The following is a 118,965-nucleotide window of genomic DNA, read 5'->3' as shown; positions in this document are numbered from 1 at the left end:
CGATTCCTACGAATATAATATTAATGCGCAATTCGCTCGACTGTCTCATCCAAGAACACGTACTACGGAATCTAATATTTATTTCCAGGCAGCGCGATACGTGGAACTCTCTGTCGCATCGAGTCAAGATGATACGGAATCTTCCCGGTCGCAGAATATTCTTTCGGAGAATAAACCAGCTGGACCGGCCGGAGGGACGACCGGATGGACGCAGCCCTTGGGGCCGAAGAGCACGGCTCGAATACACCCTGGTGTCTCGTTCTTGGAGTTTTTATTAATCCGATAGCTTCTCTCACTTACTCGCAGCGCAAGTGCTTCCTTACTCGCATCCTTGCTCGCGATCCACTTTTGACGTTGAACGTGAATGTCCGCATAAACGAGTACCAAGTTGTAATCCAACTGGTAATAGGACCAATCGGTTCAACGTGTCAAGTTGATAGGAAAAAAAAGGCGGGATTTCATGCTTGAGGTGAATGTAAATTTCATGCGAAATTTAATAGTACACTGCACTGGACGGCTCAAAAAACTATGTGGAAGCGTCGCGGAAGCTGGATGTACAAATGTACATACGTTACGCCAGCCCCCCGTCTTGACGAAATAATCGATTTTTTCAAGAACGTTCAAGTCGATCTTTACAAGCCTGTAACATTCCAACAATGTATAGCTTGCTCTAGACGCATGTATACGTACTGGTATACTAATTTTGTATTTAAAATACTATAATAGTGCATCTTTTATACATTCATGTACATATGGGGCCGTCTGGGTTAAATCAATCCGATCAAAACTCTGACCCTCTGAAAGGTGGCTACGCCATTGTGAAGGATTTTTCTTAGTTCATAACAATGAGCGCAATTCTTCTTACATTCCTCTCCGAAGACATTGGATGTTAGCGGTGGCTAGCAGCCAGTGAATCACATGCAGGAATTCACAGCGTTCAAGTTTTGATTCAGTATAACTTGAAAATAGATGCATCACGGAAAAAAGTTAGGCATAAAAAGAATTTAACTTTCACGTCCGACAAAATTCTTTTCACGAAACTCGGACATCGTCGGTCCCTGCATAAATTTCATCCGCATGCGAACGTCTAAACGTCATTGCATGGAAATCTACAAAAATTCACACACGCTCTTATGAATTAACACATATATTCCGCATATTTTGAACGTACCGAAAGAGGATCCGAATGTTGGTCGAATCGATTTTACGTGGAATTTCCCATACATTTGTATCTTCAACCAAGATGTTGGCGATACATGAGCTTGAATTAGAATCATAAGGACTCAAGCAGGGTAAGCTTTTGAACTTTTGTATTATCATTTTGAGTGGTTCCAACTTCTCACACGTACGTCCTCATGTATGTATACATGACATACGACGCGTGCGTACGCATACACACCCTTACAGCTGCAGCGGCTGGAAGCTAAAGTCAGGAACTTTCGGCGAGTCGCAATGGTAGCAATTTCACGAAATGTTGAATTAAAATTTGTCCTGAAATGCTCTCGGGTATATTCGCACGAGAAACGTAAAGTTGGTCTGTTCTTCACTTTTATTATTACTTTATTTTTTACTCCGCTTGGCTCCTCTTTCTGCTCCTCCTCTCGAGTGCTGGAAAAAGGCTCCCGTCGCGGATTCGCGTATGTTTCACGTAAATGACGTAACCACTTGTAGGTACTGTGTCGAGCATCAGTGTTGTATGAAAATATCGACCAGAGAGGCTGTACGAACGGATGGCAAGGCCACATAATTGATTAACAGAATGTACGGAGGAAGGAACAACGGGACATGAAAATTTTCCCTTACATGCACGTGACGGCCAGTGGGTGGATAGGCGCTGAAAGGCCAAATCGATCATTGACGATCACGTAGGTACCGAAAAGTCTTAGACTAGGGCAAAAAGGCTTCCTTAAAAATTCACGCCCAAAGGCCAACAGCTTGACCCGGACTTGTCGATATTTTCATCAAAACGCCAATAAATTCTTGACCAGAAGCTGTTTGGGTTTCAAAGGAACTGCCAATCCCTGTCTGTGCCATGAACCACCCCTGAAGAGCCTGGATTTAAGATTCTCCATTTTACCGAAAATATATTGGTTCGAGGCACCGCTCCCTCGGGATAGGTTAACTTTTTACTCGGTACGAGCGGCGAGGGGCGGACCGCGGAGGAGATGCAGGATGGGAAAGCCGCCGAGGCGGTGGCACTAGGGGTCCCGGGGAACGCATTGCTCAGATCCTCCGTCATTAAATATTTACGACGGATGGAGTCTATGAAACCGCAAAGAGTTTCGATCGGGTTCGGGGTTCGAGCCGTGGCAGTTCGGAGAATGAAAAAACATATCTCCGAGTGTAGAATTTCTCGCCTTGGTCACTCTGCTAGATGACCAGGGGGTTCAATACGGTGCGGGAGGGGATGGAACGTCTTGAACGTAAAAAATAATGGCACGGCTAAAATCTGACATCGTAAAGAAACAGTAGGCACGATATATCGAACACGTGAACGATATTTGAGAATTGATGCAAAATTGCTGTAAATTCAGTTGAAAGAGATCTTGAAAAATCTGCTTTTTCTTACTTCAATCTGTCTATAAGCCAGAATTTAAAATTTTGTTTTTCACAAATCTTCTATGTTGCGTATGGAATTCAGTCAGGTCCGAAGTACGTCGTATTATTCATAATAACAGTAACGTTCCTGGGTGGGTGAGACTGCCGAGTTTCCGACCTTGGGCAATATCTTAATATATATTATCCATACGCAATAACCGTGTGCATCCCATACAGCTTATATGTGGGTATAGGACGTGCCACACTTTTATATTTTACGATTGTTAATCGGGGCTCCATGAAACCTGAACTTTCTTATGAGTGATAAATTCTTTCTTAATATTTCTCGTAGGAGTACTTAGACTTTCTTCTCTGTTACCGGATACTGCGAGGTCTAGTTTGCTTTTCCTCTGTACAGTCATAGTAGATCCCCCCCACCCCCCCCCCCCCCCCCCCCCCCCCGTTACCCAAACTGAATATTCGTTAACTGGAAAGTCAGAAAGGTTATCCTTGTGAAATTGATTGACAATGTCTTCTAATCTAGTGATGACTTTCTTTACTATTCTCGATTCTCCGTTTGAATTAGAGCCTCAATCATTTTAATCTGTATATTTTTCCGGTCTTTGTTGGTTTTTATTTTGCTGAATTAGGTGCGTTGGCAGAAAGATATGACATGAAATAGCGAAACTTGGTATACTTGCTACACCGATTTCTATCGCTTCGGACTAATCACGAATAAGGTTGGCTTGATGGACACTGGCGTAAAAGTTGAAACACACCTACCTTGGACCGTTAATAATGAGAAACTTGGAAGGCTGTACGGTAAAAACACCATCTTGATTTTCGACGACAGTCCCTCTGTATACCGCCGTAATCGACATTTTTTCGGGATTCTTCGGAATTCGTAGAGGTGAAAATTTGGTCCATGGGAATTTGGCCGGTGCGCGTCACATACCCGGGCCAGTGTCTCTGCTGGGGGTAGTTCTTGCTCTCAAAAGCGACTCGTAAAATTGTAAAGGTAAACGGTTACGTGGTTTTCTGAGCGACAGCTTTTATACAGTTTAGCTAAGATTCTCCTGGCATGGATCCTAACGGATAAGAAACATTGTCTGCTCCCACGCTCCTGTAAGCACTGAATATTCACAACTAGAACAAACGATAAATAGGTAATAAAACACAGAATCGAGTGGAAATAAGTACGTTGGGTATCATGGGTGCGAAGAATTCACTCGTGATGGACACGATTTTTTTCCTTGTATAGTCCCTCTGAAAATTTGCTTTTCGCGCACGTGAAGCAGGCGCAACAATTGCCGTTTTCACGGCACGTCGCGAACTCTGCGCTCGGTAAAAATTCTTCAAAATCCGGTAAAGCAGGCGAAATGTATGTCCAGTTGCGACTGCGCGTGAAATTGTAATTTTGAGCCGGTTTCACATGCACGAAAATACGTTTTTTTCAAGGGGAGTCGGATAAAAAATATTTTCACGTCCGTAAGTAGTAGCACGAAATCATTACACGACACTTTTACGTGAAAAATTTGAAGATTGATGCGCGATGTTGAAAATAAAGTTGTCAACTGGTCGCGTATTTCATACAATTCACGTTACGCGTACCACGGACGAAGGCAAATTAGATCAGCTTCCGATGGATCAGCTAGCTTCTATTCAACCATTTTCGGTTACGCTACACTTCACTTCCGATGCGTTATTATTCAAAGTGAAGGCACGCCTTCGATTCAGATCGACCGTATATATTCACGCATCTGTGCATTATACGTTCGATTCCGCCGTAGCTACCTGCGTGGTGTGAAAGTTTGCTTTCCAGTAATGTCAAAGAACATATTTCACATCTCGTTGAGTACATTTCACAGCAATTTTCTTTACAGTAACCACTACATAAACTTGAAATTCTGTAGCGCTAGAAGGGTCACTGCTGGCAAAACACAGGCAAATTTTTTTTTACGGTGTGGCAACCGATGCATTTTCGATACAAGCAATAAAAGATACAGTGAAATTTTGCGATGTAAAGCAGTATTTTCTTCATTTCTTGGCTTCGCTGCAATTTCATCCGAAAAATTGAATCGATTCGTTAACGTCACTTGATCCTTATCAAGACTTTGCCGGATACAAAAATGATGGCTTGATACTAGACGGAAAAAAAAATTCTGTTCGGCGAGCTGTATTCTACAGCTCCAGTAACTATACGCACTCTACGGTCTATCTTGTAGTTACAGCAACTATATATTAGTCAGCTCTGATAGCTGCAAGTTGTTCAGCTCTCACAGCTGAATGGTTTTGCTCTAAGAGCTGTAAGTTGCGCTGTGCTCTGGTGCGTTGACATATTTCATAACCTTCAAATTTCATGAGTATGATTTAAATACAGTTGATAGATAATTGTTTAAATAGTCCATTCAAATATGTAAATGACACTGAATAAATAATGATAATAATGATGAAAAATAATACTAATAGCAATATAATTGTACTATTTAATAATAAGCGCTGTGAGCGGAGCCGAAAAATTCTGGTCTAGCTCTTCGAACGAAGCTGTTTAGCTGAGAGAGCTGAACAACGTACAGCTATGACAGCTGACTAACAGTCAGTTATACGAACCATGCAGTGCTCTTCCAATAACAGAACGTTTAGTTCGACGAACTGTTTACAAGTAACTATCTAATATTTAGTTCCACGAGCTGAATTTTTTTTTCCGTGTAGGTTCAACGATTCACCGAAATTCTGATGATTAATAATTACACTCAGATGCAGATTTAGTTAGTGGGGTATTTTGTATCAGAAGAGGGAATTAAAAAAAAAAAAATCAATAGAAGAGTCGGGAACAAGAGCATCCATTTGGGCGGCGATGTTGTAAATCTACGGATATCCTTGTATCCGCCACGAGGAAACAGAGATCAGCTTGAACTCCAATAGAACTATCCCTGGCATCAGTCCACCGGGTATGCTTCCCTCAATCTTTGAATCTTTATGGGACCTGGGCGTTCACCACACTTTACGAGCCTCTCCGTTCTCAGTACCTTCCCTACTGACCTTTGCCAAGCCCAGGTCTCAAGTGGAGACTCGCGTCGAAACTCTACCTTATTCGATGCAGAAAATGCAGTCGCAAATCCGGTGCAACGATCCATAAAGTGGTACGGAAGCTAAGATCAAGTTTCCAACCGACTAGTTGAGGCAAGAACATGTTTCCAAATTCGTCGTACAAGTTTTCCCTTTTCGTGCTCAACAGCGATGGTATTCCGTGATTCTGGATAATTTTCATTGTGCTCATCGGCGATAATAATAACAACAATGCTAATAATAGTAACAAGAACAGTAATAGCAACAACGACGAGGAGTACGATCGCTGCTGCGTTGCCACACCCAAAAGGGTGTATCCCCAGGAAGCTATTCAAAGCCTATGTGGCATAAGGAGGGAAGGCACAGTAATCGTCATTATGCGTTTGCAATTTGCACGGGGCGCAAGAAAAAAGGGTGGAACACCTTGCCCGGGTGTAACCAGAGTCAGTTCAAACCACAGCTTGTCGATTCGGCGCATGAACGACGTGACCTGTCTGCAATTTTTTTTTTTTTTTTTTGACTCAAATGGTGTATCACTGTTTCACAGAGAAAAAAAAAAGGAAAGTGTATAATAATGAGGCACAGAAAAATATGCTCAGACTTATCTCGGATTAGTATCTATCGATATCGCTCTGTGAGCTCCGGATGAATTTAAATACCCAGGTGAGAAGCGTGGCGTAAATTGACAAGGCCTTGGGTGAGTGGAAAGGATCGCCCAGATCCCAAAATTGAGCTCTGGGTAACATCTTTCAAGGCTACATTAATCACATTGTTCATTACGTCAGTTATAAGCATAATTAGCTGGACGATATCCGCAATTGGAGCACACATTGTGAAGCAAGCAGACGTTTTCTCTCACTTTCGTTAGTTATCAACGCGCAGATACGCAAACCACATCTACAGCCAATGCTCGAAGTTTTCCGGACTTCGGTCTTTGACGACAAAAATTTCGATCGACCCCTTCTCGAGAGGAGTCCGACTGTGATATTGTTGATCGTAAATTCTTAAAGGTACTTGGCCTGGCGGGGGTGCGAGAGCCCAGGTGGCGCAGGTGAAACCGCCTTAGCACCAGTCGTTTACGTGATGAACTAATGCATAAGTAAAACCCTCTCTTCGTGAAATACGTAAAGCGATACACATGCTACTCGATATGTACGCGTCTATAGATGGGCGCAACTTCTTCGAGCAAAAAAAAAAACCTGCCGAATTCATTACATTGTAGAATTCTTACCCAACGTTTCTCCCGCAATGACTGATTACTTATTTTCGGTGGATGCCTTGACTTGAAATGGTTGACTTTATTTCAAGTTATTCTACAATAAGTATACTACATATTCCTGTACGTTACTGTCTGTGTGTTTCCCGCCTTCGAGCATTAAATATTTGTATCCCACTGCTGTCATATGTATACCATCGTGTCTTATGTTCGTCTGTTTCCAGAAACCCAGTTACCTCACGAACGTCTCCATGGAAAACACAAAAATATTTCCCAAGTATCGCAAATGCGTTTGACGAACATCTAACTAATGCAAATACGAAAATATCTTCGGAAGACATATCGAAAAGACGTCTTTTATAATTATGTTAAATTATATTTCACTGCTGCATCTTCTCGATATCGGATTTTCGTTATCCTTGTTCTGATACGTTTTTTTTTTGCCTCAGCTTCTACGTATTTGGGTATCCTCTCCGTGATATTACGCTCTACTACATTATCACAGTCTAATTTTCAGTGTACCGAAGGCTATTAGGAACACTAATAGGTTACCTCCTGTTAGAAGACCGTAAAAAAATCTTCAGTTTTGTACAGAAATTGAATTATCGGGAGACTTTTCAGCTGGGAGCCGTTTCACCGATCTGTGTATTACAAGATTTGAACGTGACCCGAATAGGAGAGGTTCACTTTGGATACAATCATCGTTGAGTACCACGACGTTTATGATCCAGGAGTCGGTGAAGCCATAGAATTTGCTGGAGCTGAAAGAGTATGGGCACGTTGAATCAAGAAGACCGGGGGATGTTACCCAACAATCACAGAATATTGAATCTACCTCCTGAGAGTTACCAGCTAGTTCAATTTGCAAATGACCATTTCCTAACATGCCTGCCTGTGCCTACCTTCACATTGATCGTACGAAATCCGGGTGAAAATCGTCGCACATGTAATGTATTGATCTCGCATTGTCACGTCCAGACGACAGTTGATTCTCGTTGTCTCCGGTTAGTTTTATTATCGCTTCGGGGATTTCGAATGTGAGAACATCCATAAACGATTTTTGAACATAACTATAAATTATGCAATTAACTGTGGGGCTGTGAGCTATTAAAGTTACGTAAATTGATAGGTGAAATCGTCGTATAGTTATTCATGTGGAATGGCCTTGAACGCGGTTCGTTTGCAGTGTTGTGCGATATGAGTCGGAAACACTGGGAAACACAGGTCATGACCATTTATTAACGGGACGAGACTCGGAATTTCACCGATAGATGATACTGAGTTCTTTAAATATATGTAGAGCATTGAAGAAAGAGACGAAAACGGTAGGGGCATGTAGACATAAGGATTTACGAGAAATCATCTACTTTTATCGAGGTAATAAACTTTTATGGGAATTCTGGTGGGCTTCGCCGTTAGTTGATTTTGGTTGGCCGTGGGTATAACCTTGGCCATATCACACATCGAGGGCTGAATCTTCCGCTTCGCCATCTATCGAATAATACAGATACTCTTGAGGACAATTTTATTTTTTATTTTCGTTTAATACAACGTAAACGATTTGATCTAATGGAACAACGGATCGTCAGTTACTTTTATCCGTGGTAAAATTGTACAAGCGAAGAAAAATTCTTTCTCTGCATGGAAAAAAAATTTGGTCGCTATCCCGATTTCGGGAAGCCAGATCGGGAGTGTTAAGGCTAGCGAATCAACGAGTTGACGGCTGCTTTATTCGTGATATAAGTCAAACTTCTCATTGGCGAATCGTTTATAACTATAATAATTCTTTGTGAAGGGAATCTCAAAGGATTCTAGCAATTGAAGCCTAAGGAGGCCTGACATGACCATGCAACAACGCATACTCATTGTTAGTGAGAGAAAAGGTCAGCGGTTAGCCGACGATATGGAGGCAAGAAAAATCGAGTACACAAATAATATCCAATCACGGGTAGGCCTGCGGTTATGATTTGAATTGGGCCTCAAGCTCCAGGATCCCTGCCAGGGGTAACTGGCAAGTAGATGGTCAAACAGACAGGCAGGTAGACATACGATAATTGAATACGAGCTACATCATCGCATTCAATGGATGCATCAACCCTAATTATACTTACGTATTGCGATTACGAGTGGTGACTTACTAAACTCGGTCGGAAAATAATTCAACGATAAATTCATATTAATAAGGCACGGATTTTGACTCTCTCAATTGATTCGTTGGTCAAAATTTGGTGAGTCGTTTTCATGCGTAAAAGTTCTGAAAACAACTACGGCCAGCATGACTTAAACACTCTTGTGATTCGAAACCTATCCACTCTCTGAACATGAATCAGTTATAAGAACAACATTGGAAGTCATCAGTGTCTATACGCTGGAAATGAGTGAAATATCGGTGAATCGTAAATGTACATGTACTAGTTTTTTTTTTCAACAGTATACTTGTAACTGTGTATCTGTGAAATTTCACCAATTCAAATTTAAAGAGCACGGTAATTCTATTTTCCAGCACTAGAGCCAATTGAAATTAAGTATCATAGCGATATACTTACATGTCATTGCACATATTTTATCGACGAATGGGTAAGGATGAGTATACCATCCAATTGTGAAATCATACGTACTCAGCACGGCGCCTCGTAACGTTTAAAACTCATCTGCGTCATTGATACTGCAAGCACCCTTTCTCTCCGCGAAAACAGGTAGGTACGCTACATCGGCGAGTGCTAAACTTTCATTTGTTGCTCTCTGAATGTTCACTTTCACGCGAACATCTTCCGGCGTTGTTTACGAACGATGTGACCTCAATAATGGCGATGGTTGTCATGAATATCAATTTAGTGGTCAGACTGGACGATTGATCACATCAATTACGTTCAGTATTTTTCCACTGAAAGTCGTTTCTAAAGCGTGAGGAAATATTACTATTAATAATTATCTACTTGGACACGTTGCAGGACATGGTGAAGAATGTAACAAACCGTAGGATCGAGTTAATTTTATTGGCCATCGCTTTAATGGAAACGAGATTGAAAACAGGACAATCACAGAGTGCTAACTCGATAAGAGTACTTCTTATTAACCAACCCAGATGGCAAGTATATTCTGAATATGTATATATATATATATATATATATATATATATATATATATATATATATATATATATATTCATCATAGGTGTATATATGCGTATGTGTCAATGTTCTTTCACTTGTAGCGCGTAATTTAACGTCTACTCGAACTAAAAACACGCCTGAATTTGCTTTGGACTCAAGGTTTCCATCTTCTTGCAAGGATATTACTGCGTAAGCTTCACAAAATTTATTCATATTTACCTGCCACTTCAATTTTGATGTTCATACTATTACCCTTTTTTGAACGAAAGTCTAGAGATATTCAAAAAATTGTTTTGTATGTATTTCCATTGAATAACTGAATTTTGGATACATGATCGAGAGTAGTTGAAGTTATAATACTTTCGTATCACGTCTCTACTGAATACTTGATGTATCACTAAAATTTTGAACCACGCTGTTCCTCATTAATTTAGGCTACACAAAATAATTATTGAAAATTTTAAAAATACACCATTGAGGACCCGAAAGCGGTAGAAACATGGAATTTTTTTCATGCATCATTTCCACCTAATGCTTTATTTTTCAGCAAACCTTCATCCAATTTTATGAAGTCGTTTTCTCGGAATTCGGGATACAACATTTGTAGTTGCTGGTCAACGCTAGAAAACAATTGTGGGAGTGATAAACCGTATTTTCAAAGCGAAGGTAATATTTTTTTCCGGAGTCACGTTTTTCTCGACGACAAATAAAATAGTAACTTCGTTTCACAGTAGCGCATAAGACTGGAGAATGGCGAAGGTTACGGGCAGAATAATATTGCTGGGATCATCCTTTGTGCACATATGAATCGAAATAATATAAACAAGCGGGATGTAGAAGGGGTTAATATCTTGTATTACCACATTGTCACGAGAATTGAACAGTCATATTACGCAAGATTTGCGTTTTAGAGCCGCGGAGGGTTTATTCGGCTCATCTCGCATTTTCTTATCCTATCGAAGGGATTCAACGGTATTTACATAAAGCTCGAAAGCTTGCATCTTGCACACGACTTTGGAATTTACTTCTCCCGACGAAATCGTCAATTGAGCAACTTTTAGCATAGAAGCGATCTTCGTTTATTCTTACGTTGTGATTATTCCCCGAGTTGGTGAAATTTTTTATATCATTTATCCTTATTCTACATCAAGGAAAAATACTCCAATTCTCGCTGTAGATGGATCTCTGTTAAAAAGTTGCGAAACAAATTCGATTACACAGAGCTGAGAAAGTATTTCTTTGAATCATCACGAATAGTACTTAGTCTCTGGTTGAACTTATGTAAAAAGGTTCGAACACCAAATATACAAATTAGCCTAGAAATCACTAAAAAAGTAGGAAGAAAGTAACGCCTTTGGGTTTTTGCCCAAAATTTTGACGATTTTGAATACAGCTGGAATTTTTCCTTTAATGCACTACATCGAGGCAATTTCGCGAGAGGAATCAATTCCGCGTAATCTGAATACGCTGTGAGCAACGGATCGTAAGTTACAGCTAAAAAATTGAAGATCATCTGTATAATTCCTCTGCTATTGGTTCGGCGCTCGTTTTGATGTATGTTTTACATTCCTGAGGGTCCAATTAGTGGAAAAAGAGCCCTGCAAAACGATTCCGAGACGAAAAGTTTCCAAGCTCTGAAAAAGGTCGATCATTTCTCGACCGGATCGTTTGAATGAACATTTTTGCTCTCAGAATTAACTGTTACTTGCATGAATTTTTTTTCCATCCCAGTTGTCCCGACAATGGACGGTTCTGGTAGGTTGTAAGTCTCATCGAAATGAATAGAATATCACAGTTGGAAGTGAATTTAACGTAGTCTGAAAGTGACTTTATTAAGCTGGTTTCAGCTTACCATAAAAGTATTACAGTTTAATACTGATTGACATTGCTCTTCCGATTCTGGCACCGAACTCCTCAAATGCAAGTGAATAATTATCGCCACTTGCAACCGTGCCACTTATATCAGCGTCGCCGGAAAAATGCATTACACCACATACCTATATAATTAGGTATACACTTTCATTTTTACGCAGTGAACTTTCTCGTCGAGTTTCGCATCTCACGGTCGGCTTCATTAGTACGAGTTCGATACCTGGAAATAAGCATATCGTTTGAATCCCAATTACAAAATGATCACGGAATCGTCTGCCTATCGCGATTTGGTTTCAAGGAAGATTATTCGTCGCAACGTCATAGGGACTGCATCGCAATACCTATGAAGAGCAATACTCTCGTGAGAGCAATCGAGTCGTTGGATGAAAATCCAATTGACCCCTCGCGCTATTCCGACACGTCACCATTCATCGTCAGATAAAGCTTAGCGATTCCACCCTTAACCGTAAGCCCGATAACGGGATACTCGTCAATCTCCACTCGCAGGACGGATTGGGAAACATTACGGTAACCCGGAAACCAAATCATCCCGATGTGAAATTCCTGAAATAGCGTCGCATCGTCAATATGGGACACTTCCTATCACCCCAGAATTCGACGTCTTCGAATCACCAGCTTTTAATCTGGAATTAATTAGTCAACGTTAGCAACAGATATAGTACGCCTATTTTCATTTCCACTTCACTTTCAGTATAGCTGCAACACGTTATACATTACGAGTATATACCTTTAAATTTTCAAAAACATCTTTTCTTCGTACTATTAAATTACCCTCATTTAATAAAGAAGCTCAGTACTTGATCCAGTATTTATCAGTTACTGTGTGCACATCTTACCAATTAAACAAATGTATTTTTACAAGTGCCATCTAAATATATAAAAGTTTGCAAATAACTACAGTTTATTGACCCGCAGTGTAACCAGCTGTCTTTCCTTGAATTGGGTGTATTGACATAGGATGTTATAGGGTATCAAGGAATCAGTTCTATCCTTATTCAAAATCGCTAAATTTTCGACCGAAGAAATTCAAAGGGGTTAGTCTTTCTTTTTCAACGACTTTTGAGTCTGAAGCTTTTTGTCTTGGAGTCGATTCTCACAATGCTTTTCAGGCTAATTGGACCCCAAGGCAGGCAATAAAGGCGTTTGAAACCTCGTAGGAGCAACAGCTGCGGAGATACGAAAAAATTTCCCGTTTTTGGGCTGTAAGTTTTGATCAGCTGCTCGAAGCGATTCCAAACTATGCGCAATGGATTCCTTTTCCAAAATCACGTTGATACTGGACGTTATAGGGGTTCGATTGTGTTCAATGATCCCACGAAGCCGGAGAAGTAAGATTCAGTAAAATCCATCCAACCCACCGTATCTTACACTTGCGCAGTTCGCATGTATCAGTGATTTATATTTTCTTTACGAAAAAAGAATTGCGATTGTATCTTCGGAGCATCAGGCCTCAGGTGCAGCTGTATAAAATATTTGAATTAAAATTATCGAACAAAGTACTGTTTAACGAACTTTAGCGTGACCAACTTCTGTATCCGCGAGAAATACATTTTTCACTACAAAACGCAAAGAACTACAGATGCACCACTTTCCATGAATTAAACAATACTTTCCTCACTGTCAGTTACTTAATCAAAGATAAAGCTTCCTCGAAAAACTCCAGTTGATTGCTTATTGTCAAAGAACCAAATCAAATTTCTTTCACTTCTTCCTCGCTCTCAATTTTCCACCCATGCATTTATACGCAGATTCGATGTAACCGGAGTACGCGGCGCTGCACAGGTAGGTAGCTGCTTAACATCTGACAATGAGTAGCAGCCAGGCTTGTGAAATAATTCTTTCGAGCGTTGTGGTGTTGGCCTTATCGCAGCTTCCCCGAGCCCTCGCATCTGCAGTTTATGGTTCACCGTGCATTAAAACTTTCACGTCATTATAAAGCGTAATACATAAAGTTCACGCAAGTACTCAAACCGTGGCACTTCACGCTGGGGGCCTCTACCTTCTCCTCTCATCAGATTTTCCGAAATCACCGGCCAGGGACGCATTGCTAAGAAAATGTTAATATTGCAAATGCACTCAAGCGCCTCAAAACGCGTTCGTGCTACCTCGCTGTAGCGACCTCTGTCGCGTTCCTACATGTGCACGTCTTGTTTCATGCTGTGAGGTTTGCCGAATGTGGTCGTACAGCCCTTGTGGTGCACATGCAAGTGGATGATGTGGCACAAAAATTTTACTTCTGTTGTAATGTTTATCAGAGGCTTATGCTGTAGCGTGTAAATTTTTTCGTCGATGACTCGAGGTGTGGAAACTTGATTTAAAATTAACCTAACAATATTCGCGCCGCGCAGCACACTTCGTATCACCCATTATATTATACCTGGGGCTAAAACTTTCTCACCGAGGATTGCCTTTCTATTCAAAGATTATCAAATTATTTTCCACACAAGGTTCCCACATTTCGCTTGATATGTTCCATATGTTCGATATCAGAAGTTCGGATCTTGCGAGAAGGAAGCATCGTTTGAAACTCTTAACACAATTCCAAATGCGTAGGTTACCGCCCATTGTCGTTGAATTTCACTGAGCAGTTTCTTTTCGTCGTACGGAAAAAGCAAAAAGGAATGCAGGTACCGGATGGATGAGTTTGGTCTTGGTGGGATTCTAATTCGACATCAATTGACCTCTGTGAAAGTACTGTCATGAGTGAAAAAAGCACGAGTTAAGAATTATGTGAGAAAGTGAGACGGCAAACTCTCTACTACGATCCAATGCTCAAGGCAGCCCGCGTTATCGTGTTTCGCATATAAATGTCTAGTCTCTGATCTCATTGGATGTATTGCACCACCAAGAGAGTCGAATGAAAACGAACAGACAACGGAGAAAAAGTTTTAAGGACGTTGAGCGGTGGTGAAGAATATTAGGCAGAATCAATTGTAGAAATATTAGCTGAATTTATCAAGATAGCGTACTGTCCATTGAACAGACAGCTTATGGCTGTAGACGAAAAATTTTCCAACAACTGGATCCCAAGGTATCTGTAATCTCGATTAGCAGACAATAGTTTTATTACGCGTGAGGACAATATGTACGGATAAAACCATTTTGGCAGTTCACCGTTCAAGGAATGAGCTCTGTAACTTATAGACGGGCTGGACCTCATCTGATCAGCTGGTTTCCCAGGTACTTGAATCGTCAACAAGTCACTTTATCACGATATTCTTCGAATATTAGGAATTCTACACTATGATAACGCATTATTCTTAATCACCCCGCAGCAAGACACTCGATCATCTGGACTTGAACGGCGTCACAGAGATATGTTACTACTTCAAGTAAAATTAGTGACTGTGGCACAGTTTTTTGAATGCTCAGTAAGTCGTTTGAACGCTATTGGACTGAAAAAACAATTTACCCCATGAATTCAGGCTCTACACTCGGAGGCGATGAGGTTATAATACATCTTGAAATGTGTTCTATTTTCTAAATCTAAGGTTCAGAATTTTACAGCGACACCGGATAGATTCGGTAAGTCCCGCCACCAGTGCCGCTGGATAGGTAACCGAAGTTTCATTTTAGGTTTGTATTACCGTAAAAAGCTAGCTTCGGTTACCTGCCTGCTCGCTCGCAGAGGCGATATTCACCGAATCCTCCCAGTACGCCGAACCCTAATGTATTACTAATACGTTATTAGTACGTTCATTTCAATATTGAAAGTTAGGTGTTTATCCCCTCGCCAAGATCCCGGTTTCTCGTTTCGTCCGTGAGTCATTGCTAAATGATTTGTACGACGAACATAGACGGAATTGTGCAAAAATACGATTCACAAGCCAGTCCTCGTTACACCAAATGTGAATATTTTTCGAACCATCCTTTCTGATCGCGAACACAAGTGAAGATTTCAATATACCGGTTGTGTGGAATATACTTTCACACGTATACTGCACCGTCATCCCGGATCATCGTTGAACCCTTTCCACTTATAAATTTGTGTTATACCACCCCAGCGATATGGCGGAGGAGAAATCTTTCACCATCCTCCCCTCTGTAGGATAAATATTGTCTGAAGAAAATTGGCCACCTCCCACTTCGTTCGAGCTTTCGCAGCCCTCGTACTCAAGCAGATCGCAGGTTTCGGAACCTCTGTCATGCCTCACAGGCGAGACATTCATTGTGAGAACCATGCTCATCACCATTCCCGTTTACTCAAATACGAACGATCTATGCTAAGAACACAAGACTGGTTTTAATTGAATCACGTACACCCGGGTTAAAACAGAGCGAACAACCGGCATGAACTGTGCTTGCGAAATCTTATATCAAACACATACAAACCTGAACCGCTGAAATGATCAATTAATTTTGCGTCGAGTTCAAGATCAAATTTAATATCGCCCAGAGGTTGTCGTAAATTCCATCGCGTTCCCCAAGTCTGCGCCATTGATTCAAAATCGCGCTATGCCGTTCTTGCGACATCACAATTTCAAGCACCTTTCAAAGGAGGTAATCACATTGAATAATAGTAACCAAGGTGCAGCGGTGCCTCGTACGAAATCATATAGCGGTAAGAAGAATTCAAGTAACAACGCTCAAGTAACAAACAAGCCTAAAGCTTCGATGCAAACCGTGTTTTGCAGGCAGTCGAAAGCTGCACCATGTAACGTAGAATCTTCAAAGTTACGTTGCGTGTACTCGCTGTAACGTTGGCTACGTCGCTCGCCAGCCGCATCTCTCCGGCTTCGTGAAAGAGCAACAACCTCGAGGAACAGTCTACCTGTGCCCGGCGTGAACCAGTACCGTTATCTTTCTCTAACGAGTGCAGTGGAGGCGCGCAGGTCGCATTATACGGGGACCCCTGATTCAGAAGAGAATTGCGACGATGCGCCAATGCTGTGAAAGCAGCGAGAAATGCACGCGTGCAGTACGCGTGGACGGATGCGTACGCGCGCGTACATCGTGCTGCGAGAAAGTGAATCCCGAAAGAAAACCACGGTACTGAAATAAAGAGAATCCGGTATTAACGGATAGAAAGATTTAATCCATGAGGGTCCACAGCCGTTCTTAGTCCGAAAGCCGGAACACCTTTATGGCTCAGATTAGAAACAGAATAGTGATCCTGGTATTCGAGGATAATGATTGAGGCCAATCCTGTTCCGTGTCATGAATCATCTTCGACCAAGCTCGCGCTCGAATGGCTTGATGTAAAAATTCATTGGCAGCTGCACAGCTCAGGTGTTTTGTCGGAGAATAATTTATTCGAGAGATTCGTGATGTGGAGTGGAGAAAGTCAAGTGCAAACGGTACGCTTACCAGCGAATTAAACTGATAATTACTTACCATCCGCAACCTGGGCACAAAAATTATTAGGCATGCACACGATAGAGGTATATACGCTGGCTTTAAGGGTGTATTCTAATCTAGAGGCCGAAATTTCGAGCTTGACAAGAAAATAGTACCATACTCTTACCATCCATTTTTGACTGTCTTTTTATTGTTCTTTCAATAGCTTGGAGAAAAAAAAAATATTTATGAAAAAAAAAAAATTTTTTTTAAACTTATGCGCCTCTGAATGCGGCAGTGAAAAAAAAGTATTGAAGCGATTGATTCCGATGCTCCCATTCGTCTGAAACAGAAATTAAACTAATTCTCTTCATCAATAAGAATGCCATTACGGCAGTTGTTGAAGAGAGCAAAAAAGTTACTCAAATTTCTAGACCAAAATACTCCCTTGAATGTTGTAAAATTATTACTGGGCTCAGGTCAAGTGTTTCTAGATTTTTTATCATTCTGTCAAACTTTAGGAAAGAAGTTTGTGACCGGGAGGTAGATTGAAAATGAAAGGTTCGTCGAAGTTCCGGTCAGGAAGAAGAAGAATTTAATAGTTGAAAAACGTGAATATACAAAATCGACGTATCGGCCGGGCCCTGCCGACCATCCTCAGGAAATAAAATAAAAAAAAAAAAAAAAAAAAAAAAATGACAACCGGTACATGCTTAGATGTTGTTAGTGGTACAGCATTTCGGACGGAAGTCCGAACTTCCGTCCGAAATGCTGTACCACTAACAACATCTAAGCATGTACCGGTTGTCATTTTTTTTATTTTATTTCCTGAGGATGGTCGGCAGGGCCCGGCCGAAACGTCGATTTTGTATATTCACGTTTTTCAACTATTAAATTCTTCTTCTTCCTGACCGGAACTTCGACGAACCTTTCATTTTCATTCTGTCAAACGGTGTGTTTCTACGAGAAATTCAGTCACCCCGAATAATATTCCATTATCAGAACCTCACAGAGAGAATATGAATATCAATAGTAGGTACAGGCAACACAGTAGGTGTGCTTATTTTAACTATTACCATATATCGAATGCCTGATCAAATGCAGAACCCGAGAAGTCATATTAACCGATATACCTATTGCGCTGCAGATAATCGAGCTTTTGCGGTTGTTGAGAACCGAATATTTCGTCGCTTCGGTAAAAATTTGAGGTCTAAGAAATGCAGATTTTTAGATACATACCTACCTTGAACCTTTGCTCTTCTATCTGGAAGCACATTTGGTGAGATTGTATACACATGTACAGTTCATTATGTTGCAATAAACACGTTTTGATCAAAACCAGTTTCTGCTGGTGTTGTGTTTTATTTTTTCACAACTAGCTCGACATCGAGAATTAACATTTCGTTTCTGTAGGTTATGATTAAGAAGCTTTCATGGTAAAAATATAGAATTTGGAAAGCTCGAAAGAGATCATCCGAAAGTACGAATTGGGAAATTAATAAGACCCGAGAGAAATTTAGGTGAAAGCCAGCTTGAAGTTGTACCTACCGTGATTCCGAGAGCAGACGAAGCTCGGTAGGATAGAATAGCACCGGAGTTTTACGCGGGGTGATGTGCCGTGACAAACGCGAACGATCAAGTGACGAGTTGTTCAGTAGCGCAAGGGTGTACACACATGTTCCCTTGTTTGCACGTGTATGTACGCCTTGGGTTTGGGGCTAGAGAGCCTCGGGCGAGGTAGAAATCGCGGATGTTCGTTGAAACATGGCCGCGTCACCGGTAAATAGCTTTCCTTATGTCACCTTGTTCACGAGCGAGTGGAACGTCAAACTTTCCTACGTATCGTTGTAATTTTAGAAGCGTGTAGAAATGACAAGGTACCGAGGATGGGAGGAAAGAAAGCGGTCCGAATTTTCAGGTAATGTCACGTTCCCAGCGACAAATCGTTGTTCTCAGAAATTCCTTGTGTTCTATATCACCGGAGTGCAGTCAAAATATATGGACGGTGATCCCTTAACATCAACCGTTTCATCATGCTACCCTGTCACTGTCGGGCAATGAGGCTGCAATACAAATATCGTACGTTCTTGAATTGCAAGCATCAACTCTTGTTACTTTTCATAAAATATTGATAAGAGGCTAAATTTTAACAACTTACTCGCACTGCAACGTGATTTGTGATACAAATTGTGCCACACTTCGGATCTAACCGAAGTCATTTACTAGAAAGACATGGGTACCTGCAGCATATTGAACGAATTCGGAGGCAAAATAATCGAGAAATACAACGTCGCTTTTTCAGAACTTTATCGTCACCGTTCTTCGACGAAATTGGTACGAAATTCATACAGCCTGCTATCCCGTTGCTTTAATAACGGTCTCTTCGGCTAATTGGCGGAACTTGAGTCAAGTGACACAGATGATGCATATTGGGCCTGAATCGTTAGAAGCTCTACATATCACGTAGATATTGTCCCTTCGCTACTCTACTTTGCATTATGATTCGGGTTTCGCACGAGTTATCTAAAATTGCAATGGCAGCTTGTAAAAGCCATGCTGGATAGTGCACCAATCTATCGAAAGATACATCACTCGCATATTACATATGCTTGTAAATATACCAAATATAATTTATGTTAGACCCCACTCGAAAAAACGCCTTTCTACACATGTGATGCGGGGACAAAAAAATACCGTGCTCATTTCAAAGAATCTGGAAGTGACTTGGAAAGTCTATGAGAGCTTGATCTCTGCGTGTTAGCTATGCAACTACAGAAAAGGTAAAGTAAAGCAGAATAAGAATTGACGGAAGCTGTGCAGATACCCACTTCATATTCTGAAGAGTATCCTACTCTCTACGATTACATGGGCTGTCACAGCTGCTTTAATTTTATCCGTGCTAATCACTGGAGTATTCAGCGAGTCCAACGTACTACCGTGTCATTCGATGTAGTTGACATACCGAACAAGTAATGAATCATAAGAGCGAAAAATTTCAGCTGTCGATTTCTCGAGCCATCTCGGAAATCTGTACGAATGATTACTGATCACTTCAAGTCGTTCTTTTCATCATTTGTTCATTTAAGGTTTATGCGCCTGTTGATCGACTCGTTTTCGCAATGGTGTTATTTTACGGAGTTTGAATACGCTTATAAGTGTGACTCGTCACTCCGCCTAATCTGCTGGCGAAGCAAGAACCTGAACCCATCACGGCGGCTTTAACCGTGTACCCATAGATTATTGTATCTCTATTTTACTGCAAGCTGAATCGTATACATTGACCTCTGCAATCAGCAATCATCGGTGAAACTCTAAGACGTTGCGGAAGGTGATGACCATTTTGGAGTCTATAAAAAATGCACCCTTTTTGCCATTTGACAATTGACACGCAACTTGAAGTTTCAATCCATTAATGTAGAGCGGATTCGGCGCGATTAGTGCTGACAGAGAGTCGGACAAAAGTTATCGATAATCGGCCCAAATTATAGTCGAATCAATGAACTATCAGACTATTTGATGTTGTATTAGGTTTGCTTGACCTCGCCGTTGAAAATTTCAAAGAAGCGACCGTCAATGAGACTGCTCGGCAATGATAGAACCCTTCCAAAACGACCAAATCAATCAAAAATCCATACCAAGCTGGCGTTCAAGCGCGATGACATCATTGGAATCAAAATCAAGAAAACGAACAGGAGAGGACCAGAGTGAATTTACAGAGCTACGTAGGCGCGTGCACGTAATGCGTAAGGTGCTACGTTGACTGAGAGAGAACCAATGAAACGGCGCAATGTGGCAGCCGGTCGCTCGGTCGACCACGCCACTTCCTCCGCCGCCGGTTCTCCCCCCCCCCAACGCCCTCCTTCCTGCCTCACCCTCCTGCTCCTCCCCCTCGCCCACCAGCCCTCCACCGCCCCCCTGCCCCGCTGCCGACGGCAGACGCCCCCTCCGACGCTCCTCGACGCCGCTTGACGCCGCACGACGTGGCCTAGCGCGACGAAGCGCTTCGCTTGCAGCTCAGTTGCCATCAGCGCCCGACATCGTACAGACATGACCTGTTCGACGTCCCTGATACTCGCCTTGGCGACGTGTTGCGTGCTCGCGTATTTTTCCACCTTCTCGGTGGAAGCCGCGCCTGATGCCTTCAAAGTGGATACGGTATACGTGCCAGAAGTCTGCACCGTCAAGTCGAAAAAAGGAGACCAGCTGACGATGCACTACACCGGAACGCTCAAGGATGGTACCAAGTTTGATTCAAGGTCAGTCATTTCAATTTCTCGCGACGGACCTCAATCTTAGATTCGTCTTTCGTTTACTGAGACTCGATGGAATTCCTCTTTTCCACTCGGCATTTTGCGAGAGAATGGCCCCAGGAACGTAAAGCGTTTCCCAGTCGTTTTATCAAAGTCAACTTCCAGATTGATGCGATTAAATGGTATGCTGAAAAAACTGTGCTAAATACTGTTGCAGGTGGCTGTAATAGTTAATATCCATCACACTTGCAAATTAGAAATATGTCTTGACGCTAGTACCAATGGACAATATTCGCATGAGTTATGCACGCTACGAATCTAATTGCTTGCGATTTTCGTAATAACCAGTCAAATGCTGATTGCCTTGATTTCTCGATTCCAGCTCTGATCTGATGGAGTTTATGAGAATAATAGAAGCCGACTAAGCGGTACATAGTTAAAATCAATCTTCTCTGGCAGTGATAAGCATACCGAAAATAGCCTACCTACTAGTGGGTTGAAAGATCGGAACCTCTGACTTTGTTGCAATATGGATCAACATTCAAAAGCGATGATTTATTCCAAGTAAAAGCATTTAGAAATTTATTCTTCGCCGTGATAGATCATTAGTAAATCATTGCAATGCGTCCAATAAATTTTAGAGTCATAGCTACATGCCACAACTACAGCTGTTCTGATTTTCGGTACAATAGTAGTAAAGGATACAAGCCCTTTCCTTACAATTAGTTAAATTTACTAACTCGACATACTGTACGAGTAACTTTACTCTCTACGGCCTTATCGGTAGCGTCGTTCGCTAACCGATAAAGAATGCTACATCACACAATGATAATACTAGTCTCAAATCTCCTCAGTTGATCGTATGGTGTCGATGAAATATCTGGGTCATATTTATTTTGCGTTCGCAAGAGTATACGGGCAAGTTGTTCACTGATACGTAAAAATTATTTCGAGTCTGAGACGAATTACTAATTATTTACTAAATCTTACGGGCAATCAGGGTTGATTGAATTATATTGGTACCAAGCTATATTCAGTAGACCACTCAGCTTGATAAATTGTAGAAATAGATTCTAGTTCACTTAGAAAGTTGACGGATTAAGGTTAGCTTGGTGTTATAGAAGTTGGATGGAACATCAGAAAATATATTGCAGTGAAGACGTTGCAAAAGTTGACTTGCGGAACTATCATTGAAGTATTTTGGCCAATTTACAGGAACAATGTGTTGAACGATTTTCACCTATACTTATAACATGGTGATATCTGCGGGAAAACGTTGTCGAAAAAGTGCGCTCAAAACTCTCTTGAAGGTATCCAATATTCAAAACAAAAGCTCAAGCACACCCGATAATTGGAGTGGTAACAAAAAGTAACGTATCCGGTTGTATCGGACACAAACGCTAGCGGCCTTGGAAATAAATTATTCTGGTCGAAGTAGAGGAGATAGTCGATTTCATTGCTCGGACAGACAAGTAAGTTGAAAAGTAAGATAAACGTTTGGTGTCCTGGGGTTCGCTAATTTGTACTCTTTGATTGAACAGAGTCAATGATAATTGGACAATAAATTATCTTGTCCAAACGATTAATGCTTGTCGTTAGATCCTATGTTAGAACCAACCTGCGAAAATATGCATAAAATGTAATAAACGGGAGAAGATGTCAATGTCGGTCATCGCCCTACGCGGAAACCTCCAAGTATCCGGCTGCCAGCTTTCCCCTCGTGCAAACTGTTCTCCCGAAACGGTTAGGCACACACGGTACAATTGAAAATATAGTCAGCCGTTGCGCTATTTTCTCTTTTTGCCAGTTGACGCATAAATTACGAGAAATCTGCGTGGCCGCCTTTCAATTTGTGAATTCGCTAGTTCTGAGGATCAAGATTTTCTATTACTTAGAGTATACAAAGAGCCGCAGAGAGTTGTGCCTACACGTGTGTGAATTGATACTGGAACGGAAGTGGTGTCTAGGGTACTGATTTAGGTTGGCTTCACAATAGAAACGAGTAACAACCAGCGCCTAGAAGTGACACCATTTTGTATTGCAATATTAACCTAATTAAGATTACTCCAGACACCACTTTCGTTTCAGAATCAATCTGTACGTATTTGCTAATTATGATCCAATTTCATAGAATGTGACGTTCACCGATACATCTGTCACTGTGAACAAATCATAACAACATCCGTTGAGAAAATCAAGAAAACTGAAGAAGAATAAATAACGTATTGCCATGGTCACCGGCATTGCCTGTATTTCAGATTCATCGTCAGGGTTTTATAATTAAACTCACCACACTTGTTGCCATCTTGATATGAACGAAACTTTCAAATATCTGTCGATTGTCCTGTGAATATCCAACCAAATGAATATTTTGGCGAGTGTTTGGTGTTTTTGCACAAGACAATTGTATCGGGTTGACGAATGTAAACTGTACGTGTACAACTTACCTTGCAGAGTAAGATTCCGAGCATGTGAAAAAAAACAGCCTACCTCTGAAAATAGATTTACGTACAATGTAAGTTCGCGGTGTGATTTCTAAAATATACCAGTTAACATTAGAAAGTAATTGGGCATGATAAAACAGCATGTGAAAGAAGTGTAACAGAGCAATACCTAATCAAAATGAGAAAAGAGAAAAGAGAGATTTTTCATTACGACGGGGCGGGAAGGGGTAGCGATGGGAGGGGAGGCAGCTACATGTATAATTTCGTTGAAAAGACTCGTCGGCTAAACAAATATTGCATCTAAAAACATTTTTTAACTTAAAGTTAGACATTGACGCTACTTTCCAAATGTCGTTTGTGTCATGACCGGGCATCAATGCCTCTCATCGAATCGTGTGACAACCAACAGTGCGAGTGTTAGCTACATACCTATCTGTGCAACAAGCAGAAGCAATGAACCAGAGCACCCAGTTTGCGAAAGAATTCCAAGTATAAGTTTGATTTGGATAAAAAAAAAACCTTCCACCAACTAAGGAGACAAGGTTTCGTTATTCCAGTTTCCGTCCTCGCCACAGGAAAGAGTGTCAAAATTGAAGAAAGTGACTACCGCTTTCCGTTATCTTGTGTTGCTTAAGAAGAAAGTACAATGAAAGTGTCCCACGTCGACGTACTACACAAAACGGATTCTAAACGATCGTGGGGCTTGCAGAAATTTCTTGTCAGAAATTCATGCTTCAAGTCAGTAAATCGCAAATGAGATTTCTTCAAATTCCTGTTCTCAAAGACGGCGTGGATTTCTATTTAATACACAGTTATAAATTTCTTATTAAGTAATGCTTCGCAATCTTTACCTATTCTTGAACTCTCATGGGCATTCGAACTTTCATTAAGTGGAATTCAATGACAGTGAAAATACACCAGGCACTTATAAATACACTTGGATTCGGCAGGCTGATATCGATCGACATCTACATTGGGGCTGCCCACGTATCGTCGACAGTTAAAAAAATAAAAAAGAGACTGTCGATTGTTGAAAAAAAATTATAAATAAATACGTTCGTTCGTTTTTAAGCCAGGGGGGTTATGGGTTGTGAGACTAGATTCGAGACGAGCAGATAGACCTCGGAATAGAAAAGAGAAAGGATAGAAAGTAACGGCGATAGGGTGCGATTTCAAATAATCAACGCTTAACTGAACAAGGACTATGTCTATACGCATGGAAGGGAGTCGATAGCGTTATCGTAGTTGTCACGGAAGAGGGTGTTAGGGGAGGATAGAAATAGCGTAGCCAGCAGCGAAGGTACCGTGACTAGAGGTAGGGGAAGTAACCACGCTTATCGGTCGGACGACACCACCACTGACCATTCCTTGGTGCAAAGTCTGTTAATTGAAATTTGAATTACATCGCCTAACTCCGGGTTGTGAGGCTCCGGCTGGATTATACGCAATACCATCGATCTCTCTGTATGGGTACGTTTGTACAACCACGATACATGCAAGTGTGTATAGAGGGGATTTCATGTCCTTTCATCTCACCGTGGAAGGTCATCATCCTGCACCTTTTGAATCAGTTTTCTCTTACAGCACTGTCTTTATAAGCATTGGCTTGCATCGGCATTGATCAATTCATTCAAACCTATCACAGATACAATTTATTTCAATCGAATCTCGATATAGAAATTTCGATCGGTTACTATCGAATTAGCACACTGGCCATAATTCCAGTGTCCCAGTCGAACGTGTGTCATTGATACCAACTCATTATATCTATCTATAAACAGCAAAGAAAGTTTCACCTTTGAAAAGTGAAAGAGCAGTAGAACGGTTTCAGCTATTGAGCGTTTGCCGACTAATGTGACTGGATTTCATTAGCGCTGGTGAAGCGGAATGCCATTCGAGGTGTTCGTGGCTGCACGCCGGAGGCAACCGCTAGGGGGGATCCATGTTTACAGAGATGGATGGTAGATGTTGTTTTTCCCGCGGGACAAAAATGGGTTACTCAACCGACTGTGTTTCCTGCCTGCCTACATGGAGACTCTTAATTAGAAGCACTCGAAACCGTTCCTACTCACGTGTTATAGTACAAGTAATTATCCGATAACTGAAAACGGATCGATGAAACCTATTTATATAAATCTATAACCGTGCATGTTCTATTTCGATCGCGCCAACTATTTCTTACAAAGATATAAATTGTAGAGTAATAAGTTGCCAAAGCAGCGGGCCAGAACGATGTTTTTCCAGTGAGAAGCGAAAATAAGTAAAACACTATCGAGACCACGTAGCAAAATTCAATTGTAAGGCTGACCATTACCTAATTTATGGACACTCACCTTGAATTCAATACATTAACTTGTTGTGTACTTCATTTTGGTGGTGTTTTCTGATGTTCATGTAACTTATACAGAACACGTTTAAAATATCTAATACCAGAATCCGCATCAAAACAGCTCAGTGTTTACGAATCAAAGTCACAATAGAATAATGATCCACATTATATTAGCATCCACCATTTATAACTTCCTGGTATAAATCCGATCAAATGCATTTGAGAAAATCCTTTCTTTAATCCGATGTACAGAAGTCGATGTTTCTTATATAGAATGAGCTCCTAAGTAGGCGAGACTCCGTTTATTCACCACATCTCAAACACGGCTTCGGCAAGAGTATCCCGCGAGAGCGAACTCAGCAGGACTCCAGGATTATTTTCCCTTAGAGTATGCTCTCGATATATGTCAGTCCTCGACTTGATGATTCGAAGTGAACCGTTGATGCCTTGGGAGAAGCTTTGTATACGTAGTAGCTGCGTTGACCTGCCGCATCTTTTTCTTTTCTGTACGGTATTCAGCATATTCTTTTGCGCGGATGATATGAAGACAGAATCAAGTTCACCAGCGTGACAAGATTAGCTAGGTTCACTCCTGTGTGGTATAAAATGTACTTTATCTAACAGTACGCCATATGGAGCCACGATTTAAGGCGCGGGTGTTGGGCCTTTACTTTCAAATCTTCTTCTACATCATCGCTGTACGATATTGATTAAATCTTAAGAGTAAATCAACCAGTGAAATGAGCCGGATTTCTTACTCAGGAGATAATTTTTTGTATTCACCGATCATCTAGAGAATACATAGGCACGTATGCGCAAATGCTGTGGTTAGCTGAGCTCTGAGACCGCGGAATTGGGGCCTTCCGTAGTCACGAGGCATCTAGGTCGTATACCGCTTCCAACGGCAAAACTAGGCTGTTCCCCCCTGCATCCGCATTCCTACAGCTTTCACCTTACACGTTTCCATGGTTTGAGTGGGTTGGTCCACTTCATCTGTATTCCAAAAGGCAACGATAGTTGAGTAACACACGGAAGTATTGCCCACGGCCACGTGCAAGTATACCTGCGATGCCGAGTTATGCACCGGAACTACCAAATTATCTTCAACGACCATGACTCTGTCTTTGCGATATACAATCCTGAACCTTCGGAGAGATTGACGTTGACACGCTTCAGTATCCCTTGAGGTTAGGATAATCGTGGTTGGATATTTATACTTGGACCGTCATCGTTTTTGAGCGGTAGCTTCGATTAAGAGAAAACAACTGCCGTATCCTGAAATTTCGTTCGGGCCCGATTCTTGTCCTGGGCTGAAAGCAAGCCTGTAGAGCAGCATAGTCCAGGATATGCTATTCTTTGAGGAGCCACCGAACTTTTCATTAGCATTTCATTATATTGTAACCCACACCACAACAGTACAATTAGAATTTCACCTAAAACTTAATAAGTATCGTCGTCGTTAGATGGGTAACACTCAGTTAGAGTATAAATATGCGTAGAAGCTCAATGCGCATCGATCTACTTTGCCAGGGTGGACACTTGCTACAATGGTACCAAAAGAAAGTAACAGTCAGGACCTTTTGATAAATTGATTTGTGAACGATCTGATGGCTTTCGATTGATATCCCGAGGCAGATACGAAATGCTGAAAGGGAAAAATTGAAATGAAACATGATTTTCGAGAAGAGAGAAGGCCTTCACACGAAGTAGATATCCACATAGGTATTGATGTACCTATTTTGCTAGATTGATCCAATGGTTGAACGGCGATGACGCAATATGTACACCACAAGAAATATAATTCGAGGGCTGCCAATTTGAATTTCATTTATAGCACTGAGCCAATTGAAATGATCTTTTCAGTTTTGTCTAAAACTCCCAGTACTTAGTTAACTTCAGCTGAGGTGGAAACTGTCACCAAGTAGTCGTGGCAACATTTTGTCTAACCTTTATGAAAAGAAGAGGCACCTGACGGCTGGATTGAAAAGGACTCTGCCCACTCTACTTTTCCATGCAAACATATCGGCATAAATACAGTACCTAAAAGATGGTCGTCTCCAAAAATTTAGAAGATGGCTCGTACTTCCAGTTAGGGTGCGTGTCGCACGGAGAAGGGGGCGGGAAGTGGACAGAGAAAAGGAGTCATTGAAAATACCGTGGTACCCAGCCCATCAATCACGGGAACCATCATAATTCATCGTCGGATGCCTATTCAACGTGATACCAAATAACAACAGCTCGAAGCTATTCGGTGAAAGCTAATAGAAAAAGGTTCTCGTTTCCGAAGGATGCAATAACGAGTCGCGTGATACGTCAATGAGTGTACCCTCAGGGAAAAAATCCAACTTGGGTGTAAATTCGTACCCCCAACTCATACGTAATGCTAAACTCCTACATGAAAAAAATTGAGGGTACGAATTTACGCCAAAGTTGAGGGTTTTTTTCGTGAGGGTAGATGTCAATGCGATTCAATTCCACCCTCGAATGTTAAAGCTCCAAGAAGCTAACAGATTACGTTACCGCTGTTGAATTTTACTGTTTATCTCCAGCTGGCTTTGACCAACAAAGTCATTCAACTTTGGCTAGCATTCGTTAACCCGTGCACCATTTCTCTAATTTGAAATGAAGTAAAGCCAGTAAGACAGCCTACAAGGATTCAATCACAGCTTTCTGCGGTTGCAACAAATTGTTAGTCAGCGTTGTACACAATATCAAAACTTGCGAAGGTTTTCCTCTGGATTTTGCCGAAGGTTGCCGAAGGTCGCGACATTAATCCGAGGATTATGAAAATCATGAGTCTTTAGTATGTCTTGACACGATCCCGTTAAGTAATCCGATTGCCAACATGAAACCTTATTTTTTCTCATTAAATTTACAACGATATGGCGAAGTGCATGTCGTCCTCGTCGATCGAACGTCATTTGTATCAGGCTCGCGTACAGAAATTGAATTTAATCAAGCGTAACTTTCTGGCTCGGACAGCACGTCACTAACAAACCTTTTGCTTCCCGTCAACACTCCTTAGCCCGGATAATTATATCACTATTGTCTCATCTTTCTGAACCTCGCGGCGAGCAATCAGAATTCCTGAAAAACGAACGATCTTCGTGCTTAACGGCATTTCTAATTATTCCCATCCGATTTCGATCTAGTTCGTATATCTGTAGAGCATCGAAAACTAAGATACACTGTTTCGGCATGGTAGCGAAGTCGTGTTCAACAAAGTATTGTCTCCTAATCATCGCCCTCTTACTTCTTTTGCTATTTAGAATCGTCCTCACATACGTACTCATACTCGCGTGTAATATTTACCTGTCCGTCTTTACCTCAAACCTCAAATCTTGCCGCTTGCCCGTGTCGCTACTCAAAACATATTAGCTGTATGTTTCACGTATTGGCGACTTTCTCAAAATCTTCTATGTATATCAACTCTGTATTCTCTCGATTTTTTGTAAATCCCCAGTTGTCCTTCCGATCTCTCGCGATATAGTTCGCACATCTTTCAAATAAAGTACATCGTATCATTGTTTTATAAAATATAATTTAGCCGTCACTGTTGAATGCAAGTACTCGGAAGCCAATTACGAACGAACTTTGTACCTCTGTTACGAACAGATATTAATTAAAATTAGTAATCTACTCGACACGGCGTGCGTGCGGGTTGTGGCGACAGCGGGGGTAATGGTTATAGCAAAGTAGGAGATGGCGTCGTTGAGACGAGAATTAGAAAACATATTGCAGACGTTCTGAATTATTATTCTCAACTTCATCAATGAATCATCAACGAATTCGAAGAACAATAATCACCACGTGGCAAGACGTTATTTACTACTTGATTTTCAAATCCACCCGACCAGCACTTTGAATTAATTACAGGCGTTATTTAGTCCGTTAATACCTCTCTGGCTGCTTTGCGATCCTTTGATCGCACGAGTTAAAACTCTGTCCAAGGCTACCGAATTGAATGAGCCAGTGTAGGTACGCCTGGCCACTATCCCCCAACTATTCCAACGTTATTGAGTGTTGGGCCGTATTCAGACTCCAGTTCGTTGAAAAGCGTGCTTGGATTCTAATGAATCTTCGAATTATGTTTCTCATACTTGCAACTGGCGCAAGCCTCACGATTTTAAAGATAGCTGCTGACTGACCAGATAGTGAAGCTTTCGTAGCTGTTGACGTCGACACTTGTTGCTCTTCAGTGTAATATAAACAGTAGTCAACTAAGTTCTCGTCACAGCTTTTTGCAAATTTCGCTTATGCCTCACGCATCTCGATACTATACTGATTGAAATCTCGGTACTAGGCTGAGTCAATGTTCGTATTCGGTAGAAAATTACATTTTGTATATTTACCTCAGGCAACATACAAAACGTATATCGAATTTTCTCACTATCTCGTCAACGTTCAGCTTTCACGAAAGTTATTAATTCGGTGGGCAGCTAACTGAATTAGATCGTGAATGGAAGACAGCGCATAATAGTTAGTAAAAATAAGGGTTTGGGTCGACGTTAATTCTCCCAACAACCGCACCTCAATATGTAATCATACTAATGGCGGTCTCTCTGCTCTTTCATTATACATGTATCCATATTAGGCTGAAAAAGGAAATAGGGAAACCGGAAGTAAAATAGAACTCATCCCGTTGTTCATAATTATTCAAAGGTTTCACCGTCCCAACTTCATCTTTTACTCGTATACCGTCTATCGCAATTGCCAATTCCATCTTTCCGGTTTGCAGAAATAGCTACGGTACTGAAACGAGTAGCTGAAGAATCTGGATGTGAGATTCTATTCAGATTCCATAATCTTGTACGGGGGAAAATGAATTTCTTTCATAACAAATCGACACTCCTATCTGCGTCCTTTCAAATCAGCATACGTCAGTTCTCCTTTAAAACCGAAACAACGACATTTACGGATGGTGGAAATTTGAAAGTCGATCTCGTGATCCGGAAGAAGTGGCTTCCATGCGGTCGCTCGCAGTGCAAATATACCTTATATTATGAAATAATGTGCACAGGCTACAGAGGCGGTGCAGGTCGTATGGGCAGAGGAGGGAAAGGGGTTCTGAGCACCAGCGCTCCGACCAGATAGCGCTGAATATTTCATGCTGGCTTGTAGCGTAACATACGCCTCACTTGGGAAATCCGGGCGAGGCGGCATGGTGCCCCACGTTCTGGTCGAGGCGTCATCTTCTCTCACCTGCAGAACCTCCTTTAAGCAGTTTCATTACAGTCTTTTGACTTTTCATTAACAATAGTTAGCAATATCAAAGAAAGACGAGAATCAACCCGGTAATTTTTCGCGTACACTCACCCATTCCAGTTTTCAGCTGGTCCGTACACTTGGCGTAAGGTAAGCATCTATTCTAACCCTGGAAGGTCTCTATTTCTTGGCTCATGAATAGTACAAAACTTTACAGTTTGCGAAATAGGCTGCTGACTCGGTGTGATCCCAACCGTGGAACAGTTTTGCGGTCAAAGTACTGACTGTACATGTAATCCGGGCATCTTCTTAACAATATAATTTCCCCATGCAAGGTTACAGGAAAAACGATCGAATTAATTTAACAGACTCGTGGATTCAGAACTTCGAAGTTGCCGTTATAAAATGATCCTCATGTCCTCGGACGACACGATTTAGGAAAACTTCACCATAAATGAGCAGATCGGGACGATTCCGTGGACTAGCATAGTGTACTCGCAAAAATACGACATTACGCAATTTGACAAAAGTAAATTGTGATTTCGCATTCAGTCTTCACAGTCTTCACCCTGACGAATCACTAATTACTTAATGCAAATTAGTGCCGCAAATCTGACAACTACTGTTAGCTTTGTTTACGTATTATTAATCAAATCCTAGCGCAGATATTAGGATGAGCGTATGGTACGCTGTGCAAAAAATTGGGAAGTTCGAAATTGTAAAAAACAAGATCGACGTAGCAATACGGCTGGCGAGCGATGGCTAAAGGTTCGTTCAAAATTCACGGATATCTATGCCTCTGCATAGGTGTGTATACGTTTGTGCAGGATTGCACGTATACCGTAAAGGGAAGCAGCATCCATCCAGAGGTTCGTAGTGTCGGTTCACGTGAGAAAGCACAGGCAGGAATGTATGCGCATGCATGTCGGGAGAAACTCCTGCTGCAGGAGATAAGGATAGAGTCCATAAATTAATTAGTCTAAGTCTGTAAGACTAAGAGCCGTGTACGCTATACCACGCGCTATCCAGTGTTCCGCGGTCGGGTTCTTAGCCAAGTTCGCAATAAGATTGAGGCACGTTGAACGGCCCTCTCGCGTGAAACTTGGACGTTGGACTCCTCGTCGAAAACTGCAGGAGAGAAAGCTAGACCACGTACACGACTCTTTACCGTCCTGATCCTCGGTATTGTACGGGCGCTAATACTTGCGTAGGGTGGAGAAGGCCGTGCACAAAGCTGAAAGATACTGCTGGGCCCCGGTATCGCAATGAAAAGGGCGGCTATCCGCGGAATGGGTTGGAAAGGGGAGCATGTTTTTTATATGAATTACCCGAAAGATATTACTCCATCGGGACAGGGAAAACAGCTCTCCGAGGCACGGAAATGTATACTTGGCCCTTGATACGGGGACTCGATGTTTTATTTATAGAATATTTGACAACGCGCTGGTATTCCAATTGCGGGAACGGTCATGTTGAGGCCGGTCAAGTACTTTCCTGTGATACTCTCCTCCTGGCCACTTCGCTCCCTCGCCCCCCTGCGGACTGTCGGTACCCTCTTTAACCCGCCATATTACCTAATCCGCACATAAATTAACGGTCGGAACGTAAACCGCCAAGCCTTACCATCAAATGACCTACGGTGGCCATTACCTGTTCCTCTATGGCCTGGTACCGCTACCGGCACGGTGAATTTTCCCTTTGGCGTCGTTCAATTTGTTGTCAGCTGGCCACAGGCGAAATAATATAGATGCGCAAAATGTGAACTTCGGGTAGGATCACTAATGCAGTTTATATAGTCATTTTATATCGATGTCTGCGGTACTTTCAGTTATGCCATATCACACAGATCAACCGATATCAACCACCTCTGGTTGTATTAACCAGCAATTAAATATAAAACGGTGTCAATATGTTACCGCCTGAAGAATTTTTGAAATCGACAAAGTTTTGGTAGAAATGTTCAAACCCATTTTCAACGGGCAAAATCGTGCTAAAGAGCATTGAGAAAATATTCTGTGCCGCAGAAATACCAAATTCTATTCACTGGAAAATGAGCAGTCACTTACTCGGTGCACGTTCGGCGTGCTTGTACAAAAATTTTGTATTATGCGGATATTGATACATTTACATACACATATACATGTCAGTATCTTTATGTGGATTCGGATACAGTTATGTAAAGAGGTTAGGCAGCCGAAAAGTGCGCACAGGGTACGAAGTATTCCCGCGAATAAATTTAAATAACGGGGAGTTCTTTGATATGTTAATTTTTTCTGTGTTCGGTAGGGAACGGGTTGAGCCATTCCTAGGCAAAACTTTTTCTATCCTAATCCCTTCTATCTCCTATCAATTTATAAAAATTAGTATGCATATCACCTTTGATACTGAAAATAACTGAACTAAAATGAAATGGAACACCACCGGTATGTACGTGGAAATCGCGTTCTCAGATAGGAAAATTTTATAAATACAAATATAAATTTCATAGATATTTCGCATACCTTGGTGGCTATCGAGAACGAATCCAAATCTTAGTTGAGGCTCAAATGGTTCTTGTGACTCAAAAGTCTGTGTGAACGAAATTGCAGAACATACCGGTGACCCTTGACTATAGATACACTAAGGTTGTACCACTGACTGTGTCACTATCACTGCACACCTCTTTGGAATTAACTCGAACAAAACTCCAAGGCCCGGCACGGAAGTACGTGGAAGACCCCTTCTCAAACGTTTCGAAGAATAAAAGGCACTGGCATCGAGAACGTTGTTCAGCGTGTAATTGCCAATTGATAAGACCGAAGTGAGAAAACTTTTTATCGTCGGGCACGACGATAACACTACAAAAAACCTCACTCTCCCGCACCAGGTTTACCGAAACATTATTGACTCGTTCGCAAGAGATAAGGTAATTCGTCTCGTCAAGCCCGTGGCGAAGGCGGATTGGTTCAAAGTTGTTCCTGCGAACGAGGAATTGCGACATAACACGTTGTCCCTACATCGTATAGGAGGAGGTGTGATGAAACGTACAAGGTCGATGTTGCTTCTTGCTGTACGATTACTAACGAAATTCCACGAAGATTTGTTTCAATTTCGGTAGCCGTGTACTCAGGCCAAACGAGACTGGAAATTTGGGTCGACTATATTTGGCTTGGAGAGAAAAAAAATTAGATCGAATATAACGAGGCCTGCCTCAGGCTACGATCGAGCGCAAGTCTCACGCAAACACCACCTTTTGCGAAATCGTCTAGAAGGCGAGGCGAGGCGAGCGAGCAAAAAGTTCGTTCTTGCGACGGAGATTGAAGATCGAAGCGAGGGTTTGATCCTCTTGTATGCCAGAATTGCGATCTTAGCTGGCTAAAGTATGAAAGTTCTTCTAACCATTGCAAGGACAGCCTACCACCGTTTTCCCGCGGGACAAATACAAGTCCAGGACCCACATCAGCGCCCGGCTATATTCAACCTTCTCCCACCGGTATCTCTTGAATATTTAAAACCTCCCTATGACACAAAAGTTTCACCCGCCCACCCCTGCCGTCTTTGTAGGAACCAGCATCTCTTCCACCATCGCCGTATCCCCCGCCTGCCCTAAATCCCATTCCAGGGAGTCCGGCGCAGCCTTTCCCCGTGTATATTTATGTATATTGTATGTATATACATATAAAGACACGTACATAAGTACGGAGTCGGGCCGACACCCGCGTACATGAATATACATGCAAAATATACGGATACCTATACAGCGTCGTACCCCTGTAGATTCTACTCCGGTGAAGTCAGTTTTTAATTTTTTACACCCCCGCGAGACTTGTCCCGCAGCAATTGTCTTTGCCTCCTGGGAAAGAAGGAAAAGATAAAACCTGAAAACGCGTTCTGCCACTCGATCGAGCCGTGAAATAATTTCCGGTCGTCGTTGGTAAAATGCTACACGGTGGGTGGTAAATATTACTGAGAAACGAGACAAGACCATAGCCGCACGAGCTCTGGCACTCTTTTCGAAACGCGGACGACGGAGTGTTTTAAGTAAACATGAACTCTAGACCAATAGCTGGAAAGACCCAACTTAAGAATCTCCGGGTAGCCATAAAACACCCCGTTGATTGAATAATTGAATAGCGTTACCGTACCACGGTATCGCATCTTAATTGATACTGCCATAGCAGGCGAACGAATAGTGCCCGAGAGGCTACTTCGTACGCAATAACCCGATAATTAGTTTACTATCGAAGGCTCCAGAAAGGTTTCCTGCTTGCACTTTGTCTTGTCACTTGCATCGCAACAAATCGCATTGATACGCAATAATCGATATCGAATATCCTCGGCCAAGGAGGCCAGTTAGATGGTGGATCTAACGATAAGTCGATTTAAGAATCATCTCGAGGATCATATTCTTCGCGCGATTTTCACCTAATTCAAACAACTAAAGCTTTTCACCGGATAACTGAAATTACCTATTATTGTTCCAGCGACTTTCCTATCAAATGATATAACATTTACAGTAAAATGTTAGGCCAGTCGTGTAAATACATCAGCCGCCGCGCCGTAGCGAATCCTTTATACTTCGCTCTGTGTCAGCTTACACACGCGGTTCATCCGTTCCATTTTCGAAACCTGCGAGACACGTGTCCTGTGACTCGTCGCCAAGAAACAAAGTATAAGAGACTTGGGTGTCCACATCGTGACCCTGCTCCTCGTTCCCGATATTGACTTTCCTCCTCGTAAAAGGGGATGACGCCTGTATGCTTTGCTTTCAAGGCTTGGTAGTGGGCGATAGGGAATTGTATGCAGACAGGACAAGAATACGTGACACGATCAAAGGCTGCGCGGACCCTGCAGCCATAGCCGCCGATTCGCTCACTCGAAACTCGAGGAGTTCACGATTCACAATCTTGCGGCTGTTTTCAATCTTAACCAGATATCTAAACGAATGTTTATTCGTGCTCCCCGCCTATTCGGCATGGAAAATGCATTTTTAATTTTTATCGTAATTTCTTGAGCCACACGTAGAAAAAAAATTAAACATTTTCACAAATTGGGAAAGTAACAACGATAGAGCTGGTAAATACTTTTACCCCATCTTAAATTCGGTTGAAATTGATTCGCTCGTAGACAATTTTCTTCTCGTGATATTCGGTGCGTGTGATTTTCTGTCAGCACGCACCTGTCAACACAATGCATTTATTTAGCCAGGCATCGTGAGGCGCGGTGCTGCAATAACAATAAATTAAACCCTCCCGAAGTGAAATACTTCCGAGTGCATACATCCGTTTCGGTCTCTGGCAAGTACACGGTACCATGTCGTCGGCACATGTACGCGCGCATGCATACTGTATGTACGTTAAGTATAGGCGTTCGTCTCGACCCTGCGCCGCCTGAGACTCCGGCCGTCAAACGATACTGGATGAGGTTACATCCGACGCGCCAAGGATCGCTCTCGACGCCCTACTCTGAACCGACGACGAATCGACGAGGCTTGCAAACGGCTAATTCGAGTACCTACCGCTTCAACGTTGTCAGAGCTCCAGGACTGAATTAACGTAACGCTGATCTTTAGAGAGGGTCGTGGTCTGCAGGCAAGGTTTTAATTTGCCAGTCGGAATTTCACTCGGCGTGAAATGTGCTCCGAGGTCCACATGCGGTAACCCGCGGCGTAACGGCAAAATCATCTCGCTGCAATATTTTACGTACATTTTTTAAAGACGCACCTACAATACATTTGACAGCTTGTCGGAATCCGGCGCCTCAAGCATACATGCGAAATATTTAAGATTGATCAATTTTTATACCAGTCACACCTGCTGTTATGGTAAACGGATAGATATTTCAATGAAAAATTGTTTGACGAACTTGACGTATTTTTCTAACGCGAGGCGCTCTCTTTTTTTTTTTTTGTTTCAGCTTGGACAGGGACCAACCCTTCACCTTCCAGCTAGGCGTTGGCCAGGTGATCAAAGGCTGGGATCAAGGACTCGAGAATATGTGCGTCGGCGAAAAGAGGAAACTGACGATCCCTCCAGACATGGGATACGGTGACCAAGGAGCTGGAAACGTTATCCCTGGAGGTGAGCATTCTCCAATTTTTTTTTTTTTCGTATTGCCCAGATTTTTAAGCACGTGTCATCTAACTCGGCCTAAAACGCACTATACGAACGTGCTTAAGTGTCCGTAATTCAGCTAAATAATTCAAATTTCGAATAAACATTGAAAATATAAGTGCATTCACTTTTGGTATGCAGGCGATTATCTGCCTAGAACAGTGAATTTCGTACGATGCTGATTCTTATCGACTACATCGGTGATGATCGCGAAAGACGCGGTGATCGAATTTGAATTATAGACCACATTGTCAGAACGTATCTTCGAGTAGCTTCCCAAAGTACCAATAACGTTTATTTCTACGGGCAATTACTAACCATTATAATTTACCGGCGTTTGCCTACGCGAATAGACCTCATGTACATTGTCAACGATATCTTCGTGCGATTTGTTCATCGTCATGTATAGCTTGGGGAATTAATCGCTTGGCATCTATTTGATACACGCGAGACTACAATTTTCGGCAATTATCCAAAACGATCGTATATTATAACTTTGGAGCCGAAAGTTACTCTGCGCGGACCGAATTCCTATCGAGCACTTGGTTGAAATTGCGCAAATCACTATAGATAACTGACTGGCACCAAGGATCAAAGATGATGGATAATCAATGTAAAACCTTATTGAAACAGCGTAGCGAATCAAACGGGGTATCTGATATCGTTATTTTCTTTCATTTTCACTCCAGGTGCGGTGCTATTATTTGACGTTGAGTTGATCGACATCAGCGATTCACCGCCAACGACTAATGTCTTCAAAGAAATCGATGCCAACAAAGACAACCAACTGTCCCGCGAGGAGGTGAGAACAATGGCAAGATCATTTCCCATTATTTTGGGGACTACGGTGTTGGCTATTATATTTATATGCAATTATTTAACCTGATGGTGGAGAAACTTCACATATTCTTTTTAGTTTTTTATTTATTTCTTTTATTCGAACGACAGTTTCACTCGACTTGAGTAATGTAGCTTTGGACCAACTAAAGTGAGTCTGCACAACCGCCAAAAATGACAGTACGAAATTCTACCGTTATTACATTCACATTTGAAACAAAAAATTTAATCCGGGTTCACTCCTATTTCTCATTCGCGAACCTATATCCTTCTTTAAGTATTTTTTGAACAAAAAAATTCGTTACAGATGTGCCTCGTAATGAGTAGAGATTGAAGAAAAATTCCGGTTCTTTAACGGCACCAACTTTTATACGGCACGTATTTCCATGTCAATTCTTACTACTCGGGTGGATTTGTATATCTTTTATCAGATATTTCGTGGCTGAGTGTCAAAAATAATACTTTTTATACGCATAATGTTTGACTTACAAAAACCTAGGTTTGACGAGTAGCTTATTGTTCATCGAAACTTGCTCACACGTGATCGTACACCTCAATGGGGTTGCATTACGTGACATTTTTCACCCCAGTTGTTTAGAGTTCGCTGGTCACCAAGTCGCTTATATTCTCAATGTTAGCTTAAACGATTGTCCAAAGCCTAGATATCTGACTATGCCTTTTTGGACACTATTGTTTCAGGTTAGCGAGTATTTGAGGAAGCAAATGATTGAGGCGGAGCAGGGCAGTGCCAGTGAGAGCGACGAAGTAAAGAAAATGCTCGCCGACCACGACAAACTCGTCGAGGAGATATTCCAGCACGAGGATAGCGACAAGAACGGCTTCATCTCCCACGACGAATTCAGCGGTCCGAAGCACGATGAGCTTTGAAACCCGTAATTAACAAAATTAATCACGTCACACTGACCACCGGAGAACTGCGAAGCTTCTGCAGCTCGTCTTTCCACTTGGCGTCATCCCGAAACCTACTCTCGACAACGGAACGGACACGAGCATGGCTCGCAACACCAAACGCGGTCACAAGACGCTATAATAGTACCTATTATGTACATATTCTCGCTCAAAGTACGACGAAATTCTTACAGCGCCGGGACGTAACAAACCAGCTCTCGTTACCATGCGTAGCGACGATTCACTAGTCGTCACGAATATTTGCCAAGGTAGATCCGAATTCGATTAAAAAAAAAAAAAAAAAATCACTGTAATGTCATTTGCAATATCTCGCACCTTCGAAATAAAACTCGCCGAAGCAAATGTTCAACAATTTCACAATTAGGTAAACCTAAGATGGCACAATGATGAAAACATGCAGGCCCGTGGTACGTCCTGACATTTCAATGAGAATTATAGAAAGTGCGATAGAGCGAGAGGAAGGGAAAATTGTAAAATAAATGAAACGGCATTTTTTACTACGCAAGGCAATTGATACCCGTGCCGATGTTTAATATTTAGTATGCCTAGAACATATCCTACTTGCGTTTCGAAAACGCGGTTTCGGCGATCGGTAGATATGCAAGTATTTACCGTGTACAGAGGAGGACTATGATAATTCGGAAGGGAGTTTTTTTACATAATAATAGATCTTATTTCTACGATCGTGTGTGACATTATGTACTTACCTCCACCTTATTGATGTTGCGAAGAAAAAAAAAAACATTTATCTGAAGTCTTGCTGTCCCCAATTCTCAAGCTTTCCAAAATATATCGCACAAATGTTTATCATTGTTACTATCATTTCTTATTAATGTTATGACTATTAATTTTTATCGTCATTACTATTAATATCATTATTATTATTATTATTATTACTATTATTATTATCAAACAATGTTTTCATTATTGAATATTGTACGTTGTTAAAGATGGAGGAAGGTTAATATGAATAAACTGTGTCGCAAACACACTTTGTTATATGGACGTTTAGACTTTTATTCTTTCCTCCGAATTTAATTAGGAAACACGAGCGGGGAGAAGGATGCTTTGGCAGATCTACATTCTCAATTTTGTATCGTTGAAGAAATTGATGCATGCAATAGGGTTTCCGCGCTTGATAAAATGACACTTGAACATTAAATTATATTCATTTTATTAGATGTATAATAGTGTATGGTATTGTAAATATGGTATAGAAAAAAAATTTGACTACCTACGTTGCTCTCCAATCCCAATTTAGCGAACTTCTAGCAGTTATTATATTTTAATAGAAACCTCCATTCGTTGTGATTTCATACGATGTTCAGATTATGGAAAGATTTCGGCATTATATATAATATATATCTGGCACGGTTAGATCCAGATTAAAAATAACGGAGGCACAATTCGCGAATCAAAAGCTAATCTTATCACCACTTTTTCTTTACAACTCTAAACCAAAACCCCCGCCTTTGTAACATAATTATTGACCGATTTTTGTATTTTACATAATTCGTGATATAATGCCAGAGGTAGTTTGCAGCGTGGTGGAGAATTCTAAGTGGATCTATAACAGCATGTAAAGAAATTAATTGAAATCGTTGTGTTTGCAGGATCGCTGAATAATAGTACGAAAGCATGTTCGAACACGTCCAAGTTGGCCATTCAGAAAAAAATTGAAATAGTGACCGGCACGTTTCGTGTTATACCAGAGCACAGTACAATTATATGCACAACCATCTAACCAGACAGTTATGCAACGTTGCTCGTCTCTACTTCAAATTAGCTGAAATATATTCTACACTGAAAATATAAGGGTACGTACATGACTGAACTGTTTCCTAACTTGAACCGTTAGGAATCCGTGTAGTTGCATTCTCGGGCGGGGAAAACCTAGTCTGCAATACCTCGGTTCTGATTCTTGAAAGATGGAAACACGGGGATAACCCACGGACTTCAAGAATGGCATATCATTCGTTGACTCGTAATATCGAATGAGAGGAATTCATCGTCTGCTTCAGTTCACAATGAACCAGCGCATGATAATGATAACGAATAAAGTGTGACGGATATACCTATACGGAAAAATATTACTGTCGGATTTACGACAACTCTGGGAAAATGAAAGGTAACGTAGTGTCCTGTTGAAATTACTTCGATAACACGAGTTACTAGATCGACAGTCCAGTTTACCAGGAAGAAAAATTGCAGTTACAAAAATTGTAGTAATATCAACGACAAATATCCGTCAATCCCCAAAGTAGTCGATGCAATAGTAATTTTTTTACTCGAGTTTGATCGTGAACATTGAAAATGAAGGAACGCTGACAGGGTTTCGGCGTGACTAGCAGCCGCAACTTGCAGTGTACTGCAAGTATTTTAAATGTGAGGATTTATTACCTGCCCAAATTGCATACGAATAGAGGCAAGTATACAAAGGAATCGAGTACGATCTATTGATAGATACGTCGATACATAGTTGGATAAATAGATTATAGATACGTAGGTAGGTAGGTAGATAGATGAATAGAGGAATAGAAGGATAGACGGGTAGACCAATAGATGGATGGACAGGTAGGCGGGCAGGTGAGTAGGTAGGTAGATAGGTAGGTAGGTAGAAAGATAGATAGATAGATAGATAGATAGATAGATAGATAGATAGATGGATAGATACCTACCTACACGGATTACTTTTTTGTCCAACCCCCCTTGAGAAACCGCCTTTTCGCGTAGGTGAAACCGGCGCAAAATTGCCGTTTTCATGCACACTCGTAACGGGTGCAAAGTTTCATGTCGGCTCGCTTGTAAAGTGCACACGAGAACAGTTATTTCTTGCAACCGTTTCACATGCGCGACAAGGCGAATTTTCAAAAGGACTACGACAAAAAAAAAAAAAAAAAAAAAAAAACAAATCATGCGCATGATGGGCGGAAGGCGATTCCACTCGTGTGATCACCAACCTCGTTTCGTTCAGGCAGTAAATCGTATACTCGTAATCGCTTTTTTTCCGCCTTAGATACACAATGTACTAATTTCTTAAGGCGAGTAAAGTACCCAGAATTTCTCTCATATTACGACTTTACTCGTAATGTATAATGCATATATACTTTGGACCGAAATCATCGAGTTTCGTCTTTATACGTAATAAGTTTACTTAATAATGCTTCAGCCAATATTTGACTGTCGCAAGTTTGGCAAGATATTCATAATAGGAAGGCTTAGGATCCGGTGTAATCCTAAAAAAAAGTAGAAGGAGTTTACGAGATAAGACTAACATAACTCTCTGAAACGCGCGTCGCTTAAAAACGCAGGAGTTGCTTCAGCCCTCGCCAGTATGGACGGCGCAGTCTTCGTCCAGCTTCCGTCAAAAACTCCGAGATTTCTTCCGCTCGCGCGATTTCCATGTATCACAGTCAATAGCCCTTGATGTATGCGGCGATGTGCTTCTTCTCTTCTTCCGAGAGACCATTCTTCAATGTTCTACGCACTGTAACAGATCCACAGCTTTCATGTAAGCGTTGTCGCGAAACTTCTACATATTAGAGGCAGGTACCTATTACTTGCGCGAGAATTCAGTCAATGGATCTTTCGTGCGAAATGTACGATCCACGACACACCGGCATACCATCTGCTCGATTCTACACACGAACTCATGCTGCAAGCTTTCTGTAGCAAGCGTTTAACAGTGCCTTATCATAAATAGCCACTCACTCGTTGAGACACCCACTAGCATGAAGCCGAAGAATAAAGACCGATTAAAACTCAGGGATGAATCGGTACCCAAAAGGTAGACGATTCTCTCTCGCTGATATGGCAACCCTGCCGGCTCTTTCCGCAACTGACGTAATTTCTAATACAGAGCCAGTGCACCCAGAGGAGGGAAATTAAGTCGGACACGTTGTTTTTAAATTCGTCCTCAAGGAATTGCCGTTAAAAAGAATTTCGCGGCACAGGGGCAAAGTGCAAAAAATACAATCAAGGGGCCATTGGATTATCCCTAGGTGTAACAGAGCAGGTTCAACGCCGCGATTACGCTAATTGTGAGTAGTACTTGAGCCGTGAAATTCATATGACGTAATCCCGGCTCATTTCACCAAATTGTTATGAGAAACTCTCTCCAAACGTCCTGATCGTTCTCTTTCCTCTAAGAATGTTAACCAAAATGTATAGATAAAATAATTTTATCAAGTACGTTAGCGTTTGCATGATAAACGTTGATTTGTTGAAACTCTGGGGATTGTAGGATCATTGTTAATCCGTGGGTTGGAATCACGTCAAAACAAATTACAAAAGAAATCTAAAAATTCAGAAGGTGAGTATTTCTACATTATCAAAATGCATCCGAAACAAAAGTCACTTTTATATTTGAAGGACGATGTTAAAAACATCCGATTTTAGGGGCTGTTTTAAGCGTATGGAAAACTAGACGAAAAACTGTCAAATACCTAAATATATAAGTGTAATGCACATATACAGACATGCGCATGCCAGGCCATGTTGCTACTGATAGGTAAATCAATCGATTTAACTGCATCAGTGCAATCACACATAATAGCCATTGCTGATATTTCAAAATGATAAATTTGCGAATACCTACCGGAATGTCAACAATGTAGCAAATATTTTTTATTTTCAATACGAAGTCCAGTGGATTGATTAATCCCGGTGGTAACGGACTGTACCAATTGAAAGGCATGAAAGTAAGAAATAGAAGGTTCCCTCGTGCGTAGGTACGTTAATTTTTCACCGGAATGAGACGTCTTCGTTTCCTCAACAACACGAATGTCGTCGCACTTGTTAATTTCCTCGGAAGGTATTGCCATTCGGCTAACCAGGCCCACGAGATAATTTCCTTGTAGTTTTAATTAATTTGATTTATCCAGCTAATCAAAATCTGTTGCCGCAATTATCACCCCTAACTAGCATTCCAGTTTCCTCCGTTTTGTACGTTTACACGTAGATACAGTTTTCCCGATGCCAAGTAGGTATAAATGAAAACAGTTTAAAAAGTCTTTACCCCTGACGACTCTTAACGAGCGTGTGTATTCCTCTGTCAAAACTAATACCTACTCAATCAGCGCATAATTAATCCGCGAATATTGCAGAATGCAGACATTTTCTAAACTCATTGTCAGTACCAGTGATTAATTATTTAAGGTTTGCTGTTTTCAGTCCTTTTGTAACACCGAGGCAGCTTGCTGAATCAATCAGTTTCAAATGATCGGACAAAGTTTGCGACAACACGGAAATATGTGGGGTTGTCCCCGATTCGGCTCGCAAGCGTCATCGACAATACAAGAAGAAATTATTTTACTGTCAGCGGTTATGGTTTAGCTCTTGAACTTGCGTGTCTCCGATACAGCTCTACGATTAGTTATTTATTAATGCGGCATGATACTTCGGATCGGAAAGAATTTGCTCGAGTGTAGTCGCAGTAAGCAATTAAAAGCTTGCAGGCGAATTCTAGACCACTGAACAATAATATTACTGGGACGTGCGCTACGGTAAGAAAATTCGTGCTGAAAGAGACCGTCACTGGTGGCAATATCCTCATCTCTCTTGCTACAGTCCGATACAAAAGTTGCGTGGCTGGCATGAAGGGAAAATATATTTAGTGATATTGAATGGACACAGATATGCCGGAAAGTGACATTTTCTAGTAACTGTACAATGCTTTTACCGCTCACGGGTGACCCCGGTAGAAAAGATGCCAATTGTGAGGGTGTCTCTCGACACGGCTCTTCCTACTGCAGGGCACGTTCCAGTATTTTTATATTTCAGTGACTTAGACGACGGATTATAATATATCCATGTGATATTAAGCGAGTGACAATGGCATGCGACAAAGACACACTATGTGTTGGAACAGGGACAAAACATCATGCTAAAGATCGTAAACCTATGGACCTTGTGGCAGACGACGTGAATAGTTCTTCACGGCTGATAACCTTCCGGCGTTGTGTTGTTCTCCCGGGTTCGAGATCGCTTCACTGTTAGGACAAAAGAGAAATGAAGCCCTTGAGAACCTTAAACCACCACCTGCAGCATTACTATATCGATCGGTGCCTATTATACACATACGCCTTTCACACACAACGGCACAGTATACGGATAGTATAGTCTGTTGGGTCTCCTGGGCATCATCGGGACATCCCAGCGCCCCTTCTGTGTAGTCTACCCTCAATAGCGAGAGCGTTGCTGCAGGAATAGATTTATCGGAGTCCTTTATTCCTCCAGATCGAAGACGAGATTCATTCTAACCATGCACTTTACCCACCAATTACAGACAAGTTCTACGCACTATAGAATGTTAGAAGTAGGCATCCGATCAGTTACTTCACAAACCGTAGACTCGAGTAACTGCAGATCAGGATAAAGCTCAATACTGAATTTGAAAAAAAAAACGTCAACCCAATGTTCTCAACTCTTGCGACCAGGTGCAATGAATTCTCCGTTATTAGCCCTAAAAAATATCAGTAACTTCGAAATGAGAATCGTACTCTTTGCACGTAATCGCTCTGATACAATTGCAATAAATTCTTGGTAAAACGACATAGTAGGATCAGCAAGGGTTCACGTTCGCGCTACTGGAATATTAAAATACATTAGTAGATATTTTTGGATGATGTTAGCTCGGTTAATTGAAGCAGCCGCAGAGACATGCGCCACTCCGGTCCACCCGGAGCAGCAGGAATCAGCTCTTCGAAATATCATAGCTGCCTGCACAACGCTTGTTTCTAATACCTCTCGTTCGCTTTATAGACGATGTCAGCGTTACCCAACTTCAAACGATAACCTCCACCTACCTCCGAGTTGGTCAATACCCCAGTAGCTCAGACAGCATATTACAAAGTATAACCGTGGTGTACAGACACCTACAAGGAAGGTGTTCCAGATACATCTCTCCGATTTGATTTCTTTTGTAATACGTTATAGTAGACTGAAAATTAAGCGACATGTATTTTTTTTTTTTTTAATCCGCAGTTAAACATTTTCAGGGGGTGAAACCACCCTCCAAAGTAAAGCATATCGACAGACGATTTGGCCATTTCACCCACAAGAATATAATATCTTTCAACCAATCCAACTGGAAATGTTTTCTCATCACAAGAAATGGAAAATGTAATTTTCTCAATTAAAAAAAAAAAAAAGAAACCAATAACTCAAATCGCTCCTCGACAAGCTTTATTTTGGAGGTTCGTTTCACCCCCTTAAAGTGTTTAACGGCAGATAAAAAAGAAATATAGGTCGTTTAATTTTTAGTCTACTATAACGCATCAAAAAAGAAATCAAATCGGAGAGATCGACTTGATATTCCTTGTTCCATGTTAGTTTGACTCTGTCCTCTTCGATATCTCTAGTAAGTTTGCGACCCACGGTTTTGGATGAGCACCGTTGCCACTGCCGGCCGCGCACCTCGGGTTTTTTTCCGCTCGCTGATTGGCCCGAGGCGCGCAGCCGACGGTGCAAGCGGTGCTCGTCCAAAACCGTGGTTCGCAAAATTACTAGGACATCGAAGGGATCAAAATCAATCCAAGTGTCTGTAAAGGCATTCTATGTTCGACAGCGTGAGGGCTTCACATTCGAGGATTCCTAATTTTTTCGTTGCGGCTATGATTCATTACACAAAACTCTATCAAGACTCCCTGTAGGATTGATGGTTTAAGTCTCATCAGTCAGAGGTTGATAACCTGGTACCTGTTGATAATACCGGAGAATTTCCCAGTCCCTACTTACTTTGGTATGTACTGTTCTAACCGGTGTTTATACAACATTAACGTTTGAAAAGTAAACAGGCGAGAAGACCACACTCGCTCATCGAATATCGTGTATGAAAGCTAACGGATAAAAAGTTGCTGTCACGGGGATAAATTTTGTGCCACCGATTCTGTTGCAACAAAAAAGATTTGTCTCCGATGATATCGACTAGAGGTTCCTCGATAACGTATAAGCCTTTACATATTGCGAAAAATAGACGTCATAGAATCTCTCAACCTACTGCTGAAACGCAATCAATCAAAATGATATCTGGAGAGGTGGACATGTCGAAATTCCTCGAGGATGGCAGTAAAACAACGCGAATTGAATTGGCAGTAAAGAAAAGTCGGGTATCGTCGAGGACCAACGGCAGCGAATACCTGTATCCGCAGTCTGAACTATCGGTGAATTTGTTAGTTTCCTTGTTGATATTTCGTATGTGTGCACACAATGCGCTTCTGCGAGCAGCCAACCCCGAGAAGCGTACGAATGGCATTTATACGATTTGTCTGATCAGCTCAGAGGCACCACTGCGGAATACGATATGATGTCGGGTCAGGAAAGAAGTCGGGACTGACAATAAAGACACATCGGTTCCCGATAAGCCGTTGACTCAGCGCCCATTCATTCTAACGTCACGTAGTTTATGCAATTATGGCAAAATAATCGACGTCACGACTCGTGCTACTGGAATGTGTTGTGATGGAAAACTCGGAGCATAAGGCAAACGTGCGCTTAGATAGATAGTAGAAAAATACGCAATCACCGTGTGTCAAATTCTTTTGCATATCACGATCTCCTTCAAGCATGAAGTTTTGTCGCCTTGTTGTTGAGACAATTCGTGAGATGGAAAAAAAATTGATATTTCTGTCGATGCGCCCTTAATGGCAAATCTGACTTGAGATGTGTGAATGGAAGAACTCGTGCGCGGGATGCAGCGTGTTGCGGGTTGTATTGTGCAGATGCGGGGTGCGAGGATCACACTTACGGGACTTACGATCGGCGTGGCGTGTCCGCTTTCGTTCACGCGGTGTCGTCCTCGTGGCCGGAGTCTTCGTTGCAGTCTTGACGAGGGACTCGAGAAGTTCGTCATCTCCGTCGGTCAGATTGCCATTCGTGGATTCGTCCCTCAAGAGGGGACCCAGGACTGTGCGACCTGAAAAACGAAAATCCAGCACACAGCGTGGTTTAAATCATTAATCAGTCGGTCAGGGTGTTGCATTCCGTGATGAAATTTTTCACGCCGACGATACATTTCGATACATTTCTACGGGACCCGTGAAATAAGGGAGTTTTCTCAAGCCTGGGCCGCGGCAGCTTTACGACTAAGCTCACCCCCCTGTTATTCCTCATTCTCTGTGTGCTTCTGTAAAGGTCTAGCATAGAAACCCCGTACCTCCGGAAACGGCCCTGCCGTTACAACCTGATGCGTCGCACGTTGTAAACCAGCGGAAGTCCCTCTGTATTTCATATTTTGCGTTCGTTTACGATATCGTCGCGGGCATCAAAAAAGAAAAGATACTCCCGTATCCCAGAGGGGTAGGTACCTTAAATCTTGCGTTACGGTCGGGCTCGTCGTTTTGAAAAACAGGCCGCGAAAATTTATTTCAGCTCGTGGGGTTTATCTAGTGCCACACGTGTAGGCACACAGTCAGCATTCGTTTCAAGTGCAGAAATATTCAAAGTTATTAGAACACTTTTCGAATAATCAACAGCTCATCCTCAAAAGTGTTAGGCAATCACTCGTTCCTACCGACTGAAAAGCTTCGCTTATTAATATGGCTATATCTCGGAAAATTAGTGGATACCGATTTGATTCGTTGAATTAAATAGGATGTATAACGAACCGACGGATATTTTTTCATCTAGTAATAACTGCCGGGGTATACATATACATACGTATATCTTTGCTTTGACGAAAACCCCTTTAACCCTCGATTAAAAATTATTGTGATTGAGTCGTCGAGCGGATAGATGGGAAATATTTATTTACTGTCGGGGGGGGGGCATTTTCCTTTCCGTCGCGTGCACGGCTACATGATCGTGTTTACAGCCGCCATTAGCTTTATTTAATTCGTTAGAGATTTAAAAACGGACGTTGTATTATTTATCTATTTTTTTTTTTCTCTTAACAATGTAAGTCTTTTTCATCAAGCACGAAATTCGCTACGTTCCTTCTTTATAAAATACAATTGACACAAAATCCAACACTCAGAAGAATTATGCAAGTCAGGTAACGCATTCCCGCCTAAAAGAGAATTTTCGAAATGACACTATTCGCATCGTCAAATCTACTAGACACTCCGCTTGGCAATCATGCCTGAAAAAGATTGTTTCCTGCTTTGGGCTCGAGAATCACGAAGCGAAGTCAGCAACGTAACTTTTTTTTATACCGAGTAGGTACTTCCCAAACCCCGGTCCGGATCAATCGTTAAATGGGCGCGGCGGGGTGTTCCGTCTGTATAAGTGGATGTGTATTCACCTCGGCGACTCTTCTAATTTATCATTTGATCCTTCGTAAACGTACCTTCCTTTCGTTGTCTCCTCCACGGCAGAGTTCCGTGAATTGTTTCGACATTTGAGATATCGCATCCCAGGACTTGTCTCAGCTCCGCGTCTTCCCTGTCTTCTTTTGTTCGAAACTTGCCAACCTGAAACAAAGCGGACAACCCCCGGAGGCGGAGCTTTGCTTACCAGTTTGGACCACGCGGTTGACTCCGAGAGGAGAAGAAATGAGTTTTGAGTGACCCACCACTTTGATCTGTGGCCGATAGGCACGTTTACTATATATATCGCCCCTTGCCTTACCTCTGTTATCATCTTTCCTCTCGTTTTATTTCTCTCGCGGTGATTGGCTTTCTTCTCCAGCTGCTGTATTACCCTCTCCCTTGTAGTTCGGAATTCGAGAGCGAATTCGGATATTATTCTACAAAACTCGTTTGGCTTCGTGTCTTGAAGACGATGGAGGGGTATACCCAGCCAAAGTATGAACTTGTGAAATCGATTTATTATTCGTCTGTGTACGATACCGAGGACGATTATACGCTCGGCACAATCAGACAGAAAGTCAGACATCCTGGAATAAATGAAAATAACACTACAGCGGTTGAAATGCAGTGGTGAACGAAATAAAGCTTGATATGTCTCTTGTACTGTGACATCTACTGGATCATCTTGTGGAGTTTCGTGAACTGAGGCCGAGTTTTGTGAACGTTAATACATACATGTATTACATATGTAAGTATGCATGATACATACTTGTAATAATAAGACTTGACTTCCGGGATGAAGCCGCGATTGGAAACGGTATGTTGCCGACCTTTCGTAAAATGCAATGTTTACCGTTTGCAAACGTGGCTCCATCCTAGTAGCCAAGTCTGATTCAGAATTAAACCTCGGAGGCTTCAAAGACCTTATATAAATAATAAATATTACAGTAAAGGATATCGAAAATAGAGGCTTGGGAAAATGCGGTCCAAGTAATTAATGGCAAATTGGTTGGGCAAGAGCCAACTTTCATAGTAAAAAGGTTTCAGATTTACTGTTAAATTTTCCCATAGGAGCATCGTTTTTTTGTAATTTCTTATTTGTGGATAAAAAATCCTGTAAAATCATTGTCAGAAACAGACGTGCCGCAAAATATTCAATGAGGCACTACCGCGTATCCTTTTGCAGCACGCCGAAATAATCGAAGTCGATAGAATACTTTGAGCTAACGGAAAGTAAAAAGTGAAAAATGACACGCTAGTTCATGTTACTCACTTCACTTTCATCATGGTCGAACCATCGTGTTTGGCAATCAATTTCAGATGATCCCAGGATGCTTTGCACTCGTTTTCCAACTTTCCTATGTTGCTGGAGATTTCGTCAAAGTCTATCTTTGATGCTCTAGTCACGGCACCGATCTATTGTGATGTAGTGGTATCGATAAAGGAGAATAAGAGACGCGTTAGATTGGCTACCAAACTTGAGATAGAAAAATAAGTGACAATGTGCAAGTATTTTACCTCGGAGTACAAGTCGGTCGAGTCAGGAAACTTTTCCATTACCATGTGACAGAGATGATGTAGCAAAGAGTGTTTGTGTACAGTGTCTTTGACTTCAGGTACTTTGGCCAGGTACTCGAGTTGAAATCCTTTCACCTGAAATGGGATTACCCGAAAATCAGCTCAAAGTCTTTCCGTGATCCATGAAAGACTATTAATCAAGCTAAGAAAACGAGGTGAATATTCATGGTAAAAAATTTTCAGACACAAAAGATTAGCTGCAGAGTGCTGAGAAATGCTTCATGTGGTTACCGTCACAGCTGAGGAATTAAGGAATTAACCAGACAGTATTTTGCAATCTTTCGGTACAGGTACCTCGTTTCCATTTAGGAATATCCCGATCGAGAGAAGCGTGCTCAGAATTCCGCGAAATGTCTTGTTCACTTTTAAAGTCTCCATTCCTTGCTTCAGGTCCATCAAGGGATCCGCTATTTCCTGTAACCACGAATCTACGACTAACATCCATGTAAACATTGATGGGCCTACGATGTATAAAAAGGCGCATGCGATGCATCGGGTATATAATTTGGTTATCTTGCGATCATTCAATTAAAGACCGATCGATGCAGGAATTTCAACAGTCATGACCACGTCTATTCATAATAGAGTACCGTACAGTGCCATCGTTGAAGAATCCGTGCACACACGACCGAGAAAACTGTGTTTCACCATTTTACCCACCTTTTCGGAGTTTTCGAAATCGAGTTTGAAAGCCCACAATTTCAATCGCGCGGGAAGTTCTGAGATGGACGCCAGTGTCAAGAGGAATTGTTCGGCAGAGCCCAGAGGAAGGTCTGGATTCGCAGCTTGGGCTTCTTGTATCCTCGATCTTTCTTCCTCGGTTGGCAACATTGTCAACAGTTTCTACGAAAGCAAATATAAAGGAAATAAAAATAATCGGATCTCTCGAAACTTTGTGCCATCTCGATGCGAGAGTATAATGCCCTTGCGATACGATGTCTAATTTTATGCCTCTCACCTCAATTCCTTCCCTATTCATGATTGTAGCGTCCATTTTCAAAATTGCGGTCTTGATGGATCTTGGCGGTGGCAGTTTCGTCATTCCGATATTTATTGCGTTCGATCTTTTGTGGTCCAGAACGATGATTTCCTTGTTTTTGTTCATTTCTTGCTGTTTCTGTTCGTTGGATTACACTAACGTTAGTACGAATAAGATTGCTGAGAAAGTATTTCGGCCAAAAGAAACCAAGCACCCATGTGTCTGTTTTTTAATTGAAAGCTGAGACGCCTCTTCTTTTCATTCTCTCACTCTCTTCTGTGACATTTCTCATTCGTTTGTTACTCGACAAAAACAGCGGCTAGAAATCTACCTCGGCTGGCGTTGAAGCAACGGGTTGGGGGGGGAGGGGGGTGATAAAAATGAACGATTAAAAGGTTCGGATATGCGTACAAAAAAATACTATACGTCCGATGGAACGTAATTCTGCAATTCAAACAGGAAATACATCCAAGTAATAGCCCCAGGGATAACTTCAAAGCTAAACTAAATAATCACCTGTTAAAACCGACTGTAACTTGACAAGGATTTTTGTTTTTGTTGAAACAGTTTGAACCCTGATTTACACACATCATGGTGTAAATAGTTCACTTGATCGTAGGCCATAAAAATCTCACGCTTGCACTTGAAAATGGACTAGGATATGAGTGAGGCGGTTCAAAACTGAGAAAGTTGGAAGCAGACCAATCATTCAGTTGGATGGACTCCTTTTCGATGAAAAACTCTTACTCCACGAGGATTTATTGTTACGAATTCGAATACTCATGATCTTCTAGTCAAGAAGTCTTTCTGTGCGACTAAAATGTCCTAGCAGTAGAATGAAAAAAATATGAGTAAGCTGGGCCGCACAAGTGGGACCACAATAGGAAATCGGACGTGCGGGTGTCAGAGCTATCTCCGCCCATAGCTTTGCCAAACATTAGATAAATCTTGGAAAATTCCCGTACAAGCACAGCATGGTGCACTGTTTATAGGCCCGTGCGACGCTTAATATTGCAAAAACCTATGTCATATTCCATGTAAAACAAGTACCTACTGTAATATATACAGTGAAGGTTTTTCGATGTCGCGTTGAGTTCGGAAGTAATGACAATGAATGTATAGTGTTTAATAGTAAACGTAAATTGAGCATTTCAATTCATTTACGCGTTGACAGCCATTGTTTTCTCCTGCTTACGAGTGTCAAAACATCACACATGACAGTGTGAGACGGTAATTCACTGTACTATCTTTACAGCGATACGTACTGATAGCCCCAAAGGCGGTATATACCTCGTCGACATGCTTAATCCAACAATACAAACGCACAAAGAAAGCATAGCTCACATTGAAAAAAAAAGTTCTGTGGCTGCATACGTATAAACAATTATAGAAGTAACAGAAAACCTTACATTACTGTGAAAAGCTATTATAAGCCGGCAAATGTTTTGACGTCGATTCAACATTCACCTAAATTATTATTTTAGAAAAACTCCTTACACCTTTTGGTTATACGGGTTGCTTATCATTGAGACACCACAGTCAAAGTCAGTTATTTTCACATACTATGCCGTTAATTTACCTATGTAACACTTGAATTGTACCCTTTGATTACTATATTTTCTTAGTAATGAAACCGCATGGCTGCGTTTTAGCTAACTGCTAACCACATTAGGCAAAGCGAAAAAGTATGAGTTTGCAGAACTGCTCAGAATAGTCAACCATGTAAGTGAACAGCTTGAGACAAATGAGTTAGCAGGCATAACTATACACCACGAAGCCCCAAATAACCATAAAACATTTCAGCCGAATCCTCGTGTCCAGTCGTTCGTATGAGCGATTTTATCAGAAGCTAGTCATTTTTCATTACAGCTGATAGAATAAGAACGGAGCGTAGGATAATCGCAATGGATTTGCAACGCGTAAAAGATCGGAAAACACAAAATACTGGCCACGGACAAGGATGTGCAAGATATTTTCATTATATACAACTGAATGATATAAACAAAAATTGTTCTTCGTTAGATATTTGCATATATTAAAGATCACTGTTGTGACCACGAAATTTACTTCCGGAAATTGAAAAAAACATATATATATATGTATGTATGTATGTATGTATGTATATATATATATATATATATTTAGCCATGTTTCCCATTTCGTTAAATTTAAAAATTTTATCTAAATCAACAAAACACGAATGTAAATTATGAAACTAATTCTACATTTGGATTAATCGCTGATAGCTTCTAACGAAATCGATGTACGACGAGAACGGCATTGCGTGTTAAAAAGCTTCATAGTTAAAAGAAGTTTAAAAGTCAAGTTAAGGAATTAGGACTCACCTCCTGTCAAATTCCAGCATGCCAATTTGTATCGTGCGCGCACCAACAAGATTGCAAAGAATACAAGAACAAGATTAGGTGGTTCATTTCCATTTGTTTTGTTTAATTTCTTAAAATTATTTTTGTGTGTGTTTTGGTTCGTAGTAAACCACCACTACCACCACTACGACCACCACGATCACCACCACCTCCACCATTATCATCCTCATCATCATTGTAATTACATTCATCCGTACCCAGTTGTCGTCATCGTCAATGTTACCATTCGAGACTACCATTAGCATCATTCCTGTCATTGAATTGCTGTACTGGTGATAACTTTCTTATCCGATCAGTTTTCAATTTTTAATCGCAATAATCCTGAATACTTGTTATGAAGCGTTGTTGTTGAATATGGACGCAGTAATCCACACAGTAAATTCTCCATCGAGATTAGCGCTGGTTTTTGACTATCCGTAACCCTCATAAACAAAAACCAATCCCGAATTTCCGCACAGGTCGAGATTGAGTAGAAATTATATGAAATTCAGCGACGAGATAAATGAAAACCTAGTAATAATTAGTAATACTAACATGCACCCGGACAAAGACGATACCTATATTATAAACAGACGATGTCGTTGTTTGCTTCTCTCGCAATATCAAGGTCCGACGTGAGCACCGCGGCTCGGGGATTTGTACATTCAAATTGCGCCTAATTCCTGTAAAAGCCTGCAACAGCGAATACCGCGAGAGCACCAGGGTACGCGGTGGGGACGCGTGGTCAAAATGTTTCGGAAATAGCAAGGTTAGAGCGATTTGCAAAGCAAATGGAACTACATTATACAGTCGCCTAGTCGTGAGCGCGCTGCAGTGGGATTCAGGTCGTAGCTGAGGGTGAAACTGAAGCGTTTCAGTTCACCTATTGCATACCTGCGTCGCGTTTCCAAAGTTGAAATTTACTAAACGAAACGTCGTGACTCGACGAGTACAGGTACGTACATAAAACGTAGTGAAGCCAGGTCCATTGATGCACAGGACAAACTCGACTACTTGTTTACTGTGCCCTGCGGGTCGCCGGATTTAAGCTAAAGTTACATTTTTTCCTTTAACGGAGGAATGCAGCAAACTTAACAAATTCGAAATTCCACTTTCTAGTATCGTTGACGTTGTATTATGGGAATTCGATGTGAATTATGACCTTCAATTGAGTGAAACGGCAGCGTGCAAAATTTTAACAAAAAAACTTCAACCCGTGACAATTTTTCGCTGTGACGCGTTCTTAGTTCTGAACGAACCTTACAACCGATTTGACTATTGCACAAATATCAAGTTTTCGAGCATATAAATCGCTGACATTTTTTTTAGTTGAGGTTTCGATGAAACTCATTTCAGCGGACGTTGGGGAGCTTGAACCATGCAGGTAGGACTCAGCTTTTTACGCCTACCGTGAACTTAATAACCGAAGTTAAAGACGCCTTATTGCAAATGAAAAGGAGTAATACGCAACCACTCACTTCCGTGCAATCGATGCCTTCGACTGAATAGTTTATATGGTACCTGCTTTGCTTGCTACGAGGCCACTAAAATTCTTGATGATGTAATACTACAGCAATAGTCAGTCTTGGCTACCGTACATGCTTATTACATAATGAATTAACATTAAAAAATTGTATGATGACTATCCCCACCTTCGTGATCAAGTCCTTTGCACGGCTTTCGAAGAGATGCTCCAGCTTCTGAGTGTCGACGAGTACGGGAGAAAGCTCATCCCATATCATTTTATTTTTGTCCAATCTCGAAAGTATGATTGGATCGTCCCTAACTTCCTTCCAAAACAGTTTAACCGTCTTCTTGCTTTTCTTGTTAGCAAGGATCGGACTTCTCGGCGAGCCAGCCGAGTCCCCGTTCGGAGATGACCTCTGGGACTTCAAATTCACCCCAAATAGAGGGAGCGAAGTGTTGGGGAGGGGTGGCGGCGGCAGCCGGACCCCGGGGGGTGGCGGAGGCGGAGCTCGTCCTGGCACAGAAGAAGGAGCCATGGGAGGCGGCGGAGGCGGAACGCCGTTCACCACGCTAACGGGGCTCAGAACGTCAACCTCGTCCTCAGAGTTGAGATCGGTAAAATCGAGATCGCACAAGGCTAAAGGTCGAGACAGCTTGCTTGCCAGTTCTTCCCAATGCAACTCGTTCTCTGACTTCTTGACCTCGGTGATCTTTGGAATATTATCTCCAGTGGGTGACTTCAGGACGTCCGCTTTGGACTTTGATTTCGCCAAGCCCTCCTTGGCCTTCGATATTAAGCCGCTCATGTCGCCTATCCTAAAAACGCAGTAACAGGTGACGGTGAAGTACAGCCGAATTCGTATTCGGTCAAAAGGTGCGCGAAGGAACCTCAGTAAAACGATTCATTTACCTCGAGACTTTGTCCTCGACCGGGCTGGTTGGAATGAGGTTTTGAGCAGCCAACTTCTGGGTAAGGTCTTTGACCGTTCCTTCTCTTTTGACCTGCAGAACTACTCGCCGATCCCGCTCCTCGTCGTCGTCGGTGTGATTTCCCTCGTCGCATTCGACGCCTTCGTCCGGGCTCTTGCCGTACCACGGTTTCTTTTCCTCGGAATCAAGCTTATTAGCTGCGTTCATCAGGGGGGTCAAATCTTTTCTACTACTGCCGCGAGATAGTTTATTGGAGGGTGAATCTGCGTTTCCGTCGTATGGTGATCCGTTCGCGTAGCGATGACCGTTAGTTGGAAGAGAACCTTTGAGGTGAAACCGAAGAATAATCAGCTCGGAAATTTCTAGCCGCTCGCGTAAGTTAATTTTCAGATTTTTTCGCATGATAATCGTTCGGACTGCAGTGTGTAGTTTGCAAAACTGTACATCAGTGGAGTTTAATTGAAAGAAATGCAATGACTATCCTTGCTGATAAATTTGTAGCAATACACCCAAACGAAGGATTTTTTGAATGCACCGAACATGTTTAGTCTCAAGAAACGCATTTAGCGGCAGCAAAAAAACATTGAATCCCTTAACGTCGTTTATTTCTCAATAAGGTGAAACTTTTTTCATTTGAAGAAATATTCATGCCCTCCTGAATTATCGCCACGTTTCGCTCAGCCAAATATCAGTAGCCTCAACAAATCTCTTCTTTTCGCATAGTTTCGCAAAGAGCCTATTAATATTTTTCCAATTTTTCTGCAATATCGGTTCAATCATACCTGGGAACCAGCGTAGCTAGTGTCCCCTTAGTTATCGGGTACAAAGCTTTTTTGCGTCCGTCAGTGAATACAATTGTAGTGATTAAAAGGTACTGGTACGTTACTGCACACCCTTATCGTATAATCTGATCTAATAGTCGTTGAGACTTACTCTCCTGGTCATCCGAGTGGCCAATGGACGCCCTCATGTTTGCAGTCGCCTCCTGCTGCTCTCTGATGAAGCTGCGTTGCCTCTCTGCACGCTCTCGACGCCGTCGCAGTGCCGGAGTAACACCAACGTCGACTGCAAAGTCAAATATGCTCAAAGAAAAGCTTTTTGAAAATTATTATCAGCGCGGCTGACGGTTGTTACTTTTCATATTTAATACAGGAAATTATAAAGTTTTGTTTTTATCTGAAGCTTCATACCGTGAGAATTCGGCGAAGAGGGTTCTGCACATTAATGAAGGTACAGGGATACCTTGAGTGGCTTTAAGAGGATGCTATAGTCAATTTTTACCGGCCGCGTTAAATGTTAGTTATATTTACTATTATCAAAGCCTATACGAATCACTGCCGTGAGGATGCCGTAATGAATATGATTCTACATGCAATGCCAATAACAAACATCCAAAAAAAATTTAATTTCAGGCAATAATAATATCAGGAAATATACACCTGCAATTGAATTGTTTGAATAATTAAATAATCATATTGTTGGTACATGTTTCCTGGTCTTATTCTTGCATGGAACAAATAAATTTTTGGATGTTTTCATTCGACATTACATGTAGAATTGAGCTAATTCCGGTATTTTCACATCAGTGCTGCGTAGGCTTCGATAACGGTTCAAATAACTGCTTTTAACTGTAGCATCTTGTTAAAGGCCTACGTCGCCGAATCCTCATGAAATTTCTCATATGTAAGTTAATTATTTTATAAATTATTCGAAGGAAGTAACGAAACAAGCATGGCCACGTTAAAGGTGTACGATATGTGTCAGGTTAAGTTCAGATAAGCACGATACTTGCGTTTGGTCTGCATAGCGAGATGAGACTAGCGTATAATTCTGATTTCGCAGCTACGTAGCGGAAATTTTAATGGCAGTGGGCGGTGAAGTTCAAATTCATTGACGCAACGATTCCCACAATGGTGAATTTATGACACTGTTATCACATACCAGAAATTGGTAAGAGAAATGCTTCAACCATTAGCAATAAATTGGATTATATAAAAATAAAAAGATAGAATTTTTTCACACCACATGAAGAGAAAAACACTGAAAATGAGTTGACAATGTAGGTGTTCAAATTACAAATCACATTTAGACGGGGAGGGATCGACGGGTGTTGTTGATAATGAATTTCCTCACGCGTACACCGACGTTACTCCAACGATCGGCTGAAAATGTACTATTAATATTCGCTATCCTCGCATTCTGCCAAGCAAATAAAATAATCAAAGCCAAGTAATCATACCTGTGTATATGTATAGATGTAGGTATAGTATAGTTATATAGTATACACACACACCTTAGGTATAAGTGGATAGGGGGAAGGTGAAATTGAATTAGCGTCAGAGGAATATTGTTAGGGGCCGTAGGGCACGAGATGACGTGCTCTCTTACCCTTGTTCTCCTTGTAGCTGCCGTTCAGCTGAACATCTCCTAGGCCTTGAGAGCTCTGGGAGCTACTCGACTCGTCGCCGTCATCTGGCAAAGCTGAATTCAGGGTGCTGTTCAGGGAGCTGAGACCTAAAGTGTGATTAAGCCGCGGACTTAGGCGAGCATTCAAGGACATCGAAAGAGGGGAAGTGCCGGTCGAGTGCCTCCGAGACTTTCGTCGTTCGTGCGAATCCACTAGCGACTTCCGATTTCGAAGAGTTTTCCTGAAATTTTCGGACGACAAGCAATTAATAACTGGCAATCCGACGACGAGCATCAATTCATAGTTCCACGGGTCACGCAACGAATACGTCGTCGTGCCGACATCACATGCGTCATAAGCGCGTATATTCCGCAGAATAAACGATATCTCACCTGATATTGTCGTCGAGCTGACGTATGGGCGTGCCCCTGTCATCGCCGTCCTCGTGATGCAGTACAGCCTCGTATATCTGAAACTGTCTGAGGAGATCTAGGTCGGTGCCCTGTTTGGACATGTACCTCTGAATGATACCCTCGATCCCCTGCTCCTCGAAACAATCGACCTGATCGTAGTAGGTATCCTGGTCGGGTATTCCGTTAAGACACTTATTGACGAGGGATGTCGCGTATATCAAGAGCTCGGTGTCGGCAGCGTCGTGATCCTTGAGGAGCTTCATGATGTTCGTCCACGGTATCATGCCCCTAGACGTATCGACGGACCTCACCGCCCTCACCAGGAGCAGACTGTTCGTCTCGACGTATTCGACGAATACCAGGAGAAGTTTCAGAGCGGTTTTCACCACCAGACGGAAGCGACTCGCGATAAGCGTGTAGAGCCACTGCACCGTCTGTCCGTGTTCCATAACTCCGTTCATTCCGTCGACGTACAGCATCACCTGACCGAGGGCTGCTCGCGTGCCCGTTACACGATAACAGAAGAAAGGAAAATGTATTCCTAGACGTAATGCCGAGATCCAAGACGATAAAAATATTCGGACGTTTCGTTTATGCTGGCATACATTGGCAAAGGGCCGTGCTTCGGACGTTATGGAATCAATATTTAAGCACCGATGTCGTGTCATTTGGTGCTCGTCGCTCCCCGAAGCCAATTAGCGGTATGCCTATTATAATGCGAGTAGTGACGCACGGTTTTCGTAGTAATGACAAAAGCTAACGCCGCTATTGAATTAGATACGGAAAATCGTATTTCAATTGATTATACCAGTTCAAGCCTTTGCCCGATTTCTGTAATCACGAAGGTAATACTTTCAAACTAGTAGGACGTTCTTCCAGAGCGAGGGAGGATATTTGCTTTTCGAGAGATAAAGGGAGAACGGGTGTAAGAATGTTTCTCTGATCTGATTTTTCACATTAAGGTTCAATTTTTGTTAAAGCCGTTGGAGCGCGGGTGTGGTCTAATTAAATGACGTAGCTCTAGCGGAGAGCCAGGCCTCGGAACTGTCGCTTCCGCAACGAATAATTTCGTATACGATTACAGGTGCAACCTACCGAGCTTAATCGAATTTCGTGGAAAGTTGAGTTCGTAATCGTGCCCAGTTTCTAGTAAAACGGACTGAAAACTCTTCGGGCACTCGTTTATCAAATTTCTGTGCAGTAAAGGACGGTGAGCAGCAAACCACTCGAGCTAATTCAACCTGCCCAATTCCAGTTTTCCGCGGTCTTACCCACAACCACTCGAACGAGTATAAACGATTTCTTCGCGAACCTCTACCTTAAACTCATCTAACCAACTGTCTTTCAATCTGTCCCCCAAGAGATGAGCTTCTTTCATTGACAGTCAACTGGACGCGTTTCGCGTTTCCACGTTGAGCCCACACGAGCGATAGTATTTCTACCGTTCGGAGAGACACAAAATAATACCGTGCTCAGAATTTCAAAAGGTATCACATTAGGAGATTTTTCCGCGGCATGCTGTTGCGCAAAGATTTGTGTACATGATTACTATTATTATTGTTGTTGTAACTATTATCGTTAATGATGTTTTCGAAACTGTGACAGATCAAGTGTTTTCAAAAATTTCACATAAACCTACAGTCTTAACATTAAACTAATCCCTACATTGGCTGCCTTGATCTACTTCGCATCATCCTCGGATGCAACAACCCATCCCATACCATAATTTGTTGCCAGCGAAGAAACGAGACGCAAAGTGAATAAGTATGTTGAGAATCATAAATGAGATAATTACTGTGACACGAAAGAAAGGAAAGAACGGAAGACCAGAGAGGGAAAGAATGAACGGAGAGGGGATGAAAAAAACGACTTCAAAGAATCGATGGCGTAACGAGCACGTCAACGCTGTTAGATTATGCTTTCATGAATTCATACACGAAATGCTTCAGGTTTGACACAGAGGCTCGAGCTACTTGTACACGGCCACGCTCGGGGCAGCATTCATGTCCAACTTTTGCACGTCTTACTCATTAGATTTGACGGAGTACTCCACGGTATAACGATGTTAGTATTGGCGTAATGTCGATTAAATGAAATTATCGCACGTGCATAGATACTAGTAAATGCAGCATGAGGATATACTCACCGCGAAGTATGTAATTCTGGTAGTTTTGGTCAGCTTCGTTTCCAACCTTGATGAGGCAGGCCAGTCCGTCATTTTGTACAAACTCGTGTACAAGATCTTTGTCTTCCTACAACGGAATATCGAACAGAAATGTACTGATTGTTACGGAAGGCAGAGACATTATCACCACTTGACGTATAGCTCAGCTCTGTAGCTAGGCAAAACTGGATATGTGATAATTCACTAGAATTCAGGTGGAGAGGTTAAGCTTACCTGGAAGATCTGCTTTAGAGAGAACAAGGCCCGCCTTAGCTCTCTACCTTCGCTGTTGAGCAATTTTTCTGAAACAACCAGAGAACATCGGATCGTCAATCGGTTTTCTTTCGCAGAATGTCGAATTTCTATGGAAGTATTGCATTTGCATAGGGACAAAAGAAGCTCATAGAAATTTAACAAATTATATAAATTAAGCGTTAAAAAGATTATAAGAAACTGTAACCTGTCTGAAGTTTTTATTAATTGGACACTCTTGGTTAACATTGGCAATGAAAAATTGGTCACAGTCCAGGAATCTTGTTTTTGATCAAATTTACTAATATCTCCTTCGGTTCCGCCTTTGCACGATTGTTTCAAAACTTTACGTCGACACTTTTTCAGCCAAAAGTTGCCGGTAATACATGCGTATACGACTTGTTGTATCGGTACCTGCACTCGATGTATAAATTCTTCAGAGGTCTTATCTGTGTAACAGTTTGCATTGCAACCCTCAATTAAAATAACCAAGTTAACGGTCCGGGCGAAGAGTTAACGGGGCGCGCGAGAGCACGTTTAAATTCCGGGATAATTGGGGTGGACCTTTTGTAGTTGAGTTACATGGAAATAGTCTCCGGGCAGCCCTCCTCCTTGGTACTTTCATCCGATTACTGTTATTCTCAGAAAAACCTTGGCCGGACTGTCGCTGATCGCGCAAACTGGTTAGAGATCTTGGTAGGATTATTTTCTTCCGGGCCTAATGTGGACAATTGTTCACGATAATGTGTATATGCATACACTATACATGATAAAATATGTGAACAGCATAAGTATACATAATTCTATTCGGTTTCCATTCCATTGTCAATGTTTCATTTTTGGTAAAATTTTCCTGTTGTAAATCTGTGCATCAGCGCACGGGCAGAGACTCCGATTAATGCACACCCGAATTAAACTCCTCAACTTCTGATACTGATGTTACTAGCCCCTCCCCCCCAATTTATCAGGGCCGCCTTCATCCTACCGTATTTACACACTTCCAAGCAAGTTTTACGGTATTAGGTTGCAAAAAAAAAGAGTTATATCTAATTAATTCCGAATTATAACATTGATAGTCTAAACAGCAGTCCACGCAGTCCAGCGGTCATCTTGCAATAAAATTTCCAGCTTTGACTATATCTCGATTTTTTTAAAGATAAAGTTTCATAAATGGTAGTTACTTCTAGCGATGCAAACGGTCTGCTCGATAATCGAAAACATAGCTAGGATGACGCGACGGATGCAAAATTAGAAAGTCGTTATACCCAGAGTAATTTGACTATGACCTCCGAGATGGAGGAGGTGCCATCTTACGGTTATATCAAATAATGCCTTCCGTTAATGACGGTCTTCTGTTCCCGGGCTTTTCGTTTCTTTGCCGGCTACAGTAAGTACAGTCACGAAAATAAGTTTTGGCGACGCGTGTGAGTTGAAAAGCCAGTTTTGTTCGAATCAGACGGAGAGTTCAAGCGCCAAAGTCGTTCACCCGAAAACAACCGGTCCCTGCGGTAGTGGATATCTTCAATTCTATTCGGGGGAACCGCGTCCCCGCCTTCAAAGTATTGAATATGCCTTGACTATTCGCAAAGTCCGTATAGATTCAATAAAATTGATTACAGTACTTGGCGTAGAGAATTCGGCCGTACCGAACTTCTTATCGACAGCTGACGAGATTGTTTCAAGATAAGATACCAGTAATTTTTCGTGACACTGGAACTTATTGTACCCATCTGAGCTGATTCCAACCCGTCGCGCGAGCTTAATCCTGTGTAAACGAGTGATTCGGTAGTCAGTTATAGGTATCGTCATTAGTTATTCGACACGAATGCAGCAGTGGCGAAACGAAATCTGAGTTGTTCTTATTCCAGCAAAAGAGAGCCTTGCGAAAAATTTCCCACCACATCATAATCGGGGAATGTCACGCAATCTTCGAATGCATAATACATGTTGGTGCATAGGGTTCCAGGTAGAGGTAATTAGGGTCCGGCTGGAGGGCCCGATTCTAAGAATAGCGGATCCTCCGCATGGGACCGGTTACCTGTCCCCCGCCCCCCACCCGCCATGTCTCCTCCCACGACAGAGCCCGCGAGTTCATCAAGCGACCGGGTCTCTCAGGAGTCAAGGTGCGTGTACACGGTGACTTTGAAATTCAGCTGCAGCCTCTTCTTACCCCCTATCAATCCATCTTTCCGGAACAAACACTGGTTTTCTCACATTTCACACATTTACGAAAAAAGTATAATGACGAGGTTTTAACCGTACGTAGTAAGCAAACGATAAGAGAGTTCGCACCGTGTATTTGTACGAAATCAGACAACTGTGGGATACTATGGATGGCCCTTCTGGAAAAATGAACGAGGCACGTCCAAATGTAATGAGAAAGGCTGGAATTAGGGTGCATCGATCAATCGACGGAGAGGTTTAACGACGGGGTGAACGATGCGGCGCGACCGGCTTCGGAACCGTTGAAGAACGCAATAAAATGCCCCAGACTTCGAGTTGTAGGTACTACACTTTTTTCCGTCATGCCCCTGCGCCACCCTCTCTTTCGCTCACCTTCCATCTCTCTCGGACTCTCCTCTCTCGCCGAACTTTATTACCTACGCACCAGACCTGCAGGCGCAGGGTCAACGAACGAAGCCGTTGAAGCAGGTGGATCGTGTTCCACGTCACCGAAACCTCCTTCGGATCGGCCGAGTCCCGTACGTAAGTATATCGTGCGGTAGCGCGATGCATATCGAGAGCACCATTCGGGTTTGTGCCCCGTACCATTTTTCGTTTATCACATTATGCTGTTATTTCCAACCGCTGTCTTTTCAACCGCAACTCTGTCTTTTTTTTTTCTTTCTCGCTATCTTTCCTTAGATCCGGTAGAATCGGTCAATTAGCGACTTAATCATCCTCATCATGAGCTGCACGATGCTAAAGTATAATAAACATAGGTGAATTGAAACTCATTGATAAAAGAAGCTGCTGAACGGTGAAGGGCAAATCCGTTTCAGGCATGGTACGGATGAATCCCACGTAGATGCTTGCATCTAGGTACACTATCGAGAATTCATTACCCTTATACTATTATAGATATTTTGATTGAAACACCCCAAGGTAAGATTGCGATGCGGTGATCAAACTCATCGCGCGTAATAGGACCATGGATGATGGGATGTTTAATACTGATTGGAAACTAAAATGAACTCTCGTTTCCAACACCCATATCTGTAGGAATAACTTCACTTATTCTTACCATCCAGTGAAAGAGTGCGGATACGCATTCACCGATTGGCCGTTTCAATAAGACGTATTGAACTGAATAATTCTCACAGATGTATAGAATATAAGTCAGTTTGATTCGATGCCTTCAAACGACAAAAGGTGCCTCGATGCGTATAAAAGATATTTATTAGAAACTAGGGATATGAGCGTAGGTATGTATGATCATTTTGAAAGGGTCGGTAAACTGAATTACCGTCAACGTCAACGTCAACATGAACGTCGTTGATCGGGAAATATGAAATAAGAGGGCGCCGACGCGAGATTCGCAGATTGATAAGGTCGACGAGGATACGGGCGTGAGAGCGGTCGGCGAATCGTGGATCGAAGATACGGATCTGTATTCCCTACCCTCGTCCCCGTCGGAGTGACTGCCGGCAAGTTGTCGGCTGATCTAAATGTCGATTCAATTCACCAGCAATATCTCAGTCAAACGACGGCACCGTGGCCCTGTCGTCCCGACACGACGCCCGAGAATCAAGTCGAACGCCATGCCGTGGATACGCAATTGATGAAAAGATATTTTTCATCGCCCAGAAGCAAACGACTCTCAAATCGAACAAGTCATCTCCCCCGTTCGCCGAGATTGCAGAGGGTGTAGTTTCATCGAGATATTTCATAATTATTTGATAAAAGGCCTGGCTGACTGACTGCGTCCGTGCAGCGATCAGGTCGTTGTCATTCTCGCAATGCAAGATACGTCGGTCTCCGATGCGAGTATACAGCTTCCAAGACCATACATGCGTAAGTACAGGTACATTGATTACGGAGTTACTCGCACCATCTGCGATATGAGAAGGTGGAAAACTTACCGATTATCGTGTGCACTCGTACGGACAGTTGAGTCCTCAGAACGATAGAATTCTTGCGACTGAAACACAAAACATAAGGACAAAATCGATTAGAAAATAATATGAACAGCGAACAGACTATGAGCCTTACTGCCCTTACGGAAAGAAGCCCCAACTCATAAACAATGCTAAACTGTCACGAGAAAAAAGTTGAGGCTACGACTTTCCATCCAAATTGAGGGTTTTTTGCCGTCTGTATATATATATATATATATATATATATATATATATATATATTAATGTTGATTGTGATCTAAATTGACTTGTTGAACGAACGCGTCGATACAATTCCACCCCACGACTGGGCAACCACTGTCGCCTAGTTGTGCTATATCCATCAATTTAAACCGCACATCTGCAGTCTAGGATGGACTTGATAATACCTGGTTAGAGAGTTACAGAGTGGTTCAAGTTCAAGTCTGATGTGAACGTTCTCACGAACTCTGTGAGAAACTTACGCCGAAAGACAAAAGGTAAGCGAAAAAAAAGAAAAAAACCGCGACACCAACGTAAAAGTGGGAAAATAGATGAGCCACGTGTGATGAGTGGCTTCCTGTTGTTACCGGGAAGAGATGCATGTAATTCGTCTACCAACGTGCTACTTTCTTACTGCCTGATATTCACGTCTAAGTATGAAATACATAGATAATCGTTTTTCTAGTAATTTGGTGATAAGTTCACGGTCTATCGGGATAACCGGGATTTATTTATTATAACAATGCCTCGCCCATTGTTGATTTTATCCATCAAATTTACAGATCGGTGTTGTCCATTGTATATTCATTATACACATCTATTATCATCGTGCTTTTTCATTGAATTCGTGATTCCTTAAGTATCGGTGTAATGAATACCGAGAGTAAACAACCAGAGAATACTTCTCATAAAAATTTCTTTGATACTTCCGGAGTAATTTACGGCCCAGCAAAATACTGTTCCCGCCTAATGGTTCGTGAATTCTGAGGACGAAAAATTTCCAAGCAACAACTCCTCTACCCCTACTTGTAGCTCGTCCGTTTTCTTTTCACGTTACCTTAATTTGTCTACTGTATCGTGAAATATACGGGGCTTGGTCTTCAGGGGCAGTTTTTAGTTGAACACGATTAGGACTGATTTTTCGACCTCGTCGTTGAAAACTGATAATTTCGGCAGTTGGTTTGTGCCCGCTAATTGGCTCTCGATCCGAAAAGCAAGCGAGCGAAGAATGGCCATGCAATTATATTGTGATCGGGGTAGAGAGAAGTCAAGTCGGGCAAACAGGCGAGTGAGTCGAAAAACCAATGTCGGCAAGGAGTGATACAACAAGTTGCTAGGAAAGAATTTTCTACCAACTTTGATAAGATTTTACGCTACTCGCGTGATTGATTGCGAAAGTGAACTTGAGCCTGTCAGGGGCAGGTTCTAGCAGCTAAGTCATTGCCAGACTGATTTCTTTCGTGTTCACGACAGCGCAAGATGTGCAATTTCACAATCCTTCTCAGCATGACGATTGACAATACGACTACTGTTATCGTTAGCGACCGGAACCCATCGTTATGCCGTGTTTAGAGGGAATGCACTTGATGGTCTGAGCTGCCACCTCGGTTCGTCGATAAAGAATTAATTAAGCCAGATGCGTTGCAACAATCGATTTGTCCCAAGGAATTATAGACAGACAAAAAAAAAGGTAAGACTTGGGTAGACTCGAGACCACAGAGTTACTGGCTACGGTAATTAGCAAGTTTAAATGAACACGGTTGGCATTACGCTAGCGGGCGGGGTCGCAGCATACGCGAGGAGCCACGGATGAACCCGCACCTTCGGTACGTCTGTCTTTCGAGTCTAGACGTGGTGCGCTATTATTTCGCACCCAACGCCAGGGGTAAATTAACGACGAGCAGAGGAGGCCACGCGTGAGTGATCGGCGTTCGCCGAGGGTGAACGCTTCCGTGAACATCGTCAAGGCCTCCGCCGCAATTGCCGAGACTGCCAGAGGTAATCGGATAGGTAGAGGAGGTGCCTCGACGAAATCATTACGCGACTCGATGTGCCAGTCGAGAAATCACATCCTCGCGACTTATTCCCCGCAGTTGAATTAAGGGTTCCTGGACTACATACCGAGACATTCTTTCAAATTTAACTTGCCGCCGTCAAACGTCTACTAATTATGATAACGTTTATTGCAAACGATATCAGGGGATCGGGAACGAATGACTGACCTTCGAAAATCTTCCCTCAGGAACTTGAACTGGTCGATAAAAGTAACACGGTACTAATGATTTCCCTTCTATGCACTAAATCTCGGAATAAATAGCGGATGTCAACGCTCCTTTGTTGACAGAAATGAATTATTGCCATGATGCCAAACTGCAGGTAATCCAATAGCTGGAAGATACTGTAAAACAAGGCTGTTTCGCTACTTTTGCGAATTCATCATTATCTTCCCTCGAACGGTGAACCTTAACCCGGATCAAAGAAAAGCTGCGTTAAGAGAGAACAAGATCTTCGTGCTCACATCAAATATGTAAACTTATCCTTGATCCACCGATAGAGTTTGCGGTGAACTGTTCCCCACTAGAGAATTGGTCATATACACCGACAAATACGCGACGTCGACTCTCCCGTTAACTATTAGAAGAATTATAAAGAACGAACGCATTGTCTTATCACCTTTTACCAAAATATACGCTACCAAATTACAACGCCTGTAAAGTAAAGTTTGATTTCGGGAGCACCGAAGGTGCCGCTAACAGCGCGTAAAATTGGGATTAGATAACTTGACAACGTCGTTTTACCGCTATGTTTGGAAAAGGGGCACTTTGCGCATGCTCCACAGGGTTCGAAAATCGAAGTTCCAATGCAAGTGTTGGAGGAAAAATTTTAATTTGTATAAATAAGAATGATCGCACAACATACGGGAGAAGCAAACAATAGTTATTAAGTACATTTCCCTCGAGTCATAAATCACTTAAGAATTAACCTCTCCAATTGCGCATCGTGTTAACGCCAAGAGCCTCGTGGTATCTCGCTGTGTCGGATACTAGATTCTGGTCTACATTTAGCGTCCGCGTACTCATACCAGAGTAGCCCAGAGCACGGTCCTGCGTCCGAAATGATTCTTGTGAATGGACTTGAAGCGGCATTTTTACTAACTCATTTTTCCATACTCTCGCTATCAAATAGTACGACTCCAATTTTACTATGATAAAAGAAATTTAATCCTCCGTCTATCATGGTAATAACACACCCGTGCATCCATCGAGTTTGGCGTCGAAGGGCAAGGACGGCATTGCGATAACTGTTTAAAATAAGTAAGACCAAGGTATCGGACAATCTTTTAAAACCAGGACACGAGCCAAGTTGTAAGTTGGGATCTTAGCTCAGCTAGCTTGACGCAACTGCGGGGACAAGGCTTACCTTACATCGGTAGCCGGTGTGCAATTCATTTTTACCTCTATTTCTATTTCATACTTGTCAAATTCTGTATTTTTCTCGGGCCACGCCAGAATCTCAGTCTGTGATTCATCGGCGATAAGAGCATGAAGTGTAATAGAGATGAGTATCTTTCTTTGGTCAAAGAATAAAATACAACTATAAGTAAAATTTACTCTCCAACGGGGTAAAAATTACTTAATTCCGAACCTGAGTTGAAAAAGTAGAGCCTGCCGACACCTTATTTTTTGAGGGGCGATGGACAAATCTAACTACAGGAGACCTTCCAACACTCGTAAACGAATAGTTTACGGAATCCGATATTTTTTAGCACGCAAACGGGATTTCGCTCATTCAGCAAAAGTGTTTAAAATTTTAACAAGCTATACGAACAAAGTGTAATTTCAAAAAACATGAATAAAATAAAATTACCAATATGGTGGCATGATACGATCCAGTCTCATAGCACTGTCACTCTATGAAAAATATTCCGTGTATATCCTGGCGAAATAGCCGAGTCGCATAAAATTCACCGAGAACGCCGAATACAATGTCGGGGGAAAAAAAAGAGGTAAAAAAAAGGAAAGATTCCAATACACTAATCGTGTCATTACCACCCACTACGTCCGAGAACTAAACGCCAACTGCAGAGCATATCGCGTTTGGCTCGGCCGAGAGCTTCTTCTTTCGAACCAACTCGCGAGCTGCGGCGACCGCCACAATAGAAATGGTGGGAGATCAAAGCTCTGGCTACACTCGGTGCATTCTAAGAGAGACTATACACACTCTACTCGTGACAGCCTACGACCACGCAGTGTTAGGCGGATCGTTTCTATGGTAAAATCAGTAGTTATGGCTACACGCGAATCCCTTGACACTCCGTTAATTTAAGCGCGCAGTTTCGTCCGGCTTCTTAGCGATACCGGCCGAATTTACTAGCAGAGTAAATTTATTAAGAATTAAAACCTTTTAAGGATCACGTGGGTCTATGCGTGGCCTTGTACTAACCGACGGTGCCCTCGATAACACTGGTCAATCTCATTTTTAATTTAAGCCTTTATACGAAATCATGTGACACAATATAGCTCGAGGTTGTCGAACGAACCTTACGCAATTTTGATTTGCCCAACCCAAGGGTAGGCGCTTTTGAAAATATTCCGTAATTACACTTATTGTGATAGCAAAACTTGCTACGTTATTTTTATAGTGTGCATCGAAGAGTTGTTTGTCGTCCTAATAACCGCAGACAGTATCATCTATGTTCATTCACCACCAGATGACGACTCGGCTTAAGTACGATCGCAGTTATGCGGAACCTGAGGTACTCCGGTGTACCCTGATTACGAACCTCGTGACTTGTTTACTTTCAAGCTCTTGCTTCGAAATATGATCAATGGATGAACGTGGCTTACGGGATTGAATACGTACAACTCCTAATACCACAGTTGTCGCCTGGCTAACTATCTACCTACCGATATGAATCTTTTTCCACGGTCAAGAAGCGTGTCCTCCTGCTCCCCTGAATCAGCATCAAGTATGTCCGGCCAGGTTACCCCGCGTTAATTAGTTCAGGTTAAGATCGGTTGAATGGGGGAAGCGAGGCGGTAGCGAACCTGTTTCAACCTCGTGCGCAACCAAACTGTACAAAATACCCAGAGACTCTCCGTCTCGCTGTCCGCTAATGGCGGATAGATGAAAAAGTAACAGTTGCAGAATGGGAACCTGACCAGCGATCGAAATAATACCTCAAGAGGGCGGTGGAAATAAGTGGGATTCGGGTATACCTAGTGGAAAAGAATGGTCGCTGTGGTCACTCCGTTGCGTGAGAGTGAATTGCCACGCTTATCGTGGAATAAATAAATGAGAAAGATAAAGAATGAAGTGAAAGAAGGGAAAGAAGCGAACGAGAAGTAGGTAGACGATATGCCACTGTATCGAGGTACCTCATAGCTGTAATATGAGGATAGAATCATGTTGCAGTTAGTAACGTTATCGTGACTATTCATGCTGAGAAAAAACGGCTATTTTGCGATTTTGAAATCGTTTGAGATTCAGTAAACCGTAATAAAATAAAACACACTCGTATTTCGAAATCTTAGAATCTTAGAAAAAATATTGTAATATTAAGAAAATAATGATTTTTTCCCCAATGTTTAGTTACGATAACGTTACTAACTTCAAATTCGTAAAATAGACCGGTTCCCGAAGACTCGATGATCTTCGGTTCACAAACCGACCGATATGAAACTGACGAATTTTTCCGTTAATAGTTACCAAGGAACACTGATCTAGAGATAAACTCAACTCGCCCCGTTGAAACAAATTATAGTCAGTGATTCATTCTGGAGTTTATCCAATTCATTTTATTTTAGGAACCAATCAAAATCTCTACACCTTACTATGATGATGCTATTCGGAGAATCACACGTAATCCAAAAAGAAATCAGATAGTATGCGAAATTAACTTCACGGACTTTTTGCCTATTTCGCAGATATATCCGCCTGAATCCTGGACCTCATTGTTAGTTGTAATCGTTTCGCAAAGAAAATTTCACCATGCGGTAGGTTGCAATTGTATGCAGGAAGGGGTTTTTATGGCCTTTCAAGTATAATCTCAAAGAAGTTAGGCCTGCTTCACAGAACCTAAACTCTTGCGATTGTGTTCAGTCAAAGCATGAAGAATGTACACAGGAAGCTAGTCAAAAAGCTGTCTCAAGTTAGGCAGGGCTGTTTAAATTTCTCAAACGCGAGGAAAAATATTTCACACGCTCATTTTCTACTATTAATATCTGTCGAAAGTGAATATATCAAGACGCTCATTTAACAAACGTGCATCTTTCTTTATTAAAAGCTAAAGTGATTGGCGGCTGGAGTTGACCCAGTTTCGGAAGAGCGTGTCTTTTCCAAATAATCATAAACGAAGAGATAGCCTCCAACTCCTTGTGACTACAATTTGTAACATTTTACTTCGTTCGACTTGATTGCTTCAAGTATTCAATTATAATGACCAGGCGGCCATTTAGACAATCAATCTAAAATAAGAGACTTTGCCACGTGTCACAACTTCCAGTTCACGGATATTTTATATCCACTAAGATTCATTCCAGCAAAGAATTCAAGCTGTAGGGAAATGTCACCGCACGATTTGAGATCTATCAAAGCCGTAGAAATTAAGAGGTACACTCGCACCTTTGCTGCAATCTGAATTAACCATCCATACGTTGTTCTATTCACTGGTTCATTAATTTTTTTCGATATGTCACCGCCAGTTCCACCCTAACACGCTACAGGTACACCTATGCGTATAATTTATTTGCACACCAAGCATTTTTAGCCTATGGTAGCTAAAAATCTAATTTCAGCACGAACAACAACCATTGTCATGGCTATTCAGATGGAATTAGTTATCATTATATGCGTACGGAAGCAGGCCATCTTTCATGAGTTAGTTTTACGTGCGTGAACAGCAGTATTCGGCCACTACAGATAGGCATACAGGCGGATCTAACATAATATACGCTGAAAATGTGTGTTAACACCTAAATTTACAAAAACTGAGTTTCATCTTGTCGGAATACTCTGAAATCCTAATAACTTGGCCTATTGCCCGACTTGATTAACTTTTCTCAAACCGAGCCAATAGTTTTTCAACCAGGAATGAAAATACCCGTAAATTTTCGCGTGGTATTCCGAATCTGACACACCGTTTGAAAATTTTTGGAAATCGTCTTACATTTAACCGAAAAGTCCACGGCCCCGGAGACGAGAAAAGAACTATAAAATTCATTTGATTGAATATACGAGTCAATTAAACTGACGCCAGCGATATTGAATTGGATACCTGAGCGATCGTGAGGAAATGGAAGCTGCGGTATTCCCTTGATTCTGTAAGACTTACGGCGAGTCATCTGAAAATTTACCTGCTGCAGGGATCCACATTGCATTTGTACAGATCACTCATCCGAAATAGATGTGTGTCAAACAGGTAAACCTCGTCACTTTGCTTGCCTTTTAGGTTAATATTTTGAAATCATCAAACAACTCGCTCACTTTTCTCCTGATCTTGCTTATTACAAATGCACCAAAAATTCCTCTCCGCTCTAGCCTCCATCGCAAAAGAGACGTGCTACCACAAACAGGGCATCCAAATGCCCATTCGCAGGTTCATCGTACACATGGATACTATTGTATACGTACACCATCGATACAGTGTCTTGCGCTCCGGTTATAAGGTGAGCGGTAACAAGGACTAAAATTTCACACTTTTGTGACACGAAACGCCTAGCAAGAGTCCCACGAGAAACTGGGGATGCCCAAGGCCGAGAGACTCTCGGGTACGAGTTTGCGAAGGAAAGAATAACTATACTCTATACGCCGCGCCGAATTTGCAGTTCAAGCGCGTAGCCGGGCTTATTTCATCTCGATCTCTATATCTCCGTCTCGCATTCCGTGTTCTCCTCTATATCTCTGGCCGAGACGAGCTCGACTGCTTTTTCCCTCTCCTTTCCGTTGCCACAGTCTTTGCCTCAGCATGCTTCACGTTGCCTTTTATTTTATTCGGTACCGCCAGGCGATCCTTGGAATAAGATATAAGCTGCAGTTTATTCGTTCCCAGTTGCTCAAGCCATGAACTTCAGGATGTTTCCCTGCATACCACCAAATTAAACCTATACGTGTGTAATGTTTATACACGTAAGCTGGTACGAAAACCTCCCGTGGGAGGAAAGTAGTTAGGTGTACGCTATTACCTTTTAAACCGCAGCTGTATGATTCCGGAATTCTGATCCGCAATATTCACTGACATTGCGCACTAGACGTGACATTATATTCCTTACGCCTGAGCGTCTTTGCGGAATCCCACCTAGTGCAGTGCCACTATATCGGTCGCAGCACGCAAGCCAATCTCTGTACAGTTTATCCGGCGATACAGCATTAGAAAGCAAATGATCAATATCCTAACATCGCAGGATACGAGTACGGGAGCCATACACACATGGAGCAGCCTGTCCTTCTTCGCTTAGCGTTCCTTGATCGGCCAGACCATACAAGAACATGCAGCAATTATTTATTACAAACGTCGGCTAGCTCCAGGTGGCGGAATTTGATGCGATGAGTAGAAGCTTCGTCCATCAGATACGGAGCGACAAGTGATCAAGTAACGAAAGTATACGTCATCTCGTTGACATGGTAATTCTTGTCGAGCCAGCATTCTAATTTCCACGCGAGGACAGTTTCACTACACAAGTTCAACTGTATCATTAATTCAATTTTTTTCGCTTATTGAACGATATTTACGAGCACCTATGTAACTTTAAGCCTTACATAATATAATGATCGTGAAATTTATTGTCTTCGGTTATGCAATTCAACTTGAGACTTTACAGATCTACAGGATTGAGTTTCCGATGGTTCGGCAGTATGCTCAGAGACTTGGCATACAATTATTACATGGAGAGTTATGTAAATGGAAAACCGAAGTGTACCAATACGCTACGAACAAAGACACAGGTCAGGTATAAAAAAAAACAATCTATAGAACCTGGATTTAGTTACCTGCAGACGTAGCATATCTCTCCGACGCATTTCCGCATCAAAGGACTCGTCCGGGCAACTTGCCTACTACAGATCATAATTATCAGCACTTCAAACTAGGCACAGCGATTTGCGAGACGATAGACGAATATCGTAATGGTTTTATTTTTTTTTCTCTTTCTTGCACTAACAATCGCGACAGCTATCGCATCACTTGGGTCTCATTGACGATTCAATGCACAGTCTCCAGGTGCATGATCGTACAGTGTACAGTGACCAAAAACTACCCAACAGGTGTCGCGCGAAAGGATCTGGCACCATTGTCTTTCGATTTTTGTCAAACTTATGGCTCAATTTACATGCTGGCGCGTCTCGGTTCTTCCATTTGACGCATTACCGGCGCACGCGAATCGAGTGACTACCTACTGCGGAGCTCGACACTTCCCGAGTCGCCGAAAGCCACGAGCCAGGATCTACTACACGATTGCCCCCAGTATTCAGGCCGTCGGTGTCCCACTTCCACTTTTTTCTCTCCCTCTTACAGTCAACGATCTGACACACACAGTGCACATTCTGCAGTTTGTCTTACAATCAGGCGCATATAACACAAGCCAGGCCTGCGCATTGATGGCCTTGCTGGACAGACAGGCGGATCCACTAACGCAATCTAACCGTCTTACTCTGCGGCAAATGGCATGGGGAAGTTTTGGTACGTTTGAATAGAGGAAATACGTCAGCCGTATCCTAGAGACGGATCTGAAGCGCGTAAACGCGTAGATGACAGATGGCTGATAACATGGCACCACGTTTATTTGTTGCAAGGCCTCGAATAGCGGGTCTGGACGAATATTCAGGCAATGAAATACCACTGCTGTCTGTTTGCTCATCTAACTTCTTTTATCCTGTTCGGATGGATCGGGTTGAAACGATCTCAGTGACTGGCAAAATGGAAGGCCAATTATACCAACGAAGCCACTGTAACCAGCTCGACCACTTCTTGCCTCCCTCTACGGCTGCAGAGTTGAATTGCGAAAAATTTATACCGACAAAGTGAATTCAGACGTTGGCGATTCTTCCTCGTTCTGACGAAACTTACTTGGGAGGATAAATTGGGATAAGTTGTCCCACTTTTCCACCCCGCGAGAATTTACCCCAAGGAAATTACGTAAGTTTAAAAAGAATATCAAACGGAAGTAGGTGAAGCAGAATATGAAATCCAGTGTTTCAACTTTTCCAAATTGTATAATTTTTTCTACTTCGTCCTTTGTAGCAGGTATTTTGCTATAATTGCACGCAAGAAGATATAGAGCCATCGGTAAATCATTATTCAAAAATGTCTACAATTTCTCTGATGTGACCCTTAGTATAAAACAGAAACAGGTCGTCATACGTGTATCGAGTGGTTCGCTCCTCTTACCATGGTACAACCCTGTATGCTATCGATTACGGGTTCGACAACACGGGGCGCGTCTCGAGGCAAAATCCCTGACGTCTATCAAGTCTGGAGTCAAGACTCCTTATAACGCTGCTGCAAAGTGACGCCGGAGGACGAAGTCACTCTACATGACTACGGTATGCCTACGACGGCAACTGTGCGAGGAAGTTGGTATTGTAATCAAAGAGAAGGTAGTGGTGGAGTCGTGGGAACGCGTACTGGGGTTGTCTGGGTCACGGACCGTAAGAGATGCGGTTGCATTGGCTAACAGTCGGTGTGGAAGAGGCCGCAGCTTTTCACCACGTTGCACAAACTATTGGGAAACCTCACCCGCTACTCAAAATGTAATCGTGTTTGATCAGAAGTCTTAAAACTGCTCGTCTTGGACTAATGAAGTTTGACAGAATAGAGGATGTTGGAATGAACAAATAAATATAAAGGCATTTTCATGCTCAGTTCCTCCGCAGCACGTTCTTCACGCCCATTGATTTTTTGGTTAAAAAAATTCCTCAAAGCTTTGATCACAGCATGAAAATATTTCAACGAAATCGAAAGGCCTGATTCAGGCAAGCGGTACGTAACGATGTTATACAGTATAAACATGTCGTTTAAATATTACACTGCGGATGGATGTTTTCCCTTCGTCTCTCGACAAGACTTTCCGGCATTGTTGCGGCCTGATAGGCTGAGGTCGATAGGTGAGGCGGTAACGTTCGTGAAAGGCTAATGAAGAAGCTGCATTACCGGGGTGGCTACTTTCCCATGGTTTCCTTGTTCGCTCTTTCTTCGTCAGTTGCAGATGTGATTGTCGATTATCACCGTGGAACAAACGTAAGGCGCACAGAGGAAATGAGAACTGTTTAACGATAAGTTGTACACTGCAAACGTACTCGAATAATTCGGAACTGTAAGCTTGTTCGAGCCAAATTTTTCTGCTCTTTACATTGTGTCATTTTCAACTAAACTAATTTCTTACCGATTACCGGAAACTGATGACCATATTTGTCAAATACAGGATGTCAATAACTCGGTACGTTGAAAATCTTGTTGAACGAAATCAAGGGCGATGTAGCGTAATATTTCTCCCACGTCTCTTCCGAATCGAAGTAGGCCGCTTAATGTCAAAGCAATTTTTCTACCGCGGAGGCCCCATAAGCATATTGCGGCAAAGGGCATTCCCGTTCGCACTTGGTCCCACTTTTTGTACAACTTTCACGAATTCGAAGTCGACACACGCGGCAGCTCCAGCAAAGTGTGTTTTGCCGTATAGCCATATCCAAATGTCGGCCTACTCTGTGCTTTTTATACAGAACGTAGGAACACCGTTCGCAGGAGGTCAGCGGAATTTGTAACCCAAATTATGTCATAATATCTGATCGTTCCGCGAATGGAAGTTGTGGCGTACAGCTAGGGGTTGTCTTATTTTTTACCGATCAAACATTGCCGATAAGTTTGACGGACATGATTTGGAGCCGATTTGTTGAGGTCATTCGTACCAAAGTCGAGATCACGCGTTGCCCCGATTACCATTCTCAGTTTACCAATTTCGTAAGAGAGGGGTTGATCCTTGATAGTCAACCCGACGAACAGCCATACCATGAGCAGTAACCATAGGTGAAATCGCCACAATCTCCGCAGATGCATGGTGCCCACACCCTGGTGCATGTATACTCGAGTCTCCCTCACCCAATTGCCCCCCGGGAAAGCACGCGGAGATGGAACCCTATGAAGATGCTATTCGCGAAGTGAGGTTCATCGTCGAGAGCGTCGAGAACTTGGTACACTGGGGATTTTGTATGCACCGCGAGGATTTCGATACATATTCTCACAATTTTATCAACTCTTCTCTCCGGCGTCGAAAAAGATATTAAATGGTGACTAGAGGAAGATATGCATGAGAGAAGGATACCGCTATTCCTCGTACAATTCATGCTCGATAGAGTCCAGCGAGAGAGAAGGAGTGTAAGAAGAGCTAGAGAAGGAAGAAAAGAGGAGCAAGCGATCAGGCCGCGAAGGAAGCGGCGGAGGGGGTTGAAGAAGGGACGCTGCTGCAGGTAGAGATGTGGGGGGGGGGGGGGGGGTCCACAACGCACATGTGGATCGAACCGGTTGTAAGAAGCACAGATATCGCCGAAGTGCACCTGTATATACCCGATCATCTTCGTTTGTCACTTGTAATTTCTGCGCCATATCCACTTTTCCGGAATGCTTGATGAAGTGGAATAGCGATAAATATAATTCACAATACGAAATATATTATACTTTGCCAGTTTCTTCCGTTACTGGCATTTGGACGTTCCTTAACTCCGTCGAACTTGTATAAAATTATGTTACACGTTGAGTCAAGATTTTTACGATACATTCTAGCAGCAGGATTGAGTTCAACTATGAGATTTTAAAGATGATCGTAAAGCTACTAAACAACAACATCGGACGAATCTCTGACAGTGAACTAACGGCTGTAACCTGGTTACAGCAATATGCGGCAGCAAACCATTTGTATTTACTAATTGGATATGATTTTTTGAATTTCACTATTAGCCCAACGTGTCAAGAACTGGAAAAATAAATCTTGTACAATATACGGGAAGCCGAGTACTTTAAGATAGGTATAGATATACCGTACTGTGTAAATTTATGATAAATAGGCGCTGACCTGGATTTCGGAGAGTGCCTGCACAGTTTTAAAGCTGACCCCAGTTCACTTACCGATGTGTTCGCTAGCGTTACTCGTAAATCCAAAATAAAATTTTCAAATTTACCGAAGGCTGGTCTGCAAATAAAATTGTTGAAACGTTGAACAACACAACTTGTGAACACATACATTGAGATGAGACTAGAAAAAAAATCTCGATCTAATCTTTGCTGCAGGAAATCTTGACCAATTGTTGCTTAGATGTCGAACTCTGATATTCTCCAGAATAGCTCCTACGACAAGCATCCGGCAATTACGCGAGCGCGTGTATAAGGATTAACGATGTTTTTTGTGCAGTTGGAAATGGTTGCGTGAGGTGAGAAAAGAAACGAAATTATTTTGGTCAGCCTTTAGAACTGCTGCGTAAGCCTATCGTTTCGGAAAGTTGTAGATTAGAATAAATTGAGAATCATCGTAATGATGAATAAGCTCAAAGTCCGATAGTCCCGCGCGTTCCGCTGAGAATGATAATCTTCCGTTTAAATAATCATAAGTATTCCTTAAAGTATTATAAGCAGCGTCCAGTTTTGTGGCTAAAACAATGAATCGCAATAATATTCTCAAGAATGAACTAGAAACGCGCATAGTAAAATTTTGAGAAATTTCCAGAATACACGGACAGTCGTTTTGTAGATTATTTTATTCGAAAAACGCCGTCTGTGGAAACAAGCGTGTCGCTGTGGTTACAGTTTTCAGAGATGTTTACGCGCCAAAACTAACATGCACTAATATACACGATGAACTCATCGCTCCGCGAAATCATCCAAGGTGGCGAATCTTTCCTCTCTCCAAGGTAACCGTACGGTTCACGGTATAAACAGCATTATGTATTACCGGACGAGATAAGTTGTTGGGACTTGTCGCATACAATCAGAATAAATATTCTGATGGCACGATATGTCACGGCTAAATATTCTATCAATACAGAGAAACGTCACGATAAACCGAAAACCTTATACAGGGCGTACCAACTTACATTACCGATTAAGATACTCCGGGCAAAAGTTGAACGGTTCCAAGAAGGTGCGACAATAGTCTGATTTTCGTTTCGTGCATACGCGGATAAATGAAAACTCCTATTTTCTATCCTGCAATAATGAGCAGCAAAGATTCCGCCATAAGTCATAAAAAAAAAAGGTTTGCAAACCAGTGTGGCCACAAATTTTTGAGAAAAAAATGTCGTGACATTTCCAAGTATTCCAGAACCTAAAAACTGGTTTCTCGTGACATTTTCCCGGTTCTAGTAAGTTACTAAAACCGTAATCGATCAGCTTATCAACTCTATATTCGGTTCAAATTCAATTCGAATTGAAGAAAAACATATTGTTACAAAAAATTCAGTTTAAGCCAATTTCTTTTCTCGACGAAATAAAGGAAACTTGTTACCTCGAAAAATCATTTATAATTACCATGATAGAAAACTGACATGTTCAGTTTTTTCCATGACCAATTTAAAAATTCCCCAACAATTCCAGGTTTTCCATGACCCCTTCTAAATACCCTAACGTTTCCAGTTTTTCCAGGTGTACGGCTACCCTGGCAAACGTTGTCATCCGTTCCACCCCTACAACGACGAGGAGTTTCGGCAAGGAATTATACAGCAGCGCCCGCGGAAGGTACTCGTCGCATACTGATAGCGGGCACATGCGACCGAACGAACCGGTTCATCAAGCACCGCGACTCCCCCGCAGCCGCGTCTCCTCGCCAGCGAGCGAGCCGCCCGTTTAGCGCGAACGAAGCCGACGATAAATTATGGGACACCCGGTGCATAAATATAAAGGGGATCCACCGTGATTATAAAGCCTCGAGTTGCGCGAATTCAGGATTCACCGCGAAGATAACCTATTCAACGTTGAACCAACTCTCTATTTTCTCGGCTACTGCGCTCTGCGGGGATCGTTCGTTAGTGCTTAGTTACACACGAAAACTAACAATCAGGGGAGAAAGTACACGCGCGAACGAAATAACTATATTTTCAGGGGCATCCGAGCTTCGCAAAGATGTCCACTTCTGATGCAAACCTAACAATAAGCCTTCGTTACCGTCCCCCTCGTATACGCGGCACAATCCACAGATGTAGCTTCGTGCGACAATTTCCAAGTTCGGGTAGTATCGTGGTGAAGCGTACAGAAACAGTCTAAAAAGTGAGGGTCGAAACCGAGGTTTATTTTCGTGTAACAAACAAAACTTCCGCGCATGCATCGCGTATATGATATGCGAGTATAATGATCATAAATTATGCCAGCTACTAGATCGATCGGTCACGTATATCGTTACGCGTGTCATGAGCGCAGACGACTGTTATTACGGTATGAGCATAAACCAAGGCATATGGAAGCAAACGAATGAATGATTTAACCTGGAGGACAAGGTAGTGGGATGGGGTGGGACGGGGTGGGCACAATTTTTATTGGAGCATCGTTGGCTACCCGAAAGGTGTCCGTACGGCAATGAAATTTTGTGAAAACGATCGGAATATGCAGAGAAAGGAACAGGGTACGGAAAGGAAGTAGACGAGGTAAAACAGAATAAGTGAGGAAACTATGAAACGAGTCGCAAAACTTTTGTAACACTTATTGTCGAAGGGAGGAGACCGGTTGAAAGGGACAGAACGGAAAAACGCGCATTCGTCGTTGCCAACAACTGAAAAGGCTGAGAAAGAGGCTTCAACAACAAGGCAAGAGTTTGGAGAGTAGACAGAAAGTTTTAGCAACTTTTCTCTCCTACTTATTTCATCCGCTTCTCCGCGTGGGCTTATTTAAGTTAATAGTTTCAAGCGAGTTCACATTAAGTGTACCATTCTATCGGGTCTAGTCGTGAACCGAAGCGATCTACGACCACCCTTTCTTATGTCGATTGTCATTTCTCAACTTTTCTTTCACCCTCGTACAACTTACACGTTTTAATTGAGTGGGTAACAACGATAAAAATTCTCTGTAAAGCTTACTCGCTAAGTTATTATAGATTCTGATGAGACTGCCTGCCACTTTGTTGGTTAACAAATAGTTCCTGGGGTTGGATTTTCGATAAAAATTTCGGAAAACCGATTGTCTCGCGCTAATTTTAAGTCGATGATAATTTGCATATCTTGCTATTGCTATTCCATCTGCTCATATTCACTCTTGAGAAATATCGGGCATAAACGACAAGTTGAAACATGTACTAATTAGAGGGCCGGCACAGTCAAAATGCAGCACATCGGATGTACGTATACGTGTACTTTACACATCAATTATTATCAGTTATATTAATTACAGCACCACATGCAGATCAGATATCTCAGAGGATGGCTCTGAGCATCTGTGCTTGGATTAAATGAATGATTAGGATCGAAATGTCAAGATAAAAGTTTAAAAATCCTTATCGACTGAATTTCTGAGAATAATGCGGAAAACCAGGCTACGCAATCTATTTCCGTGTCACCAGGGAGTCTGCTGGCACACGGTATATTGTAAATATATCCTTCCTCCATCGCCATTCACGCTTCTGAGTCAGCTCGGCGACTTTCTCATCCTCAACGCGTCTCCGCCGGCGTTGTCCACAGCCGGCTTCAACGTCGTTGTTGATTGTTATTTAAAATGAGTGTACCTATGCACATTCGATGCATTCAGCTATGCAAGTACGAGTACATCTGCAAAGCATACCGAATCCCCCTATACGACACCACCTGGGCGTGAGTAATTCGGACGTGACAGAACGACTAATTGTTGACTGCATTTTTCGCCGCAGACGTCTAAACAAGAAAGGGTACCTACAAAACCTTATATCTTTGGAGAGCAATGATTTCAGGTCCGACGCAATTCTAAGCGTTATATACATTGGCGAACCTGGCTTTGATTTGCGATACACCCTGTACAATTGGATTGCAGTTCTCCTGGCGATTAGTTTCGTAAAACCCATCAAACAAGTCCCGAATTCCCGATTATAAACTGCGCGCAAGTCACGCTAAATGGTCGGTAAATTACCATAGCTACAGGCTCAATGTTTCAAAAATTTCACAACACGTCTGGATGAATATCTACCCGCCAAGGTAAGCGTACCATTTATTGATACGTTTAGACCCAATGATTGAACCATTTATTTTCCAAAATTATGAATCTACGGTAAAAATTGTGAATTTCTCGGCGACTAAAACCAATTGCTAGACGCTTGAACGTTACAAATTTATTTTTTGATAATTCTAGAACTAACGATCAAACAGATACAAGTAAAACAGATCAATGATTGGGACAGAGTCAATAACTGGAACACTCACCTGACTTCCGCGTTCGGCGTGACTCTGGATCAAATCATCTACAATATGCATAGGTTGTACCGTATCGTCGCGGGCACAGCTGTAGCCACTCCGGAGAGATATAACAAATATGTGCCGTTACCTTGGTATCCGTCGATGCTTGCACGTCCGCGAACCTTGTTTTCGGAAATGAATACGACGATAGTGCAGGCTTTCGACACTTTGCCAAGAATAACAGAGTAATGCCGCAAGTAAACCAACGCTATAGAAGACACAAAGCTGACGTTAAAAATATACTTGGAAAATTGCACCACTCGCCGCCCGGGAATTAACCCAGCATCGAAATTCTTGCCCCATTTTCTACTCTCCCCTTTCATACACCTATGAACACTATTATGCCATTTACGTATTTTACCAGCTTTCTACAAATCTCCCTACTAATACAACCGTATAATTTAATCGTAAATCCTAGCAATTCACACGACAAGACGGCAAATATATACCAGCATTGGTCTGCTTCCTGGGGTTAATTTGAGAAATTACAGTGTAATGCATTTTCAGTATTCAGATACCTACTCGTATCCTTGCAACGCAGGGTCACGAGACACGCAAAACTGATCAGGGATCCTACCATAATGTACAAAAGTATTACAACTATACCTGGAATGAATGTATTATACCTATACTTTGCGGGCATTTATATTGTGAGTTTAACTTATTGTGCCTGGTTGTTGAACCCTCGAGAGCGTTGCATCGTACTTGGCGTGCAGAGCTATCGTTGTTGTAGGACTCGGTCAATACCTGAAGCGGGCTTTATTCGCATATTCGTGCCGCGATCGAAGATCTTTACCCCGCTCTGTCCCATCTTCTCCCTCTCTCTCTTGCTGGTCAATACCTCAATTCCAATGGATATCGCACCGACGTAACAGACCATTCTTCCGAAATTTGTATGCTGTCATTACACGTATATGCATATGCATCGTCTCTAATAATCTCAGATTCTAAAGTCCACGATTTTCTGCAGCCTGCCCCCACCAGGCAACAAATCTTGTGCACAGACACATGTACTCGTGCAAATTTGCAACCGAAATGAATCCGGAACCTTCGAAGCTCCAGCTACATGGAACGTTCGACGAAAAAAAAAAAAAAAAAACGGAGGAGACAAAAAGGCAAGAAAGTCCCCGCTGGCCTGGTTTACATGGTTTGGGTTTCACGAGGCACAAGCCTGTGTATCACGCTAGCACCGAGGGGCGTGTACCGCGGTGGGTAAAGTTTCACGTTATAGATTTGCCAACGCTGGATTACGAAAATAGGCTGGGTGAGAGTAGACCCTCGAGATGCACGTAAAAGTCGAGGAAGATGTTGCCACGGTAGTATTGAAGGTGATTTTCAAATAAAATAAAAAGTATATGTCAGGGAGATATCGGGGGAAAAAGAAAAACGGTAGAAGAGAAGCGAGACCGACAGATTTAAAGGAGAAAAAATGAAGGAGCTGCAGCTGGCCGATACTCACTTAGTCTGAAAACCTTCGAATTCCTCTTGTTGCTCGGTGATGGAAGCTTCCAGGTCTAGGTAGGCACCGTAGTCACCGTCTTTGTATAACTGAAGAGCCGTATCGTCAAGCTATAACAGAGAAAGGAGAGAACACCGATCATTGCTATGTCTATTCTCGCGTGAAAGATTCACGAGAATCGGGAACGGGAGAGTGAGAAGATTCGAAAAAAAAAAAAATTGAGACGAATCAGTTGAACGCACGATATCACGCGGAAAGAAGATCACGATCGGAACTCGCAGTACCTGTATTGAGAATTTGGGATATTTGAAAATTAAAAAACTTTCGAATACATATTCATATTGGCTATCAAAACTACACTATTCTAATACGTAATATTCACTTCTGATTGTGCTTGTACACAAAATTGCAGTACATCTATAAATATAATAACTGCATTACGCAATCTGTAGCCAAGTACACAAACTTCGTATGAACAGGCTAATTCTGGATCAGAATTGGCTAGACTTTTTATGAGATTTCAATGAAACATGAATTAAATTCAGAATACGAGATTCCCAACTCTAGCTACTCGCTATTATTGTTATTGCTGACTGTTGTCGAATACGCGACGGTTAAAATGGTTGCTTTATACGTAATTCACTTAGAATAAAATAGATAGAGATAGGCTTCTTCAATTGATTGTCAAATTTCGTATTTAATCATTATTTCAACGGAAAGCGCTCATGCGCAGTTCGTATGGGTATCAAATTACCGTTCAAGAGAATACCCGTCCGCCCGTTAGAAATATACATTCAATTTACCCGAGCTACTTCCAGCGCGAAGCAGAATATTTTGTGTACTCACAATATATGAAACAAAAATACTTGATTATGAATGAAGACAGGACGTACCGTAGCATTAATACGCAACGATAATAGGGCTCGGTGTAGACAGATGCTCAGACGGAAATGGCCGAGACGCTATAATCGAGACGACAAGTTTGGAGGGACCCGAACCGAGGATGTGACGTATTCGATCAAAAAAAAACGAAAAATGGCCCGGGAAATGAACGAACGAATAGAGGTGGACGAAAACGTAAGCAAAGAGGTAAGTGAGTAAGCCGATCCAGCACGAGCGCAAACACCGGTGGTGACCCATATTTCGAAAAATTTGTGGTTCAAAATAGTTAAGCGCTCGCTGCCACGCATGCGCACTACCCTAACCGACTGGACCTGCAAGATTCTCTCACAGATTCAACCGTTTCATCCTATTATTACGCATCTCGCTACCAGCCACGTGGGGAACGGTGGAATCGATAACTTATCTTACTTTCCTCGGTAAAATTTAAAAACTTCACAGAAACATTTTTTATTCCTATATTCCGAACCAGGCATCACAGTCTTGTCTAACGTGGATGGCAATAATGTCCAGATCATGATTGACATGATCTAATAGTCACGCTGCAAGTGCAAACTCAAATCGATTCGAGTGTAATCTCTAATTTCCTTTGTTACGCGGAAAAGAAGAAAAAGAAAATAATACAATGCGAGGGGCAAAAGAAGGTGACTGCGAAAAATACCACCAAGTTGGGTGAAGCTATAAAATATACGACACTGGAGGACTGACACTCACGAGCAAGAGAATTTCACCCGATAAATAAACCTGTTTTACAGCTGATACGTATATTTCTGTCAGTCAGATGCCCCCCCTACTGTATATATCTATGCATAATACATGCGCCGTGTCTACGGGTATTGTGTATTAGGTTTATATCCTTGTATACCGCGCGAGAACTGCGTAGTCGGTGAGAGGTCAAAAACGAGAGGTGAAAGAGGTGGTGGGGAAGAGAGAGGTGAAGAGGTAAGAGGGACGATTTGCACGGCGACGAGGCTGTGTAGGGGTAAGGATGTAAGGTATCCGACTATATCCACTCTACGAGTTGCAAAATATCTGTACGGCTTCTTCGCCTCCTTCGAGGGTTTCCCGTTTCTGCAGTTGAACACCTGCCAACCACTGCAAGATGCGGCAACTACACAGCTGTGCTCCGCGCCAAACCCCGTAGGTTGACGGAACCAACAAACGAAGCACAGTGGACCGGGTACGGTAACGCGATGCGAGGAGAAGGATCCATCCGGCACACAATGAGGCACATCGACACGCGAACACTCCGATGGCCCTTTCAGGCATGCCTCTCGGATGATCCTCGAAATTTGGTTTCAAAATGCGTGGGTGGTGTATATGCGTGTGCAGAGAGCTTAGAGGAGGATGAGCTGAAACTGAGGTGAAGCAGAAAAAGGTTTCAAACACCTGGAAACCTGGCGGGTGGGTACGGTCGAAAGGTTTGCTTTCGTGTGAGCTCTCGCCTTGTTACGGCCATCCTTTGGTGAAATGTTTGTCTTTGGAGGGCTGTTCGTATACGACGTCGAAGGTGTTACCCGGAACTCAGCCGCGTTTATGAGGATAACAGGAAAGAGAATATTAACGTTTTTTCACATCTGCAAGGGTTGGAATTTTCTCAAGTTCTTCGTGATGCTGCAAGGCAGGTCCGCGGGTCTTCGTTCCCGAACGTACGTCCATCTTCATGCCACCAACTCCAGAGTTCTATACCGTAATTTCTTTGAAAAAAATTAATACAAAGTATTCCGTTTGTATTTGATTCACCCCCGTAACACAGGATTGATGTGGCCGCCACGATCCAAGCGGCGAATAAATGCAGAACGTGTTTGCCACATAGCTTTAAGGTTCGCTCTCGCCGCGGAGTGCGAAAATATTTTATCGTCGTCGGCAATCTTCGCCCTTAAACAAACGCGGCGTAGGCTCACCTTATTTGTTCCGTTATACCCAGGACGTTAAACGCGAGGCCAGTGAAACTGAAGAAAAAATTAATTTTTTATCAGATATTTTGTTCGTTCTTTCTTTAATAGCCTCAGCGTCTCCTGGTTACGACATGGATACACGTTTAATTCTTGAAACAAAAGATGTCTGGTTATCTCGACCGATAAAATATCGAATTGAATCGGCAGCGCTTCGATTTTGACATTGCTATACGAGACAAAAGAGACAGCGAGGAGAATTAATAGAGAACATCGAAAAGTCAGCTATTGCACAGCAGGAAAGACTCTCAACGCCGCCAATCACCCAGACGAAGGAGCGAAACTCTGCTGAAAATTACCGACGACGCAATCCATCCGCATACACATGTCGCAGGGTTATAGAAACAAACATAACATGTGTAGAAATGGCCTTGCATATAGGCCAGTGAGCTGGACTGGCAACTTTCTTTGAAAACCATTAAATTTCGACCAGTCTTCATTCGATTTCTCACACGCGGTGGATTAAACGGAAGAATCATAAATATGCACAGGAGAAAATCGTGCCATATATAACGCACTCAATCTTTGCGAGCAAATGAATGCGTACTTTTCACTGTACAAGTAGAGAATGAATTCCAATTACAACGCGAATTTTAAAAGCCGCTTCAAACTCTCAGTTGATAAGATAACGAACGGATTCCACACTCAGAATTAGATACCGCGCCAACGCCGCGGCGTGATATTCATAATTATGAGTTTCAATACGTCCGCATAATGATAACTTGCAAAATTACTCGGTGACCCGAATCAAGCCAAGGAATAGCCGGAACTAGGCGAGTCTTTTCAAATTGTTTCTATCAGATGTAGAAATTTTTACTTCAAGGTATAACGCACGAAGTTAATTAATATTTAAGCGGTCGTAAGACAGTCGAGAAAAACCGGTCGAATTAAGCTTCATTTGGAAATTTTGACGAGTGTTTGGCCAGCCACAAAAAGGTGAGCCGGCCGCTATCTACGTTAATCGCAGATCACGGTTTCCGGCATGACGTGTGTACGTACGACTGCGAGGAAATCGCGCAAGCAAACGTGCGGAGAAAAGACAAAATTTAACCTCATTTTCCATATAACCGCGAGGATTATCCAACCAGTCAACCGACATAGACGGTAATTTGGCTTTCCGCAGCGGGGCAATCACGGTACCTGCCACTGACGACAAATACACCAATATGTAGGTATGGCGTCGGTAGGTCTGCGCAAAGAAACAAGTCGAGATCGTGAATGGCTTGACGATTGGCAGCGGTGATCCGAAGGAATTGCCAAGACCTTTGATACCAAATCGTTTCCTCACGGTCATCAGATGGGCTGCACGTTTCACAACGACGCGACACGTCCGTCGCAGAAAAACAAACGCGTGGAGTTTGACCCGTTTGGAAAATGTTCACCCCTGGACGTGGGTATAGTCGTCTTTTGTACGTATTCAACTTTCACTCGGTCCGCTCGACAAGTCGATAGGCTCGTAAGATTACATCGGATGGCGTCGAGACCGACGACGACGCGGGGGAACGGAGTAAAAACGATTCCTCCTCGACTTCTCGCAGGTGAGTCATCGCCGGGAGTGTGGCAGACGGTAGTAAAGGAGGCCAGAGTCGTTAGTCCGTTCTCCGTTCTCGGCTCTTTCTCCACAAGTAAACTTCATCTATTCGGTCTAGACCAGTTCAACAGCTTTACCTTGTATTTTCCTTGACAATTACGATCATACGCCCCGTGTCGAATGCTTTACAACGTGGTACTTGGGACGAACCTCGTCGCTTACCCTCAATCCAGATCGATACTCCTTACATAAAATTTGTTCTCCGTTGTTAGAAACGAGTACAGGTAGGAATTATTTTCACAAATCCCCGTACGGCCGCATAGTTTTTTCAGCTACGCATATTGTACTACATACTTCGTACAACCGAAGCGAAAGTCGTTGAAATATCCGTGCGTTCCTTCCAACTGCCTTCACCCCGTCGTCTCAGGAGGACATCGTATACATTGTCTCGAATAAGTCACTCGGATCGCTTTTTATTTCTGCGTAGGCGGCAGTCAGCTGGAACGGAAGAACCGCCCGTCGAGGAGAAGAGTGAGACCAACGTACACCGCTCGGTGTGGGTAGCCTGGGTATTACGGAGCCGACTCACCGCGGTCCAGACTTACGTAATGTCTGTTTCTTCGTCGCACCGCTCGCATCCGATATAACAGTCGCAGTCGAAACCGGCATCCACGGACGGCGAGGGGTAGAATAATAACGGGAGAAGTTCATAGTTCAGACGGACCGCGTAACGTCCCACGATCGGTTCCACCGATCTTCAAAATCGTCATTAACGCCCGGCATCAAGACTTCTGTGTCACAAGTACCACGTGCCAGAGATCTCCGCTTCGGCATGCTATTCACCTTGGTCTGCAAGCCTCGGAACCATTGCATAAATCCAACGTGTGAGTGCATACGCGCGCAGCTTGCCCGAAGGTATGTACATGGCGCGCCAACGTTTCGGCGCAGAGGTGGTGGTGTAGAATAACGCGGCTAGAGCGAACGGTATAGGTAGGCGTATATAGCCGCATGCACGATTCTCCGTACCTTCGACTTTAGACAGGTAAGTCGAGCCGAAGTCGATCCTGACGGAGGGGGAAGCGTTGCCTTACCTTTGGGCTAAACAATGGCTTCGTTCAACGTATGCACAGATCGTCGGATAGGCCATACTCCGTTCCCTCCGATCTCTCACGGCAGATATTTATGCTGCCTCCTCGCGACGGACCAGCTATATAGGTAGGCACTCCGCGTATCGCGACCGCGGCATCAAGAGTCAAGCCACTCGTGCACTATCCACAATTGACAATAACCAGTTTCAATCCTCCCGATTAGGGGCGGCGAATGTCAGAGTTCACACGCCTCCCAACAAACCTCAGACTCTCAGGCTATTAAGATTGGCCAAGAAACCGACACTTGGACTTCGTCAGCAGCGTTGTTAGCTGATATGAAAGCTGATACAAAAATTTACGCGGCTTTGAAAAACGGCAAGTGATTTACCGCGGCATTCGACTATGGTGTTTCAAATTAGAACTTTGTTACGTTTAAGTGAGAATTCGTCAAACGTCACTTGTCGTACTTAAACACGCGGCGTCCAAAGTAAAGCCACATGTACTGCAAGGAATCACGTAAACCGGTTTCAAATTATTTCGGCTGTGTCTGCTGCGCAGAGTGTAAACGGTCACCACGTACGCGGTAGTGCCATGCTGTAAGTTATCGAAAAACGACTTGTCCAGACCGTCACGATGCACCTGGGAGTATAGGTGGGCCGTTCGCGGAACGTTAGAGCATGAATTCACCAGAGAACGTGAACCACGGGGTGTGCAAAGCGGTAGAAGTCAGTCGTTGAACCTGCAAAGATGGGCGGGGATACATTGGTCGTTGCTCGTTCCTCGTAGGTTCCTGGTTGAGCGATCGCTAGGTTGGCTGATAGTTCGCATTACCGCGGGTCAGGGTTAGCCCCAGGGTTTGGCTTGGCGCGTATGGTTGCGCGTATGGTTAGTTGTCAGCCTGGGGTTCGCGTTACAGGTAGGTAGATACCCGTATACGTGCCTTGACATGCATTTCAGTCACATTCCCAGCACGGAAGCACATTACAACGAGACCCTCTACTAAGGCTCATTCTCGACACTCGCCTACGCACTCACAGCTATCTCAACAAGCCTGTGAGTATTGCCTCGGGATTGGCGGAGAATCGAATAACACTTGCTCAGTGTGAATGCATCTGCCTACGTAGGAGGTCAGCGATTCTAAATAGATACCCATTCGTGAAGAAATAATTATCGCTTCTGGTAGGTACAATAGTCAGCTTGAATAGACGGTCTTACTCGAGAATAAGAATATACGTATTCTGCTATATTGTGCAATTTCTACATTCAGCTAGCATATTGCGACAGAAAAATTAAACGATCAATTCGCTATCAAGTCGATGTATCACTGTTTTTTCACAACTTTGTTTCAAGAAAATATTTTTCCTAGGCAATTGGATATTTGGCCATTGGCCAAGAAAAAAAAAATAGCCACAAAGGTGGGAACGTGGGATTTAAATATTTCATAAGAAAAAATCATCGCATCAATAATTTGTTGTAGAATGGCTAGACAGATATCACTCCTCAGGCTTCGGAAGGTTAGATTAACGAAGCGACACCGAAGCCCCTGTTATTTGTTACTCGTATGTGCCTCGCAGTGAGCATAACAGTTACCCCCCTGCGCCATACCTGCACGTGCACGTGAAGGAGGGTTGCCTAAGTCCCACTACCGCTATTCAATACAAACCGATTCACCCAGAGGCAATACTTCTACAACACACCCACGTTACTCATTTCGTCAGGGTAACGGGTCACAGTCTTTGCAAATAGAAACACTTACGACACAAAAAACTGGTGTGTCTAAGCATATAGGTTTCGAATTTTTATACTTAATGTGTAGCGTTTATTTTCTTCGAGAACACGAATACTTTTTCTCTTGATATGTGATTGTTTCAAGGATATGATTCTTGGTCAAGAGTGTTTCTTTGCAGTAAAATCATTTGAAAAACTGGGACGCCCTTTTGGTTCGTGGCCCTCGATAAATATTTTTAAATCCTGTGCATAATAACAGTTCAGGAATAAAACCACTTTAATATCTCACATAACACCGGAAAAATGGAGCGATATTAGTAACCTCTCCCACAACCGAGATTATCAAAATGCGTATGTACTTGTACATTGTATGTATTATATCGTGTTGCAAACTAAGGCGATTATAGTATCGTGTCAGTATGTATGTAGAAGTAGTTATCTACGGAAATGGTAGATCCCCGAGCAGCACCCCGTTCATTCGCATCATGTCGGTAAGAACGAAACAAGTACGCACAGGAAGGTAACCATAAGGAGAGTAAAGAAGGAAGGACGAAGAGCAAAGAACGAACTGTGATAGGTCCGTGTGCCTGCATAAATAGTTAAGTGGAACTGGGTATTGAACATCACGTAACCTTAGCCGATTCAACCTAATCTCCCCGACACAATAGTCTGTCGAGTGCAGTTTGACCCAGCTGTGCATACGGCGGAGGATCATGCAGCCCCTCGATGTTGCAGAGACAGTTTGCCAACGTTTGGTTTACATATTCCGAGTCGCGGTATGACAGTCGCAATTATAATGGATCATACATCGAGGGTCGTAGAAATTTTACACGTGCATGCGCCATGCTGCAGCTTGTACTCGAAACAAACGACCGTTTCGAACGATCTTGGGAACGTCAGGTGGACATTTGGGATGCTCGGTTTACGTCGTTATAACGGTTCGTTTCCCATTAAAGTGTCGTTCACGATATAAATGAATTATCAACGGAATCGCATTATCTGATCCTGCCGCACGCTGTAAAAGTTTTGCCGTTATTTGAGAAAAACCTGTTCGTGAGCTCGTTAGAACTAACGGTTTATGTTTTTTGTTACCTTATTATAAAGATGCATTATCAATATTACTAATATTTCACTCCAGTCACGACATTCAGCTTTAAATCTATACGAGAATCCGCGAAGGATTAAAAAAAAGTCCACGTTGCTCCAGTAACGAAGTATTGCGAATAACCGCAGTTTGCATCTCTTTTGTTGGCAAATAAATTGACCCGCTCTCGCACCCTACGGCAGCTCGCTCGCTCTGTATTCGATGAGAAAGCCGTGAACTAGAACATGCTGACCCAAATCCTCCCAGCTGCTTCGTACTTGCATCTGTGGGACTCCTATCCTCCTTCGCACCCAATTGCCCCGTTATGCCTCACATTACACCGTGGCCCGCGGACCTCGCTGCGTAAAAGGGAGGAAGACCATAAGAGCCAAACAGAAACGAAGGCACGGGCCGCGGTGAGTGCAATGCTATAAATTCTCGATTACCTCACCGATGGTCGCTCTGTTTTTAGGGTATTTCTGCGTAAATTTTGGCTCTATTCTGCCGTCCACGCCGTTGCAGAGACACGGTTGCTCTTTGTGCGAATATCATCAAGTATAGAAGAAAGAGGTCGCTAAAAGAGGATGCATCGAAAACAGGGGGAAGCTGATACGAAAGGAAGTCAAATTTCCGCGAAGTTCCCGCAACAGAAGTCTCTGACACCAATGATCAGCTTGCATTGTGCCTCGCGCTTGCATTGTTAGCGCTACCATTTCCTCAGATCCGAAAAATATGCTCGATTAAGGCTGTGGCAAACCCGAAAGAGAAAAATTGAAATGCCCGTATGTTAGTGATTTTAAAAATAGTCACGTCTATTTTACAATTATGTTTGCGCAATGGATGATAGCCGATATACAGTAATTAAGAATGACCGGAAACGTCAGGTTGATGACGCGTGTTATCATTCCGGAAAAAATATACGCAATGTGGACTACAAATCAGGTCAACGATGTTCAAAGTAAGTGCAAATATCGCGGGACAATCTTAATGCAGCTTTTGCCGGTCTATCGATATGTTGTAATCCCATTTGCTCCGGTTGGCAAAATTCAAGGAATTCGCAGAGGACAACCGCGGGTCGTTGGCGAGGGTGGTTGAAGAGGTAAGAAATTGAGGTACGATCCTGTACATGCGACACAAAACGCCGGAACTTGACACTTTCGTGTAAATTGTTTAGGCGCTAGAGCTCTACGGGTATCGTCGGTATCCCCAAAGTTAGCGAAAACTCGAGAGAAAAGACGCCTCGGGACGATACTTTGGACGGGGAATTCAAGTTTCTTGTTTGGGATTCTTTGGGCCGCGCAAAAGAAGCGCAGGTTCAAGCTCTCTCCCAGCGAATGGTGCTTCTGTTTCAATTTCGTGATTTCAAAGGTTGAATCCCGCCTGATCCCCGGAAAATTGGATACGTGATGGGATTTCAAGGATCACACTGAAATATTTTCAAACCATAGAAAAGAGCCAAACTTTACACAGCTTACTTCAGAACTTGCTCGCTCACCTGTAAAATGTAAAAAGACTGGACGGCCCGTTTCTTTCGAAGTTTCGAGAAGATAATGAGATACAGACCCGTGGCCAATACGGAATGATACAACTCAATAAAAACCAGTTACGTTTATCATCAAAATTACGGCTTGCAAAAGAGAATTAATATCAACATACATTATAGGAATAATTTGGACACGGTTGTAAGTTCTCTGCCCGATTACATGCAAGCAATGTTTGTAACTATCTTAAACAACTTCGGCACAGTGCAAGCAATTTCCTTGTTACTTTACAAGCTTGTCGACAAGCAAATTAGCTTCACATGCCTACAGGTATATCATATACACGTACGCCTATGGAGGAAAAATTGATGGCGGAGTTTACTTCTACAGTTACATACTACAACGATCGGCTGGGTTCAGTTACGCAGATTTGAAACGTTGAAATACGTAGCACGAGACGCGAGTGGACGATACAGGTATACGTGCCTAGAGAAGGCGGAAATGTAGGTACCCTGATCAGCTTAAGCTGCCGCATTGGTCCGTAGGTTCATTTTTTAAAGGGACTGTTTCTCCTGTCGAGATACACAATTATTACAGTGAGAGTTAACTCGTTCACTTTCGTAACCCGTACATATCTCGGTATTATATGAACACTCTAACCTCATCACGCCCGGCGTCTCAAACCTGTTTCCAGGTCCTACAGTGCGTACGTTATACAGAACGCCAATTATAAAATCTTAGTTTTAGTACGCTCAACACTTCCTGCAAATATACGACGCGGGTATAGATGTGAGAATTTCTTTTTTTTTAAAGATTGGCTGAATAATCATGTGACCTACACGATCAAAGCATACAATACAATATACTTTGATTAGATACAAGATATCTGTTTCAGCAGCCAGTTACTGATAAAATTGTTAGGAGAATCCTTCAAATTTTATCATTCACCGAAAATTATCACGAACAGAATTCATTTCTTAAAATATTCACAGAGGTACTGATTACACCAGTTTTCGCACCAAAGTGTAAAGACCCGTCAGTTAGATATCAGTTTGAATAACGTCTGCAAAGATTTTACATATTAGTAACTGGCATCCCTTTTTTTTAGATTTACTATCCTCCTTAGCGGTAAGGCCGTTAGCAAACAACACACCTATAATATTGTATAGGTACATACTAAGATTGTAGAAAACGTTTATTTCACACGGCATATTTTTTGGAAGATAATTTTAATTAAACATACAACGGTGTCGCACGGACCATGATTAATGATCGAATTGTGGTTTTCGGCGGCATTTGACAAGAAGAACTTAAGGAACGGTTGCAGAGTCTGATCCATCAACAATCACCTGCAATTAAATGATATTATATATTTTCAACAAAAAATTCTTCCCGATAAAGTTACGTATACCGGATGTCCAGAAATTCTCGAGCCATAGGTTGTGTAGCTTGTGGTAACACATCGTCTAACTTTTGGTTGAGAAACATTGAAACAAAGTTTGTCGAGTTGACCGCATTTCGCGGTTCACATTTTTATACCTAAAATTTACACGACGAAGAAGACTGCGCGTTACTTTCCGAAAATATCCAGCGCTACCCGCAACTCCCACATCATAGGTTGGTTCATAGGTATTTACTGGACGTCCAGGTATCTAACAGTGAGGTAGAAAGCGAAACTCATAGACGATATCGACCAGAATGAAGTTAACAAGGATACTGTAATGATTCGTGTTCAGGAAGAATCGTTACTTTACACTTTTAGGATTGTCTGAAATTTAGCAAACCGTGATAACACAAAATTCATTCATACATATGTATTTTTAAAAACGAACTCCTCTTAATCTCGTTCTGAAATTGCTCGTAAAATATATTTTCTTTATTTAATAACTTCAACGTCTTTGATACCGAGATAGTGAAAATTTTCGTTCACGTTGTCGATGGGAACGGTTATTCAATGATGGGCTCAAATGCCTCATACCTCTTCTCCGAGGTAGTCTCGCCATTGTATAATTCATCATTAATTCTTGCTTACAGCGAGTGTGATATCTCGTGAGGAGCAATTAACCTTGGATAATTAAGTATGTCCACACATGTAAGTATCCGTACACATAGATCCTGATACTTCAATAAATTGTTGAGCGCATCGATTGAAATTTCATAATACCTACAAGTTTTATAACATCGTGGGAGCCGCTGATTCTTTTGATCACAATAGCTTGGAGGTCTCCTTGGAATATGGAATGACTTGGAATCACTATCCCATGTAGAATCATACATAGAATTCGCAAAGATAATGATTCGTGATTAGTCGTATGCGAATCAGATAGGTGATTATTATTATTGTCGCGATAATACCTTGATTGTAACTGTTGGAGATCTAATGAGCATGAAGTTAGGAACGTTACTGTAACGATGCATGTTTAGGAAAAATCGTTATTTCGCACCTTTAGGAATGTATGAAACTTAGTAAACCACAATACACAAAACATATTCATATATTGAAAAACCAATTCCTTGAAATTCATTCTAAAATTGCGCAATTGTGATTTTTTCTCCCAATGTTTCGTTACATTAACCTTATTAACGTCAGCCTTATGTAATCTATCGATCCTGTAATATTTTTCGTTTAATTCTACATTGGGTATGCAGCTGGCCATTACGCGATAGTGGATGAGGCACAAATCTCCGAATAATAGAAAACAGACCATTGCCGGAAAGCACGTAAGCTGACCTGCAAAAAGTAACTCAGGGAATATAAGCCAAGTCAGAAAAGAAACAATCGGAGTAAAAGAGAAACGGATGTTCGTACTTCCCCCTAGCCGAGATCTCTATCGCGGTCAATTAGTTGGAATGAAATGAACCACGCGGATTAACTCGCAGCATCACGTAGGTATATACAAAGCTGTCGCTGTGGTCATTTAGCATTTCACGATTAGCCCTCGACTAATCGGACGACTCCACCCACAATTTTGCGACTCTCCGAACATCAGTTTATACGCAGATTACGCGAACGTATCGTGAAATATTATAACGACAAAAAACAAGTCTGATTAGAAGTATTGTGAAATAATCTCCCTTCGGGATCTTAGAATATTTTTTATTCCCCTGACATTTCGAAGTAGGATTAATCCAGGAGCCATCTCAGAAACGCATGAAATATAGTAGAGATACACTTCAGGTCAAAATTTTTAACGTACGCATGTGAAATTTGACTCGTACTTGCTCAGTTACTATCCGTTGCTCGCCTACGCAGACCGAGTTGACGAATGTTACATGCGTTATAGTATACCGAGTTTATATTGCGAAACAGTCAACAACCCAAGAAGGAACAGCATGAATGACGTGAAAAATTGACGAATGTAAAAAAAAAACATTTTTGAACATGAAAAGACACCCACCGCCGATACGTCCATTCGCCCGAAGCGTTGCAACATAACGCACAGTGGACACGTTGTCCTCAATGCATCAACACCATTCCAAAATTTCGTCAAAGACTTCCGCGTCTATCCACTCAACGACCACGCGGCACAGTGCCGCATAAAAACCTCTTCTACGAGAAAATAAATCATAAACGATCATGTGTTTTCGTATTTGAAAAGTAGCTATCAAGTGCTCCGCTTTGCGTACATACAATACACACAGATTATTTATGCGCGTGCCTATACGGGAGAGGACCGTATCTATAAGTACTACAAGTTCGATTCTCCCGTTTCACCATGAAAAGTTCGTTTCTACAAGTTCGTTTCTAAATTAAATCAAATTAAATCAAAATGTACGAAGTTGAAAATTAAATGTATTCGTTTCTAGAAAACGGGGTCACATAATTTAAATTAAATTAAATTAAATTAGATTAAATTAAATTAAATAAAAATGTATAAAATTGACAATTAAATGTATGAGGTTCGAAATTGTAGGAACGCCACTTGCAGAAAGGATACCCACTCGTCTATACATTTATTTATTATACATCTGCGAAGAATCAAGCATTAGAGCGACTCAAAAAAATTATTCGTAATCGATGCGTTTTCCACCCTGTGTGTAACATATTTACGTAGATACATCGATAAGCTACCGTTCGCCACGTTCCTGCAACAATTTCACGAACAACATCGTAAGCTTGTCTGGTATCAGGTTTTTACTACTGATCGTGAGAGAGCCGGCCAAGAAGGAGAGAGTATCGGTTAACACGTTTACATACAAGCTCTTCCCAAGTCTGGCATTGAAAAGGTAGGACGGGTGACGAGGGATCCGTACATATTTTGCAATATATGTTCACGTTGGGTTCAAGGCTTCCGGATTCTCGGTAAGATACGCGAGCGATCCCTTTTCTCCCTGATATCACGACGGGATATAGCTTTCTATCTGGCTAAGGTCACGACGTATGATATTGCTGCCGACTATCAACACCCGCCAAAGTCCAGAGCCATTACAGGTGATGGCATCCAACTTCCCTCTCGCCGATTCCTCATACATCCGGGCTCCGATCCGAGGATGACACCCGTTCGAACATATGAGAAACTCGAAGAAGACGTGCGAGACGATGTTGCAGATGTCACATGCACACGTGCAGGCACAGGTAATACGATTCGGTTACCCCCAGTTCGACAGCAGAAACGAAACTCCCTCGTGCAGGGTTTCTTCTGCAAAACATGTGTCGATCAGGGTGGGTGCGCGAGTCTTTATGGGATTTCATTTAAAAACTATTATCCCACCACACCACGGCTTCGGCTACCAATTTACTCCACACTTCACTCTCGAGGAAGATGTATCCGGTCGATCTCTCAGATTTGTTTTTTTTTTTTTGCAATATGTTATAGTAGACTGAAAACCAAGTCACGCGTATTTTTTTTTTTTTTTTACTTGCCATTCAAGACTTTAAGGGGGTGAAACTACCCTTCAAAGTAAGGCATGTCAAGGGGCGATCTGGCATTTTTTTTCATTAAGAAAAATACATTTTCATTACTCGTTATAAAAAAAAAAATTTCCAGTTGTATTGGTTGAAAAATATTACGTACTTGTGGGTGAAACTGCCAAATCACCCCTTGACATGTCTTACTTTGGAGGGTGGTTTCACCCCCTTAAAGTGTTTAATGGCAGATAAAAGAAAAACACGTGTCGCTTAGTTTTTAGTCTTCTATAACATATTACAAAAGAAATGACATCGGAGTGATCGACCAGGTATACCTTCCTTGTCAGTGACAACCGGGTCTCTAAATTTACACCGTTCATTGTCGGCTAGGAATAGCTCTTCACAAACATGCGTTAACGATTAGCCCGCGGCAATGTTACCAAAAATTACAAACGTAAAATGTATATGTGTAATATATCCTCGGTGTTTGCAGGTGGATAATTTTCGTGCCTGTTCCTTTCAATTTACGTTTAGGCACAACATATACTGTACATAGAATAGAATCTATACCATCGCGTTTATACCATCGCTATTAAACCAGATTCGCTCTCATTCGATACGCATAACCGGTGGAGAGTGCAGTACGAAGAAAGTTTCGACGTTGAAACAACTTCCCTACAATTGGATCGTAAATCATTTTTCCAACTATTGATTAGGTCGTTATTAAATCGCCGCCAAGAGAACTTCCGCAAAGTGAGCAAAAACAGCAACATAGCCAGCGCTTTACCATTTTCTTCTCGTCTTATGTTTTTTATTTTTTTTCCTTTCTTTTTATTGCCAATCAGCTTCTCCTCCTTCTCCTCCTCCGCCTCACAGCGGGTCTAGATCGCCTGATCAAGCGAGGTCAAGTCGCGGTAAATTTACATCGAGTCGCAATCGTCGGTCTCTCAGAACCAGAAGCGAATCCGAAGCATCGCCGTGACTCTATTGCGAACGCATGACGTCAATCATCATCGTGTGGCAACAAAAATTTTATTGACTTTTTTTAGAATCGACGGACACCAAGCTTGGATAATATGCATACGTCTACACCTGTAACACTTGGAACATAATGAAAATTCACACAAGTCGTCGGATACGTGATCCAACTTGCCGCTTTGATTCTTTCCTTTATTATTTCCAAATGTTCGATTGCTTTTTCCGCAATGATGACATTCATTTGAAAATATCTGCACATTTGACCTTCAACTCAATCAAACTCGTAGGCAGGTGGACACGCGCGCGACGAAATTGAAACTGGTCCCCCAAATTGTTGTGAAACTTTTCTTTCAAGATCAAAGTTGGGGGAAAAAGTATTTCAGGAATTCTTCTCTTTGCCGCTCGACGTGATCTCAGCCAAGCGTTCGCGAGAGTTTTTGTAACACAAATGATGTATATTGTACATACCCAGGTATATAGGTATAGGTATAAAGTACTTTGTACGTACCCAACGTAAGCGAACACGTTCTACTCTTCATTTCTATACGATTTAACAACGATACGAAAGAGTAAGAGATAATGCTGATTGTTATTGTGAGACGTCGTCGTCGGACCAGGAAAATTTACACCACCGTTTCGAAGCTTATCGAGAATCGCCACGTCAAATGTGAGGTAAAAAAAAAGATATGAATGATATTTACATTTTATCATGGAAGAGTTGAAGTAAAATGTTGTGACGGCACATCCAGCCGCTGAAATAGCATCGCAGTAATGAACGTAGTAAAGTAACACAAGGCTTGTTGATCGGACTCATCGTCAGTATCGAGTTCTGTTTATATTTCGGCGCGTCTTGAACACAACTTCACAGTTCGCGGCGTTGGGGGCACCGTATCGACAATCGCGCGGTCCATCCCGGTTACGCTGGAACAGCTCCATGTCGGATCGTTCGAGATGATGCTACCGGAAATGAACTTTGTCCGTGACCGTGGGACGGGGCCGTTGAACCTGCCAGCCTTTCTTGTACACCTATACATCAATACGTACGTACGTAGGTATTCGTTTACATACATGTATGCATACATATACTTTGTGAGCTCGTTCACCAAAGATCATGAATATTAACGTGGCCCCAGGCCCCCAGCTGAAGGTACCCGGTGCTATAATTTGCAATATTCGAACGGTGCAGGCGCCCCGAACCTGTTCCGATCTTTATATAAAGTTAGTCAACAAATGACCAAAATATCGAGCCTTTGATTTTTAACACCTTCACAGTAAATTCAAAATTCCATTACAGTGTGTCGAATAAAATTCATGCAAGAATCTTTCTTCAAACTAGATTTTTCGAAAGTGTTTCACATGTATTTTAATCGCTCGTACCGCATTGATATACTTCGTTTTTTATTTGGTTACATATATTTAATCCGTACCCCTGAATATATGAAATTTCAGGATACATGAATCCACGATTTCTATGGACATAAAAGTCTTTACGATCGACTGGAGACGCGAGCTTTACCCTTATCTTATTCCCCCTCACCGCGGCTCAATGATCAGCTGAACGCAACACAGCTGTTGTCGGGAAAGCGAGACAGACAAACCCAGTGCACACGCGGTAAATCGCATATAGATTACATCTTCACCCGAGTATACTTGCTCATAACTGTTCGCTAATAAATCGTATAGAAAGGCGAAGTCATTTTAAAATTTGATATTTCGCGGGTTGGTGGACGAGACATGCTATAGAACCTGATCCACGTGCGTCGACGAGTATCTTCTTGATTGAAAAAACTAATCAGGGTCCGCATTTATCGGCTTTGTCTCGCGGGGCTCAACGTAGGTAGGTACGCGTGCAGGTGCAGCACACCTCTTTGCGTATTCGTTAAAGGACGCACATTATATGCATTAGACCATCGAACATGTAACGCAGGTAAGTGAGAACGTCGGCACGTATCGTGTTGATTTGTCATATGCGTACAACGTACATGCGTGATGATGATTCCGTATCTTGCTTTACCAACCCCGCTGCAGGGGTGCGAGGGGCCCACTTCCAAGAGATAATCTTAACATAGGCATCATCGTAGCGAAAATCCGACACCCTTCTCTTTTCGTCGATCATTTGATTTTTCTTCGTCGGTCTCTACCGAGCAGGTAAACGCAGACAAACGAAATATCGAGGGTTGGATTCACCCACCAACCGACGCGACGTTCCAAAAATCTTAGCATTTTTTGTAAACATTAGTAGTTGGTTTAAATTACGTTCGGACAAAATTTTTTTTTTCACTTGCAGTGAAAAAACTCGTCTAGCAGACTATATACGGCAATACTCGTTAAAATCAATAGGGCCTAAAAAAAACGATTAGGAACTGTAGGAACCGGGCATAAACGAAAAAGAGATCTTCACGCACTGGAAATTGGCAAAGAATGTCAAGTTACGTGGTGGTGTGGTTTAGAAAAATTTGGCTTTATACCTTCTAAAAATCAGCACCGCACGCTCACACTTTAGGCATCCGGTAATTATGAATCGCTTGTCGTGATCTGGCTGCAACGAGCAGCCAGCTGGACACTCGACAGTGCCAGAGCGAACCCGCCTACCTTATACCTATAACCTTGTAACTATACCTATAACCTATACCCACCTACCATCCAACGAACCAGCCTTCCTACGCGATTGTAGCCGAGCCACCAGGTCGGCGTTGCATTCGAGGCGGAATGCAACAAAGCGACTTGTACCGGCTCTGGCGAAGGGTCGGCCGGAGGTGGAGGAGGCAGAGGCGGAAAAGGAGGAAGAGGAGAAGGGAGGGCGACGCGTAGCGGTCGTGCCGAGAAGGTGGGTTTTCATCCTGGGCAAGTTGACTCGGGCCTCTCCAGGGACAAAGAACCAGCGACCGACCAACGGCGGAGGGCGAGGAGCCGTACGAGAGAGCGAAGCCTTCCACGGCCTGTGAAAACGGATGAGCGAGAAAACGGGGAGGAAAATCGGTGGCTATTAACAATAAGAAATAAGGATAAAAACCTTGGGGAGATTGACGTCGATTTGCAGTTTTATCGGAGATAATCGCAGCAGAGTAGAGTGAAAAAACGTGAAACTATGCAGTGCGGGCGTACGAGTCTGCGGAAAAATTTGCTCACCGCACGATTGAAATTTAACAGATATCTGCTCGAGACGGTGTAGCAAGTAATTCGTTACGAGTTCACCTCGCGAACACAATAAATAGAGTAAAGAACAAAAGGACCGGGAATACTGACTACTCGCTGCAAGCGAACATTCCTCCGAGGAATCCGCGAAAGGCCAACTAAAACGAGTCGTTTCTACGCAATTCTACTGACGCCATGGTGTCCAAACTCTCTCAGCGGATGCAGGGTGCTTACACATTTAATGTGTGTACAAAAAAAAATATCCGTCATAAGAGCGTGGTGGCGAGCTTGTTTGCTGACCTGAACATCAGCTGACTTGACCAAACCGGCGCAAGCCACGAGTGTTGCCTGTGCTGCCTACTTCCAGTTATTATGAGAAACAATACAGGTATTATTGTTGAATCTCAAACTCTGTGGTCAAAGATATATGATATTATATAAGAGAGTCAGAAAATGTAGGTCTGTGTCGACGTATCTCTTCGATTATTATTGATCCTTACACAGTCCCGGAGAGTTTCTCAGCTATGCACGTTACGATACATAAAAAAAGGAACGGGTCGCTCAGAGCAAGTCGGTTACACATGCCCTTCATAATTACCTTCGAGTAAAATGATTGCGAGGCTGAACTTATTAACGTTATTGTAATGATTAACGGTTCGGAAAATCATTATTCCACATTTGCAGGAATGTATGAAAAAGGTAAAATTTATTCACATTTTAAAACCTTAACCACTTCAAAGTCACTATAAACTTGCAAAATAGTAATTTTTTCTCCCAATATTTCGTTAGGTAAACTTTACCAACTTTAGCCTCATAAATGATCAGCATTACGAACATCGTTTTAGTGATGGGCTGGTGGGTAGGTCACCCATCGTTATACCGTAGGTACTACGCGCCGAATACGTGCCACAACCGTCGATTAAATGCGCAAGGGGTGGAATGTTTGCCGTACTGTCTAAACGTAATCAATTTCGGTGTAACAACTCGCGTTCAAAGTCCAGTTGTACTCTCGTCTCTGGATCAAGCAGCCTTTGAAATCATTCCATTAAGATTGGACGTTTACCGACCTTGTAAGTTTCACCGGAACATAGAAAATTCTTGTACGTCAAACCGATCCCAGAGTTTTCAGATATGTTCTAAAATTTTTAAATTTATTCTAAAAAATCTTTCCCGGCGACTTCCGGATTCCCGTGTCAGGGCCTGACGTTAACGCTCACTTCACGCATCGATGCGTTACGTGATTATATGTACATATTGAAACGCGGCGATGATGAGTTTAGTTTCCATGTTGAAACACAACGACGAGGCTTCGTCCTGAAATCCTTACGGAGGGCGGGATACCTTAAACTTTATTTAACTACGCAGGTGGGGGGCACGTCTCGCATTTACAGCGATTATAAAACTCCGCGTCTGGACGATGTATAGATACGCAGCCAAATCCCCTATATTTTTACGACACAGCATCCCGCTAATAACAGTCCTCTGACAGTGATTCGGTTCGACCGTTGATAATTCAAGAAAATTTATTACCCACGGTATGAACATCTCGCGAGAACCTGGTAGCCTGCTGATTTTGCTCAAATGAGTGCCGGCTAATGATACCATTCGATCGCTGATCGTTCACGACGTGCTATTATCGGACGGGATCAAGCCCTCCGAGGATATTACGAGGCGTTCTTTCTCTCAGGACCCTTCGACGAGAGACGGCTTTCGAGGTTCCCGATGCACTCGCTCACACGCTCGTACTTGGTTGCTGCACACCGCTTGTAACTCGAACTCGTAACTTTGCTCGACCGCGTGCACACCGCGTAGCTTCAAATTGAACGCAAATTGACCTTCCGGCTGGGCAACTATCAGAGCTACGAGCGTGAAAGCGTTCGGCTAAACGCCCGTCACAATTCGCACGGTACGTACGTACCTATACCAGATGGAAATGCAAAATTGGGTCAAGCTGCAGCGATCAGGTCCCCAGCCGAAAGCATAATTTTCGAGAGTAAGTATAAGCCGAGTTCTGCTACGTTTCGCGAACCTCTGCCCCATTCCGGGTATGGCGTATACATATGCGTATGCAGTGTATGAACAAGTGTGCATGCGAGTTACAGCGAAAAGTACGGTAGATAGAACTTACGTGTGATGAAATATTTGATTATTACATGGAATACGGAATTGCCTCGAAAACGCGGACGCCGAGGTGAAATACGTATTGTTATAATTAGTATTGGATGCCGTTTAGGTCATAAAATTAAATATAGTCCGCGTGACGTTGGCGAAAATTTTTAGGAATGTACGAATTACATATCTGGGGGAGACGGCGGACTTCGGAGTCTATTCGGTAACAAACGCTGGGCGGAATTTTATTCATACATACAACTAAAAATTCGTTGTTGTGTTAAGCGTTTTTTGTCAATTATACATACCTCTAAATAATATCATATCGTTTCATATTACACGTTTCTGCAGAACAATTGTTTCTCGACTACGACCTAATTGTTGAATAAGGTGTGTGTAAATATGTATAATAAGTATCATACTATGCCAAATAAATGTCCACATGACGCTTTCGGTTTTTTTTTTTTTTCATCTTAAATATATTTTATAAACAACGGGAACGTTTTTTCAACGATAGATCACAGTAACGGCAAAGGTACACGAGATTGAAGTTAGTAACGTTATCGCAACGAAAAATGTGGGAAATATCACCATTTTCTTATTTTTACTATGACTTTGATCGAACCAAGATTTCAAAATATGATTATGTTTCGCTTTGTTACGGTTTTTTAAATTTCAAATAATTCGAAAATCTCGAACTAACGGTTTTTCCTCAGCACGAATCATTACGATAACGTTATCAACTTCAACTCGGCGAAGGTACACGTACGGATCAGTAACGAAATACTAAATCGTCACATTCCCATCCCGAGCCCGTCTCTAATTCACCTTCCCAGATCCGGGAGCAGACTTCGATCCGTGCCGGATCCCCGATCTCTCTTTATTCTCTTCGAACTCTCGGCTTGGCTGGAGCTCGCCCGACCTTCGATCGCGATAAGGAACACCTGCAAGTGCTCAACCTCGTCCCTGACTTTGACCTTGAGCCTGACCCCGACCCTCGTAACATCGAATTATACTGTGCGGTCAACCGAGCTGAAAGCTGATCGTACGAGGGTGATAATAACCATCAGGGTTGCGTGCTAAAATACACATACGACAAAGATGGAAAAGACTAGCACTGTGAGAATGTGATCATTCCTCGTTTAGGAGTTTTTCTCGTCGGAACGTTGGCAGGTATCCTGTACGAGATTTCGCAGTTAGAATTGGATAAGACTTAAGCGACGGGCAGTTGGTGAGGCAGGGCAGAGGCAGACAGAGGGGCAAAACCAGGGGTAGGGGGTGGAGTGGGGCAAACTTACCCTGTGCGGGGCCCGAAGGAGACGATGGACCGCGGCTAGCTGGTTGATGAGAGGCAAGGTCGCGCTGAAAGTGTGGACCGGGGGTCGGGGGGGCTCGGGGTAGGAACTGGCGTAGGCGAACGGGTCGACGTCGTTCAGGTACTGAACCCGGCACGTCAGCGAGAGCATTTTTCACTTCCTCCTGCTGTTCGACGCAGTCTCTAACGGGTAAATCATGCGACCACCGCCTCGACCGACGAGCCCTTGATCGAACGGCACCCTTACGGTCGATGTCACTTGTTGATCTCGGCTGTGAGCGTGAATTGTACTGCAGAGGTAAAAACGCGACGGGAAACAACCGCTTCACCTCACACCGTGTCTATTATATTTATAGGACGTCTGTTTCTACTTCTTTTTTTCTTCTTCTTCTACACAAGTCCTTTCATCGTCGAAACCGGCTCGGCGTAACGTTTCTCTCTTAATTGAAGCACCGAGTGCTTGAGTAATGCGTCCTCCGGGTTGTAATTGTCGCACGAAGCTTAGTTCAATTGGCCTCCCGTGCCTGTTGGAATCTGCGTGTTGTGTGGACGGGAGAGATCAGTGTGGAGTGGAAACGGATACCGTAATACTTAATTTCAAACACAACACTCCCTAAGGTTGACTTCGCGGAGATAGAATCGATCTCACGATGGTTAATCACGTAGCGGAGCCGTGAAGCTGCCGCAAATCAGCAGGGTAAACAAATAAAAAAGCTTAGAAACCTGCGGTAAACTTTTCACATGTATCGGAACGTGTTTCATCTCGAGACCAAACCGATCAGATACAGTGTAAATACCGTTCGTGGTTCAAAAATAGAATTAAACGTTGGTCGTTTGCGCTGCTTGAAGAAAAAATCGGAAACAACTTGAGAAATACGATAATCTACTGCAGCGTTGATCGCGATCCCGCAAGGCCCACCGATGCGCAAACCAGCCGGTGTGGCGAACGCAACGAAACCTTGTTCACCGGCTGATATGCGCCATCAGCGACCACCGACCGAGATGGGACAATGTCCGCGATAAATTGTCAAACATGGGAGGTTTGTATTTGGAATTACTAACAATCTTTACCCGGTACTGATTGTGAGATCGGAGCCGATAAATCGCGATCGATTCTTCTATTCGGATATCAGAGCAATATTTCCACACGTTTGACACTCCGCTCCTGACAACGAGAACAAGGACCTTAAGTCCCGGCTTACGGCTCGGCTCTCGCCGCCCTCGTCGACGACGACGACAAGCAAGGATAAAAACGCGCGACGACGTATAGAGCAACAAGCGGCTTGCGGCATGCCCACTTCGGTCCTCGCGCGCGGCCGCCGCGACACTGAGCCACACGTCGGACACCTGTCGACGCCTCGTGCAGCGCCGCCAAACGGAGGCGCCGCCGACTAAAGAATCTTACCGCCCGCGCGGACCTCACTTTCAAAATCGGAAACCGACTTGGCGAGATCGACCTGCAAACGAACTTGACTCTCGGTTGAATTGTCTTGATTTTCAGTAGGTATGCAGCGTGTAGTATATATTCACCCGGTCAAAAGTTCTCATGGACACAAGTCCCAAAAAAACAGTACCTTCCGAGATACACGCTTCGGGAGGGGGGGTGTATGGATTTTTTGATATCTATGGATTACGCGATTTTTACGAATTACAAAACTTCAAGGGGGGCTTGAAATCAAATATGTCACTCAAAACCTGCACGGCCGATTCGCAGAGACTCCGCACGCGCTTGAAAAACGGGACAAGTCGATTGTTGCAACAGTCGGAGGATCTCGTTCTTCACGTGAAATCTAACGCCGCACCTCCTTCCGGTAAGCCAGCGAGTTCGTCGATGGAATCAATGCGTCGATGGAATCAATCGCAGCTTCCTGCCTACCTTGGAGAATCAACCGTCTAGTTTTTTGAGTGATTATTTTGATTTCAAGTCCCCTTGAAGCTTTATAATTTATCAAAAACACGAAATCCATAGGTATCAAAAAATCTGAACACTTTTCTTCCGAAGCCTGTATCTCGGAAACTACTGATTTTTGGAACTTGTGTCCATGAGAACTTTTGATGGGGAGGACATGTGTTATAACATACTGAAAATCAAGCCAATTCGACCGCGAGCCAATTTCGATAAGGATTCTGCGGGGTTCTTCGTGAGGATCTTATTGCATACAGTGCCTTACACTGCTACGTGACTTTCTACCGTCATTCAAAAGTTCGTATGATCAACTAATCGCATTAAACCGCGTGATGAAGGAATATCGCTCATCATACAGTTCCACCTTTCACCTTTTACCCGTGGCGTTCCGCAAGGAGAAAACAAACATTACCATTTCCGAAACGGGACAATTTATGAAACGATTTCATTAAAACTAATCAAAATACAATTTGGGACTTCGTGATTTCTCAAACATCTCCGGCCTTCTCGACCTCAACTTAAACTTGTTAGCAAAGTTATTTTCTTCCGAGGCAATGAAATTTATACGTTCTGGCTGAACGTGACATGATTTCTCTCGCCAAGCGTCCGTACTTATGGGTAGTAAAATTTTAAAATACTTTTATTTCGGTTAATTATATACTGAAGTAATGATGCGTATAAAGAAGCGTGGACGTAAATGCGATTCAGGTAAATTTGTGTAACATTAAAAGTCTAGTCTATCCATGATGTTTCAAGCGTGGAACCCAGATGTATACCTACCGTTTCAGGGGTAAAGATATCATGGATTCTCACCAGAAACTCGGAAGGAAAACTGACTAATGTCGTGATTCTGAAGAACTTCGACAATTTGTAAAACAAACTTATCACGTAGGTCATGAATTTTGTTCCAAAAACAGACACTCGATTATCCGCGTGTATGAAAATTCTCGCCTACATGTTATTCTTGAGAATGATACTTTTATCTATGTAGTGAAACCAGTTAGCTTTTCAACAATAAATCTGCGAAAAACGTATTTAGAGATACACGGATTATGAAAATACGAATACTCATTTACTAATAAGTTATACCTATGTATGGAGTCGCAGGGCCACAATCGCGACTGGAATAAATCCATAATTCCAGATACAATGATGAAATTATTTTTTTTCCTGGGATGAAAGCAGCGTGCCACGTTAAGTGGAAGGCGTCACAGCTCAGACGTCAAGTTGAAAAATATTTTAGAGCACGAATGTCACCCGATTTCAAGCTGATATCACCAACGCCAAGGATGCTTGGCATATATCGGGGGTTGAATGTGTCCCCGGTGCATTTGCGATTCGCGCCTCGGTAGACTGGTGGGTACAGGCAGGTATACGTATGACCGTACGTAACTATAAGCCAGCCAACCGAGTACTCAAGCGTATCGTGGCAACGTATTGCGCATTCCACCCTCACATAGTCGCAACGTAGACGCACGTGCATCGTACTTGTGTAGTAACGTATTACGATAATACGTGCCGAGTCGACTGATTACGTTTTTACCACACAATTACGAAGGGGCGACGGAATGCGGCACCCCTGCCACACCGGAGTCACGTATTTTCATGAGATCTGGTTACTACCTAGCATCTATATGTATATATATATTGCAACGAAGTTGTGTTCGCACCCCCTTGGCACGTCTGATGTCGTCATAATATTCAGTCGTCGTCAAATGTTTAATCATTAATTTTGTCCATAAACGTACGTGCGTTTGAGTAGATACAAAAATGTTATCTAAATCGAGGTACGATAATATCGAACTACCAAATCAACGAATTTTCCGATAGTAAATAGTTCTTCATTACAGGGTACATGCACTGTTTTTTACCACTTTAGTACTGTCTCTGGCCACCCTTTGATCCATTCGTGCCCAATAAAAATTGCATGTAAACGAGGGCGTCGCCTCAAACGGTACAAAAAGGTTAATTCTCCTTTCATCAGTATTAACATTGCTTTTTGAACAATCGATTATCAAGCAGCTCCATTTAATATCATATGCAGGGGATGTTTTAGTATAGGATTCAATAATTGGATAAGTTTATAGTACTAGGAACAACTAAAACATTATATAACACAAGGGTGACCAAAGATGGTGCAGTAACTAACAATACGCATTCGATAAGCCTCTTAGTAAGGTACGTAAACGGAGTGTAATAAAGTGACCAATTAACAAGTACGCGGATAAAATTTGGCAAGTACTCACTGGGATGTAGCCATCCGGTTGAGGCCTGTCCAAATCCCTGAAAGAATGAAAATATTAACAGCATTGAAACAAATAAGGCTTTGAGCATTCTTGTTGAGAATGGGCAGAAAAACAGAAATGCGGCAAGTTTACCTATTTCTTCGGCGTATGACCGGGATCTGCGGAGTGCTATCGTGAATAATGACCTGATCCGCGTCTATTTCCTCACACTCGGAGCTTTCCTCGGACGATTCTGCAACCATGTGACAGTTTTGCTTCATCAATCTTTACTTCCGGTTCCAAACTTGGATCAATCGAGGCGGGAGGGCAATGACATTGTGAACAACATTTGGGGCCGGGAACTAATTCAGGCGGCAGGAATCCATCTATCACGTACAACCGTAATCGCAGTAATTTTCTCGGATCCGAAAGTTAAACTGTTGATATCTCAAGCGCTGGTTCCCGAAAAATCTGAGCAGCAGCTTCACATCATTCCTGCCCCCTTAAGAGCGCAACCCCCAAACACCCTCCATGCACGCCCGTCTTATTTGCGCTAGAGTGACTATCGCAACTGATCCCGAGCATCCCATTTTTGGCGCTATTGACGTCGATTTATTTCATTTAGCGATGAACTTTCAAGACGAAGATTATCAAAGACCAATCATGTCGGCTGATACGTTCTAGCAGTAATCATCGAGCAATATTCAGCCACACCCACCTTGGCTGCACTCCTTCATGTGGATCCGGGAGGTCAACGGACTGTGTTGTGGAATCGCGGTGACACCGAGCAGGTCGTCGATGTTGGTATGGTTGCCGATGAACAGCGGCAGAGTTGATGGCCGCTTCCTGGGCTGTGATCTCCTCATGGCTGATTCAAGCCCAGGCTTCACGTTGTCGTACGGAGAATTCCGCCCACCGTAACTGTCCGGTGGATCTGGAGGATTTTCAACCTGCGACATGAATTCGTAGTGATTGGGCGTGAGAAATTGATTTTAATAAGTGAAGTCGTCTCGTCTTCAGGCTACCCCATCTATTTCTTTCACCGCCCGCGCGTGGGTCAGCCGCTGTGACGTGAGGATGATTTCGATTTATCTGTATTAATGTATAGCGTATACACGTTGAAAAATATTTTGAAAGTCTAAGGATCCAATAATTAAAAATGTAAACGATGCGTACAGACCTTTTTATCGTTAAAAGTAAAATTTTCAATAATCCAAGTTGCGTGTTTTATTGTCGCCACCAGCCTCTGAGTACCTACAATAGATGAGATCGATATTCTGCGCAGATCGTGAAATAATTTATGCTTGACAAAGTACCAACTTCTTGCTGAAACTGCAAAGTCCTCAACGCCCGAGTATACCGATATAATGTGCGAAACGACGTGGGTAATTTAAACCGAGGAACTCACCCCTTCGGGGCTGGCGCGATCTCCGAGTGGTTCGTCGGGTGGAGGCGGTGGGAATTCAATTGGAAACCTAGACAAACTTCTCTTAAGTTGCACTTCCGGTGGTGGCACGGGGCCAATCTCGACGTTTTCGAGGGATTCCGAGGAGTCAGAAGTGCTGATCGAAGTATCCACGCGTATTGTTTCAACTCCCTCTGGCACGTTCACCGAGCTGTCCATCCACCACGCCCTTTCCCCAGAGTCGATGTGTCTTATTTTGCTGATCTCTTTCTGGTTGAAATTATTCGAATTCTCGTTGTTCTGTGGTGGCGGCGTTCGACGGGCCGGGAGTATCACCTCGACACCCTCGGGAACACTTTCCGGGTCCTCGTTCATCCACCACGCACGCTCCCCCGACTGTTGGTGCTTTATTCGATTACGCCGCTCGGACTTGGTGCTACCTCGAGAGTTTGGCGACGACTCTTTTCTGAGATCATCCGGGATATTTTCGTTCGCGTCCAGCCAGCACGTTTTGTCACTCGAATCTTGCCGCCAGATCTTCAGCTTAAAGTTACCTGTCGGGTGCAGAATGAAAGGAGACATGGTATAAATGAAATAATTGCCTTCGCATAAGCAACTGACTTACCGTCGTCTGAAAGAACGTTGCTGGCAGTTGTGTCTTGGCTAATATCATCGCTGTGAACGCTCATTTTTTCAACACCCTCTGGCACGTTGTCCGAACTAGGATCCATCCACCACGCCTTTTCCCCGGAAACCTGATGCGTCAGTTTGTGGGCCTTCCGCTTCTTCTCGATCTTCTCCGAGTTCGTGAAGCTTAGACTCTTTGACAATGACTGGGTGATGGACTTGGAAAGGGACATACCGTGACCTCCGGTCTTTTTCGATGCTTCGCTAACATCCGAGGTGGAATTAGCCGGCCAGCCTGCCTTCAGCTCCCCGGAATCGGGGTGCTTCATTTTGAACAAATTAGTTACAGGGGCTAGTGCCCTCATAAGGAACGACTTCGCCTCTTCCGTCTTCCCCGAAACCTCGCTACGAGACTTTGGGCTCGCTGGTGGACGTGGCGGTCTGTCTGTGGTCAAGGATAGCTCATCGGCCGAAGACGCCAGGACGCTAGTTCGCGACGAACCTACGCTGCTTCGACATCTCTTGTCGACGGGAGAACTTGCGGCTCTTCTCCGTCTTCGCCGGGAACTGGAGCGCTGCTCCGCATCTTCCTCTTCGCTGCTCGACGAGCTGGAGGAGGTTATACTTTCCGAACTGGAGGTTGCGCTTCCTGACTGATTCTTCCTTCTGTTCGGTGGTGACTTCGAAAAGCTTCTGTTACTCCTTCCTTCCTGAGCGGAAGCTGCGGGGCTGCCACGTTGCGGTGGATTGCCAACTCTCGGAATCGAGCCCTTCGACATGGTCGATGGTAGCTTCAGTTTAGACCCAGACTGATTCGATTTGATCGATGTTGAGGATCCCGATGAGGCGACCTGATGTATCGACTCTGAATTCGGCTCGGACTGCGAATCCTGAGAACTTATCGACGCGCTTCGACGTTTCTTCAAACGTTTCCGTTCCAGTTTCGATCGCGACATTTCCCCACTCTCCATGTTCAACGCTGACTTACGAAAATCTTTGTTGATATACTTCGCAGACGTCTTCGCGGTTCCCCCACTGTCGCTTTTTGGCACCGGTGGTTTTCCCCGAGCTCCTCCGTCCACTGGAGTACTCTGACGTGTACTTCCCAAGCTAGATTTCCCGGATAGCGGCGAAGGCGTCGTTCTTATTTTTGCACTCAGGCTCGTCATTGAACTGGCCGAAGAAGATTTGGATCTTCCATTTGACGCGTTGGCAGCACTGTCGGAGGAATCGGTCCGGGATATTTGTCGAGAAACATTTTTCCCCGAATTGTTTCCGGACAACTGTCTACCGCTGTGCGAAGAACCGCTATCCGATTTTGACAGCGAGTCCCTGCGAGACTGGGAATTTTCTTTCCTCCCTGGCGTACCTTCACGCCTGTGGAGTGACTCGTCATAGGCAGAACGGACGCTATCCAGTTTTGGGGTCGATCTGTGTCGGTTATTAGCATTTTCACCCTTTAATGGTGAAAAATCACAACTCGAGGATGACTTGGTCAATTTACATTCTGTTTTTGACCCAGAAAGAGTCTCAATCTTTGGCGGCGAACTTGTTCTTTGGTTTGTTGCTTCGATTTTTGGTATGGAACTCTTTGATCCCGAACAGCTCTCGTCTTCATAGAGTGAGTCGGATTTTTGATCACTCAGCGAACCAGAGCCAAACCCGTCTGTCTTTGTAGGGGATTCTTCGCGACTGGGAACGGGCACGACGGTTCTTACAACGTTTGTAGTAGAATTAAAATGACTAGGGCCGTTCGAGGATGAGGGCTTAGTAATACTGCTAGGGCGCTGTTCGCTACTTTGTACTTTGGCACTAGAATCGTTCGGCACTTTTTGAGTCTCTTGACCGACTCCTGGAGACGCGATCCGACTATCGGCTGACCTCGGAAATCCGAATCCACCGATCCTCGAGGGTAGAGAAGACGACCCACCCCCGGTACCGTAACTTCGTGAGGTGTAGCCGGATGATTTTGATGAACTTGGTGAATACTTCCCCAGATACGAGGTCCACGGGGTCACCGTAACTCGGCCCCCTCCGTATCGTGAAAATCTTGCCGTATCGTCCATCCGGTCGGACTGCATCTCTTCGTCCTTCATCTCCGGCCGGCGCTTCGGCCTGGTTATCTCTTTTTCTATCATTTTCGCGGTGTCAGCTCTTCGAGATCGAACGTACGACGACGCGGTTGATGACGAAGGCGACGTTCCTCGTGTTACAACCGTTACAGTTTCAACCTCCTCTGCCTCTGTCTCTACTTCCTCCTCTTCCTCTTCCTCTACCTCCTCGTTCTCCTCCTCCTCCTCTACCTCATCCTCGTCATCCTGTTGATCGTTATAAGACTGACTGTTTGCAGCGTCGGATTTCTCGCACGTCTTCGGGTTGACTTCGGTCTTTTGCGAAGAAGCATCGTTCCGCAGAGGCCCATCTGCACGCGACATCGATACACACGAAGCTACGTCATCCTTGAGAGGGGTCATCGACCGCTTACTACTTGAAGCTCGGAATCTGTCCGAACCGGAGTAGCTGATGGCCGTTGGAACGTGATCCGAACTGCTTCGAGGCGTCAAACCGAACCGAGTGCCCGCCGCGCTGTACCTGGATGAGGTAGCCGGAGTTGACGCGGACTCTGAGGCGACTGGAAAGGTGGAAACATTAATTCACCGAGCTGTATACATTTTCGCTGCAACAAAACTGGATACCAAAACTCACGCAGGCCTCCGGAAACAGTCCTGCCGTAAGAAGGTGCCCGCGAGTAAACTTTGGAGTAGCAGCTGCTCTTGCTCCCCGCAATCTCGGGACTCGGTTCACGTGACGATCTTCCCGAAGGGACTCGGATGCCCCTGTACGATATGGGAGGATGTTCAGCGCGTTCTTTTTTCTCGACCGGGCGATGATCACTGGTGTAGGTTTTACCCCCTGTTGTACCTGGGTAGGTGCTGGAGACGAAACGCGGAATGGCATCGGGCTCCCGACTTCTTTCCCTGGAAGCACCACGCGTGTATTTATCCAGAACTGAGGTCGGCCTGTCTGATGACTTGACGGTGGGGTCCCGGAGGTTTGAGTACTTCTCCAGAAGGGAACTCCTGCTCCCAGACAGTGGACTTTTCGATCTCGCCTCTTCCTTCACGGTGGCTCTTTCAGTGTGTAGCCGGTGCTTGTCCGAGTCCTTAGGGCCGGCTGAAAAAAATAATTAGAATGTAGAATGGCTCTGTGCTGTGGGTGAGATTAATGTTTATTGAAATGCCGTAACCAGACTGTCGACCTTGGAAGTGGTGAGAAAAGAAAAAAAAAAACACATCTCACTTGGATCGTAACGATTTGCAGTGAGCATGACTCATGTCCTCAAATTTGGTTACCATAGTTAACTAACCAACATATTTGTACGTCGGTCTCTCCTCCTGCTTGTCTTTCTCCCTTTTCGTGTAACTCGATCCGTAGCTCGGAAGGGTACGTTCTTTGGACGTTGCTCGATTAGAATTTGCCGGACTGACGGTTGAATAGGACGTTCTATAGCTTGGCAGTTGACTCGCAGTCGAAGTACCACGGCCGAAAGCGTTTGCACCCAAAGCTGAATTAGTCCTCGACTTGTAGCCGCTTGCATCATTCTGCTAAGCACACCCCATTAGGATTAATCAAATGAACATTGAATCAAAATTGTTTGAAATAAATTTGTTTTATTGCCTCGCTTGAAGAACGAACCTGTTGCGTTGACGAATCAGATTTCGTCGAACTGTATGAATTCTCTCGCTCACGCTTGCTCCACGGCACCTAGAGTCATCGAATGAAAACGTCAATCAAATACCAATTTAGAACTGTTAATACTGGCCAGCTGCATATTTCCCCGTGATCGATCGCCCCAAAGTCCACCACAATATTCGATACACATTTGAACGTAAATAGCGGTGTATTGAATTATATTGAAATAAAGAGATATGGCTTGGCATAATATTAAAACGCATCCCAGTGCATGTCGCATCTCGATTAAGTATTCGCACGAAATATACGAATGTACATCGATAAGGCGGGAGGTAGGAGAGGGGGAGGGCACGGACCTCGTAGTAATCGATGTAACAATAATCAGGTAGCCTGTGTGCATATCCACGGAGTATGGAAAAAGAAATTATGATTCGTTTAATTAACATAAGTTTGGCAAATTGCCCGGTGCTTGAAATAGTGCCTCGACCTGGCTGAGTGTAACAACCTTTCGGTTTCTCTTTGCTTCTAGCGGGTGACTCGATCGAGCTGGTATGCACTGTCATTCAATAACTACTGGCTTCCTTCTAATCACAATTAATACGATGCAAATGTATAGGTCAATTATTCTGTGTTACTTGCGAAACATTATAGTGGCTTTGTGTGAAAATCAGCATACGTCTTTATACTCATTTATCTGTAAAAGTGAAATATAATTGAGAAAGTTACGATACCTTGAAATCCAATTTTAATGAAAAATTTCATCAAGATTCACTACAGCATTGACAGAGCATTTTTATGATACTCTTCGCGTGTACATATCGCATCTGTAGTTTCGGGATTTTCCGTACGTGGTTTTGCCGTCGTATATTTGGCCAGGGGCGATATTGAAAGTATAATTGATAAGCAGCTGGAGTGTTCGCAGGAGCTATTCCAGCGCCGTCCTTGAGTACCTACCGGGGACGTGTCCGCAATATTAAAATTCAATTAAATTCAACGGATATCTCGAGCTGGCGGGGCTGGAGCAATGAGACCACCAAGGTGGTTCCCCTCCCGGAAGTTGAAGAAGAGACCGGAAGTGATAACTTGAATCGAGTCACCGCTATTACTGTCTCGGAATTCGTTTCACTCCGTGTAGTGCGTCGCGTAGTCGGCGAGGATTGGATCTCGCTGCTCTGGCGTTCGACAGCGGCCAACCCTCGCGGCAGCCAGGACAACGACTCGAGTTCTTACCTCCTCGATTTCTAATCCGAGTTCGGAAACGCTGGTTCCCTAAATACCCAGCTAACCTACTGAATACCAGTATTAGTCTACCGTCAATCAAGTCCTGCGCCGTTCGCCCACTACCAGGTTGATAATAAGTTAACGCGCGTTCAACGCAATGAACAATTTATCGCCACGTAAATCGGTGTCAGTCAACACGGTATTTGTATAAACATATGTAGGTATATATAACAAGGGAGAGAGGCCTGCGTGCATGGAGACATTGAACCATATATCCCTTCTCGGAGTTACGTTTCATTGTGGCAAACTCCCGACAAAGTCCCAAAGTTTAAGTATCAGGATGACAGTTTTCAAGATTATTCCATACGTATGGTACTCAACGTGTATTTATGCTTCGCAATATCCTCAAAGCCATCGCCGTTCCTGTAACTATAGACATCGCATAAATGATTCCCCGACGATCCGGCGACTAGGAAGTACGGTATAAGCCCGATAGCCACGGGTATTTCGGAATCTCGACACCCGGCATCGCATTGGAACGAAATCGTATTTGTGTCGGAGCCAACGGCTTCCGCTGCATTTAGAGCCTACCGAGCCACCGGGTATACAAATGCCTCTCCACGCACCGGTTCCCTATCAATCCCAGCTGCCGCCTGTATAGCACAAGGCAACTTCGACGAGCGGATGGCGTTGCTGCTTGGTTGTTTTGGAAAAGTGACTTCTTAGCGCGCGGAAGCCTTTTAAACACGGATGCATGTACGTATATTTACGAAATTGGATAGTTTCGTCGTTTGATAGTTT

General features: G+C 42.9%; 2 protein-coding genes and 1 long non-coding RNA gene across 13 annotated transcripts; 1 reads left to right on the top strand and 2 right to left on the bottom strand.

Annotated features, from left to right (window-relative positions):
- Positions 1-707: 707 nt before the first annotated feature.
- On the bottom strand, positions 708-17,751 carry LOC124176886. Its single transcript, XR_006869485.1, has 3 exons — positions 17,623-17,751; positions 3,227-3,234; positions 708-717 (listed from the first exon to the last, which is right to left on the bottom strand). It is a non-coding gene; the product is annotated as an uncharacterized LOC124176886 (long non-coding RNA).
- Positions 17,752-21,107: 3,356 nt separating this feature from the next.
- On the top strand, positions 21,108-39,316 carry LOC124176885 (FK506-binding protein 2). Of its 2 annotated transcripts, none has more exons than XM_046558719.1 (4): positions 21,108-21,362; positions 37,230-37,393; positions 38,116-38,240; positions 38,963-39,316. In XM_046558719.1, the coding sequence occupies exons 1-4, from the start codon at positions 21,154-21,156 to the stop codon at positions 39,149-39,151; spliced, it is 687 nt and encodes a 228-aa protein (XP_046414675.1). In that variant the 5' UTR covers positions 21,108-21,153; the 3' UTR covers positions 39,152-39,316. The 2 variants fall into 2 exon arrangements, with proteins under 2 accessions (XP_046414675.1, XP_046414677.1); XM_046558721.1 differs by having other exon boundaries at positions 21,109-21,362; positions 38,116-38,228.
- Positions 39,317-39,700: 384 nt separating this feature from the next.
- On the bottom strand, positions 39,701-116,067 carry LOC124176883 (FH1/FH2 domain-containing protein 3). Of its 10 annotated transcripts, none has more exons than XM_046558711.1 (25): positions 115,957-116,067; positions 113,249-115,882; positions 112,627-113,177; positions 111,937-112,168; positions 111,372-111,471; positions 111,240-111,276; positions 84,935-85,044; positions 66,076-66,134; positions 61,976-62,043; positions 61,724-61,829; positions 59,557-60,070; positions 59,146-59,405; positions 57,691-57,822; positions 56,738-57,080; positions 56,012-56,643; positions 51,977-52,137; positions 51,679-51,861; positions 51,313-51,432; positions 50,959-51,093; positions 50,714-50,856; positions 49,760-50,027; positions 49,479-49,602; positions 47,940-48,107; positions 45,101-45,183; positions 39,701-42,680 (listed from the first exon to the last, which is right to left on the bottom strand). In XM_046558711.1, the coding sequence occupies exons 2-24, from the start codon at positions 115,722-115,724 to the stop codon at positions 45,128-45,130; spliced, it is 6,978 nt and encodes a 2,325-aa protein (XP_046414667.1). In that variant the 5' UTR covers positions 115,725-115,882; positions 115,957-116,067; the 3' UTR covers positions 39,701-42,680; positions 45,101-45,127. The 10 variants fall into 10 exon arrangements, with proteins under 10 accessions (XP_046414667.1, XP_046414668.1, XP_046414666.1 ...); XM_046558712.1 differs by having other exon boundaries at positions 47,949-48,107; positions 51,977-52,135; positions 56,013-56,643; XM_046558710.1 differs by lacking the exon at positions 45,101-45,183 and having other exon boundaries at positions 47,949-48,107.
- Between the last annotated feature and the right edge of the window lie 2,898 nt (positions 116,068-118,965).

The sequence above is a fragment of the Neodiprion fabricii genome, chromosome 2 (genome assembly GCF_021155785.1).
Source record: "Neodiprion fabricii isolate iyNeoFabr1 chromosome 2, iyNeoFabr1.1, whole genome shotgun sequence".
NCBI lineage: Eukaryota > Metazoa > Arthropoda > Insecta > Hymenoptera > Diprionidae > Neodiprion > Neodiprion fabricii.
The sequence above is the reverse complement of the archived record's forward strand: the minus strand, read 5'-3'. Positions and strand labels throughout refer to the sequence as shown.

What these genes read in the sequence shown, in the direction of transcription:
- LOC124176883 (XM_046558709.1), bottom strand. Translation starts at nt 115,724, where the DNA reads ATGACCCCTCTCAAGGATGACGTAGCTTCGTGTGTATCGATGTCGCGT. An exon ending in CGACCGACTTGTACTCCGAG is followed by an intron (nt 50,857 to 50,958) that starts GTAAAATACTTG and finishes ACATCACAATAG; the next exon opens with ATCGGTGCCGTGACTAGAGC. An exon ending in GAGGAGACAACGAAAGGAAG is followed by an intron (nt 48,108 to 49,478) that starts GTACGTTTACGA and finishes TTCGTTTTTCAG; the next exon opens with GTCGCACAGTCCTGGGTCCC.
- LOC124176885 (XM_046558719.1), top strand. Translation starts at nt 21,154, where the DNA reads ATGACCTGTTCGACGTCCCTGATACTCGCCTTGGCGACGTGTTGCGTG. An exon ending in GGTACCAAGTTTGATTCAAG is followed by an intron (nt 21,363 to 37,229) that starts GTCAGTCATTTC and finishes TTTTTGTTTCAG; the next exon opens with CTTGGACAGGGACCAACCCT. An exon ending in GCGAGGAGGTGAGAACAATG is followed by an intron (nt 38,241 to 38,962) that starts GCAAGATCATTT and finishes CTATTGTTTCAG; the next exon opens with GTTAGCGAGTATTTGAGGAA.